The 144,179-nt window shown below is 43.7% G+C and overlaps 1 protein-coding gene across 1 annotated transcript; it reads left to right on the top strand.

Annotated features, from left to right (window-relative positions):
• Positions 1-36,661: 36,661 nt before the first annotated feature.
• COL6A5 (collagen type VI alpha 5 chain) lies at positions 36,662-143,471 on the top strand. The gene is made up of 40 exons (XM_062179081.1): positions 36,662-36,728; positions 38,784-39,383; positions 44,154-44,786; positions 50,015-50,575; positions 53,259-53,813; positions 56,149-56,724; positions 60,082-60,657; positions 62,684-63,024; positions 63,128-63,209; positions 63,692-63,834; positions 64,401-64,493; positions 66,727-66,780; positions 68,864-68,935; positions 69,628-69,654; positions 69,764-69,808; positions 69,894-69,947; positions 71,752-71,814; positions 72,457-72,522; positions 72,923-72,976; positions 76,243-76,278; positions 76,738-76,800; positions 78,219-78,281; positions 79,558-79,620; positions 81,457-81,519; positions 83,749-83,799; positions 83,907-83,942; positions 85,294-85,356; positions 86,347-86,409; positions 88,946-88,981; positions 89,077-89,113; positions 92,508-92,519; positions 94,789-95,276; positions 103,112-103,205; positions 103,667-104,326; positions 105,580-105,670; positions 108,120-108,328; positions 131,899-132,588; positions 134,253-134,349; positions 135,413-135,657; positions 143,370-143,471. Exons 1-40 carry the CDS (start codon positions 36,662-36,664, stop codon positions 143,387-143,389), a joined length of 7,842 nt encoding a protein of 2,613 aa, XP_062035065.1. The 3' UTR covers positions 143,390-143,471.
• The last annotated feature ends 708 nt before the right edge of the window (positions 143,472-144,179 follow it).

Here is a 144,179-nt window from a genome sequence, read left to right as displayed (position 1 = left end):
TTTTTGTAATGTTTTTTTGGATTCAATCCTGTTGATTTCTTCTCTGATTTTAATTATTTCTCTTCTCCTACTGGGTTTGGGTTTGGCTTGCTGCAGATTTTCTAGATCCTTGAGATGACTTGAAAGCTCATCTATTTGGTGCCTCTCCAATTTCTTGATGTAGGCACCTATTGATATAAACTTTCCTCTTAACACTGCTTTTGTTGTATCCCATAGGTTTTGGTATGTTGTGCTGTTATCCTCATTTACTTCCAGAAAATTTTTGATTTCTCTTTTAATTTCTTCTATGACCCATTGTTCATTCAGGAGCATGTTGCTCAATCTCCATGTGTTTGCACGTGCTCTAGGGATTCCTGAGTTGCCAATTTCCAATTTCATTCCTTTGTGGTCTGAGAAGCTGCATGGTATGATTCTAATTCTTTTGAATTTGCTGAGACTTGCTTTATGGCCTAGTATGTGGTCAATCCTAGAGAGGGTTCCATGTACTGCTGAGAAGAATGTAAAGTCCTTAGATGTAGGATGAAATGTTCTGTAGATATCTGTTAGATCCATTTGGGCTATAGTGTCATTTAAATCTACTGTCTCCTTGTTGATCTTCTGTCCTGTTGATCTGTCTATCTCTGAGAGTGGAGTATTGAAGTCCCCCAGTACTATTGTATTGGGGTCTAAGTCTCCCTTTAAGTCCCTTAACAAGTCTTTTAAATAAGCTGGTGCCCTGTAATTAGGTGCATATACGTTGATAATCGTTATATCTTCCTGTTGAATGGTTCCCTTAATCATTAAATAGTGCCCCTCTTTGTCTCTCCTAACAGTTTTTGTGGTAAAGTTTATGTTGTCCGATATTAAGATGGCTACGCCCGCTCTCTTTTCATTTCTGTTGGTGTGGTATATCTTTTTCCAGCCTTTCACTCTCAGCTTGTATGGATCATTGTTGGATAGATGGGTTTCTTGTAAGCAGCAAAAGGATGGGTTTTGTTCCTTAACCCAATCAGCCAATCGGTGTCTTTTAACTGGACAGTTCAAGCCATTAACATTCAATGTGACTATTGAGAAGGAGTAACTTTGCCCTGCCATTTGCCAGAGATATTTTCTAATATCTGGTTTGAGATTCCTGTGATCTTTTGCTGTGAGGTTTCCTTCCTTTACCTTCTTTCATATTGGTGACCGTGTTTCTGTGTTTCTGTATGTAACACATCTTTAAGCATCTTTTGCAGGGCTGGACGAGTGGCGACAAATTCTTTCAATGTCTGTTTGCTGTGAAAGGTCTTAATTTCACCTTCATTCACAAATGAGAGCTTTGCAGGATATAATATTCTGGGCTGGCAGTTTTTCTCTCTTAGTACCTGGGCTATATCTCGCCATTCTCTCCTGGCTTGTAGGGTTTCTGATGAGAAATCAGCTGTAAGTCTAATTGGAGATCCTCTGAGAGTAATCTGGCGTTTCTCTCTTGCACATTTTAGGATCTTTTCTTTGTGTTTCACTGTGGTGAGTTTGATTACGACGTGTCGTGGTGAGGATATCTTTTGGTCATGTTTATTAGGGGTTCTATAAGCTTCCTGTACTAAGATGTCTCTGTCCTTCTCCAAACCTGGGAAATTTTCTGCTAGTATCTCACTGAAAATGCCTTCTAATCCTTTCTCCCTTTCCATGCCTTCAGGAACTCCTAGAACCCGAATGTTGGGTTTTTTAATAGTATCCTGTAGATTCCTGACAGTATTTTTTAAATTTCTGATTTCTTCTTCTTTTCTTTGATTTGCCTGTTTCCTTTCCTGTTCTCTGTCTTCTAATTCCGATATTCTCTCTTCTGCTTCACCCATTCTGTTTTTAAGGCTCTCTAACGTGTTTGCCATTTGATCTATTGAGTTCTTCATTTCATTGATGTTTTTTGTCATTATCGCAAATTCCTGTTCCACTAGTTTTTTCATTTCATTTTGATTCCTCCTTAATATTTCATTTTCACGGGAGAGATTTTCTATCTTGTCCATTAAGGATTTCTGTAGTTCAAGAATTTGTTTTTGAGAACTTCTTAATGTTCTTATCACTTTTTTGAAATCTGCTTCTTGCATTTCCTCTATATCTTCATCTTCATAATCTTGCATTGGCGTGTCTTGTTCACTTGGGGGCATCATAGTGCCTTCCTTGTTCTTGGTACCCCCACTTCTATGTTTCTTGCTTGGCATGTTAGAGAGAATTTGTGGTGTTTTTGTTTTTGTTTTTTTCTCTCGTTATACTATGCCTCTAAGTGAGCTGTCTGCTTTGTTGGAGCCTTAGGGGCTGTGTTGGGTGTGGCCAGAAAGCTATGCTTGTTTCTTGAGGTTTAAGGCTGTGTAAAGAGCGACTCTCCCAGATTACTTGCTCCTTGCTGGCTCGCTCTCTCTCTCTCTTTTTTTTTTTTTTTTGACTCAGTTGGGAGTGGAGTTGAGGGTAGTTGAAATCTGGCCTCTGTGAGTATTCGTTTGATCTACCCCTGGGACCATACACAGAGTTTATGCAGCCCTCAATGTGTTCTCCAGTTTCGCTAAAGATACTGAGTTTGGCTGAGCTTTACATATGTAAAATCGCAGTGCTCTTTGTTTTGCTTGGTGAGTGAAAGGAGAGGCCTCTGTTCCCCCTCCCCCCAATGTCTTGGACTTCTCAGGTCTTTGTCTTACCCTCCTGGGTTCCCGCGCTGGCGAGATTCTGTGGCTCTGGCTCCTCTCCCGCCGCTGCCGCTCGGCTCGTCTTGGTTGGTTTTCCACGCGGTGGGTTCCCTGTAAGTCCTCTGTGTCTCATCCACAAGATCCGGAAGCGTTTCCTCTGCAGTTTTTTTCTTGAGTCTTTTCCTGAGGCTACAGTAATTCCACTTTTATGAAAGTTTATTTTCCCAAACTAAGGCACACGTCCTCACTATCCGCCATCTTGGCTCCGCCCCCTGGTCATCTAAATTTTCTCTGGTGTTTCCTTCTAGAAGTTTTATAGTTTTGCATTTTACATTTCTGTCTGTGATCCCATTTTGAGGTAGTTTTTGTGATGGGTATAAGGTCTGTGTCTAGATTTATCTTAGCACCATGTGTTGAAAAAGCTATCTTTTCTCCATTGCTCCTTATCAAGGATCAGTAGACTTTGCATCGGTCTATTTCTGCGTTCTCCATTCTCTTGCTTTAATCTATTTGTTTATTATTTTCCTTTCTGTCTTAGAAATGTTTTCTTTGCCCATTCTTTGGCCAGTGCCATAACATCTTGATTACTGTAGCTTTACTGAAAGTCTTGAAGTCAGATTTCAGTCCTTCAACCTTGTTATTTTTCCTTCAAAATTGTGTTGGCTATTCTGGGTCTTTTGCTTTCATGTAAGTTTTAGGGTCATCTTGTCAATTAAAAAATAACATTGATATTAATTATTATTGCATTGAATCTATAGATTAAGTTAGGAAGAACTGATACATTGACAATATTGAGTCTTCCTATCCATGAAAATGAAATATCTATGTATCTATTTATTTCATTGATGTCTTTCATCCAAGTTTTATAGTTTTTATATAGATTCATACATATTTTTGTTAGATTTATATGTACTTATTTAATTTTGATATAAATGTAAAATATTATTTTTAATTTCAAATTCTAGTAGTTCATTATTAGTATATAGGAAAGCAATTGAATTTTATGTGTTAACCTTGTGTCTTGCAACCTTGCTATCATTATTTATTAGTTCCAGGAGTATTTTTGTTAATTCTTTAGAATTTTCTACAATCATGCCATATGAGAACAAAGATAATTGTATTTCCTCCTTCCCAGGATGTATTTTTATGTCCTTTCTTTGTTGTATTGCATTATCTAGAACTTCCAGAATGATCTGGAAAAGGAATAGTGAAAAGGGACATCCTTGCCTTGTTCCTGATCAATAGGAGGAAAGTTTCTGTTTTCTTACTATTATAAACTATGATGTGGGGCTGGTACCGTGGCTCACTTGGTTAATCCTCCACCTGCGGCACTGGCATCCTGTATGGGTGTCAGTTCTGGTCCTGGTTGTTCTTCTTCCAGTCCAGCTCTCTGCTGTGGCCTGGGAAGGCAGTGGAGGATGGCCCAAGTGTTTGGGCACCTGCACCCGCATGGGAGACCGGGAAGAAGCACCTGGCTCCTGGCTTCAGTTTGGCGCAGCGCTGGCCATACTGGCCATTTGGGGAGCGAATCAACAGAAGACCTTTCTCTCTGTCTCTCTTTCTCACTGTCTATAACTCTACCTGTCAAATAAATAAAAATATGATGTTCCCTGTAGGCATTTTGGTAGATATTCCTTATTGACAAAATTCTCCTTATTCCTAGCTTGCTATAATTTTTTATGATTAATGGTTTTTTTTCATGTAATACTTTTATTTTTGCCTCTAATAGTGTGCATCTATAGCTTTTCTTGTTTAGCCTGTTGATGTTATAGATTATATATAAATTGATGTTTTCTTAGATTTTGTACTTATTTAGAGAGAGAGAGAGAATATGAACGAGCAAGTGAATTCTTCCATCTCTGGTACATCTTGCAATAGCCTGGGCTGGGCTGGGACCAAAACCAGGAGCTGATAAATCAATCCTAGTCTTCATAATGGGTGGCAGGAATCCAAATACCTGAGCCATTACCACTGCCTTCCAGGGTATGCATTAGCAAGAAACTGGTGTCAGGAGTCAGAGTCAGGAACCAAGTTCAGATACTCCAATGTGAGATGCAGTTATCTTAACTGATGTCTTAATCACTAGGCCAATGCCTGACCTACATAACTTGATTTTTTTTCATTTATTAAACTTTTATTTAATGAATATAAATTTCCAAAGTACAGCTTATGGATTACAATGGCTTCCCTCCTCCCATAACTTCCCTCCCACCCGCAACCCTCCCCTTTCCCGCTCCCTCTCCCCTTCCATTCACATCAAGATTCATTTTCAATTCTCTTTATAAACAGAAGATCAGTTTAGTATATATTGAGTAAAGATTTCAACAGTTTGCACCCACATAGCAACACAAAGTGAAAAAAATACTATTGGACTACTAGTTATAGCATTAAATAACAGTGTACAGCACATTAAAGACAGAGATCCCACATAATATTTTTTTAAAAATTAATTAATTTTCTATGCCATTTCCAATTTAACACCAGGTTTTTTTTTCATTTCCAATTATCTTTATATACAGAAGATCGATTCAGTATATAATTAGTAAAGATCTCATCAGTTTGTACCCACACAGAAACACAAAATGTAAAAGTACTGTTTCAGTACTAGTTATAGCATCACTGCACATTGGACAACACATTAAGGACAGATCCCACATGGGATGTAAGTACAAAGTGACTCTTGTTGCTGACTTAACAATTTGACACTCCTGTTCATGGTGTCAGTAATCTCCCTAGGCTCTAGTCATGAGTTGCCAGGGCTATGGAAGCCTTGAGAGTTCGCCAACTTCGATCTTATTCCGATAGGGTCATAGTCAAAGTGGAAGTTCTCTCCTCCCTTCAGAGAAAAGTACCTCCTTCTTTGATGGCCCCGTTCTTTCCACTGGGATCTCACTCACAGAGATCATTCATTTAGGTCTTTTTTTTTTCCTCTTCCATGATATCCTGGCTTTCCATGCCTACTATACTCTCATGGGCTCTTCAGCCAGATCTGAATGCCTTGAGGGCTGATTCTGAGGCCAGAGTGTTGTTTAGGACATCTGCCATTCTATGAGTCTGCTGTGTATCCTGCTTCCCATGTTGGATCCTTCTCTCCCTTTTTGATTCTATCAGTTAGTATTAGCAGACACTTGTCTTGTTTATGTGATCCCTTTGACTCTTAGACCTATCAGAGCCATCAATTGTGAACTGAAATTGATCACTTGGACTAGTGCGATGGCATTGGTACATGCCACCTTGATGGGATTGTATTGGAATCCCTGGCACATTTCTAACTCCACCATTTGGGGCAAGTCCGATTGAGCATGTCCCAAATTGTACATCTCCTCCCTCTCTTTTTCCACTCTTAGATTTAACAGGGATCACTTTTCAGTTAAAATTTAAACACCTAAGAATAATTGTGTGTTAATTACACAGTTCAACCACTAGTACCACAACAACAACAACAACAAATACTAAAAAGGATAAAGTATTACATTGTACATATAGAGTCAGGACAAAAGCTGATCAGGTCATTGTTTCTTATAGTGTCCATTTCACTTCAACAGGTTTCCCCTTTGGTGCTCAGTTGTCACCGATCAGGGAAAACAAATGATATTTGTCTCTTTGGGACTGGCTTAATTCACTCAGCATGATGTTTTCCAGATTCCTCCATCTTGTTGCAAATGACCGGGTTTCATTGTTTCTTACTGCTGTATAGTATTCTATGGAGTACATGTCCCATAATTTCTTTATCCAGTCTACTGTTGATGGGCATTTGGGTTGGTTCCAGGTCTTAGCTATTGTGAATTGAGCTGCAATAAACATTAATGTGCAGATGGCTTTTTATTTGCCAAATTAATTTCCTTTGGGTAAATTCCAAGGAGTGGGATGGCTGGGTTATATGGTAGGGTTACGTTCAGGTTTCTGAGGAATCTCCAGACTGACTTCCATAGTGGCTTAACCAGTTTGCATTTCCACCAACAGTGGGTTAGTTTCCCTTTTTCCCCACATCCTCTCCAGCATCTGTTGTTGGTAGATTTCTGAATGTGAGCCATTCTCACCGGGGTGAGGTGGAACCTCATTGTGGTTTTGATTTGCATTTCTCTGATTGCTAGTGATCTTGAACATTTTTTCATGTGTCTGTTGTCCATTTGGATTTCCTCTTTCGAAAAATGTCTATTGAGGTCCTTGGCCCATCTCTTAAGTGGGTTGTTTGTTTTGTTGTTGTGGATTTTCTTGATTTCTTTGTAGGATTCTGGTTACCAACCCTTTATCTGTAGTATAGTTTGCAAATACTTTTTCCCATTCTGTCGGTTGCCTCTTCACTTTCCTGTTTCTTTTGAAGTACAGAAACTTCTCAATTTGATGCAATCCCAAATGTTAATTTTGGTTTTGACTGCCTGAGCTTCTGGGGTCTTTTCCAAGAAGTCTTTGCCTGTGCCTATATCTTGCAGGGTTTCTCCAATGCTCTCTAATAATTTGATGGTTTCGGGTCATAGATTTAAGTCTTTAATCCATGTTGAGTGAATTTTTGTGTAAGGTGAAAGGTAGGGGTCTTGCTTCAAGCTTCTGCATGTGGAAATCCAATTTTCCCAGCACCATTTATTGAATAGACTGTCCTTATTCCAGGGATTAGATTTGGATATTTGATCGAATATAAGTTGGCTGTAGATGTTTGGATTGATTTCTGGTGTTTCTATTCTGTTCCATTGGTCTATCCATCTGTTTCTGTACCAGTACCATGCTGTTTTGATAACAACTGCCCTGTAGTATGTCCTGAAATCTGGTATTGTGATGCCTCTGGCTTTGTTTTTGTTGTACAAGATTGCTTTGGCTATTCGAGGTCTTCTGTGTCTCCATATGAATTTCAGCATCATTTTTCCAGATCTGAGAATGTCTTTGTTATCTTGATTGGTATTGCATTGAATGTATAAATTGCTTTTGGGAGAATAGACATTTTGATGATATTGATTCTTCCAATCCATGAGCATGGAAGATTTCTCCATTTTTTTGTATCCTCTTCTATTTCTTTCTCTAAGGTTTTGTAGTTTTCATCATAGAGATCTTTAACGTCCTTGATTAAGTTGATTCCAAGGTATTTGATTGTTTTTATAGCTATTGTGAATGGGACTGATCTTAGAAGTTCTTCCTCAGCCGAGGCATTGCCTGTGTATACAAAGGCTGTTGACTTTTGTGCATTGATTTTATATCCTGGTACTTTGCCAAACTCTTCCATGAGTTCCAGTAGTCTCTTAGTAGAGTTCTTTGGGTCCCCTGAATAAAGAATCATATCATCTGCAAAGAGGGATAGTTTGAGTTCGTCCTTCCCGATTTGTATCCCTTTAATTTCTTTTTCTTGCCTAATAGCTCTGGCTAAAACTTCCAGAACTATATTGAATAGCAGTGGTGAGAGAGGGCATCCCTGTCTGGTACCAGATTTCAGTGGAAATGCTTCCAACTTTTCCCCATTCAATAGGATGTTGGCCGTGGGTTTTTCATATATTGCTTTGATTGTATTGAGGAATGTTCCTTCCATAACCAGCTTGCTTAGAGTTTTCATCATGAAAGGGTGTTGTATTTTATCAAATGCTTTCTCTGCATCTATTGAGAGAATCATATGGTTTTTCTTCTGCAGTCTGTTAATGTAGTGTATTACGTTGATTGTTTTGCGAATGTTGAACCATCCCTGCATACCAGGGATAAATCCCACTTGGTCTGGGTGGGTGGATGATCTTTCTGATGTGTTGTTGCATTCTATTGGCCAGAATTTTATTGAGTATTTTTGCATCTATGTTCATCAGGGATATTGGTCTGTAATTCTCTTTCAATGCTGCATCTTTTTCCGGCTTAGGAATTAAGGTGATGCTGGCTTCATAGAAAGAATTTGGGAGGATTCCCTCTTTTTCGATTGTTTTGATAGCTTGAGGAGAATTGGAGTTAGTTCTTCTCTAAATGTCTGGTAGAACTCAGCAGTGAATCCATCTGGCCCTGGGCTTTTCTTGTTGGGAGGGCCTTTTTTACTGTTTCAATTTCTGTGTCAGTTATTGGTCTGTTTAGGTTTTCTATTTCTTCCTGGCTCAATTTAGGTAGGTTGTATGTGTCCAAGAATCTGTCCATTTCTGATAGATTTCCTTGTTTGCTGGCATACAAGTCCTTGTAGTAATTTCTGATGATTCTTTTTATTTCTGTGGTGTCTGTTATTAAGTTTCCCTTTTCATCTCTGATCCTATTGATTTGGGTCTTTTCTCTTCTTTTTTTAGTTAGTTGGGCCATTGGGGTGTCAATTTTGTTTATTTTTTCCAAAAACCAGCTCCTCGTTTGGCTGATTTTTTGTAATTTTTTTTGGATTCAATCCTGTTGATTTCTTCTTTGATTTTAATTATTTCTCTTCTCCTACTGGGTTTGGGTTTGGTTTGCTGCAGATTTTCTAGATCCTTGAGATGACTTGAAAGCTCATCTATTTGGTGCCTTTCCAATTTCTTGATGTAGGCACCAATTGATATAAACTTTCCTCTCTTCTTCTTCTTCTTCTTCTTTTTTTTTTTAACAGGCAGAGTGGATTGTGAGAGAGAGAGACAGAGAGAAAGGTCTTCCTTTTTGCCGTTGGTTCACCCTCCAATGGCCGCTGCGGCCAGCACATCTCGCTGACCCGAAGCCAGGAGCCAGGTGCTTCTCCTGGTCTCCCATGCGGGTGCAGGGCACAAGTACTTTTGCCATCCACCACTGCCTTCCCGGGCCATAGCAGAGAGCTGGCCTGGAAGAGGGGCAATCGGGATAGAATCCGGTGCCCCAACTGGGACTACAACCTGGTGTGCCGGTGCCGCAAGGTGGAGGATTAGCCTGTTAAGCCATGGCGCCGGCCAACTTTCCTCTTAACACTGCTTTTGTTGTATCCCATAGGTTTTGGTATGTTGTGCTTTTATGCTCATTTACTTCCAGAAAATTTTTTGATTTCTCTTTTAATTTCTTCTATGACCCATTGTTCATTCAGGAGCATGTTGTTCAATCTCCATGTGTTTGCACGCGTTCTAGGGATTCCCGAGTTGCTAATTTCCAATTTCATTCCTTTGTGGTCTGAGAAGCTGCATGGCATGATTCAAATTCTTTTGAATTTGCTGAGACTTGCTTTATGGCCTAGTATGTGGTCAATCCTAGAGAAGGTTCCATGTACTGCTGAGAAGAATATAAAGTCTTTAGATGTAGGATGAAATGTTCTGTAGATATCTGTTAGATCCATTTGGGCTATAGTGTCTTTTAACCTACTGTCTCCTTGTTGATCTTCTGTCCTGTTGATCTGTCTAGCTCTGAGAGTGGAGTATTGAAGTCCCCCAGAACTATTGTATTGGGGTCTAAGTCTCCCTTTAAGTCCCTTAACAAGTCTTTTAAATAAACTGGTGCCCTGTAATTAGGTGCATATACATTGATAATCATTATATCTTCCTGTTGAATGGATCCCTTAATCATTAAATAGTGCCCCTCTTTGTCTCTCCTAACAGTTTTTGTGGTAAAGTTTATGTTGTCCGATATTAAGATGGCTACGCCCGCTCTTTTTTCATTTCTGTTGGCATGGTATATATTTTTCCAGCCTTTCACTTTCAGTCTGTATGCATCATTGTTGGAAATATGAGTTTCTTGTAAGCAGCAAAAGATGGGTTTTGTTCCTTAACCCAATCAGCCAATCGGTGTCTTTTAACTGGACAGTTCAGGCCATTAACACTCAATGTGACTATTGAGAAGGAGTAACTTTGCCCTGTCATTTGCCAAAGATTTTTTCTAATATATGGTTTGAGATTCCTGTGATCTTTTGCTGTGAGGTTTCCTTCCTTTACCTTCTTTCATATTGGTGACTGTGTTTCTGTGTTTCTGTATGTAACACATCTTTAAGCATCTTTTGCAGGGCTGGACGAGTGGCGACAAATTCTTTCAATTTCTGTTTGCTGTGAAAGGTCTTTATTTCACCTTCATTCACAAATGAGAGCTTTGCAGGATATAATATTCTGGGCTGGCAGTTTTTCTCTCTTAGTACCTGGGCTATATCTCGCCATTCTCTCCTAGCTTGTAGGGTTTCTGATGAGAAGTTAGCTGTGAGTCTAATTGGAGATCCTCTGAGAGTAATCTGGCGTTTCTCTCTTGCACATTTTAGGATCTTTTCTTTATGTTTCACTGTGGTGAGTTTGATTACGATGTGTCGTGGTGAGGATATCTTTTGGTCATGTTTATTAGGGGTTCTATGAGCTTCCTGTACTAGGATGTCTCTGTCCTTCTCCAAACCTGGGAAATTTTCTGCTAGTATCTCACTAAAAAGGCCTTCTAATCCTTTCTCCCTCTCCATGCCTTCAGCAACTCCTAGAACCCGAATGTTGGGTTTTTTAATAGTATCCTGTAGATTCCTGACAGTATTTTTTAGATTTCTGATTTCTTCTTCTTTTCTTTGATTTGCCTGTTTCCTTTCCTGTTCTCTGTCTTCTAAGTCCGATATTCTCTCTTCTGCTTCACCCATTCTGTTTTTAAGGCTCTCTCATGTGTTTGTCATTTGATCTATTGAGTTCTTCATTTCATTATGGTTTCTTGTCACTATCACAGTTTCATGTTCTACTAGTTGTTTCATTTCATTTTGATTCCTCCTTAATATTTCATTTTCATGAGAGAGATTTTCTATCTTGTCCATTAAGGATTTCTGTAGTTCAAGAATTTGTTTTTGAGAACTTCTTAATGTTCTTATCAATTTTTTGAGATCTGCTTCTCGCATGTCCTCTATCTCTTCATCTTCATAATCTTGCATTGGGGTGTCTTGTTCATTTGGGGGCATCATAGTGTCTTCCTTGCTCTTGTTACCTTGGTTTCTACGTTTGTTGTTTGGCATGTTGGAGATAATTTATGGTTTCTTCACTGTGGTGCTTTTTTCTCGTTATACTATGCCTCTAAGTGGGCTGTCTGCTTTGATGGATCCTTAGAGGCTGTGATGGGTGTGGCCAGAGAGCTCTGCTTGATTCTTCAGGTTTAAGGCTGTGCAAAAAGTGACTCACCCAGATTGTTCTCTCCCTTGCTCCTTGCTGGATCTCTCTCTCTCTCTCTCTCTCTCTGTCTTTTTTTTTTTTTTTGACTCAGTTTGGAAGTAATTCCACACAGCTGAGTGGAATTGAGGGTAGTTGAAATCTGGCCTCTGTGAGTATTCGTTTGATCTACCCCTAGGACCACACAAAGAGTTTATGAAGCCCTCAATGTGTTCTCAAGTTTTGCCATAGTCCCAAAGTTACTGAGTTTGTGTACTGGTTGCCAATTTACATATGTAAAATGCGCCTGCTCTTTGTTTTGCTAGGCTTTGTTAGGTGAGTGGAGAGAGAGGCCTCTGCCTTTCCCCACCAATGTCTCGGGTTTCTGAGGCTTTTGTCTTACCTACCGTTCCCGCGCCAGCGAGATTCTGCGGCTCAGCTCCCGCGGCTGGGCTTCCACGCAGTGGGCTCCCTGTAGGTCCTCTGTGTCACATCCACTAGATCCGGAAGCGTTTCCTCTGCAGTTTTTTTCTTGAGTCTTTTCCTGAGGCTACAGTAATTCCACTTTTATGAAACTATATTTTCCCAGACTATCGGCACACGTCCTCACTATCCGCCATCTTCCATAACTTGATTTTTAAATGTTGGATCAACCTTGTATACCTGAACTAAATCCCACTTAGTCATGATATATAGTTCTTTTCATACATTGTTGGATTTGATTTGTTAATATCTTGTTGAACATTTTTGCATCTAGGTTCATGAAAGATATGGCCTGTAGTCTTATTATTATTCTTTGTAATGTCGCTGTATGATTCGGTGTTAGGATAATGCTGGGCTCTTAGAGTGACTATGCATCTATTTCCTCTGCATCTTTATTCTGGAAGAGATTGGAGTCATTGATGTAATTTTTTCCTTAAATGTTTAGTGGAGCTCCACCCAGTGGACCAATGTGGGCCTGATACTTTCTGTTTTGGCAGATTATTAATTACTGATTCAATTTCTCCTTGTGTGATTTTGCCAGACTTTGTCTTTCAAGGAACTGGTCCATCCCACACATGTTTTCAAATTGGTGGGCATAGATTTATTCCTATTTATTACTTTATAATTCTTCCATGGATCTATAGGATGCCCCTTCTTTCATTTCTGGTGCTAGTTATTTATGTCCTCCCTTCTCCCTCCCCCAGTATGGGGAGGGACAGTAAATTTTATTGATTTTTTTTCCAGAGGGACAGCTTTTAGTTCTCTTAATTTTTATTCATTGATTTCCTGTTTTTAATTTCATTGATTTCTGCTTGAATTTGTATTATTTCATTTCCTCAGTTTAATTTTGATTTAATTTGCTCTTTACAATGAAACTTAGATGATTGGTTTTATACCTTTCTTCTTAATATATGCATTTAGTGCTACAAATTTCCTTCCAACCATAGCTTTTGCTGCAGTCCACAACTTTGATATGTTGTTTTCATTTCACATAGCTAAAAATGTTTTTTTTTCCAATTTATTTATTTATTTGAAAGGCAGAGTTACAGAGAAGCAGAGGCTGCAATGGCTAGAGCTGCGCCTATCTGAATCCAGGAGCCAGGAGCCTCTTCCGGGTCTCCCATGCAAGTGCAGGGGCCCAAGGACTTGGGCCATCCTCCACCACTTTCTCAGGCCACAGCAGAGAGCTGGATTGGAAGTGGAAACAGCAGGGACTGGAACTGGTGCCCACACGGGATGCCGGCACTGCAGGCAGCAGCTTTACTCACTATACCACAGCCAGCTCAGCTAAAAATATTTTTAGAATTCTCTTGGGATTTGTACTTTGACTTATGTTTATTTAGAAGTGTGTTGTTTAATCTCTACACATTTGCGGATTTTTCAGGTATTTTCTTGTTACTGATTTCTAGCTTCCATGGGAAGTTGAGAAGAACATGTACCTGCTCTTGTTGGGTGAAAATGTCTGTTATCCCCAGTGGATTGATGATGGTGTTCAGTTCAGCCATGTCCTTGTTGATTTTCGGTTTGCTGGATCTGTCATTACTGACAGAGCAATGTTGAAGTTTCAGCTATGAGAGTGAATTTCTGTATTTCTTCATGCAGTTCTACCAGTTTTGTCTCGTAGAGTTTGATGCTCTGTTGTTAGGTGCATACTTGTGAAGGATTGTTATGTCTCCAGGGAGATTTGACCCCAGTATCATTACATGATGCCCTTTGTATTTTTCTGATAACTCTCCTTGCTTTGAAGTCTGGCCTGTCAGAAATTAACACGATTATTTTCACTTTATTTTGATTAGTTGGTTAGCATGCTGTATCCTTTTCCATCCATTTGCTCTTAACATATATGTATATATTTAAAATGGACTTCTTGAAGACGACATATAGTTAGGTCTTACATTTTGGACGGCTTTCTCTTAATTACACATTTACACCATTGGTGTCTAACGTGATTAATGGTGTAGTTGGGTTGATGAGAACTGTACTTGCTACCATTTTATCCTTGGTGGCGTCTGCCTTTTGCTCTAGTTTTTGTCTTCTACTCTTTTCCTGCCTTTTGCGCTCTTCGTTGAGTGTTGTTTTATTCCATTTTGTCTCCTTTCTTGGCATATCAGTTATAGAAATAACCTTTTAAAGTATCTGCCCAAAAGTTTCTAATACACATTAACAATTACTCCATGTCCATTGCCAAATACTATTATATCACTTTACAAGCCGTGTAAGTACCATCTAATAACAAAATAATCCTCTTCACGGGGCTGACGCTGTGGCATAGTGGGTAAAGCCGGCACCTGCGGTGCCGACATCCCATATGGGCGCTGGTTCGAGTCCTAGCTGTACCACTTCTGATCTGGTTCTCGGCTATGGCCTGGGAAAGCAGTAGAAGATGGCCCAATTAGTGTTTGGGGCCCCTGTACCTGTATGGGAGACCCAGGGGAAGCTCCTGACTTCTGGCTTTGGATTGGCCCAGATCTGGAACCAGCAGATCGCTTCTCTCTCTCTCTCTGCCTTTGCCTCTCTGTAACTCTGCCTTTCAAATAAATAAATACTTCTTTAAAAAATCCTATTCCCTCCCTCCTGTCCCTGTCAATAGGTGTTTAGTGGAGTAGTGGGAAGGTGTGGAGGCTGGGAGCAGTCCGATGACGAGGACTCGGTCTTTCATTGAGCTGTGCTCCTGGCTGTGGACTCCAGCAGAGCTTCTCACTACCTGCTTCCTCCCTCCTAGGAAGGACAGGTAGGACAGGGGACTCCAGGGGGCTGGAGTTGGGCATTCATTTCCTCCAGGTCAGTTTGGTAGAATCAACCTAAATGCCCATCAACAGTAGACTGGATAAAGAAATTATTGGATATGTACTCTCTGGAATACTACACAGCAGTAAAAAACAGTGAAATCTGGTCATTTGCAACAAAATGGAGGAATCTGGAAAACATTATGCTGAGTGAAATAAGCCAGTCCCAAAGGGGCAAATATTATATGTTCTCCCTGATCGGTGACAACTAACCAAGCACCAAAAAGGAAACCTGTTGAAGTGAAATGGACACTATGAGAAACGGTGACTTGATCAGCCCTTGTCCTGACTGTTGATGAACAACTTAATACTTTATCCCTTTTAGTATTTTTTTGTTTGTTCTACTTGATACTAATGATTGAATTCTGTAATTAATACACAGTTATTCTTAAGTGTTGAAACTTAACTGAAAAGTGATCCCTGTTAAATATGAGTGGGAATAAGAGAGGGAAGAGATGTGCAATTTGGGACATGCTCAAGCTGACTTGACCCAAACGGTAGAGTTAGAAACATACCAGCGGATTCCAATTCAATCCCATCAAGGTGGCATGTACCAATGCCATCTCACTAGTCCAAGTGATCAATTTCTGTTCACAATTGATCATAATGATAGGACTAAGAGTCAAAGGGATCACATAAACAAGACTAGTGTCTGCAAATACTAACCGATAGAATGAAAAAGGGAGAGAATGATCCAACATGGGAAGCGGGATGCATAGCAGACTCATAGAATGGCAGATGTCCTAAATAGCACTCTGGCCTCAGAATCAGCCTTAAGGCATTCGGATCCGGCTGAAAAGCCCATGAGAGTATTTCAGGCATAGAAAGCCAGGACACTCCGTCAAAAAAAAAAAAATGACCTAAATGAAGGATCTCCATGCGTGAGATCCCAGTGGAAGGAACGGGTCATCAAAGAAGGAGGTACCTTTCTCTGAAGAGAGGAGAGAACTTCCACTTTGACTATGACCTTGTCTAAATATGATCAGAGTCGGTGAACTCAAAAGGCTTCCATAGCCTTGGCATCTCATGACTAGAGCCTAGGGTGATTACTGATGCCATAAACAAGAGTGTCAATTTGTTAAGTCAACAACAGAAGTCACTGTGCACTTACTCCTCATGTAGGATCTCTGTCCTTAATGTGCTGTACATTGTGATTTAATGTGATAACTAGTACTCAAACAGTATTTTTCACTTTGTGTTTCTATGTGGGTGCAAACTGTTGAAATCTTTACTCAATATATACTAAACTGATCTTCTGTATATAAAGAGAATTGAAAATGAATCTTGATGTGAATGGAAGGGGAGAGGGAGCGGGAGAGGGGAGGGTTTCGGGTGGGAGGGAAGTTATGGTGGGGGGAAGCCATTGTAATCCATAAGCTGTACTTTGGAAATTTATGTTCATTAAATAAATGTTAAAAAAAAGAGAACAGAGTGCTTTGGTGTATTTCAGAAATGGTTTCTTTCCTCCTCACCTTGCTGCACCATCAAGGAATTGTTTTCTGTGAGGACTTGCTAGAACTTCTCAAGGTCATCCTTACAAAAGTGTGGGTCTTCCCTGTGACTGTGCCCCCTTGGAGTTTTTAGCTCTTAGACTTCTCTCTCTGGAGCTTCCAAGAATTCATCAAGTTGTTTCAGCGTTTGCACCCCTGCCCTGGTTCCTGAAGAGGCATCAGCTTTTGAGTTTCCACTCAGGTAATTTATCTGCAGCTCTGTCTCTCCCATTTTTGGGAAGCAGGTTGCCTGTCAGTGTTGGTTTCCAGTTTGCTCAGCTTCTCCCTTGTTTTTAGGGAAGAGTGGTAACTTCCCTGTGGTGTCATACCAGACCAGAAGTCATAAGCTGGGACATTTTTAAGGGAAAAATAATTCGCTATTATTATGCTGGGAACAAGGTCATAAATTGGTATTGTCCTGGGAAACAACATCTTATATTTGTAATTTTTCCCCTCAATTTTTCATGTTTGCTGTGCTGAAGAAAAAAAAATTTTTTTGAAGTGAACTAAGATGATTCTCAACCCCAACCTTCAAGAAATAAGCACATTTGACATTTTTTAAAAATTGGAACAACACTAGACATACTCAACTCTGCATCCACCTCTGACCTCCTATTCTCACTTAACTAAGCTTAGGGAGTGCTCGTTTGCTTTGCACTGTATTAAGTAACACCAAGGCAGAAGGAAATGTTACCCGTTCTCTCAGACTTTATACTAACGATGGGATGACCAAACGTGTAAACAATACAGCTGAATAAATTAAACACCGGAGCTGTTTAAAAATAATGTGGGCTGAGTGTTCTTGGGAAGTCGGAGTGTGGAAAGTGGACATGGGTGGCATTAGCTAGGGGGCAAGTCTTGAAGTGCAGTTGGGATTTTAATTTGCATATAAGATAAGGACAGTTCAAGTTTTGGACAGAGGGAAACTGGTCATGGGGTTTGGTGGATGCTGGGAAGACTAGGAATTTGAAATTTCTACTAGGAAGGAACTGTTGTGGAAACCCCAGTGGGTCTTGTAACCAAGCATTGTCAATGGTTGCCAAGTGCACATGGGTTGGAATTCTTGAAACCCAACTCAAACCAGTTCAAGGATGGGATGTGTTGGTTGAGATATCTGAAAAAAGTCCAGGAATTGGTCAAGCTTATTAAGGTGCTCATGGTTGATGTCATCACAGATATGCATCCCTTGATCTTAGGTTCTTCTTTGGGGTGGCAGGATTATTCCAGAAGCTGGAAGAGTATCTCCCCCTCCCCCCAGGTTAGCAAGCTCAGCAGCAATGGAATTTCTTCCTAATATGTCTAGCAAAATCTTATATATTGGCTGAGGCTCCACAGCTCTGATTGTCAAGGTCAAGCACTCATTGTTGGATCAGTTGCAGTGACTGTCACAACACGGGCCTAGGCCAAGTTTGCTTTCCTGGAGTATTCCAGCGCCTGCATGGACTGAGAGTGAGAAAGCAATTCTTGAAAAGGAGAAGCAATGTTGAGCAGGCCAAGTCAGCAGATGCCTCCTCCTATAAGAGATTTCTGTAAGCCCCCGGGGATTCTGGGGTGATGAGTTATAATGAGAAGAGCAGAGTCGTGTCGTATTTCCTTGGCAGCAGCATCAATAATGAGGCACACAGCCAGATCCCAAGTAGATCAAACAGCTCAGGAGAGTCGACTACAACCCCAATGGGGATCAGGTATTGAGAAGAGTGGTGAGGCTAATCTGGGGGCTTCCTGATGTTGGGGCAGCTAAGGTTCAGGTAATTTATTCTCTCGTGGATTTAACAAGCCTTGAAAAGTTTTGGCAAATGAAAGTATTAGAAACATAAGCAAAACATTCTTCCCCCCAGGATTGTTTGTTCAACATCTGGTGTGTCAGAGGCTTATGGGTTAGATGGTTACAAAGGTAATAAATAATGCTTAGGACATAAAAATCTCTGCTGCGTGGGCCCTCTGATAGAGGAGCCTTCTGCGGCCACCAGTGTGGTTTCACTGTTGTGGCAAAGCAGGGTGGCCTCTTGCCCTCCTGGGAAGTCCTCAGTGAGAGGCCCAGATCGCGGATGGCCTGATCAGATATTTTATGCCTTTGGCAGAGCCTGTATTCCCCGAAGATCTGACGCTAATCCCCGTAGTGAGAGCATTGCATGGCTAAAGTTCCACCCTCCCTCTTGTTTTATAGATCAGAGAGGAACTCAGGATTTGAGTTCATGAGTTCTGATTCCTTGGGATTCTTTCCACCAGCCCTGATCAAAGTTGAAGTCTTTAGAGTATCAGGTACTATGTGTTTCCTTTTGATACCTTTTCATAAAATCAGCCCTGAAGTGTTATATTTTATTATTCAAACAGTATTACAACACAGCCTGCACAATTTATTCTGAAACACCACCTTTATTTATGCTTTCAACAAATCTTTATCATGCACCTGCTGCACACCAAACAGGCACTGGCGTAGGTGTCGTCAATGGTTACTGTGTGACGAAGTTTGCAGTGACATTTAAGTCAAAACCAGTAAGATTCTGATCTTTACTGACCTTATGGAGTAAAGCCCCTTACTTTGAGGCTTAACCATTTGGTGGTGTCTGTATTTGCTTTCACCGAATGATCTTGGCTCCCCAAGCAGACTGTGTGCTCTTGAAGGAAATATTTTATGCATTTTTACTCTTTGAATCCAAGTCTGTAACAGTTCCATAAATGGCAGTGCTGGGTGACTGGGCAAGTGACCATTAGTAGATTTGTTCATTAAGCTGCAGTCTATATTTCTTTTTTTAAAGAGTTATGTATTTGAAATACAGGGTGACAGAGAGAGAAGAAGAGACAGAGAGAGAGAGAGAGAGAGAGAGAGAGAGAGGAAGAGAGAGGAAGAGAGAGAGATCGTCCATCCACCGGTTCACTGCCCAACTAGTGGCAACACCCTGGGCTGTGATAGGCGAAAGGCAGGAGCCAGGAACTCCATCTGGGTCTCTCACGTGAGTGTCAGGGGCCCAAGTACCTGCGCCATCTTCTGCTGCTTTCCCAAGTGCATTAACAGGGAGCTGGATTGGGGCAGAGCAGCCAGGAGTTGAACCAGCAGTCTGATGTGGGATGCTGGTGCCACGGGTAGCAGATTAACCCACTAGGCCACAATGCCTGCCCCCTGCAGTGCATATTTCTTCTGATGTGTTTTATTTGCCTTGGTGTTGGAAGACAATGGCATAAACATTTCTGCTTTCAGTCCTGATCTCATTTGCTTGGTTGAAGATGTCCTTAGCATAGGGTGGGCTCTGAGTGTGTTGCTAGGGTTGGTATATGGAGGGGAAGCACAAGCTCTCTGGGGTGTTGTACCTTGGAAGAAAGAAGAGAAGCATGAAAACCAAAGGAAGTAAAATAAGTAAAATAAGGCTCGTGACTATGTGCCCTCACTATCACTACTGACAGGAAACCCGAAGTGCCTCCCAGGAGCTCCCAGAAATGGGCCAATGCACCAGAGTCTGAGGCCATATCCTGTTGGAAGTGAGTGGGTAGCGTTGTGCAGCCCCAGGCCCTTACGGCTGGAGGTCGCTGTCCCTAAGATTGCATCGCTCTCCTCAGCAGGAGCTTCATATTGTAAGGAGAGACTTGCCTTGGCTGTTGGGTGCAGATTTCCCACGTGAGATATGATTAACAAAGGGAAATTGAGGCAGGCATTTGGGAGAAGAGAAACAAGGTGGGGGACGGAAAGGGAGATGACCTGGCATCTTATTCTCTTCTAGGACCTTTTGCTCCTTTGGTTGCAAAAGGAAAATACATAAATCAAGGTTAGCAGTTTGATAATGCTGTTTGTTCTGTGTTTGACTTAGAATTCAGCAGCATAAACTTCCAATAAACTGTTTATATACTTATTTACAATCAGTGGGCTCAAGACTCATACCAAGGCCTTTGCTGCATTATCATCACTTACTAGATAAAGCCTATTTTCTTTGGTATCAGAACCTGCCAGAAGGTTGCAAGATTGGCCATGTCCCATTCTATTTCAATAAGCTTTTTCCTCCTAAATTCATCAAGTTACTTTAAGCTCCTATGCCATGTATTACAAAGCAGACCACACTGTAGAAAATACAGTTTACCATTATGAATGAGATTTGTCTTCACGGGCACTTGTGACCAAAGGGTACGGAATCACAAGAAGAGTAATGGATATTCATTATTGTGTTCTTACCCTCCTGGTGTGTCCTGGCAAATGCTGGGGAGTTTCTTCCCCATTGTTCTGTGGTTGATCCACACGTGCTGAGCATCCCTGCAGGGAATGGCCAGGCCAGCTGGTGGCTCCCTAGGGTTGGGTGTCCAGTCTTCTCTTGCAGTTGGGATATTGAGCCCCCACAGGAGGGTTTGGGGTCCCCTCCCCTAATTGCTGACACGAACCTTGAATTCCTGAGCAGCTTCTGAGGGTTTGAACATTTGAAAGTGTGAGAATGATGAGTTGGTTCCTTTGGTAGCTGTTCAAGCGTGGGGTTTCTTTGTGTCCCCAATCTGGTTCGGGATCGATCTTCTTCAAGATAATGCATGAACTTCCCTCAAGTATAACTTGCTCACTCCATCAAGGTCCCCTGTATGGGTGGCAGGGGCCCAAGCACTTGGGCCATTACCTGCTGCCTCCCAGGGTGTGCATTCGCAGGAAACTGGATTAGGAATAGGGTAGCCAGGGCTCAAACCAGAACTTCAGTATGGAATGGTGGTGTCACAGGTGGCAGCTTAATCCACTATATCACAACATCAGCCCTAACAGAAACTTTCACTTTGTATCCAGACATGAATTACTTGGCAAGGGAATGAAAAATGAGCTTACACAAAAACATGGGATTTATCTCAAGAGTACAAGAAAAATAAAAAATTGACAAATCAGTACAAAATCTACCAGAGGAAGCAGAAGTAATGGAAAACACACATAAGGATGTGAAGTGAAAATAGTGGAACATGCTGAGTTGGGGTAGATGTGGGACTATTTCCTGGTACAGCCTGAAACCTGGCAGTTTAGAAATCGTTATAAAAATTTAAAATAAATATTCCTTTGACCCAGTAATTCCCCTTTTATAAAATTAAACTCCTGCCATCATTTTGGAGCCTGACATGCAGAGTAGGAATCAGAACCAAAGAGAGGGAACTGGAGCCAAGCCAAGCCAAAGGATGCGGCAAGGATGGCCACGTGGGACGTCTCCTCTGAGGTTCTCATGTCCACGTGCAGAGAGGGCGACTGCCTGAAGCCTGGGTAGGGGATTGGCCTACCCTCCAAACCTTGCTCTCCAAACACACCCAGAGGGATGGAAACACGGCTGGGTATCAGCATGGTTATCCAGAAAGCCCCTTCAGCTCTGTCATTGAAGAACATCGGGGAAAATGTGGAGTATCAGAAGCTCCAAAAGGTCTGTCTTCCATAGAAAGATCATATTAATGGATTGGAAGGCTTAAATATTATTAAGATGGCCACTCCACAAACTTATCTATGTTTTCAGTGCAATCTCTATCAAAATCCTAGCTGCCATTTCTTTTGCAGAAATTGACAAGCTGATTCTAAAAATGATATAGAAATGCACAGGACTCCGAGCAGCCAAAGCAACCTTGGAAAAGAACGAAGTTGCAGGACTTACACTTCCCAACTTCAAACCTTTCTACGATGGCACAGTATTCAAAACTGTGTGGTACAGAATAGACATAGAGATAAACAGATTAAAGTTAAGTAAAAAACCAATAAATTTATGGTAAGTTTGTTTTTTACACAGGTACTATAGTAATTCAGTAGTGAAATAAAAGCCTTTTTAACAAATGGTGCCAGAGCAATGGAATATCCATGTTTATGAGTGAACATTTAGCACCTCACCTAACAATTACTCAGAAGAGATAAAGAACTAAGTGTAAAAACAAAAACTATAAGATACATAGAAGAAAACATAGCAGTAAATTTTCATGACTAAAGTAGGCAATGGTATTTTAGATATGATGCCAAGAGGACTAGCAACATACCCAAAGAAACCAAATTAAATTGGACATCGTCAAATTTAAAAATCACTTGTGCCTCAAAGGACACCATTAAGAAAGTGAAAATACAACCCACAGAATGGGAGGAGTATATTTGCAGGTCATATATCTGATGTGTACTAGCGAGAATATATAAAAAAAACTCTTACTACACAACAATTAAGACAAGTAACCCAATTGAATGTGGGCAAAACATTTGAATAAGCGTTTCTCCAAAGAAGACATACAAATGCTTAATAAGTACATGAAAAGATAAAATCACTTTTCATTAAGGAAATGCAAATCAAAGCCAGGTTAATATGCCATTTATACCCACTTGATTACCCATAATTAAAGAAGAAAGCCAATGACAAGTGTTGATGAGAATGTAGAGCAATTTGAACATTTGTTTATATATTGCTGCTATGAATGTAAAACAATTTGTCACTTTCTCTACATGTTAAACAGCGCTACCCTAAGACCAAAAAATTCTACTCCTGGGTATCTATCCAAGAAGAATAAAAACATATATCCAGGGACCAGTGCTGTAGCCTAGTGGGTAAAGCCACAGCCTGCAGTGCCGACATCCACTGTAGGTGCCAGGTCATATCCTGGCTGCTCCACTTCTGATCCAGCTCTCTGCTATGGCCTGGAAAAGCAGTAGAAGATGGCTCAAATCCCTGGGTGGGAGACCCAGCAGAAGCTCCTGGCTCCTGGCTTTGGATTAGTGCAGCTCTGGCCATTACAGCCAGTTGGAAAGTGAACCAGCAAATGGAAGACCTCTCTCTCTCTCTCTCTCTCTCTCTCTCTTTGTCTGTCTCTCTCTCTCTCTGCCTCCCCTTCTATATCTATGTAACTCTGACTTTCAAATAAATCAATCAATATTTTAAAAAAACCATATATCTACACAAAAACTTGTATGTGCATGTTCATAGCAGAATTATTTATAATAGCTAAAAAGCCAAATCAAATATTCACCAGTTGACAATAGATTTTTAAATATTACATCTCCATAAAGTAGAATATTACTCAGATATTAAAAGGGATTAAACATTTATACACACTACAACATGGATACATCTTGAAAACGCACTAAATGAAAGAAGCCAAACACAGGAAGGCCATGTATGATATGATTCCATTCATATAAGTTGTCCAGGATAGGCAAGTCCATATGGGAAGTGAGTAGGTTAGCGTTTGCTAGGGCCTGTAGGGAGCGAGGAATGAGGAAATCACTATCTAATTGGTTGTAGGTTTCTTTTGGGGGTGATAAAGTGTTCTGAAATTAGTGATAATCATTTTACATCATTGTATACTTTAAATGGGGTAAATTTTATGGCACATGAATTATATGTCTGTATTAAAACAAATGAATAAGTCTAGCAAGGAGAGTCTTCAAAAAGTGCATGGAAGATGGACATCACAGAAAGTTATGCATGGAGGTCGGCATTGTACTGGCTGAGATGCCAGCATAGTACATGGGTGTTGGCTTGTGTCCTGGCTGTTCAACTTCCCATCCAACTCCCTGCTAAGCCCTGGGAGCAACACCAGAAGGTGGTGCAAGTGGTTGGGCCCTTGCCATCCACGTGGAAGACCTGGATGAAGCTTCTGGCTCCTGGCATCTGTGGCCATTTGGGAAGTGAACTAACAGATGGAAGATCTTGCTCTCTCTTTTCCTCCCTCTCTCTCTCTCTCGGGTCTCCCCCTTTCTCTCTAACTCTGAATTTCAAATAAATGAATACATCTTAAGAAAGCATGCATGTGTTTTAAATTTTTTGCATCCAAATGGGTTTATCTTTTAATTCCGTCTATCCATGAACTTTTGGGAGTACCCTTATAATATAGTTATTAGAAATAATGAGTGTAGATTTGAAATTTATTACTGACATAATTTAGAAAAAAAATTACCTAGAAGAATCTTGTTTCCTATTTAATAAAATGGGGATTTAGTCTAAATGATTGATAAAGTGTCTTCCAATTACAGGTTCCAATGAATCTGTCAATCTTTCTGTGTGATTGGAAGTTTCAAAAGAAGGGTTAGGAAAGTGAACTGTATGGTAAAATCAGCCCTGATACCTTTGGCATCTTATTTATGGCAGATCTGTTCTTGAGTATTGGTCATTTTGATTTACTTCTTTTTTTAAAAAATATGAAAAAATTCTGAGTTGGTGGAATTATTATGAGATTTAAATTTTTCCATCAGGATTGCTTTTTAAAAATTTTTTGTTAATATGAAGAGAACAGATTTGATGTATTTCATAGGTACCATTCTAAGAAGATAACCATGCTTCCTCCCTTAGCTCCTTCTTTCCTTCCTTTCTTTTTTTCTTTAATTTTTGCAAAAATGTAATTTCAACCCCACTCTGTAATCACAGACTTAATGCACCACTAACAACAATATTCAACAAGTAAAAAGTAGGCCCACAGTCCCACAGGTGTAAAAAAAAGTGCTAAAAACAGCAATCAAATCACAAAATGTCTGATTCATTCCTATGCATTTTTTTGACATTCTGTATTAACTACCACATATCAGAGAAAACATATGACATTTGTCTTCTGGGAACTGGCTTATTTCACTAAGCATAATGGTTTCTAGTTGCATTCATTTTGTTGCAAGAGACAGAATTTCATTCTTTTATATGGCTGACTTAACATTTTCTTTATCCAGTGATGAGTTGATGGACATCTTGGTTGGTTCCATATCTTAGCTATTGTGAATTGAATTTTAAGAAAGATGTGGGTGCAAGTAACTCTTTCATAAGCTGATTTGATTTCCTTTGGGTAAATTCCCAGGAGTAGGATGGCTGGGTCATATGGTAGAGCTATTTCCAGATTTCTGAGGAATCTCTATACTGTTTTCCATAATGGTTTACAAGTTTACATTCCTACCAACAGTGTACTATGTGTACCTTCACCCAAACCTCACAGCCTAGCTAGCATTTATTATTTTTGGTTTTTGGATGATGGCCATTCTAACAGGGCTGAGGTGAAACCTCATTGTAGTTTTCATTTGCATTTCCCTGATGGCTAGTAATCCTGGGCATCTTTTATTTGTCTGTTGACCATTTGAATTTCATCCTTTGAAAAATGCCTATTCATGTCCTTTGCCTGTTTGTTAATGAAAGTGTTTGTTTTGTTGTTGTTGAGTTTCTTGTGTTCTTTATAGATCATGGATGTTAATCCTTTAGCAGTAGCATAGTTTGCAAATATTTTCCTCTGTTATGTCAGTTGCCTCTTTGTTGAGTGCATTTTTTGCAATGTAGAAGCTTCTTAGCTTGATGTAATCTATTTGTCTCTTTTTGTTTTGATTGCCTGTGTTTCTGGGGTCTTTTCCAAGAAGTCTTTCCCCTTACCAATGTCTTTCAGTTTTCCTAATGTTTTCCTCAAGTAACTTGGTGGACTCAGGTCATAGATTTGGATCCATGATCTATTGTGAGTTGAGTTTTGTATGTAAGGTAGGGATCTTGTTTCACATTTATGCATGTGTAGATCCAATTTCTCCAACACCATCTGTTGAAGAGACTGAGACTGTCCTTTCTCCAGGGATTGGTCATTTGTCAAAGATTAGTTGACTGTAGATATGTAGATTAGTTTCTGAGGTTTTTATTCTGTCCCATTGGTCTACATGTCAATTTTTGTGCCAGTACCAGGCTGTGTTTTAAAAATATTTATTTATTTATTTATTTGAAAGGATATGTGTATGTGAGAGAGAGAGAGAGAGAGAGAGATCTTCCACCTGCTGGTTCACTCTCCAAATGACTGCAGTGGCTGGGCTGGGCCAGGCTGGAGCCAGGAGCCAGGAGCTAGAAGCTTCATCTGGGTCTCCCACATGGGTGTAGGGGCCCAAGGACTTGCGCCATCTTCCTCTGCTTTCCCAGGCATTAGCAGGGAGCTGGTTTAGAAGTGGAGCAGCTGGAACTCAAACTGGAGCCCAAATAAGATGCTGACACTACAAGTAGAGGCTTAACTTTCTATACCACAACACTGTCCTGAGGTTGTTTTGATTATAAATGCCCTGTAGCATGTCTTGAAATTTGGTATTGTGATGCCTCCAGCTTGTTCTTGTTAAGATTACTTTAGGAAGGAGGGATCTCCTGTGTTTCCACATGAATTTTAGCATTGTTTCTTTTCAGATCTGAGAAAAATATCCTTGGTATTTTAATTGGGATCACATTGAATCTGTCAATTGCTTCGGATAGTATGGATATTTTAATTATATTAACTCTTCCAATTCACAAACATGGAAGATTTTTCCATTTTTTTGTGTGTTCTATTTTTTCTTTAATCTTTCATAATTTTCATTGTGGAAATCTTTCACATACTTGGTTAAATTAATTACAAGATAATCAAATGCTTTCTCTGCATCTATTGAGAAAGTTGTGATTTTTATTCAATTTGTTAATGTGATATATCACATTTATTGATTTTCATATGTTGAACCATCTCTGCCCCAAGGATGAGTCCCACTTGGTCGGGGAGAATTATCTTTCTGATGTATTGTTGGATTTAATTATCTAGTATTTTGTTAAGGATTTTTGCATCTATATTCATCAGGGATATTAGTTTATCCTTCTCTTTCTCTGTATCTTATCTTATTCTGCTTTAGAAATTAAAGTTATACTGGCCTCATAAAAGGAGTTTGTTTTGAACAGCTTGAGAAGAATTGGAATTAGTTGTTCTTTAAAAGTCTGGTAGAATTCAGTAATGAAGCTTTTCTTTGTTGGGAGGATCTTTGTTACTGATTCCACCTGTCTTGGTTATTAATCTATTTAGACTTACTGTTTTCCTGACTCAATTTTGGTTGATTATATGTGTCCAGAAATCTATCCATTTCTTCTGTATTTTTCAATTTGTTTGCATAGTTGTTTGTAGTGATTTTTGATGATTCTTTTTATTTTTATTTATTTATTATTTTTTTTTGACAGGCAGAGTGGACAGTGAGAGAGAGACAGAGAGAAAGGTCTTCCTTTTGCTGTTGGTTCACCCTCCAATGGCTGCCGCGGCTAGTGCACTGCAGCCGGCACAGCATGCTGATCCGAAGGCAGGAGCCAGGTACTTCTCCTGGTCTCCCATGGGGTGCAGGGCCCAAGGATTGGGCCATCTTCCACTGCCTTCCCGGGCCACAGCAGAGAGCTGGCCTGGAAGAGGGGCAACCAGGATAGAATCCGGCGCCCCAACTGGGACTAGAACCTGGGGTGCTGGTGCTGCAAGGTGGAGGATTAGCCTATTGAGCTGCGGCGCTGGCCTGATGATTCTTTTTAATTCTATGGTATCTGTTGATATATTTCCTTTTTCATCTCTGATTCAATTGATTTGGGACTTCTTCCTCTTTGTGTGTGTGTGTATGTGTGTGTGTGTCTGTGTTTGGTTAATTGGGCCAATGGTGTATCAATTTTGCTTATTTTTTTAAAAACCAGCTCTTCATTTAGCTGATCTTTTGTATTTTTTGTTTCAATTTTGTTTCTCTCTAATGTTAGTTATTTCTTTTCTCCAACTAATTTTGGGTTTGCTTTCTTATTATTTTTCTAGAGATGAATTGTTAGATCATTTATTTGATGACTTTCTAACTTCCTGATATAGATATTAATTGCTATAAAATTTTCTCTTAACACTGATTTTGCTATATCTCATAATTTTTTTTCTTTTTTTCCTTAATTTATTCATGGAAGGAGGGAGGGAGGGGGAGAAAGAGAGAGAGAGAGAGAAAGAGATAGATACCTCCCATGTACTGGTTTGTTCCCCGAATCATAAGCTTTTTTTAAACTTTTATTTAATGAATATAAATTTCCAAAGTACAGCTTATGGATTACAATGGCTTCCCCCTCCCATAACTTCCCTCCCACCCACAACCCTCCCCTCTCCCGCTCCCTCTCGCCTTCCATTCACATCAAGATTCATTTTCAATTCTCTTTATATACAGAAGATCAATTTAGTATACATTATGTAAAGATTTCAACAGTTTGCACCCACATAGAAACACAAAGTGAAACATACTGTTTGAGTACTAGTTATAGCATTAAATCAAAATGTATAGCACATTAAGGACAGAGATCCCACATGAGGAGCAAGTGCACAGTGACTCCTGTTGTTGACTTAACAAATTGACACTCTAGTTTATGGCGCCAGGAACCATCCTAGGCTGTCGTCATGAGTTGCCAAGGCTATGGAAGCCTTCCAAGTTCGCCGACTCTGATCATATTTAGACAAGGTCATAAAAGACAGGGTGAGGATAGTAACCAATGATCCTAAGAGTGGCATTAACCAGGTCTGAAAATTATACAGCATTAAATGGGAAAGAGGACCATCAGTACACACAGGTTGGGAGTAGAGCCATTGGTGGTAGAGTAGAGGTTATGATTACAAAGGAATGAGGCCCAAGTGCACTAGACAGGACCTAGAACAAAGGACAGAGTCATTATTAGAGGAGCTAAGAAAGGTGCTGTCTAAGCTACAATTAAATTTTCTGATTGAGAGGCAAATAGAACCTGACAGAAGGGGCTTGATAATAATCTTGTTGGGCTTTAGGCCTTGTAAGTTAAGAGGCCCAGACCTATCTATCTCTTCACATGGGGTATATCCTAAGGGAGGTGTGAACCTCCTAGGGGAAGGCACTCTGTTGATTTTCATTACTTGGCTGGGCTGGGAGGAGAGCTGGCCAGGTAAAGGCAGGGGGCATCTCTAACAAGAAATTTACAGTTCTGCCTGCAATGTTGCTGACCCTACTTGACCATACCCTCAGCTGCAGTGGTCAAATGGAAGTTGGGCTGAGTGAAGGGCTTTTCAGCTTAGAGCCAATAAGATCTGTGGCTCTGACCTGGGCATCCTTCGACTCCAGGGCAGGTCCATTTCCAGTGATCCAACTCTTGGCAGAGCTGCCAGGGCTCTTCATAAGCTGACTTCTGCTGAAGCCCAGGCTTACCACATTGAAAGCACTGCAGTTGACTGGCCTGTTGGGTCTCCTTGAGGGCAGATCACTGTACAGATCAGCCATTAATAGGCCTGCCACCCATTGCTTCTGATGCCTAGCTTTCTTTTCCTCCTGGTTTGTGTTAAAGCAGACCAGAGGATGCAAGTCAAGGGAGTGCCCAAGTCCCATCTCTAATCTTTGGCGGCCTGAACTACAAGTCTATAGTCACAGGCATGTTCTGTAGTAGTTTTTCTTAGGTAGACAATGCCCATGAGGAAAATTATATTCTCACTTAAAAACTTTCTTTCCCTTTGGTCTGAAAGGGAGGTTTTTTCTACTTACTGTTTACTTTGCTGATGGCGAAGTGAATCTAGCTATGAGATTATTATTTAAGCTCTTATTTTGGCTATGCTATTACAGAAAAAATGTTAGCCATCTCTTTTATAAGGTCTAAAGATTAAATTGTGCGTCCTACAGATTCCTTCATGATAGAATTAGTTTCCTACCTTGAAGAGAATAGAGAAATGAAAGAACAAGTTGGGCTTAGAATAGAGAAATGAGGGAACAAGTCCTAGATCGCTTGCTGACAATAGCAATATCACATGAATACTTAGCAAATAGTTTCAACCATTAGATAACAACTTAAGAAAACATTTACCAGAAGGTCCAATGCCTTCTATAAATTTTAAGAATCATGTATTTGGAAACACCTCTTAAATATCTAACATGGTGTAGTTTGTTTAACCAGTAAACTTAAGCACAACCATATAAAATGTTTTTAGTTTCTTTCTACCAACAAGTATAAAACATATGATGCAGAGATTCAGGTCACACAAATTAAAATGTATCTTTGATTGATTTTAGCAGCTTAAATTTATGGACAATCTTATCTATAAGCCATTTAAAATAAAACTCTTAATAAAATTTTCCTATGTGGACATACAATATGTACACATATATAACATAACATAATAGACCAATATAGCAATTTTAATAATAGCTTTTAAAATCTTTAACTCTTTTTGTAGATTGCCAATTGATTTGAATTCCTCTTTGTTTTTAGTAACCTCAGTTAACCATACTTTCTCTCAGTTGGTACTGTTACACATTATTGGCTTCATCTGTTTACAGAGCCATCCCAAAGTACTGAATACAATAGAAGTGGCTGGAAAAAGTCCATAGGAACCTACAGGAGGACAGCTAAACACAGAACCGACAACGCTTTAGTTTTATGAGCAGCAAATCATAGATAACTGTGGATGACAAAAGACTTTAAGTTGCCATGTTTAAAATTATAAACTCATCAACCAACAAGAGGCACTTGCTTACTTCACAGTATTTTTGAAAGCACCTGTAGGATTTTACAAGTATTTAACCCTTTAGGCCTCTGGGGCTTTCTCATTAAGATAACTATCATGTCTAGTAACATAAGATCATTAGACTTTTTAATTCTCAAACATTTGTATTAATAGCATTTTCCATTATAGAAACTTAAAATTTGGTACTACGTCACATCTTGACAGTACTTCTAATATAATCCAAATAGCCTGATTAGTTGGTGTCTCTATAAGATGAGAGACATAGGTCCTTCGATTTTTTCAGTTGGGCCCAAACTGGAAAAACCAAAGTCCAAGATTTACTGGAAATTTTAGAGTCCAGATTGTTTGAAACTTTGATTTTTTGAATGCCTGTCAAGAATGCCAAGAAGGCTCAAAATCCAAAATATCTGGTTGAAATAAGATTCCTTAAAATCATGACATAACATAGACCAAATTTGATCATTGTTACAAGGTGATTATTTAAATCTTTGAAAATAAGCACATATTTAAATAACCCATAGCTCTTAATAAAAATTCAGCTGTTTTTGAACAATTAGAATTTAACAGACATCAAGAGAACATAATAGATTACTTTAACACATTGCTTTAACAGAGAATCAGATTTTAATTCTACGTCAAAGAAAAACTGAGCTTCCTGTGATCTTTTGCTGTGAGGTTTCCTTCCTTTACCTTCTTCCATATTGATGACCATGTTTCTGTGTTTCTGTGTGTAACACATCTTTAAGCATCTTTTGCAGGGCTGGATGAGTGGCGACAAATTCTTTCAATTTCTGTTTGCTGTGAAAGGTCTTTATTTCACCTTCATTCACAAATGAGAGCTTTGCAGGATATAATATTCTGGGCTGGCAGTTTTTCTCTCTTAGTACCTGGGCTATGTCTCGCCATTCCCTTCTAGCTTGTAGGGTTTCTGATGAGAAGTCTGCTGTGAGTCTAATTGGAGATCCTCTGAGAGTAATCTGGTGTTTCTCTCTTGCACCTTTTAGAATCTTTTCTTTATGTTTCACTGTGGTGAGTTTGATTACAACATGTCGTGGTGAGGATCTCTTTTGGTCATGTTTATTAGGGGTTCTATAAGCTTCCTGTACTAAGATGCCTCTGTCCTTCTCCAGACCTGGGAAATTTTCTGCTAGTATCTCACTGAAAATGCCTTCTAATCCTTTCTCCCTCTCCATGCCTTCAGGAACTCCCAGAACCCGAATGTTAGGTTTTTTAATAGTATCCTGTAGATTCCCGACAATATTTTTTAGATTTCTAATTTCCTCTTCTTTTCTTTGGTTTGCCTGTTTCCTTTCCTGTTCTCTGTCTTCTAAGTCCGATATTCTCTCTTCTGCTTCGCCCATTCTGTTTTTAAGGCTCTCTAATGTGTTTGTCATTTGATCTATTGAATTCTTCATTTCATTATGATTTTCGTCACTATCACAATTTCTTGTTCCACTAGTTGTTTCATTTCATTTTGATTCCTCCTTAATATTTCATTTTCACAAGAGAGATTTTCTATCTTGTCCATTAAGGATTTCTGTAGTTCAAGAATTTATTTTTGGGAACTTCTTAATGTTCTTATCAATTTTTTGAGATCCGCTTCTTGCATTTCTTCGATCTCATCATCTTCATAGTCTTGAATTGGGGTGTCTTTTTCATTTGGGGGCGTCATAGTGTCTTCCTTGTTCTTGTTACCTCGGTTTTTGCGTTTGTTGTTTGGCATGTTGGAGATATTTGGTTTCTTCACTGTGGTGTTTTTTCTTGTTATACTATGGCTCTATATTAAGTGGACTGTCTGCTTTCAGTGGAGCCTTAGAGGCTTGAGATGGGTGTGGCCTGAGAGCTCAGTTTGGTTCTTCAGGGTTGAGGGTGTGTCAAAGGTGACACTCCCAGGTTAGGCGTGGTAAATCTCTTTCTTTCTTTCTTTCTTTCTTTCTTTCTTTCTTTCTTTCTTTCTTTCTTTCGATTCAAAAGGAAAGTAATTCCGCACAGCTGAATGCACAGCTGAACGTAATTGGAGGTAGTTAGCAGGCGAATGATATACCCACAGGAGCCAGAGATTGGAAGCTCTTTCCCAAGGACCACACAGGGAATCTGCTACCCTTGGTGTGGACTCCAATTCTCCTGCAGTCTCCCACTGGGTTGCCAAGTTAGATCCTAATCTCCTGTTATTTCACACCCCCAGAGTCAGGTTTTTCTGCTAGGCTCAGGGCCGGTGTAAACCTGAGGTCGCCCTGCTTATGACGTATGTCCAAAATGGCGCCTGCTCTTTGTCTTGCTCACCTTTGAGGGGTGAGCGGAGAGAGAGAAACTCGTGTCCATATTGGTCACTTTTTTTTTCCCTCTCTCTCTTCTAGTTAGCCTGGTGAACTTTTCCCTATGGAGTTTCAAGCCTCGTTTCTTCTAGTATCCTCTTTCTGCTTTCCCGCTGGTGTCTCGGGCTATTGAGGTTCGGCTCACCTTGCGTTCCAGTGCTGGTGTGTAGTCTGCCGCTGGTGTCCCGATCTTGGGCTCCCACGCTCTCCATGCAGGTCCACTGTGAATCACTAGTTCCAGAAGAGTTTCCTCTGCTATTTCTTCCCCTACTCTTCCCTGAACCTGCAGTATCTCCACTTTTATTAAACTGTCTCTTCCCGGACTTTCAGTGTGCTCTCTTCCTATTCCACCATCTTGTCCCATATCAAGATTCATTTTCAATTCTCTTTATATACAGAAGATCAGTTTAGTATATATTATTAAAGATTTCAACAGTTTGCCCCCACATAGCAACACAAAGTAAAAAAAATACTGTTGGAGTACTAGTTATAGCATTAAATAACAGTGTACAGCACATTAAAGACAGAGATCCTACATGATATTTTTAAAAAATTGATTAATTTTCTATGCAATTTCCAATTTAACACCAGGTTTTTTCATTTTTAATTATCTTTATATACAGAAGATTGATTCAGTATATACTAAGTAAAGATTTCATCAGTTTGCACCCACACAGAAACACAAAGAGTAAAAATACTGTTTCAGTACTAGTTATAGCATCACTTCACATTGGACAACACATTAAGGACAGATCCCACATGAGACATAAGTACACAGTGACTCCTGTTGTTGATTTAACAATTTGACATTCCCGAATCATAAGCTTTAATATGTTGTGTTATCATCTTCATTTATTCCAAGAATTTTTTGATTTCCCTTTTGATTGCTTCTATGACCCATTATTCATTCAGCAACATAATGTTCAGTCTCTATGTGTTTTCATATTTTCTAGACTTTCTTTTGTTGCTAATTTCCAGGTTCATTCCATTGTAATCAGATAAGATACATGGTATGATTTCAAATTTTTTTTTAATTTGTTTTGAGACTTGCTTTATGGCCTAGCATTGTCTATCCTAGAGAAATTTGCATGTATTGTGAAAAGAATGTGTATTCTGTAACTGTGGGACAAAATGTTCTGTAGATATCAATCAAATCATTTAGTCCATAGTGTAGATTAGCTCTGTTGTTTCTGTGTTTAATTTTTTGTTTAGTTGATCTGTCCATTGATAAAAAATGAGGTGCTGAAGTCCCCCATTGTTATTGTATTGAAGCCTATATCTCCCTTTAGATCCATTAACATTTGTTTTAAATAGCTAGGCACCCTAGCATTGGGTACATATACAATTACTATAGTCATATCTTCTTGTGGAATTGATCCCTTAATGATTATATAATGCCTTTCTTTGTCTCTTTTACCTTTTTTTTTTTGGGTCTGATATAAAGATGGCTACTCCTGCTCATTTTTGCTTTCCATTATCATGAAATATCTTTTTCCATTCTTTCACTTTCAATCTATGTTATCTTTGTTGGTGAGATGTGGTTCTTAAAGGCAGCAAATAAATCAATTCTGCCAATCTGTGTTTTAATCATAGAATTTAGACTATTTACATTCAAGTCTATTATTTATAAGTAACAACTTTGTCTTGCCATTTTTCCATAGATATTCCTATTGTTTGTTTTGGATTTCCTTTGTACTTATACTGGGATATTTTCTGCCTTCACATTCTTTCATGATGATGACTATCTCTGTTTCTGTGTGTAGCACAGAAGTATCATTTGTAAGGCTGGACAAATGGTGACAAATTCTTTCATTTTCTGTTTGGAAAGTTTTTATTTCACCTTCTATAATTGAGAGCTTTTCTGGGTACAGTACTCTGGTTCATGCATTTGCTTCTCTGTGTTTTTGAGTAATCTTATGGTCAGTCTTTTGAATTCCTTTTCAGGTATTTCATCAATCTCCTTGTCTTCACATATTCTAATATTGAAGTGGTTTTGTTTTCCTTTTGGGGAGTCACATTGTCTTTCCTGTTCAAGTTTCTTGTATTTCTGCATTTATTTTTAGGCATTTGTTGAAACACTTGTTTGTTTACCCTTCTGATGGCTTTTATCTTTGAAATATGCCTTTGTGGCTTAGTGGAGTATCTATTCCTTCAGTAGATATTTAGAGGCATATGGCCAGGGATCTCTGGCCAGTGCTCACTGCCCACTGGGGCAAGAGTTCAGGGTGACACCCATTTGGGCATGGCAGATATCCTCTATCATAGCAGGTGGTAGGTATGGTCACACTGATTAGTGTGATCACAGCATCAACCCCTCTCTGCCAAGGTGAGCCAAACAGCAGGGTGAGCCCACAGTGCCCAGGCACCTCACCCACACAGGTGCATGAACCACACAAAGATCTGTGAGTTTCTCAGTGTGAGCACCGAACCCTGAGCCTCTGAATCCAGCCCAGAAACTCAGCCACACCCCATGGCATGCCCTATCGCACAGTTATGGAATTCCCACAGTCACAGGATCCACTCTCAGTCTCACAAGGCTCCTGGTCCAATGAAAGGGCCACAGTGCTCCCAGAGCCAGTGCCTAACTGATAGAGGTTTGTTGGTGCTCCACGTTGGCAAGTGGAGTCCAGCTGCCTTGATAGAGTGAGGGGAGGGAAGCACTTCACAGGCTTAAGGGGGTGTCCTGCCCCCTGGCTACTCTCCAGCCCAGACTCAAAGTCAGTGAAGATGGCAGATGTAGCCCTCTGAAAAAAATCCCTCAGTCAATGTATGGGCCTCAGCCTCAGCAGCCTCTAGTTGCCTTATTAGGATGGTATTTCCTCCCTGCTGCTTCCTGGGTGCTTGGCTCCAAGAAAGTGGCTCCATGAAGTTTTCTGATTGGTTGTAAGCTGCATGGAGAGGGATGCTAGAATAATTAGTAAAATTGGTTGTAAGTGTAAATGATAGAACAGTTTTCATAAGGGTTTCATGAAGAAAGAAACATTGGTAGCTGCTGGAATTTTTAAGTCCAGTTATGAACCTTAGTAGTCATTGTTAGTAAAACAATAGAAGAATAGTGGCTGCAAGGGGCAGGTGTTTGGCTGAATGGTTGAAGATGCCCACGTCTCCTATCAGAATGCTTGGGTTTGATGCCCAACTTTGGCTCCCAATTTCAGCTTCCTGCTAACATGACCCTGGGATGGCTCAAGTAATTGGGTTCCTGGCACCCATGTGGGAGGCCAGGATTGAGTTCATGGCTTCTCACCCAGACCAGTCCTGGACACTGTGCATATTTGGGGAGTGAACTGGCAGATGGCAGCTCTCTCTGTTTCTGCCTTTCAAAAAAGAAAAAAAAAGGAGTAGCAGCTGCATACATTTTGTAAGAACACAGATTTTCAATAAGATTTATAGCATGGTGGTTGCAAGCGTGAGCACTGCAGGCAACTTGCCTGGGTTAGTCTCCTGTCCTATCCTGTACCTCTATTCCTTTGTGTGTCACATAACTATAAAATTTTTGATTCCCTCTAAGCTTGTTATGAGGATTAAAATCAATGATACTTAAGAGCACTAAGAAAGCTGCTTTAACTCTGGGAAGGGCTCAGCAAACAGTAGTATTATCTGGTTTCAACAAATACTCCAAAATGCTTGATGAATGCCTGATAAACACTCTTGGCATATCTTGAGAGATACTTGTTTTCAGTGTATTGTGCTCCAATCCAGCAATCCTGATAGCTGTTTCTTGATATGCAATTGGGCTTTTAATATTATAAATAATTTTTTTTTCCAGAACAGAGGCAAGAAACTTTCACTAGCAAAATGAAGACCTTGTTCATTTTGTTTGTCCTAATCCTTTGGATGGAAACATTGGCAGACCAGAGCCCAGGTACCAGTATTCTTTATGTTTATTGTTTTTAGGAATTTTTTGTCTCAACAAAGTTTATATTAACAGAGAGAAATAATTTACTTACTAAAAACAATCAAAGTACACAGCATTTCATAGCAATGGTAGGTTATTCAGTCTCAACAAACAGAAGCTCTCAGAGATGGCACAAAGCACAAGTCATGAGTTATGTTACACCCCGCTGGAAAACCTTTAGTTTTTCATTGATTTGCTTAAATCTCAACGCTCCACATCTCTATGGATAGAATCAGAATACTTATTTATAGGTCAGTTTGAATACTGACCTTAAGAAGTGAAAGAAAAGAAACTCCCCACAGAAGACAAATTATAAATATTTTGGTGGCTAAATCATTGCCTTCCTTTTTAAAAAACATGAAATATACAGGTTGAGCAGCCTGAGCCTGAAAATCTGAAATGTCCAAAATCTGAAACTTTTCGGAGTTCTGACATGGTACCACAGAGGGAAGTATCATGTCTGAGCTCATGTGACAGGTCTCAGTCAAAACACAGATGTACTAAAAATAGCATCTGGGGCCAGTGTTTGATGTGGCAGTTTATACCTCTTGGAACATCCCTATCCCATAGTGGAGTGCTGAGTTTGAGTCTTGGATTCCCCTCCAATTCCAGCATCCTGCTGATGAGCATCCTGGGAAGCAGCAGACAATAGCTCAAAGACTCGGGCCCCTGCTACCTACATGGGAGCCCTGAGATTCCTGGCTTCAGCCTATTCCAGCCCTTGGTGCTGCACACATTTGGGGAGTAAACCAACATACGGATGATCTCTCTCTCTCTCTCTCTCTCCTCTCTTCCTTTCTCTCTCTTGCTTCCTCACTCACTCTCACTCTCACTCTCACTCTCTCCCCTTTCCCTTTCAAATAAAATGAAAATAAATTGAAAACAAACAAAAAAAATGGTTTATGAGATCACCTCCAGTCTGAATCTACAAGTTGTCTATGAAACACTGAATGAATTTCATGTTTAGACTTGGGTCGCCTCCCCAAGACGTCTCCCCATGCATATGCAGACATTCCAAATTTGAAATCCGAAACACATCTTGTCCTCAGAATTTTACTTAACGGATACTCAACCTGTGTGGGTGTAGAGTGTGAAAACTAATTTTTATACTTTGTTGTAATTACAGCAAATGTAGTTCAAAGAAGTATACTGTTTACCCTATGATTTCCTGACGAATTTCCTTGAAAGAGAGAGCCAGCCGCGAGGCATTTCCCAGCCCATTACTGATTCCGAGAGGCGAGGTAACCAAGCTCCCCTCTGAAGGAGATGCTGCTGGGGCCTCCCCTTGCACAGACTCACGTGTGGACATGGTCTCCCCCAGCTGCCCTGGCTGCTGCGCACAGCTGTACCCCACCCTCAGGAAAATTGCTCTTGGGTTTCCCAGAGCCACCGTACCCAAGAGGATGTCCCCTCCTCAGCTCTTTCCCACCAATACTGGGGTAGAAAACAGAGAATGAGTGACTTCCAGGGGAGTACAAAACACAGCTCTTCCCCGATTCATGCTGCAGGCCCCTCCCCAGCAGGCCAAAGATCATCTTTGAATGCCCTTCAGATCAAGCCAAAGCTGGAGTTCACTGGTGGAAATCCTTGGCTGCTTCCCCCTGTCCTATCCTGATTCTCTTCTGTGCCTGTCCCCATAGGCCAAAATCCCTCTCAGATCTGCAACCCAAGACAACTGCTTACTGTTCACTGTTTCCAAACACTGCTATTAGTACACGGACCAATTTAGAACTTTTGGGGTGGTCTTGTTACTGATTTCTTTAGTACAGCACCGGAGCTTCAAGTCCCAGAACTAAAAAGAGAAAAGATTTTCAGTTGTGTCTGTCGAGTTCAGAGAAAAGTCTTGCCTGACATGATAGCAACACATGTGTGATTTCTTCCGTTGGACTTCCGGAAGACATTTTCTTTGGGATTCTCATACCCTAAGCACCTGAATATAGTTTCGAATGAATACTGCGGTCCAGAACACGAAGGCTCAACACTAACCTTGACTTTGCTAGTTGTTTTTTTTTATTTTTACAGGGCCGGGCCCTCAGTATGGCGACGTGGTGTTCCTGGTGGACAGCTCCGATCACCTGGGAGTTAAGAACTTCCCTTTCGTGAAAGCCTTCCTGAACAAGATGATCACCAGCCTCCCCATCGAGGCCAGCAAGTTCCGCGTGGCGCTGGCGCAGTACAGCGACCAGCTCCACAGCGAGTTCGGGCTGAGCACCTTCAAGGTCAAGGGCCCCATGCTGAACCACCTCAAGAAGAACGTGGAGTTCCTGGGCGGCGCCCTGCGCGTGGGCAGCGCCCTGCGGGAGGCGCACAGGGCCTACTTCTCCGCAGCCCCCGACGGCAGAGACAAGAAGCAGTTCCCCCCGGTCCTGGTGGTCCTGGCTTCGGCCGAGTCCGAGGACGACGTGGGGGCAGCTGCGGAGGCCCTGCGGCGAGACGGGGTGCGAATCATCTCCGTGGGGGTGCAGAAGGCTGCTGAGGAGGGCGTCAGGGCCATGGCCACGTCTCAGTTCCATTTCAGCCTCCGGACGGCCCGGGACCTCAGCACGTTCTCGCACAACGTGACGCAGGCCATCAGGGACGCGGTGCAGTACAGGGACGCGGCCGTGGATGCTGACGTGGGAGGTACGCGCGCCCCTCGTGGATCTGTGCCTGTCGGGCCTCCTCTCTCGCAGTACCCATCTGTGTTTCCATGATTAGCCATATCGCAGTAGTGGACATTTCTGAACATCTGATACATTTCTGTATGTGTCGTGCCGTCCTTCCCACCGTGAGACAGAACTGGCCACTTGTGTTTCTATCTGTATTCTTTGGGTCTACTGTGGTGTGCTGTTTCCCTGTGAGTGACTAACTGAGTCCTACAGATGCGGAAAGATCTTTGGCTGCTGTCTTTCCCTCGTCGTCCTGGTGTGGTGTGAGGCATGCAGTAAATACTGTGTACGTGCCAGTGGGCTAAAACGTGGTGAGTCTCTGTGGGCCTGGTGACCCCGGAAGGCGATGCCCATTAGCAGCTGTCAGAGTCTTGGTAGCACACAGCAAAAGGAGTGTTCTCAGGCGGGCAGCGGGGGCAACGGGGGCCATGCATCCTCCAGCTGTCCTGGACCGTTGTGGACCTCAGAGGCAAAATCTCCCCAGTGAGCGCCAAGACCTGCAAAAACCAAATGTTCACTTCGTTTTCTCTCACAGCCCTGCGGTTGTTTTATACTGGCATTTTCCACATTGAAGACATATCTTTTCCACATTTTTGTTATTCAGATGCATCTCCTCATATTTAAACATTTTTTTCCTGAAGAGCTGCCTTTCAGTAATAGTGCATATTCCAACAGTCAATCTTTGGAGTGAGTAATTGTCGTAACTACTTCTGACAGGCTGATGGGCTGTCAGAAACAACCCATCATGAGATCAGTGGGAAACAACCCACACAGAATTGACTCAAGACCCTTTCCTTATGTGATGGAAGAGCTCAGCTGTCACACCCTCCAACCCGCAGTCCTCCCCAGCTTATGTCAGAGAACACCCAGCAGTGCCCTGTGTGGCCGCAACCCCCTCCTGCCAAGGCTGCAGCGTCCACGTTGAGGTCTGTTTGTGGGAAGCGGCCGAAGAGCGCTCTTACCCTGGCCGTCACCACCCGGCTCCTTTGAGAGAAGCCTGACTCCAGGCCAAGAAGCCATCTGCTGTTCTCTTTAGGCTACTTCCCCTCCCCCAGCTGATGCGCAGTGCTTTGCCTGCGGCCCCTCGGAAGTCTGCTGTTCGTGCAGACGTGTGGGAGGGGAGGACCATTTTCCTATCTACGTTTATTCTTGGTGCCCTAGACCAAACTGAGGAGTACCTCTGCCTCCTGACAGTACAACGTCCCACTTGAAAGCCACTCGTTGTGTCGTGAGTGAGCTCTCCACAAAGATTCCGCGACCCCTTGAGTGCAAAAAGTTCACTTGCTCCCGGAAGGCACCAGTGGAGCCTGGGGAGAATGAGATGGGAAGCTGTACACGCCATCTGGCTGAGCGGGTGCTGACAGGGCAGGCCAGGGACGTGCCCAGTGAGTGTGCCCTGCTGATTACTGACGAGGGGACGCAGCCATTCTCTCCAGAGGAAGGGAGGAAGAGTCCCCAGCATCATGGACTTTCCTGGCTGCCTCTGTGCTCAGGTAGTGACAGGAGGCCATTCTGAGCAGGTGCTATCTAGTACTGAGACCCACAAAGCTAACTGGTCTGGTGCAACATGGCCTGAGCTCAAGGTCAAAAGATGCAGCCAAAGGCTGGCATTGTGGTGCAGTGGGTTAAAGCCACAGCCTCCAATGCCAACATCCCGTGTAGGTGCCAGTTCAAGTCCTGGCTGCTCCACTTCCATTCCAGCTCCCTGCTAATGCCCCTGGGATAGCAATGGAGGATGATCCTACTACTTGTGCCCCCGTACTCATGAGGGAGACTTGGAAGAAGTTCCTGGCTCCTGGCTTTGGCCTAGCCCAGTCCTGGCCGTTGAAACTATTTGGAGAGCGAACCAGAAGATGGAAGACCTTTCTCTTTGTCTCTCGTTCTCTCTCTCTGTGTAACTCTGCCTTTCAAATAAATAAATGAATTTAAAAAAAAAAAAAAAAGCTGCAGACAATGCCACTGGCTGGCTGGCTCTATGACCTTGGAAGAGTGATTGTCATCAGCACCCTCATCTGTTATATGTGTGGGTTGAGATGATCTTGAACTGATCTTGGGACTTCCTTCCTGTTCCACCAATCCCCAGTGCCGTGATTGTAACTAGCAGCTGATTTGCTTTTAGTCAATGAGCCTAGGCTTCAGTAATAGATTTCCTAAGAATGACGTCATTCTGTTTGTCACATTACAGTGCCAGTGCTTAGGTGGCCAGCTTTCTTTCCTCTATTCAGGTGTCTAGGTGATAGCTCTTCCATTTGCAAATCTGCCTTCCCAAGTGCCCTGGGATTTGGCATACAGCTGGTGGGAGGGGGAAAAAGATGGGAGACCATTCCTGGGAGGGTTTTGTGGCCCACACCTGGAAGAGACAGAAGCTACTTCTGCCCACATGTCACTGGCAGATCTTAGTCACAAGGCCACACCCATGTGAAGTTGGGAAGTCAATCTAGCTCTATGGCCAAGAAGAGAAAATGAGGCTTGGTGAGGGTTACAGTTAGTGTTGTCCCTGGGTACTGGGGAGTTCCTTTCCCTTTTCATCTCCCAATGTCTCCTCCTGCCTGGGGGCACTGCAGATGCATAGCAAATTCCTAGGCCATGTGTGCTGCTTCCCCTTCCTCTGGGAGATTAGAGACTCTTCATCCCTCTAAGTGGCCTCTTAGCCTGAGCATTTCGAGGCAGTGGGCTCTGCCGCCTTCTTTTACATTTTTTAAACATTTATTTATTTAAAAGGCAGAGAGAGAGAGAGAGAGAGAGAGAGAGGAAGAAGAGGAAGAAAGAGATATTGAGATGGAGATCTCCCATCTTCTAGTTCACTCCCTAAATACCTGCAACAACCGTGGCTGGGCCAGGTGGAAGCTAGGAGCTGGTAACCAAATTTATGTCTCTCACATGGGTGGCAGGTGGCAGGGACCCAAGCACTTGAGCCATCATCTACTACCTTCCAGGGTGCACATTAGCAGGGAGCTGGATTAGGGAGCAGAGCCAGGGCTTGAAGTGAGGCCCTCTGATATGGGATGTGGGTGTCCCAAGGGACATCTTAACGACTATGCCAAAAGCCTGCCCCCACCACCTTCTCCCAGGGCTCACTGCTGACCGCGCTTCTCTCTCCTGACTTATCTCACGGTACTACAGTGCAGCAGTGCCTTGGAGTCAGGGAGATCGGGGCTCAATCCCTGCCTTGGCCACACACGGCCTTGAGTACGTCATTGAAACCCGGAGCTTCTGTTTCCTTACCCATGAAGTAGAGGTAGTAGTGTCTACCTTATGATATAAGTGAAGTGACTTCTATGGCATTCTACCCAGTTTGCTATTATTAAGAGTAACAACTATTTACAAATAGATACTAACCTGAGCAGGTCATGCTGGGAGTTTATTTAATCCAAATGTGTAGAATTTAGAGTTGATTGGTAGGGTTATGTGAATTATGTTTTAATTCCATAAATAGTTCTGAGCTACCACAGGTGCCAGGTACTGGAAAGATAGAAATAAGTACGATGTGCATCCCACCTTCCATGAGCTTGCAGTGCTCCTGGGTAGCTCGTGGTTACACTTTCCACACTTGAGCTTCATCCCTCTGTGCTCTTCTGAGCAGCTGTTTTATGTGAACATGGTGTCCTCTCCCTTGTATGGTAGAAACCCATAATCAACTGCTCACCTGGCATCTCCTCTCAGATGCTCAGTAGTATCCCAAACTCAGCATGCCTGAAATGGAACTCTTGAATTTCCTCTGTAACTTGTTTATCCATCGCTTGGAAAAAGACCCCACCAACCATTCACTGAGCTGTTTAGCCCTGAAACCCAAGGATTTCCGTCACTTCCTCGTTTGTTCTCCCGACTTGCATCCAGTGTACCAAATCTTCTGTTCTGCCTCTAAGCCATGGCTCAAAACTGCCCCTGTTGCTCCATTTCAGCTGCTGCTGCTCTTGTCCAGGAACTATTACCTGTTTCTGGACCAGGGCAGTTTGTTTCCCTGAATTCATCATTTCGCTTCAACAACAAGAGTGATACTTAAAAGATTTAAATCAGACCCTGTGGCTTGCAGGCGATGTGCACCCTGCCTCTCTCTGACCTCACCCACCCTTGTCTCCATCACTCATTGGCCCACTCTGGGCTTCTTCCTTGCTTGTTCCCGCCTCTTCCTGTTCTTCCTCCCAGAATGCTTTTTTCTTCAGAACTCCGCATGGCTGAATCCTTCTCCCCTTTCATTTTTCAACTAAATATGATCCTTTCAGAGAATCCTTCCTTGGCTTCTTCATGGCCAAGGTCAGTTAAGCCCCCTGTTTCCATACCCCCAGCACTGTCACTCAGCCAACTCACCTTGCTGTCACTGCTGTCTGCAATAATACAGCTGGGTTATCTGCCCTCTCTGTAGAACGTGAGCTTCCTGAGGTCAGAGATGTTTCCGCTTACACATCCCTGCTCCCCAGCAGAGAGGTGGTGGTGACGGTGGTCCTGGAGGGAGAGGATGATGCTGGTAGTGGTGGCCATGGAGACGGTGGTGGTGATGGGAGAGGTGGACATGGAGATGATGGAAGTGGGCGATGGTGGTGGGGTATAGCAGGAGTATTGGGAAGAAACCTTCTGCAGTTAGAAAGAACACCATATGCAAAGCGTCTGGAGTCCATCACTGTGTAAGACTTGCCTCTTCCACGACTCCGCTGTCTTCACTAATGCCTTTTGACATGCAGCGAAGCACCTTTTCACTCCGGGGCCAGTGGTTTATGCTCATCCTCCTGCTTTCTCTCTCCCATAGTTCCCCTCCCGATGTCCTGTCAGAAAGATTCGCTGGCCGACCTCGTGTTCCTGGTGGATGAGTCACTCGGGAGCAGACAAAACCTGAGGCACCTGCAGACGTTTCTGGAAGACATCAGCAGCTCCATGGACGTGAAGGAGAACTGCATACGGCTCGGCCTGATGCGTTACAGCACTAGCACCAAGACCGTCTCTTCTCTGAGATCCAGCAGGAGCCAATCTGAATTCCGGCGGCAGATCCAGAAGCTTTCTCTCCAGGCTGGAAGAGCCCATACAGGAGCTGCCATCGAGCAGTTGAGGAGAGAGGGCTTCTCGGAGGCCGGAGGCAGCCGACGGGCCCAGGGCGTGCCTCAGATTGCAGTGCTGGTCACCAGCAGACCCTCGGACGATGAGGTGCGCGATGCCGCACTGGACCTCCGGCTAGAGGGCGTCACTGTGTTTGCAGTGAACATCCGGGGAGCTAACAGTACCCAGTTGGAAGAAATAGTGTCTTACCCCCCTGGGCAGTCCATTTCCATCATGAGCTCCTATGCAGACTTGGGAAATTACACCACAAAGTTCCTGAAAAAGCTCCAGAATGAAATATGGGCCCAAGTTTCTACTGTAGCAGAACAAATGGAACTTGATAAAACTGGTATGTTTGTTTTTTTAAATAATACAACTGGCTGCCCAGGGCTGGGGCAGGAGTGAAGAGTGACTGTAAATGCATAAGGGGACTTTCTAGAATTGTGGGAATGTCCTAAAACTGGATTTTGGTGTTGGTTGCACAACTTTATACCTTTACTAAAGATCATTCAACTATGTCCTTATAATAGATCAATTTTATAGCATGTTCAACATAACCAAAGGAAAGTGTGAAAAAGTAACATGTTAATTATAAAAATTACACTTTTTATAGTATAAGCATGAAGAAGAAAATAAAACCACTTGTAATCTTATGTTCAGATAAACCCATTCTTAGCATTTCTTTCTCTTGTCTTTAGTCTCTTCTCTGTCTCCCTCACTCCACTCACCCACACACAGACACCACCACCCCCCTCCACGGGTTGCAAGAATGGTGCCACAATGCAGACAACCGTGCCTCTGCACTGCCTGTGATGCTGGTGATGTGCTCTGTCCACAGCCTTTAGCTGTGTGTGGAGCACAGCAAATGTGGCTAGTGTGATGAAGAACTGAACTTAAATGTGATTTAACTTTGACAGTCATGTGTATTTAGTGGCTGCCATGTTGGACATTGCCGGTATATACAAGTGGGTAGTGTCAGTTCCATACATTTGAGCCTGACTGTCAGAAAGACACCAAGACAAGGGTGATTAAAACAGAGCAAAATAGTTTTTACTGATTCACAAAGTCCAGAGGTAGGCAGACAGAGCTTGCGTGGTGTATCACAGGGTCAGGGACTCTATCTCTTTCTGTTTTATTATTTATTTTTATTGTTGTTTGTGGCCTTCATTGCTAGGATCATAATCCAAGATAGTTGTTTCAGGTATCACACTCACATCCAGCAACCAAGGAAGATGAACAGGAAGAAGGGCAAGTCGCTGTCCACTTTCCTTTGAGGATACACCCAGAATTACACACTCCACTTCTGCTTATATCCCATTGGCCAGAACTTTGTCACATGTCACACCTCACTGTAGAGATGGGAACTGGGACATGTAGTCTTCATCTGGGACAGCCACGTTTGGAGATTAAAAACTGGGAGCCCATTAATGTAGGAGAAAGGGAAAATGAATTTAGGGATTAACCAATAGAAGTCATCTTAGCCACTTTTCTATCAACTTTATATTATGAATTTTAGCCATTTCCTTAAATATTCTTTTTCAAAATTCTTTTTTAGATTAGGAAAATACTTTGTTGTTTGATGTGCCGTCATTTGTTTAACATGTCTTATGTTGTTGGTTATATAGGTCAATGCCAGCATTTTGTTTTTAAAGTCTTGCAGAGATCATCCTTCTACATATATCTTTGAGTCCAACCATGCTTACATTCCCACATTTTGATCTTTTAAATTATCTTTTTTCCTTTCTTCCTAGTGAACAATTTGCTATTTAAGATGCTTTGTGAATCTGCTATGATTTTACTGAGCTCTTTTTGAAGGTTTATGACAGGAGATACTTAATGTGATTTTTGGAGTTTATCTAATTCTGAGTCATCTGCATATATTTTTCTTTACAGATAAGACAGTTCCAAACAGTTGACACTGGAATTTGGCAGCACTCATTTGGAAAAGAATTGTAATTTTCCAATGATTGCAAACTAACTTTCAATTCAGACTAGTAGGTAGAAGGCAGGATTCATGTTGCATCCTGCGATGGTCCTAGATTTTCAAAGTAGTAGCAAGAAACAAGTCCCCTATTACCTCCTGAAAGATAGGTAGGGGAGTCCCTCAGAATGGGAGCTGCCTTGGTCTAGTACCAACTATTATGGCTCAGGATGACTATGTGGTATTGGGACTTTATAATGCTGTGACCAAAAATTATTTTTGCTATTACAGAAATTCTAAATGGGAAGGTGTGGGATCAAAGCAAGGGCAAGGGCCTTCCACAAGGACTGCGTATTGTCTGTAAGTCCTCCCTAGCCAGGTTAGGTTAATTCACTCACTCCCAAATGCTGGTGTCTGACTTCAGTTGGGTCCCTCAGAGGCAGATGCTAGACAAGGACTCACAGGAAATGGATGAATTAGGAAGTGTGCTCCACAGAGACTGGAAAATGTCAGGAAAGTGAGCAAGTGGGACTGGAAAGGGAAGGACGGTAAGAAATGTCTCATGGAGATAACGTGGGCTCAGTTCTATGGTGACATTCTAGAGACAGCCTAGATCAAGCTGGCAAGGCGCAATGTAACTAGAGAATTTATTTCCCAGCACGATGCAGAATGTGAACTTCTAGACACTTCTGGGTCAAGTGCCAGGGAAAGAGGGTTCTGGGAACACTGGCATATTCCACACACAGATGTGTTGTGTGCCATTGGGAGGGAAAGCAAAGCACTAGGATCCAGAGTACCCAAAACGGTAAAAGAGCTGAGCAGATACAGGCAGACAACCAACAGTATCTGCTGTCCACTTAGAGTCTCCCAAGGAGCTTGTGACCAATTCAGAGGCCCAAGCCCTGGCCTGGAAACTTGCATTTTGTAAGGTTCCTAATGGACTCGTGCGTGGGCCAGAGTTTGGCAGCCAGCTTTGCAGTTTCAGAATAATTAAGACATAGAGGAACATTCTGTATCTGGCTTGGTCTCTGCTATATCAGCTACATCTCACACATAGTAGCTGTTCAGTTTATTAAACAGTACTTCAGTGAGTCAAGGGTAGACTTCTATTAACCTATATGTATGCCAAGGAAGGAGCTCAATTGTAAATCAAGACTGCTGGGGACTGCAAAATCAGAGTAAGAGCATTCCTTTCATGATTGAAATGCCTAGTGGCATCCGGTTGGATAGCTGTCTCTATTTTAAAATTAAATATGCGTGTTGACTCCTGTATCTGTCTGTATTGATAACAGTACAGATGGGGCCTTGACCCAAGAGACACATTTTTCTTTGGCACTGTCCAATCAAAATTTTGTAATGATGGGAATGTTCTATATGTCTGCTGTCCAATAGGGTAGCTACTATAGCAACATGGAACTGTTGAGCGCTTGATATGTACAATGAAGGAGTTGACTTTCAATCTGGTAGAATTTTAAGTAGCTAAGTAGCCTAAATCACATTTTCAGAGTAACATGTGCCCAGTAGCTGGTGTGGCAGCACAGCTCTGGGCAGTGGTCACCAGGCTTCACCACAGTCACCCACAGAGCTCATAGTTTGCCTGCCTTCATGGCTGACCATTCTACCTGAACACTTACTTCTTGGCTAGATATAGAAATCAATTCATCTTGGTGGTTTTCAAGTTTTGCTTGCCTGGAACCAGTCCTATTTTTTTCAGATAATGGCTTATCTTTGCCTTGATCCTTTATGTATTGATTCCATAGTTTAATTCTCAAGGTCAAACTTTTTTCTTTTTTTTTTTTGACAGGCAGAGTGGACAGTGAGAGAGAGAGACAGAGAGAAAGGTCCTCCCCTTTGCCGCTGGTTCACCCTCCAATGGCCGCCGTGGCCGGCGCATCTCGCTGATCCGAAGCCAGGAGCCAGGTGCCTCTCCTGGTCTCCCATGCAGGTGCAGGGCCCAAGGACTTGGACCATCCTCCACTGCCTTCCCAGGCCATAGCAGAGAGCTGGCCTGGAAGAGGGGCAACCGGGACAGAATCTGGCGCCCCGACCGGGACTAGAACCCGGTGTGCCAGTGCTGCAAGGCGGAGGATTAGCCTGTTAAGCCATGGCGCCGGCCCAAACTTTTTTCTAATATTTCTACTCTCTTCAAGAACAGTGGTAGCTTGAAGTAATGTAGGTAGTGATAAGTAGTCCAAGAGTTGTCAAGAAAGAAAACAATTTTGAAATGATTAAATTCTCTTGTATTTGAAAGATCAGTGCTTAGGTTCTGCTAGATAATGGCATACATAACCTACATTTTGAAAATATGCTCTTTATTCTATCCTGTTTCAATGAATGACCAAAAATAGTAAACACACCATTTTGAAAGTTAAACTACTTATTAAAAAAAGGATTCTGGACAGACACTGTAGGGTAGCGGGTGAAGCTGCCACTTAGGACGCCTACATTTTAAGCTTCTGGTTTGGCCTGGCTCAGCCCTGACTGTTGCAGGCAGCAGATGGAAGATCTCCCTCCCTCTTTCTTCTCTCTCTCTCTGTATCTCTCTCTGTATCCCTTCTCCCTCTCCTCCTCCACCCTCCTTCTCCCTCTCCTGCTCTCTCTGTCACTCTGCCTTTCAAATAAATAAACTAATTTTTAAAAATCGATTTGCCTGAACAAAGGAAGGCACATTGAAAGATCTTTTATTTTTTTAGAAAAATGCTTCCATCATATTATGTGCTGGACCTCCTGGGCAGAAGCAGAGAGTTAGGCCAAGTCTCTCCTCGTGGAGCTGACATTCTGTGGTGGGAAACAGGCTGTGTTGACGAATAAATAAGCAGGCTGATTTCAGAAGGTGCCACAAAGAAAATTAACAGGCAGTGCGATAGGAAATGAGCCCCGGGCTCCAGGCAGAGGGGAAGCCAGGGTCTTTTTTCAAGAACTGCTGTTTGACATGGCACATCCATGCTGAGAAGGAACAAGCCAGGGGAGCGCGTGAGAGGGAGAATATTCCAGGGAAAGAGAAAAGCAAGTGCAAAGACCCTGAGGCACTTTCAAGCAATGGAAGCCCCGTGTGGTTGGAGCACACACTGAGTGAGCATCTCTGCTGGAAGTAGGGTCAACAAGAAGAGCAGGAGGAAAGATGAGCCTGATTTTTTTTTTTTTAAGTTCTAAATTCAGTGATGCAGCGTTTCATCAGAAGAGTACTACGATTTGATTTTAGCTTTAACTATACCATTCTACTTACTCTGAGATGAAGACGTTTCGGGGTAGTAAGAATAGGTAGTCATCAACCCCATGATAGCTCTCAAACATGATAAAGCATAAACCATCCAAGAAGGCAGATGTCAGTTCTAGAGAAACTGCCTCACGTTGAGCCTGGAGCTTTTGGGATTTCACCGTACTCTTTAATCTACTGGTTGTGTGACCTTAGCTGAACTGCTATGCCTTGCTTTGCTGCAATTTCTTCTCAAGGCGGTTGCAAATTTTAAGGGAGCAAATGGACATGAACTTGCTCGAGGAAGTACACAGGGTTGGGGCAAATACCAAGGGTTCTCACCCTTCGGAACCTCACCACCTTATGTGTCTCCATAAACCCACAAACAAATCCATAAAGATTCTTCTAATTAACAGGAATGCATTTTCTACATTCTATTTATTTTTTTTTTTCCTTGCAGGCTGTGTGGATACAAAGGAAGCCGATATCTATTTTCTCATTGATGGCTCAAGCAGTATCCGGGACAAACAGTTTTTGCAAATCAAGGAATTTATGCTGGCGGTGATAGAGATGTTTAACATCGGCCCAGATAAAGTCCGTGTGGGCGTTGTGCAGTACTCCAATGACAGAGCAGTAGAATTCGACATTGATGTCTATCATGATAACAGTGGCTTAAGAAAGGCCATTTATAACATCAAGCAGCTTAAAGGCGGCACTCTCACCGGGAAAGCCCTGGACTTCATCCTGCCCATCATGAAGAAAGGAAGGCAGGCTAGGGCAAGCCAGGTGCCCTGTTACCTCCTTGTGCTGACTGACGGGAAGTCTGAAGATGAAGTCCTGGGGCCTGCAAAGAGAATAAGGGCTGAACAGATCACCATCCATGCGATCGGCATTGGGAAGGCCCATAAAAAAGAACTGCTGCAAATTGCTGGGGCAGAAGAAAGGGTTAACTTTGGGCAGAATACTGATGCTTTAAAGAGCATAAAAAAGGAAATTGTCCATAGCATCTGCACAGAAAAAGGTAACTACAACAAATAAGGCCTCATTCTCTTTAGTCCACTGATTACTTTAGGCACATCAGTGGCCAGCCGGAGACAAGGCATGATGTGACCACTTGTCTGCCTGACAGTTTGCTAACTTCCTTAATCATCATGGGGGGGTTCAGCACCGCAAGTTTAACCAATTGCCAAGATCAGAGAATGTCTCTATAGAGAGCTGCCCAGCACCATCTGGGAAGCTGAAAATAGAAAGATTGCTAGCAGTATCATGGCCTTGAGAAGCCCACTGCTGTGGAGTGACACTCTAATCTACACATGAGCTCTGTGTGTGTGTGTGTGTGTGTATAGGCAAGAGCAGTGGCAAGGAAATGAGTGTAGGCTTTAGGTAGACTATGGTTCAACTCATTTTTTCACTTGAGCCTTAAAAGTCTTCACAGAAGAGGGTACTTCAAAAAGTTTGTGGAAATGGATTTTTTTAAAAAAAGTTAACTTTGATAGGTTTTGCATAGTATGTATTTTCATGGACCTTTTGAGGAGCATGGATTTTTAATGTTTCTGCAGCAAAATAAACATATCTTTTATTTTTTTATTTTTTATTTTTTTATTTTTTGACAGGCAGAGTGGACAGTGAGAGAGAGAGAGACAGAGAGAAAGGTCTTTCTTATTTCCATTGGTTCACCCTCCAATGGCCACCGTGGCCAGCACACTGTGCTGATCCGAAGGCAGGAGCCAGGAGCTTCTCCTGGTCTCCCATGGGGTGCAGGGCCCAAGCACTTGGGCCATCCTCCACTGCACTCCCGGGCCACAGCAGAGAGCTGGCCTGGAAGAGGGGCAACCGGGACAGGATCAGTGCCCCGACCGGGACTAGAACCCGGTGTGCCGGCGCCGCAAAGCGGAGGATTAGCCTGTTGAGCCACGGCGCCAGCTAAACATATCTTTTAATTTCATTTTCAATGAACCCTTTAGAAGTGACCCCCTATAAAAGGAGGATCAGACCTACCTCAGAGAATACTTATAAGTTGAGCATTATCAGTGCATACCCGGAGCCAGAAACCAACTGTAGATGAGGAAGTGAGTCATGAGACGAACAGAGAGGCAGGCAAACTGCACATCCAAAGCTTGAGGGGCTAGAAAACAGGTACGTCCCAGAGCAGATGCCAAGGAAGTGAGGCGTGGTGTGCTGGTAAAGGTCAGGTAAGCTGCTAGAACAAAGGCTCCATCCCATTCAATATTGTTTCTTTCTTATATGATAGTTCAGGTGAGCAGTCAGGCTCCAGGGGAGGGGCTTTTCCATCCTCAGCTGTAGCTTCCAGTTTTCTTATCATCTCCCATCACATTGAATCAAAGGGATAAGGACCAAGAGAGCCCACTACACCGAGTTGTTTTAATGCTTAGACTGAGAGGTGGCCAGCTCACATCTGCTCTTATCTATTGGGCAAAACTGAGTCTCAGCCTTTAGTTTCAAAGGCTAGGAAATAGTCCTTAGCTGGGCGTCCATCTACATGGCTGAAATGTATTAATATAAAAAAAAAAAAAACGAGAAAAACAGATATTGGGAAACAAGAGTCAGCCAAAGACGGTAGACCCTGTGATGATAACCTTCGTGTAGAAGTCCATTCCTTCATGTGTGTTGCATGGAAGATCATCTTCTACACTTTGCAGTAATGGGGCTTTGCCAAGGCCACAAACACCTTCAGTGACTTCTCAGCTTACCACTTTTTAGATGGCTCATGGCAGTGTGGGTCTTAAAATAAGGATGCTAATCTCCTTGGTGGATCAGAGGATTGGCCTTACACAGCCCAAGTTATTAAAAAATAATTAACATCTAATTTTTCCATATATGGCTGATGCTAAGTGTTTAATTTCAACTAGTGTGGGATATACCCCATGATGCTGAGGTGGAGGTGGCTAAGAAGATACAATTAGACACACACACAAAAGAGATAAGACCAAGGAGGTACATATAAGACAATACACTTGAATGTTATATAAGCAAACAACATATATATCATGAATTAATAACACTGTTTTGAATAGTTTATTGAAATTGGTCTTGTATCTGTATACATTTACACGTAAGCACATACATGTTCATTTTCAATCTATAGGCTATGTGTTAACTTTATGTATATACAAAAGAGCAATCCATGTTGAACAGATATGTGCTAACTAAATCTTTAATCCTGACTTCTAGAGTTACCAAATAACTCAAAGTTACCCCAGAATATAAGACTATTTAAAGATTACCTATAATTGCATTTTTTCAAGAATATACACATACTCCTGGAATACTAGCCCCATGAAGCCTGGGAACTGATCACTTTAGTTTAATTCCTTTTCTTTTGATCACCATTGCATCCTGGACACATAGCCTGATGCTTGGCACTTCCTGTGTCTCAAGAATTATGAGTGAATGCCTTATGAGCAATAAATGCACGTATGTATGCATGAATGAATAAATACACACGTTGGAAGTTACATTTCCTGTTTAAAACTCCATGGTTAAGCATCAGTGGATTTCTGATTCAGGGTTCTAGTTGGCAAGATTCAATTAAAAAAACAAACTGAACTTTCATACGTAACAGCAGTTGCTTGAGTTAGTTTTCAATGTTTTCTCATTAATGCACTTACGACTGCTTCACTGTTTCTGCATATTTGGATTCTGCCAACCTGGTTTATTTCTGGTCTCTTTTCTGTGACATACAGGATGTGAAGACATGAAGGCTGACATCATGTTTCTAGTGGACGGTTCTAGCAGTATAGGATATACAAATTTTGAGAAAATGAAAAGCTTCATGCAAACCCTATTAACTAAGATTCAAATTGGTGCAGATAAAACTCAAATTGGTGTCGCTCAGTTCAGTGATTATAATAAGGAAGAGTTCCCGCTTAATAAGTACTTCACCCAAAAAGAAATTTCAGATGCAATAGACAAAATGCTTCTCATCACTGGAAACACCTTGACGGGAAGTGCACTCAAATTCATAGATACATACTTCACTCAATCCAAGGGGGCCCGACACGGGGTCAAAAAGTTCCTCATCCTCATCACGGATGGAGAAGCTCAGGATGACGTGAGAGAACCTGCCGTGGCTCTCCGGGACAAGGGTGTGATCATCTTATCTGTGGGGGTGTATGGCGCCAACAGGACGCAGCTGGAGGAGATCAGTGGGGACGGCAGCCTGGTTTTCCATGTTGAGAACTTTGAGGACCTAAAGGAGATAGAAAGGAAACTCATCTTCCGTGTGTGTACTCTTCATGGTAAGTGACCCAGCCACCCTTCAGGATTCCAGGATGTGAGCTACTGACTCAACAGTGGGTGAACTGTGTGTTGTATTCTGGGCTCAGTCTCTACCTGGGCTTTGGTGTTAAGTTTTAGTTATATTAAAACATCTATGACCTCTGGATGAACAATTTTGGCAGCTTGCTTGGTACCAAATAGGCTGGCCTTCGTGACCTCAAATATATTCTAAGACGGGGTGGTGTTGTGGCCCAGCGGGTGAAGACACTGTTTGGGGCTCTCACATCCCACATCAGTGTCTAGGATCAAGTTCTGACTCTTCCACTTCCAACCCAGCTTCCTGCCACTGCGCTCTGGGTGGCAGCAGATGACAACTCAGGGACTTGGGTCCCTGCCACCCATTTGAAGACCCAGATTCAGTTCCTAGCTCCTGAATTTGGCCTGGCACAACCTTGGCTGTTTAGGGCATTGTGGGGTGAAACATGGATGGAAGATCTCTCATTCATTCACTCATATTCTCTCTTTCATATTCTCTCTCTCTCTCTACCTTTCAAATAATTAAGTAAACATTGAAATATGTATTCCAAGGAGGTCTTAGAGTTTTATACTAACTTCCAAATATTTAATACTTGCATGCCCAGATTTTTCCAGAGCCAATTTTAATCTCAAATGACTTCATGGAATTGTTTCTTAGCTATCTATAACTATTAGTGAGGAGTAAATAATTCTAAATACAAACTTATCTTCCTCTTGGTTAATTAAATCCAGTCTCTTAAGCACCTAACACCAAAAAAAACCCTAAACTTTTGTATTTTGGATATGTAGTGTACAATTTTCATTATTTTACATTATTATCCCAAACTTCTATCAATCAGGTATTTTATATTTATCTGTTCATGTATCTATACCTTCGGAAAATTATAATTTGTGACTTTTTTTTCTGGTTACTTATAGTCATCATTTTTGTCTTGCAAATGCTAGTGCTTTTCAAATTAGTTTGAGCCTATCAATTTTAATGCCACTTAATGAGAACTTGCTATCATTTCGGAGATATACTAGAAAGACCAGTGCTTCTAAAGTTTATCCCTGGCTGTTATCTGTGTTTGAGATACAACTAAGACAATAAACCAAAACATGAATAAGTTTGCTGCATGTTTTTCCCCCTGGCAATATAGAAATCTCCTTAGTCTTTGTCCTTCATGATTATGTGTGTGGAATTTTCATCTCGTTAGCAAATACAATGCTTGGCTGTAAACTCTGAGTCTTAGGCAATATCTCTAAGACTTCCCTGGTCATTGGAAGCTTCATTGGAGTTTTTCCTTCTTCCAAGAGTGGGAGTGGTGTCTAAATTCTTGGTCACCTTGAGAGGTGTCCCTAAAGTCCTCAGACCCAACTTTGCAGCCTGCAGGGCTCTTCCTGGTGTTTCTTCATTTTGAAAACTGTGATGCTCATGGAGGCCCACTCCATGGCAGAAGGTGAAATTTTAGCTGACTCATAAACAGGTGTCAAGTGATGACTAATCACAAAGCCCAGCGGACAGCTGCCCCAGCTTTGTGCAGGTGTAGCCTGGGCTCTCCACACTGTCTGAGACTTGTAAATTTGAAACTTCACTGCCAGAAATAAGGCAGGTATGTGGAAAATGGGGGAAAATGAAACTGGAAGGCATGAGCTCATGTTATAAGTTACTGAGAGAATGAAAAGAGAGAGGAGAGAAGGGAGGATGTATGTACTTTGGAGACTTGGCCAGAGTGATTGCTTGGCTTCTAATGTGGAGGGGACCTTGGAGACAAGGAAGAGGTAATAGGACACTCTGTTTATTTTTTGAGTTGAATTTAGGAGTCAGAGGAAGGAGCAAAAACAAGTGCACAGAGGTGTGATGTGCAGGCGAGGTTTGACTGCTGGAAGCTCACGTGAAGCTGGAGCCAGAGGGAGTGGGGCTTATTCAAGGAGTTCCTGAACTCTCTAGAACAGCAGGCCAGTTTGGCAAACACCAGGGCGTCTCAGCATTGTATTGGGATTGAGCTAACTTCTGTTCCTTTGAGTTGAAAGCCTACTTGGCAAAGGTGCTCCATGTGCTGATGAGATACGGCAGAGGAGAGCGGAGCAGCACGAGGGTTCCTGACTGTAGAGTCGCGTAAATAAGGGGATAAGTGTCCTCGGAACTGTCGTCTGGGGAAGTTGCACCTCATGAGCCTCAGCTTCTAGCTCTGTAAACTAGCAACAGCACCCCTAAGAAATAAGTGGGATGGAATGTTCTGGCACATCACAGGCTCATGGGAAATGTCCGTTTGCTTTCCTTCTCAGCATTCTGTGTAGAACGCACTGTAGAAAGTCTATGAATTTTCTCTTTTGCAGATTGTAAAAGGATTCAACTGTTAGACGTCGTGTTCGTGTTGGATCATTCAGGCAGCATAAATTCAGAACAGCAAGAAAGCATGATTAACCTGACGACCCATTTGGTGAAGAAGTCAGATGTTGGCAGGGACCGAGTTCAGTTTGGAGCCCTCAGATATTCTGATGATCCTGACATTCTCTTTTACCTGAACACATACTCAAACCGTTCAGCAATTATTGAGCATCTGAGGAGGCGCAGGGACACTGGCGGGTCCACCTTCACCGCTAAGGCTCTCAGTCACTCGGCTACCCTCTTTGAGGAGCGGCACGGCAGCCGCATCAAGCAAAACGTGAAGCAGATGCTGATTATCATCACAGATGGGGAATCCCACGATCGGCATCTTCTCAATGACACAGCCCTGAAATTAAGAAACAAAGGCATCACCATCTTTGCAGTGGGTGTAGGAAAGGCCAACCAAGAAGAACTTGAGGCTATGGCAGGGAATAAAGAAAACACCATCCATGTCAACGATTTTGACAAACTGAAAGATGTATATCTGCCCCTGCAAGAAAGTATGTGTACCAATGCACGGGAGGGTAAGTTGTTATTTTTAAACTTTCCATGGGGGTTGCATTAGAAGTTGAAAAAAAATAAGTTGCAAGTCATGGCTGTCTATTACCTGGGTGTCATGGGCTGAATTTTTCTCTGCTTTGATGACACCTTTTGTCATCTCTAGAGGAAGTGGATTAATTGAGCATGAAGGTACCTTCCCAGTACAGCACGTATTGAAAAGATTATACAAGAAAGCTTCAGAAAGCAACTCTTTCTCAGGCTGGGTCCACCTTACCCATGCAATGGCTACTTGTGCAGCTCCATGCACTTAATGATCTTGGTGCAGCCAGTGGGCATCAGTTTTAGGTCAAATCAAGTGGAGAGTTTCATGGCCTCAACAGTGTCATGGCTTCTGTCTTCAAAGATCCAGGGACCACCAGATACCATCAGAAGCATTCTACAGGGCCACTGGAAGTGGTGTGTGTGTGTGTGTGTGTGTTTGGATGAAAGCCACTTGTGTCAAGGGAGGGCTGTGGGAGTCGAATCTGGGAAATCGAGACTCACTACTAGAAACAGGGAGGGAAGGGGATGAAGCTGAAGACACGAGCTACCTCTGGGGTGAGTAGATTGGCGGCATCACATCTGCATGAAGATGGGATGGGATTTGCTGCAGGTCTCAAAGGCAGTTGAGACTGGCAAGTCATCTAGGGAGGGCTGTGGGGCCTCCTCGGAAGGTCTGACCCATCTTGCTTCCCTCCTGTCTCTCCAGTTCTGTGTTCAACTACAGTCATGTTTCTGAGACTCACATACACTCATATCTATCTCTGTGACCTGTCCAGTCCCACACAAGTCTTACCCCAGATTCTGTCTCAGGTCAGCATTCACCTTGCTGGGTGATATGATGCCTGATCTCCTTAGCTTCACTTAAATAAGCAATAGATTCATCTGTTTGGCTTCAATATTGATTGATGCTATCATTTTTAAGGAAGAATGTTGTTTCCTGGGGCAGCAGGACCTTGTGCCTGGACTCCCATCCTCAATCTGGTCTCCTAGCCACCTGTCCTACCACCATCCCATCCATTCTCAACACTGGACTATGCCACTCATCTACTTGCAGTTTTATAAGTTGCTGACTGCCTTTGGGGTGATTTCTAAACTTCTGAGCTCCACCTAGCCTCTGTCCACCTCTCCAACTTTGCCCATCTCACCTTCTCTTCACAGTTTGCCCCGTAGTCATCATGAAATTCCTCGATGTCTTAGTGCACCAGGAACACTGTGTCCTCCTACTCCACATACCTACATTCAGCTTGTCTGTCACATTTCAGCCATCATCTGCCACTTTCCCGACTCAATACTTAACCCTAGAGCCCTATTGTGTCCCCTAGCTTTGTCACCTTCTGTTTCTCCTGGTGGTACCATTTAAATGTAATAGCTGTTTTCTCACCCTTACTACTTAGAATGTGTGACTGTGAGCTGCTTGGTGTTTTGTTTTTCACTGGGCCCCCACTAAATCTAATCATTACTAATCTAATCTAAATCTAATCTATAACTAAGATGACATTATGGAGGTTGCTTTATTCTCAACTCCCATGCCTACGTTTTGGACAGAGATCCTGAGATGCAGTTTGGGTTGTGGGTATTTATTAGGGATCCACACCTGTGAAATAAAGGAGGAGAACTGGATGGGCAGAAGTGGGCAAATGGTGATGCTTGTTAACCAGAGCTTCAAACTCAGCTGAGCGATCAGAACCAAGTACTGCCTATTAGAGTTAGCCAGCATTAGACTAAAATGGCTGGGGATAAGTAAGGAGGGGATTCTTGCTTGGCCCCCCTTATACATAGTCCCTGGATGTGGGCTGCTCTGGGAAGGGTACGACCCTCAGGATGGCTTCCCTCTGCAGTGGGGCAGACCCCACAGGAGCCGACAGCTGGAGGTTGTCTGTTGACTACTCCCAAAGCTGGGCAGGAAGCCCTCGCTTGAAGGTCTGTCTGTGCAGCCACTTCTGTGTCTACCACGCTACACTTACAAAGAATTGTGTGGCCGTGGGCAAGCCATGGTCTCAGGGACTTTGCTTTAGTAATCCCTTTAGTGTGGCCCTTCCCCGGACCATTGGGTTTGGTTAGAGTTGAGTGTAGGAAGCCATCTCGTGGGTTTGGAACATTTCACATTAGACTTCAGAAAGATGACTCCATGCTCTGGTTATTATTCACCAGCATTTGTCCCATGAAGTTTTAATATCTAATATATATATATATATATATATATATAAAGGTTTATTTATTTATTTGAAAGGCAGAGTTACAGGGTGGAAAAGGGCACAGAGAGTGATTTCTGCTACCTGCTAGTTCACTTCCCAAAAGGCCACAATGGCCAGAGCTGGGCTGATCTGAAGCCAGGATCCAGGAGCTTTCTCCAGGTCTCCCACATGGGTGCATGGGCCCAAGCACTTGGACCATCTTCTGCTGCTTTCCCAGGCCGTTAGCAGGGAGCTGGATTGGAGTAGAGCAGCCAGGACTTGAACCAGTGCCCATATGGGAAAATGGTACCACAGTTCCAGCTCCTAGTTTTTTGTTTGTTTTTTAATTCAGGGTAAGAAGTGCCGGATTTTAGGGTAAAAAAATCAAGAGATCCAGAGAAAAAGAGTCCCACTCTTGTATATTCTTTTTCTTTTTTAAAAAGATTTGTAAGGAAGAGGTACAGAGAGGTGAAGGCAAAGGCAGAGTCTTCCATCCGCTGGTTCACTCCCCAAATGGCCGAAATGGCTGGAGCTGAGCCAATCAGGAAGCCAGGAGCCTGGAGCTTCTTCCAGGTCTCCTACAAAGGTGCAGTGGCCCAAGGACTTGGACCATCTTCTACTGCTTTCCCAGGCCGTAGCAGGCAGCTGGATCAGAAATGGAGCAGCCGGGACACAAACCGGCACCGATATGGGATGTAGCAGTGCAGGCGGTGGCTTTACCTGCTATGCCACAGTGCTGGCGTATGTTCTTGAGAAGGTTACTTGACTTCTGAATTCTATTTCTTTTTTTTTTTTTTAGATTTATTTCACTTATTTGAAAGGCAGAGTTACAAAAAGAGAGAGAGAAAGAATTTTCCACCAGCTATTTCACTCCCCAAATGGCTGCAAGCTTCCTACCTTCTTTGAGTAGCTTTCAGTGTGATATATTCTCCAACAAATCCTGTAAATGATTAAGATCTGCAAACATCTAATCATTTCCCCTTGCGCCATTTCCCTTCTCTTTTTGATGGCTAACCATTGATTCTCTCTTTGTCTAACTCCTATCAATTTGCTACTAATTCAGAGTAATTTATGTAGTTAATAAAGCAATTTAAGTATTTGATTTCAGGAAAAATTCAGGACCATTTGTGGCGAAAAATCATTCCTTCTTTTTCACCATTGCAGTTTGTAATCTTCATGAAGCTGATGTGGTTTTCCTCTGTGACGGCTCTGATATGGTCTCTGACTCAGAGTTTGTTACCATGGCAACCTTCTTGTCAGACCTAATTGATAATTTTGACATTCAGTCTCGGAAAATGAAGATCGGAATGGCTCAATTCGGGAGCCGCTATCAGAAAATTATTGAGTTGGAAAGCTCTCTGACGGAAAGCCAGTGGAAGACCCAAATTCAGGCTGCTGCCAAGAGCAAAGGGCTCCCGCGAGTCGACTTTGCCCTCAAGCACGTGAGCGACATGTTTGACCCAAGCGCCGGTGGGAGAGGAAACGCTGGCGTCCCCCAGACTTTGGTAGTCATCATTTCTGGGGACCCTCGCTACGATGTGGCAGATGCCGTGAAAACCCTGAAGCGCCTTGGAATTTGTGTCCTGGTGTTGGGCATAGGAGACGTGCATAAGGAGCGGCTTCTGCCCATTACAGGCAACCCAGAGAAAATACTCACTCTTCACAACTTTAATAAACTGAGGGATGTGGACGTGCAAAAGAGAATGGTCCGTGAGATCTGCCAGAGCTGTGGGAAAACCAGTGAGTGCTCCTTATCTCAACCTCCCATTTCTCCATCACCCAAGGGGGGCTGGTGGGCCAGCTCCAACAGAATGCACAGGGGGACTTCACAGAGTTCATGGGGAAATGGGATTCCAAAGTGAGTTTATTGTATTATTGTACAGAACAATTTTTGAAATCCATCCCATAGTTTTTTCCTAATACATGTTTTCCATGAACTTTTTAAAGACCTCTTATATCTTTGGAATAGTGTCCGCTGGATAGAGAGCTCTCTTCTGCTTCCCAGAAGTTGTGGGGTCGGTTGGCATCTCACAGAGATGAGGAGAGATGTGCCGAGACTAAGGGACCCTGGGCTGTGTCCTCTGATGAGCCCTGTCCCCTCAGTACAACCTAAGCTTCATGCCCCCTGTAGCACCTGACCCTTAGCAACCTATTTCTGTCTTCTACTTCTGGGACAGTGCTGTGCATCCTTTAGGAAGTAAGTAGAAGAAATCTGTGTTGGCTGGAAGTTTCAGTATTTGAACTTTGCTAAGCTGTCTTGGAAGGCCCTTGCTGTTTGTGTGTGTGTTGGGGTAGGGGGAGGAGGAGAATGTATTTTCTTCTTTGAATGATGACCATCACATCATCATGACATAGTAGAGACTTGGGTTTTTTAATCCAGAGGTGAGTGGTGATGTGGCAGGGCCAGCCAGGCAGGGGGTGCAGGGATGACCACCTCCATCGTGTGGGATGTCACCAGTCGGTGCCAGCTGGGCATAGCTGTCCCTCTGTGGCTGGACGTTGGAGGGTGGGGGTGGCATGTCAGGAGGCAACAGTGGATGACGACGTGCAGAAAATCCCAAGTGCTTCTGCTTCCAGAGTTGCTGTGGTTGAAGCCTCTTCCGTCACAGACTCTGTTAGCCTTTGCACACTTTCCAGGTCTCTTACTGTCCCGTTAGGGTGCAGCAGCGGAGGTGGGAAGAGCCCTGGGCCTGGAGGCAGAAAGCCAGAGTTCTAACCCTGGCTCAGCAGTGACAGCAACGTGCATCCCTGTCTCCTTGTCTGCAAAACGAGCACCTGCCTGGGGTCAAGGTGAACAGCTGCACGTGCAACTTGTCCTAGCCAGTGTTGACTGCCTGCTCAATTAGTTGACAAAGTTTACATTTAAAAAACTGGAGATTTTACATCTTAAAAATCCAGATTTCAGGCTCCTCTTTGAAATGGCAGAAGATCCGACAGTACTGGGTCCCATGTTCCACGTGGCTGCTCCTGGTGGGAGCTGATCAGTCAACAGGTCCCAGGATGAGGGTCTGTGCCACAGGTCACATCCTCAGTGCCTGCCACTTGACCCATGTGCACCACCCCCTGAGCCTTTGCAGCCATTGCCATTCGTGAGCTCTGGAAATTAAATACTCTCTAAAGGCAGCCCCATCTTCAGGTTGTTACAATGATATGAATCTGAACATGTCAGCATTCAAAGAAGAACACTGTACACACTTGTGTACCTGGAAACACAAAGAACCACTGAGAGACTGTTCTGTGGTTTAAACTTCAAACAGCTGTTGGAACCTGTAATACCTAAAATATGCTGTTGGGAGAGCAGGCAACATATTCATTTTTTAAAGATTTATTTATTTATTTGAAAGACAGAGATAGAGACAGAGACAGAGACAGAGAGAAGTATCTTCCATGTGCTGGTTCACTCCCTAATTGGCTGCGATGGCCAGGCCTGAACCAGGCTAAAGCCAGGAGCCAACAGTTTCTTCTGGCTCTCCTGCATGGGTAGTGGGGCCCAAGCACTTGGGCCATCTTTGGCTGCTTTCCTGGCACATTAGCAGGGAGATGGATTAGAAATGGAGCAGCCAGGTCTGCAGCTAGTGCCCATAGAGGACACCAGTACTGCAGGCGGCGGCTTTACCTGCCGTGCCACAGCACTGGCCCAGCATCTCCCTTCTTAAAGCTCTGGGTACCAGGCAGTGTGGCACGAGAGCTCTCCTTTCCCTGCGCTGCCTGCCCTTCCTTAGTCCTGTTTGCTCACGAATCCGACCTCATTTCCCTTGGTCTCCAGATTGCTTTGTGGACGTAGTGGTTGGATTCGACATCTCCACTCACCTGCAGGGGCAGCCTTTGTTCCAGGGCCACCCCCGGCTGGAGTCGCAGCTCCCAGGCATCTTAGAGGACATCACCTCCATCAAGGGGGTGAGCTGTGGTGCCGGTGCAGAGACGCAGGTAAGCGTGGCCTTTAAGGTGAACAGTGATGGAGAATTCCCTGCCAAGTTCCAAATCTACCGCACAGCAGTGTTTGACAGCTTGCTGCACGTCGCCGTCAGAGGCCCGACTCATCTGAATGCCCAGTTCTTGGAGTCGCTGTGGGACACATTTGAGGATAAATCTGCCTCCCGGGGACAGGTATCTGCGCCCTGTTCTGTGTCCCCTCGCACACCCTCCCACGTGAAGCTCCTTCCCCAGCTGCGTGTCCGGTGGTCTCATCACTGCTTCCCTGTCCCTGCAGGTGCTGCTCATCTTTTCTGATGGTCTCCAGGGTGAGAGCATCCCAGTGCTGGAGAACCAAGCAGACAGGCTCAGAGAAGCAGGTATCGTGTTGCCCGTGTGCAGTGCGGAGCTTGGAATACGCTGGGCAAGTCTCTGTCTTACTCGAACACTCTAGATATCGGCATGTGCCATTTTTTTCTCCAACTGTGCCATTTGACCATGAACCCTATGAAGAGAAGGAGTGTGTCTGACCCTTTCGTCTTGTATCAGTGGCACAATGATTAGAACATAATGGGTCCCCATTAAGCAAATATTTGTCTAATGAAAGGTTGGATGGGAGAAACAAACTAGAGAAGGAATCGATAGGAGAATGAAGGCATGGATGAACAGGTGTGGTCAGGAATGCAGCTGAGACTGGAACACAGAAGAGGCAAATCTGAGGTTGGGTTCTCCCGATGTTGAGAGCTCTGCTTTATCCTAATTTCTGATGGTACGGATACTGTTCGTGGAGTAGGAACATAACTCCTTCTGTCTTTTTCATGCCTGACCCTTTGGTTTTCTCTCTGCTGTGTGCACTGAACAGGACTTGATGCTCTGCTTGTGGTGTCCCTTAACACCACTGTTCATGACGAGTTTTCCAGCTTTGAGTTTGGAAAGGGATTTCATTACAGGACTCCTCTGACCTTGGGGATGACAGAAGTGGGCAAAATGCTGTCCCAGTACCTGGTGAGTTGCTGAACCAAAAAATCCAGTCATCCAAAATGCTGTGGGAGTTAATCTGGAGTCCTGACAGGAGATTCTAAAGGCTGCCTTTGTTTGCCCCAGTCAGTGAATTCCTGGTTTTCAGAATGTAAGATCTCAAAGACCAGAACATCCTATTTGTCTTTTCATTCTTTATCACTCCGCCAAATGAATGCATAAGAAACTTAAAACAAGCCAACCCCTAATCAGACAGAAAATTCCAACCATTTATGATACAGAAATTCCACAAAACAGAAAACTGTCCAGTAGCAACCAACATGCAGTAGGCCAGCCTGGTCTGGCCATGTATGTGCCGGGCGCCCTTTCTGTAGATAAAGGTCATTTCCTTTGGGAAGGGGACATTGCCAACAGAGGTGCTGGCTTGGTGTCCTCTCTGCAATGGTAGGGCCAAAAGCCCCCCTCTCCTTGTCATCACCTCCCCCGGGGGGAGAAGACGGTTTGTAGGTGATAGATTATCATTTGTATGAACGTGGTTTTTACGCAATAAATGCCCTGACAATTGTTGCTCACTCAGCTTTGTCTTTTCCCAGGGCAACATTGCAGAGAGGACTTGCTGCTGTACATTTTGCAAATGTCCAGGGGTTCCAGGACCTCAGGGGACCCGAGGAAGACAAGCCTTGAAGGTGCCATTGCATTGTGATACCCTTTTATCTAACATGCTTTGATTTGGTATGGCTGTGACTGAGACCCAGTGTCTGAGATGGCGACCATTGTTCCATAGTAATGTAGTTATTTGGGGTATTTCGTGTACATTTAAGGTGTAGGAGCCAATCCAGAAGGGTTTACTTGTGATGCAACTATTGGGAATTTTTACAATGGGTTTGCATTTGGCACAGCAGTTAAGATGTTCGTGGGATGCCCACACCCCATTTTGGAATGCCTGGTTTGAGTCCTAGCCCCTCCACTTCCAATATAGCTTCCTGCTAATGTGTATTCTTGGGGGCAGCAGATGAAACCCCAAGTACTTGGATTCCCATCACCCAAGTGAGAGACTGGGGTGGAACTCCTTGCTCCTGGCTTCAGCCTGGCCCCGCCCCAGCTGTTGAGGGCATTGAGGAGGTGAACCAGCAGATAGGAGTTCTGTCTGTCTCTTTCTCTCTCTGTCTCTTGCTTTCTTTCTACCTTTCAAAATAAATGGAAAAAATACAAGATATATTTTTGGTGATGTTGTGTCTTGGTTTTGCAATTTACACTCTTGTAGCTGCTTTGGACAGCTTGAAGGCTGTTAAAAATAATGGAGAGAGCTCCTCAGGGGAACTGCCAAAAAGTAGTAAGTAGCATTGTGGAAAAACAAATTACGAAAGATTAATTACACAACCATAGGATGGATGATATATCTTGGTATTTTCAATGGCATTCTCTGTGCTGATGCAAAAGAACCACAGTGACACACACACAACATGAATAAACCCTATTAACACATTGTGAATTTAAAAAAAAAAAGCAAAACATAGAATACTTAGGGTATGATTTCATTTTGAGAATGTTTGAAAACAGGTTGAACTAACCTATGGTGTCTAGGGATGAATATTTAAGGGCAAGTTTTTTTTTTTTTAAGATTTATTTATTTTACTTGAAAGTCAGAGTTACACACAGAGAGAAGGAGAGACAGAGAAAGAGAGAGAGAGAGAGAGAGAGAGAGACAGAGAGAGACAGAGAGACAGAGAGAGAGAAGTTTTCCATCTGCTGGTTCACTCCCCAGTTGGCCACAACAGCTGGAGCTGCACTGATCTGAAGCCAGGAGCCAGGAGCTTCCTCCAGGTCTCCCACGTGGGTGCAGGGCCCAAGAGTTTGGGCCATCTTCTGCTGCTTTCCCAGGCCATAGCAGAGAGCTGGATAGGAGGTGGAGCAGCCGGGACTCAAACCGGCGCCCATATGGGATGCCAGCACTGCAGGCGGCGGCTTTACCTGCTACACCACAGCACCAGCCCCAAGGGCAAGGTATTTTTAAAAGGTGCAGCAATGTAGTCGTGGACGTCAGGAGTGCACTCCCGGGGCAGGAGGAGGGTGGCTGGGGCAGGGTAGACTGTGCCTGGGACCAGTCGCTGTCCTCTTGGCTCATAAACTTTACCTATGATGCCTGTAATTATAAAATTCTTGGATAAGGTTCACCTTATGGTGATTAAGCTTTACCTTCACAGTCTATTCATTTTTATGTACTTTTTCAAATGGGTTTTAGATATCACAATAAAAGGGAGTTTGCATTTTAAGATCAACTACAATACTTTTGCTCACAAGTTCTACGTCGTTTGTCCTGTGGGAGGAAAAATTGCATTGGACTTTTTATGGAGTTGTGATTTTCCTTTACTGCGGTCTCCTCTCTCCTTGCCTTGTTCCGGTCGGTATGAGAGTTACATTCCAGAGCTCAGCCTCACGGCTGTACTGAACAGACAGCTGGGCCCTGGTTAGAGAGCAGGGAAAGCAAACGCCGGTGAAACCTTTGCCGCTACCAGTGCTCGAAGCGGCTAAACCACCGTAGCAAGGGAGAGAGGTCTGCCACTGTAACACAAGCGGCCTCGCCCCTGGACGTGCTCATTCTTGCCTGGGCTCTCAGAAACGCAACAGAAAATAAAGCACTCCTTCTGGAAATGCCAGCGGTTAGCCTGCTAACGGAGATGCGGTGGCCACAGCTGTCTCCCCGACAACTCCGTCAGCTGTAGAAGCAGCCTGGTGTGGGACAGGTCCCACAGGCACCGCGAGGGCCGCCTGCTACAGAGGCCTCCAGCAAGGAGCGTGGGACAGGAGCCTGCTCCAGGTGTTGTCAGAGTCTGCCCGTCTGCACCAACTGCCGAACGCCTGTGACCTCAAGTGTGAGTGATGGGCCACGCTGAAGTTCCTTCCTCTCTTTCCCCCCAGGGCTCTCCAGGCCTGAAGGGCAGCAGAGGCCACCGGGGCGAGGATGGAGACCCTGTAAGTGTCTATGACCCCTCCCCCATGACTGCTCCATTTTCATTCAAGTGGGGTTTTGTTTATTTGCTTATTTATTGAATCTGTTGGGAAAACTTGCTTTCCTTTTTCCCAGTCTGGACCATGAAGCACCTGCTAATTCTACATTAGGGGTCAGGGGACGTGGGATTAGGCTCAGACATATGTGGACTGGCAGGGAGCTGGGCTTCCTCATTTCAGTCCACTAGCAGGTGCAACAGGTTGTCTGCTAGGGGTCTGCATGGTAGACCATGGCCATGGGCCAGAGCTGTAGCACACAGCCCTCCACGGAGAGGGAAGAGGGCAAGGTGTCCCCAGGGCATGGCTTTGTGGCTCAATGCAATCCCCAGTGATAGGGGAGATCTCAGTGCTTGACCCTAAACCCAGAACCCTTTTGGTTCAGCAATCAAATGTTGAGAATAAACTTGGAGAAACCGAAACTCAATCAGCTCCATTTGGGATGGGAAAAATCCAGCAAGTGTCCACACTGGACCTGTAATCCCTTAGACTCAAGGCCACCTGCTGCTCTGGCCAACAAGTTATAATGAGTGTTAGGAAAAGAGGCACAGATTGGTGCCTCCTCACATGGAGCACCAACATGTTACGAAAAGAGGCACAGAACAGAGATGAGACAGTATACAAACTCACAGCCAGACCGAATTTATTCAGAGAAAACAAAGCCAGAGAAGTCAACCAACTGCCATCATGCTCACCGACCAAACTCTTGGCAGAGACCAGACCCCAGCACGCTGGGCCTTTTTATATCTTAGTGGGCTAGGGCTAGGGGTGGGGGGCAGTAGGTAGAGGTGAGCTTCTCCATTCTGGTTCTTCTTTTGGTTTGGCCCCCTGGCTTCCAAACCTGGGGAAGAATGCAGGGGGTGGGGTCGGGTAGGGTGTGAGACAGAACTGGCCCCTTGTAAGAAGGCAGGGGGAACAAGAACCTAAAGTGGCTGAGGCTTACGTCCTTGCTCCATCAGTGAGCACAGACTCTTGGATCAGACCTTAAACAAGGAACTTAACTTCTTGGCTCACCATTTGCTTGTATGAAAAACGTCTATGCATTTCTCTGGGACCTTAAGGCAGGCCTTGCTTGCAAAGTGAGCACCAAGGGGAATGCTCTCAGTCACTCACCTTGCACCCTCAGAAGCATCTCAGAGACCACTCAGACAGCACAGGCAGGCTCTGAGTGTGGGGGTCGTGATGCCCGCCTGCCTGGCAGTGAGAGTCCAGGCCGTGGGCAGGCCCTCCCTCCTAGCTCCTGAAGCCATGGGCCAGGCAGCAAATCAGAGAGAAGGAACGCTGCTTCTCCCCTCCTCTCTCAGCAGGAAGGCAAGAATTAAGCTCATGGCTAAGCAATTGTTTACTGATGCTCAAATTGTGAGTACCCGCTGTGTGCATAGACCTGAGCCCACCCAAGGGATGCAAGGGTGACAGAGTGGGGACCTGGCTTCCAAGGGCACAGAGCCATTCTCTTGTCACTCAGTTACTCCAGCGTTCACCAGTGTTCTTTCCTTGGAGAAGCAGGGCTGGAGCAGGTGGGGGGAGATGCACACTTTGTTGACCTTGAATGCTCTTCCCTACTTGGGTGACCTGACTCCGAGGATCCTTATCCTGGGAGATGGGTTCTTCTCCCAACGGTGCCATCCCCAGTGTCCGTCTCTACACAGCCCCAGAGCTTGCCACCGGCTTGTTTCCCCCTGTCAGCAAGGCTGACTTCTCCCAGCACAGCACCAGGGCCCCAGGCCACATGTCAGGGTGGATGGGAACTACAGAGTGGCTGCAGGGTGGCTAGAAGGCGAAGCCGCCTCTGAACTCCAGCTGCACTGTCAGATGAGAGGGTGCAGCGGCCAAGTTCATCTCGCAGTTCTCTGTGGCTTTGGATCTGCAAGGAAGCCCTGAAGGTTGACAGAGAAGATGCATGAGTATAGATTTAAATGCATGGGGCTGCAGAAAGAGTGGGCTTGGGGAAAGCGTGGCATGCCTGCGGGCTTAGCTTAACTCTGAAAGCAAACTGCCGGCAGCTTCCAGCAAAGAGAACTTTGGAAACCCGCTTCTGTTCTTTTCTTAGGGAAGACGAGGGGAGACTGGACCCCCAGGAGACCAAGGGATTGCAGGTTGTGTAGGGGAACGCGGACAGAAGGTGAGATCTGCTAGGCGATGTTGGCTTCAGAGCCTGGACCCCTCCTCCCTCTCTCTGCCACCCCTCCCCCATCCTCTTTCCCTGGGCATCCCCTATCTCTCTGTCTCTTTCTTTCCTTCTGCTAGTTTCTTGTCTGCGGTTGATCCCGCTTCTTAATCATCTTAAGGAGTCTTTGAGCAGCTGTTAAAATCCCTCTGTAACTTCTTTGTGGATGTGAGGTGGCCACGATATCAGAAATACACACTCGGGGCCAGCACTGTGGCATAGTGGGTAAAGCTGCTGCCTGCAGTGCCGGCATCCCATGAGTGCTGGTTCAAATCTCGGCTGCTCCACTTCTGATCCAGCCCTCTGCTGTGGCCTGGGAAAGCAGGAGAAGATGGCCCAAGTCCTTGGGCCCCTGCACCCACGTGGGAGACTTGGAGGAAGCTCCTGGTTCCTGGTTTTGGATTGGTGCAGCTCCGGCCATTGCAGCCAATTGGGGAGTGAACCAGCAGATTGAAGACCTCTCTCTCTGTGTCTCTCCTCTCTCTATGTAACTCTGCCTTTCAAATAAATAAATAAATATTAAGAAATAAAAAGAGAAATACACACTCATTTGCTTGGGGCCCGGCCCCTGCCTGCTACCATGCCACAGCCTGCCCACACACACCCTGGCTCTGACACCCCTGTGAGAGACGTTTCCTCTTTTTTAGGGAGCCAAAGGATTCTCTGGACAAAAGGTACCGTTGTTTCTCCCCGGTCAAGGTTGATTTCTTGGTGGGATTGGTTTCCCGGGAAGTGCTCGGCAGAGGCCCCCTTCTCTGACTGCTGTCTCCTGCTGTCCCTCAGGGAGAACACGGTGACCATGGGCTTGATGGCCTGGACGGGGAGGAGGTAAGAGCACCGCAGAGGCACCCTGCGGCACCTGTGGATGTGCGTGGGTTTTAATGGGGATCTTGTTTTCCTCGTCCTCTTGTAGGGTATGCGTGGACTTTCTGGACAAAAAGGAGAGAAAGGTGATCCAGGCTCTCAGGTAACTTTTCCAGTACATCCAAGAAGCAGAGACTGGTGATGGAGACACTCTTGATTGTCACGTGTCCCTGATAAAAGGGACTGCTGACGTCAGCATGTGGTAAAGGTCTCTCACCACAAACCAGAGGCTGGGCCGCCCTGCCACCATGGGCAAGGGGCTGACCTGTGGTGTTCAGGAGTTGGCAGCTGGAAAATTTCCAGCATGCGAAGCTGTTACTTGGGCACATTCGTCAGAGTCTGAAAATGAGTGCTCTTATCCGTTGGATGGGAAAAAAAAAAGACAATAGGAAGAGAGAAATTCATTTGGGTGGCTTTGGTGTTATAAATCACAATGAAATATGTTTTTCTTTAAAATGATTTTAATGCCAATTAATAGCTACCTGCTTGAGTCTAGGCAGCTCTACCTGTATGTTCTGGTCCATTCATGTATCAGGTGTGGTTGAGTGCCTGCCTTGTGCAGGCATTGAGTTCTGTGCTGCCAATCAGAGGTGACCCACACAGCCCCTCAAGGATCTGCCCCCCACCCGGGGGCCACAGCTGTATCAATAGACATGCAGTTACACAGAATGTGATTGAGGCCGCATTGTAGGCATCTATGTGGGAATCCAGACATGGCCTCCTGCCAGGCAGAGGCTGGGGATGGGCTTGTGTGTGTGGCGGGGAGTGTCCAGGAAATATTCCTGGAGGAGATGATCCTTGAGCTGTGGATGAATAGGCATTGGTGGGGCAGAGATGTGGAGAAAGGAGCTGCAGATCCAGGGAAGAGCAACCATTGGTGACACTGCAAGTTCTGCCTGGCAGGTGCACTAGACACAGGGGGGAGGAGGTGAGGGACAGGAGGTGGCAGGAAGTGATCATCGGGTGGCACTAGGGAGCCATGTGAAGGAGGTGCCTTTTAGCCACCAGGCAAGAGGGGACCTGCTGGAGGAAAGATTGTAAGCAGCAGGATCACCATTCAATTCGCAGTTTAGAAACCTCCCTCGTTTCAGTGTGTGGGCGAGGTGTTGGAGGCCAGGGTGGGAGGCGAGCTGTCCTCCTTGGAGGTGAGAAGTGGTGAAGTCTTCAGATAAGATAACAGCAGTGAAAAGTGAGAACAGACCAGAGAGAGGTGGGGCCAGGCTGGCCCCCGGGGTGCAAAGGAGACACTCAGGATCAGGATTTCGCAGAGTACGTGCTTCGCCCCAGCCCTGGCTCAGCGACATGAGACCCTGCTGACCAGAAGAGCAGGACAAGCGGAGTTGGTCAGTGTACCCAACATGATCTTGGATTGAGTAAGTTTAACTGGAGACAGTCAGGTGTGAGGTGACAATGGGGAATTTAGCTCTAGATGTCAGAAGTGCTAGACTGGCCAGGGCATGCAATGCAGCAGCCACTAGCCACCGTGTGGCTGTGGCAATTTAGCTCTGAATCAGTTAAAATAAAAAAGTCTGCTCATCAGTTGCCGTAGCCCCCTTTCAAGTGCTCCTGTGTGGTCAGCCGCTGTCGTCTTGGACAGCGTGGGTAGAGGTCATTTTCCTTACGACACAAAGTCCTATTGGGCAGTGCACTGCTAGACCATGGGAGATGTTTCCAGGTTCTCAGCCCCTTGCTACCGATAACTAAGACCACGTGCTCGAAACCACACTTAGAGCTGCTTAAGAAATCCGAGGGCTCCTGGTCAAGAGAGAGAGAAGAGTATGCAGCATTTTGGCTGATGGATTTCTGCCCCCTGCCCCACCCGCACTGCAACTGCACTTGACACTTCATGGTGACATGAAGGCCTCCAACCAACTCACTCAGAAGCTCATTTAATTTTTTTTTTTCAGGGCAGCCCAGGTTCCAGAGGTCCCCCTGGGGCATATGGAGAAAAGGGTTTCCCAGGGGCTCCTGTAAGTTGGCTCTGAGTTTCACACCTGTTCCACAGTGCCTATCCACTGTCCCTTTGCATCTGCTGCTTGTCTTGGGTGTGGGGGTGGTGGGTGTTGATGGAGGCTTCTTTGGGAAGACTCTGCCTCATCTGGCCTGATGAGATTACAAATTCAGAACTGGGAACTGAAGTTGCATCTTATGAATGCTTATAGCACGTTGAGTCTTTCAAGGTTTATTGAGGAGGAAATGTCCATAGTTTTCTTTATTAGAATTCCAGTCTAGCAGATCTACAGGGTCCTTGTTTGCAGGTTCAGTAACTTGGGAATGGTGTTACATCTTTGAGTGAGTGCCTAAGAATATTTGGACCAGAGCATCAGTGAGGTTGTCGTTTTAGGGGAAATTAGCATGGAGCAAACACTCATGGTGCATTGTTTATCACCATATCTTTAAACTTTAGGATTCACGAAGTCTTCTGCAAATTTAGGATTGCAATTTACTGCTTTCATTTAAATAAAAAAATCCCATGAGTTTCAAACGTGGGGGATTTTCTCACATCTCTCATTCCTTAACCCAAATCAGCTTCGTGCTGAACATCATATCATTTTTTTACAAGAAAAGCTGGTATTTCTGGGTTCTAAAATGCTTTAAAAATCTTCTTCTAGGGTAATCCAGGACAAGCCAGCAACATCAAAGGACAAAAGGGCTCCAAAGGAGAACAAGGAAGCCAAGTAACTGATCTATTTTACATACAGGAGTTGATTAATCCCATTGTTGAGCTATGTAAATTCAGTAAAATATATGACCCTTCTGTAACTGAACAGACACATACCTTTGTATTTAAAAGCATCCTGTTAAAGTAAGGCTCACCTGCGGTGGCTTATCCCTCGATGGGTGAAAAGATTAAGTTTTCTGGCAAATGATTTCCTTTAGGAAAACACACAGCAATGCACGCTGCTGTATCTCTTTCTTCATTAGTGGATGCATAGCCCATACTGTTACATGCAGATGAGTTTAGTGTGACCTGTGTAGCCTGCTAGCTCCATGGTGTTTGAAGTTTTGATGCCGAGTCTTTTGTGTTGTGTTCAGAATCTTTTGCCTGATGATTTTGGGAAACTCCTGCATTTCTAGGGTAGAACGGGACAGAAAGGGACACAAGGCAGCCCCAGTTCCAGAGGCAGCGAGGTAAGTGTTTCCCTGCATGTTAATTTCCCCTCTTCATCCCCTGGAGAGCACACAGGGGCATCCAGACTATTTATTGCTGTGCAGTCAGCTGATCTAGGCTGCTGAATTGGCAGGATTTCCTGATCTCAGTGCTATTGACATTTTGGTACAAATAACTCTGTCGTGAGGGGCTGCCCTAGGCACTGTAAGATGTTTGACAGCACCCTGGCCTCTGTCCACGGGACCTCAGTAGTACCACCCCGCCCCTATGCACTTGTGACACCCACAAATGTCTCCAGAGGTCACCCCATGTCTGTGGAGGTTTCGCAGGGGTCTGGGACACAATGATGCAGCCAGCGTTTCCTTCCCCCTTCCAGCGGCTTTGAATGTCTTTAAAGAGAGTTAATGCCTTGTACTTGGTAAATGCACTGCTTCGTAGCATGACGTCTTTGAGCTGAGTAGAATGCTCCAAACCGGGTAAAAGTCCTCTCTTTCCATGTTGCAATGGGAAGGAGGAATCATGAGTCCATTTTTCCAGAATGGACCAAAACAGTGGCAATCAGGGCCAACGCAGTGGCAACCTCCAGCTCCCGGGGTAACTTTTAGCATCACACATGATTTCAAGCCCATCACAGCCAAACGCAGGGACATTGGACTGCCCCCATCTCTCCAAGGAGCAACCAAGAAATCACCTTTCCCTTTGTTGACTACTGGAGACAGTACCAGGAACGATATATATCACGTGTTAGAAACTTCTACCGCACACTCGCTGCGGATGCCGTAAAGAGAATAATCTACAAGTCTTAGATTTGGCCCTAAGCTTTGTTTAGGAAGGGACTAAAAATTCTTGGCTCTCCTTTTTATGACTAACTTGGAATCTTCTCATCACGTAGGAGTCTGGCTGATTGCTCTTCTTCCTGGGACAGATGAAGGGGAAATGTGTTCTGGTTCCTCTTGTCTTTGTTTATCTTGAGTCCTAGCCTCCAGGAATGCAAGTGCCTGTGCTTGGGCTTCCCAGTGCTTCTGGTAGAATCTTCTGGGACTTTGCCTTCTTCTACATACCCGAGAAGTAAAGTGGAATAGAGAGGAAGATACACAGCAGCAAGATGAGCTACGTGCTGTAAATTTCAGAAATAAATTGGTTTAAGAGGAAATACTTTCAGTTCGAAATAACTTTGTGACTGACACATCAGCCAGGAACTTTCTAGAAGGAGGGGCCAGGGATGGGTAGGGAATTAATCTTTGGACAACCCTGTCTCTCTAAGAGCACAAGGCTCTGAGCCTCCCTCCTCGTCTTCTGCACAGCCCTGCTCATCTCCTCTGTAACTTCATTTCTCCTGAATTAACCAAGGTAACATTGACAGGAAAAGCATCCTCAAGCTTCTCTACTCTTCCTCGCATCTTTCCAAGGAAGGACAGGATGATCTGTGAGGGGTGGGGCTTGGGGCGAGGCCTGATTGAAGACCCAAAGGAGATAGGATCTAGGGCATGGCTGCAGTACGTGTGGTGGTCTCCAGGAAAGTATCATGGCGTCCAGAGCATAAGGGAAAGTGAGGCTTAGCTGGGTGATGAGGAGCAGGAGTCGCAGTCAGGTTGAATTGGCATGGATGGTGGGATTCGGGCTGTGCCCATGGCTCGGGTGTTGGAGTCGTCAGCTCATTGTCCTTCTCTCCCTGCCTCATCCTTAGTAGCTGAGGGATTCTAAACACCACGAGGTGTTGCCTCCTGCTCCACGGAATTGTAACTTCTATAAGTTAATTGTTGTGTTGGCTGTGGTAGGAACTTTGGATCAACATCATAACCATGGGTGAAACCACACCCCAGGTCCTTGGTGCTTTTCCTGCCCTACACAAAGGACTTCACACTCCCGTAGCATCTCCTTGGCTCCAGGTCCTGATCAGATGACTTTCAAATGTTCATTCGCAGAATCCTCGTAACATACCTGTGAGGCAGAGACTCTTGCTATATTCATTTTATAGATGAGAAAGCCAAGGAACCCTTAGACAAGCTTGCCCAAGCTCCCAGGAGCTGGGGTTGGAACTCAGACCGTCTCCCTCCAGAGTCTGGGCCCTCCTGCTGGTCCTGATTGCCACTCAGGCCTTGAGGAGCAGAGCTGAGCCCAAGGCTGCCTGACCTCAAAGGACGCGACTTGAACAGCTGAGCAATGCTGTCTCTTACGCAGCATAAACGTCGTTTTGCCCTTGCTTTGTGTTGGACACAGAGACAGTAGCCTCAACCTCTGCTTATTGATTCTACTCTGGTACATCGAGAGAAAAAGTAGTCACATCCAGGGGCAAGCCCTGGCAGTTACCATGGGTAACTTCCCCTAAAGGCTTAGGAATTCCTAACCATCAGCCAACCTGTGGGAGCTGACATCTGGCCAGGTAATCTGCCCTGAGACAGTACAGGAGGGGGCAGATAGAGGAAAACGCACTCGTGAAAGAACTCCCTTGGCTGCCTCTCCGAGGGAGTGAATGAACAATGTTGTTTTTAAGTGTTGTTTTGCACCTAATGTGTTTGTGGTTATTTGTTACAACACAAAGTGATGGCCGCTTGGGACAGCCCACCCCTGGAGAGACAAGGCAGGGGCGAGAGGGGGAAGGGTGTGGGTTTTGTCCTTGCTGTAAGGCTCAGGGCCCGACAGGTCTTCCCCCTTGAATACCCTGTGGAAGGAGAGGGTGTGGCAAAGAGGGCCACTGGGTGGGAACTGAGCTGGGGACTTGAGCTCACCCTTGGAGAGCCAGGGAGAGGGATTTGGGCTTCTGGGAGCAGTCTGCCTTCTCTGGGATGAAGCTGCTGGTTGCATTTGAACCCCGTACCCCTGCGCATTTCCTGCTTGTGGAATTCCATGGATGCAAGCTGCAGTGGGTCCCTGTGAAGCACTGTATCTAGAACTTGCTCACTCTCCCCAAGACGTAAGCAGGGACCCAGGACACAGAGAGAGAAGGCTGTGATGCAGCTCCTGCTCTCGTGGCAGCCTCTGCCTAGCTGGCCGTGCTCTGTGGATTTGCCAGAGTGGAAATGAGGCTCCTTAGGGTGACTTGACTCTCCAAACAGAGGCTGCCACGGCTGGGGCTATAATGACTTGGGAGATTGGTCTGCTATCTGTCCCCCAAATGTTAGTCTGTAATTAGGTGCCCAGTGGGAAAACTTGTCGACGGAAAGCACCTCCGGAAAACTCTGTGAGCTGCTCATGACTCATATCAGAGAGTGGGAGCAACTGGTTGGCCTCAAGAAATCCTCCTTCCAGACATCCACACGCTAATACTTTGCCTTCTCTGTTCCAGGGGAGAGAAGGGCGACGAGGGTTGCAAGGTGCCCCGGTAAGCGTCCTTTCCATCCTGTCCCTGGGGTGTTTGGGACCAAGGGACTCTCTCGTGTGCACAGGGTGCATTTGACACAGATATGGTAGGAAGTGCTCGGGCCAGCACGTGGTCCCCACTGACTAGTGGGAGACATAGGCAACCGTCAGTTCAGCTGCCAGGACAGAACAGGCCTGAGCTACAGCACAGCCACCTGCTCCGACTCCTGTGATATTTCAAATGTTCTGCACTGGGCTACGTTTCACGTGCATTGGGGGTTCACCACAGAGAGGGACGTTCTTGATTAGAATAAGGATCAGGCTTGTGTTCAGTCGGGAAGAGTAAAATCCCAGCCCAGGAGAGGTGAGGCATGACTCAGGCACATTAGTACCTATGGAAGTTCTGTGTAAGTGCAGCAAAGGGAGGCTCCAGAGGAAGCCGTTGGAGAAAATCTTAATGCCTACAACTCTTGCCCGTCAGGGGGAACCAGGAGTTCCTGGACCAGGAGGTATCCAGGGAGCAGAAGGACTACACGGCCCACAGGTGAGTTGGAATGTTTCACAAACATTGGAAAACACCATGGAGTTGTACTGATGGGAAGAAGGCAGGTAGTTCTGTAGACAAGCAGGTGAGAAATTTCTAATCTGGGCCCCTCCCATAATCTGCTCTGACGTTTGCAGCACAGGAATAGCCTTTGGGGAGGAAAGACGTGGTCTTGTGCTCATCTGGCATTGTGTCTGTGTTTTGGTAATAATGAATGATTATTAATGGCTTCCCAGGTGATTAGTGATTCCTATCTGGATCAACAGATTGGTTTTACATAGCTGAGGTCCTGCACGCAGGCTCCCAGAAGGGAGCGTTAGGAGTTAGAAACTAATCTGACTCGCCTCAAGCTAACTCCACAGAGGGTGAGGCGAGTTGTGAATGCCACTGATCAGGTCTGACATGAGCCAGTGACATCTTTCCTGGTTCCTTCATGAGCAGAAGCTGGGGCATCTCTGTCTTGCTCTCTTTCACACCAGAAGGAAGACCTGGTCATTCTCACATGGCTTTGTAATAGATGAGTATTTAGTGTTTCGCTACCTCGTGGAGCTCACTTTAAGCCTGGCCTTGTCTGGAAGGTCTGTGGAGATGGGATGATTCTAAGACCTTCCCAGGAGTTCCTTTCCCTTCTAGAAAGTTCCAGATTATGAATCCTAGACTAGAATTTGGGATCTCCATGGTGGTTCTGACTTCCCTTACCTAAACTATGGGCTGGCAGAATTCTCCAGACAGAGTAGCGATAGGACCAGCTGGCTCCACTCCCATAGTTTTAGGAGGGAGGTAGAAGTTCCAGTTACCCAAATACTCCAGGGTCCCTTAGATCCTGACCCAGTGACACAAGCCTCACCCAGCGGTGCCTGGATAGCCTGGGGCCCTTTTGTAGCTGGTGCTTTCTTCATAAGTGACAGTACTGGACAATACTAGAAAGTTATTTCTTTTAGATGAGAGAACCATATATTTGATGGCAAATAGGGCAGAAAGAAAATCTCCTTTGATTCCTCTGGTAGGGGCCTCAGGCTAACATGTCTTTCTGGGCTGACTCGAAACCTTTTGCTGTCCATTTTACACTTTGCTAACCACCGTGGCCCGGGCAGCCAGAGGAATTCTTGGCTCTCGTGTGCTGGCTTCCTTTCTCTGTGGGCTTTCCTTTCCCTTCTGGTCTATTTTTATTTCTCCCAGTAGGAGAGGGATGTGGGTCTTACACACACCCAGAGAATTCCTTAGTAAGGCCTGAGGCTGGCCTCTGAGGCTGTCTGAATCCTCAGTGACTCTCCTAATCCGTGCTCACCCGCAGCAGAGTTCAGGGGCTGGAGGGGTTGGATGGTTGCTTTTCTTATGGGAGTGCTTTGAAATCTCAGACCAAGGAAGTCCGTTGTCTTGAATGCCACTGCCTTCTGTCTCTTTCATTTCCACAAAAGGGGATCAGTGGAAATCCTGGAGCGAAAGGAGAAAAAGGAAGCCAGGGGCACAAAGGACCACAGGTGAGCGACTCAGGGGCGTTCGGGTCAGTGGCTCCGCATCTTCATTTCCTCCTACACAAAACATCGCTATAAATAGTTTAGTTCATGTTATCTACATCTGGGACATCTCCTTTTTGGGTTATTCGGAGGCAGATTTTTAGGGCAGCTCAGATTTCTCACATGGAACTGAAGTATTCCTACTTTTCCCTGCCTGAACCTTTACTCTGAAAGCAGACCCACTGCATCAGCCCAAAGGGAGCGTTCGGAACAGGACCGATACTGCTGAGTCACGGACATTTCTTCACAAACGCGATTTTTCTAGTTTTTAAAAATTATCTGGAGGGCCAGTATTGTGGCACAGAGGTTTAAGCCGTTTCAGAGAACCAGTTCAAGTCCTGGCTGCTCCATTTCCTGCCTGCTCCCTGCTAGTGCTCCTGGGAAAGTACTGGATGATGACCCAAGTGCTTGGGCCCTGCCCCTGACGTCAGAGACCCAAATGGTGCTCCTGTCTCCTGGCTTTGGCCTCGCTCAGCTCTGGTTGCAGACATTTGGGGAGTGGTTCAGAGAGTGGAAGATCTCTCTCTTTCTTTCCCCCACCCACACCTGTTGCTCTGCCTTTCAAAGAAATAAAATAAATTGTAATAAAATAAAATAAAATTTATATGTAGCCATGTACCTCGACCTGTGTTGGCTGTAGGTATTTGCAACTGATCGTATAAAGATCCCTTGCTCCTAAATTTAGCTCTTCATTTCTGAATCTATTTGTTTGCCAAGTGAGTAGAGTTTGGATGGTGAGGGATTGTTATGGAGCATTTTCTGAATCTGTTCGGCTCTTCTACTCAGACAAGTACTCAGAAGGCGAGAGACGCCTGCATTTGCTGGGTCACCTCGGCCGCATGTGTGTGAGACACGTTTGCCCCCTGCCAGACTGGGAAGCCACAGCAGACTCTGCATGCCCACATGTTTGTGCTCACAGTGCAATGCAGAGCGATGATGGCAAAAGCTAACGAAACCATTGCCCGATGGTAGATTCTCCAAGTCCGGAAACAACATGTGCCAGGCACCTCCGCTGTCACGCCCCCTAAGGCCCGGGGGGATTAGGGACGTCCCTGTGACTTGGCCTGAGGCTGAGGCTACAGGCTCAGTCCAGTCTCTCTGTCCAGGGGCACTGGGTCTTTTGTTAAGGAGGCATCAAGCTGCTGTTGGAAATGACAGACACAAATAGAAGAGAAACTTTTCTAGTGGTGGTCTAAGAATTACTGTGGTGCTGACTTCTGCCTCTCCTGTTTCCTTCCAGGGTTCCCCTGGGCTGGCTGGAGCCAAAGGGAGCACTGGACGACCTGGACTCTTAGGGAAGAAAGTAAATACTGCATTTCTTAAGGGTTTCAAATACTGAGAGCAAAAGTGCTTCCATTGTCTCCCTGATTTTCATGTTAATTCCTCACGTGACTGAATCTAAACACCGCGGACAAGTCGATGACATTCTGTTAATATGAGGGTCCTCAAAGAGGTCATGGAAAAAAGGAATTGAAAGATAAATATTTTGGTGAAAAATGCTTTTTCCGGTTTTTTTCATGACTTGCATTTCCATGAGCTTTTTCATGTACCCCATTATGTTATCTTCTCCCCATGGAGTGAAGAACTTTGAATGGCCAGTCTCACTGTGAAGACACCTGCTCTCATTAGACACGTGATCTCCCCCTTCATGAAACAACTCTGAAAAGCTCCTTCACCCCCAAAGCTGCCGAATACAGGAGTGCACCTGGGGGCTGTGTTGGGCACAGGTGGGAGGCATCTGAACTCAGATCCGTATAGGCCTCTTTAGGTGGAGAAAGCACAAGGCTGGGTTCATCGGAACCCGGTTCCCCTGTTAAAACCTCTAAGCAGCTCCCTGCCTCGGGACCTGGGACCAGTGGACCAGTGCAGGTATCAGGGGTCCAGCTGAGGAGCCTCCTGTTTGGTTTGCTGTTGCTCTGCCGCCAGTCTGGGAGCCTAATTTTTGAGCAAGGGACCTGAGTTTTCATTTCACACTGAGCCCAGCAAATTATGTCGTCAGGCTCTGGGAAATCTTGAAACTGGAAGGTAGTTAGGAAATCGGTGAGTTCCGAGGAGCTAATGTACAGCACGGTGGCTGTAGGTACCGGTACTGTATTGTATCCTTGGAATTTTGCTAATAGCATAGATCTTCAGTGTTCTCACCATAAAGCAGAAAATCCAAAAAGAAGCAGGAAAGAGTCGAGAACACAGATATGTTAACTAACTTGATAGTGGTAATCATTTTACAATATGAGGCCACTTCAAAAAAATTTATGGAAATGTCTTTAGATCAGGTTATTTTGGTGCAAAACAATTTCAAAATCCATGCACACAAGGGGTCTTCAAAAAGTTCATGAAAATGCATATTATGAGAAAACTACATGTGGATTCGATTTGTTTGCACTAAAATAAACTCTTAATTCCATTTTCACTAATTTTTGAAGTGCTCTTGTATATACATGTATCAAATCGTCACACTGTACATCTTAAACCTCCATCATTCTGTGGTTAGTGGTACCGCTATAAAGCTGAGAGGGGCTTGCCAGGCTGTTGGCTGTGCCTACCACAGCCTCTCTCCAGGGCCTCCCCACTACCTGGCTGTCTCTCTTGCCCCTCCCTGCTTCCTTCTCCAGCTCACACCATGCATGCATCCTTCAAGGTTCAGCCGCTGCTGCCTCTCTCCAGTAGGCATCTGCCCAGGCCCACCAAGTCTGATTGAGGCTCTCCTTCTCTTTGCTCCCACAGTCCTCTGGGCTTTATCATAATTGCCTGTCTAGTTGTTTCTCTTCCCAATAAGCTGTGTTTGGTAAGGGCAAGACTGCATCTATCACATCAATAGTTTATTCTCTAGCGCAAGAAATAACTGTTGGATGGGCAAATACATCAACCAATGCAACAACTTCTCCAGGGTGCATGTCCCCTCTCCTTTCTCCTCCACTCCTTTTCAACGCAGTGAAAGCCTTGCTTGAGCATAGTGCTGGCCTGTGCTCCATGTTATCTGCTCGCCTATGGGGGAACCATTGTTTTATATCCTCCACCCCACCCTCTTGCTGACCCCACGGAGAACCTCCAATTGCCTTATCCAAAGGGCAGAACATCTTGTGTTGGTTGCTGAGCTTGATTTTTGCAGACCTCAAATTCTTTTTGTCTCACCTAACAGGGAGAACCTGGAATTCCTGGAGACCCAGGACCAGTGGGTCCAGCTGGACAGCGAGGAAGACAGGTAGGAGGCTTTGAACCCTTCCCTTCCCCTGCTCTGACTGTTCAGTTCTGAGTGCAGGAAAAGGGCCTCAGGATCTGGGCGTGGAAGGTATTTCTGCTTCCAGGAGGGTGTTGAGGCATTTCCCGTGGCCCCACAGCTCTCCTTCTGTAGCTGTTCTGCCTGTTAAAGTGAGCGAGAACAGCCAGGCGGTGTTGGGGGAGGCAGAGGATAGTCAGTGAGTTACAATGGGGCGTTTCCATGTTTTCACAAGTATGGCCAGCACTGCTGGTTTCTCTCCCCTCTTGCAAAAGTCTAGGATGACAATAAGAGACAGGGGTCTAAGGCCAAGAAACAGAGATCACTCTTCAAGCCTGGACCCTCTCCAAGTGGTTCTGGCTGCACCAAGATCACAGCCTATGGAGCAGTCAACATAGGGGTAATTATTTTATGTTTATGTCAACTGTTATGTACATATGCTGCAGAAAACTTAGCAAGCATAAATCAGCATTTTCACAACAGCCAAGATACAGAATCAACCTGTGTTGGTCCACAGATGAGTGGATGAAGATGTGGTCTATATTCACAATGCCAACACTATCTAGTCTTTGAAAAGAAGGAAGCCCTGTCATTGTGCTATGGTGGATGAACCTGGAAGACGTTATGGAAAGTGACATAAGCAGGGCACAGAGTGACAAATACTGTACCCCATGATCAGATTGACACATGAGGTATAAACAGTCGAGTTCAAAATGACAATACTGACAACATCATAAACAGTACAGGAATGCATATTCTTGTATTTAGCTAAAATTTTGGAAAAATACTGTACCCCATGATCTGATTAACAAGTGAGGTATAAACAGTTTAGCTCCAAAACAGAGAGTACAAGGGCAGTTAGCAGAGGCTGTGGGTGAGGGGCATTGGGGAAGTGTTGGTCAAAGGATATAAAATTTTAGTTGAAGAGGAGTGAGTTGAAGGAGTCTATTGTTCACCATGTGACTAGAGTTAAGAACAGTATATTGTATATTTGAAAATTACAAAACAAAACAAAAGAAGAAGAAGAAAGGAAAATAATAGTAAATCAACTTCAAGACCGGGGGCAAGGGTAGAGCAAATTCACAATCTGTGGCCACACCCAGTTCGTTGCCTCTGTAAGGACTTTCTAGCATCCTTCGTTGCAATTTCTATGCATAAAGTTAAATCAAGAGGCTTGTAGAAGTGACCCAACTATTTTATAGTCTCAAAAGATCTCAAAAGAGATCTTCTTGTGATCTCTCTTCAAAACATGAATACTAATGGGAAAAAAATTTAGCAAGCATGAAAGGTGGGAAAGGGGGAAGAAAAGAAAAACTACCTGGAATATCACTATTTTCAGACATTTATCATTTATTTTCTAGAGATACCAAAATAAAACCACTCTATTTTTTTCTCTTAACAAAATATCATGAACAGTTTTCCATGTCTTTCCATTTTTCTCTCAATATCGCTTTTAATAGTTTCAGAATTCGCACTTGTATGTGTTAGTTTATTTGATATTATTATATTGATATTATTGATATATTGATATTGTTGCTTTCAGCTTTTCAACATCATAAATAGTACAGGAATGCATATTCTTATAATCAGCTAAAATTTTGGACAAAACTGTAATTAATTTCTGCATAGAAATTTTTAGAAGTCACGTTAGAGGAGTCAAAGAATATGTGCATATTTAATTAAGGTCTTGAACTCTATTATGAAATACTCAAGAAAATTCAGTCACTATATGGATCCATGTGTTATGCCTTAGAGCACTTAGGGCATCCACACCAACAATGGGTGTTGTCATTATTTTTCTTATCTTTACTATTGACAAAGGTTTCTCAAGACTGTTTCAAGTGATATTTCCTTGGTTACTAATAAGAATGAACATTTTTTCCTTATGTCTATTGGCCATGTAATTCTCTGGGGGACTTTCTCACCCATATTCCTTGGATCAGCTCCTAATTTTTCTCCAGCTCCACTAATCCTGAATGACAATCCCTCAGCTTCCTGCAATGGTTCCGCAGTGAGGCTGGCCAGAGTACCAAGGATGTATCAGGAAGTGAGGAGAACCTAGCAACACGTGTGTTCCCAGGGTTCAAGGTTACTGATTAGGGTCTCTCCACCTGCAAGTCCCTACTCCTTTCCTTCTAACACCATAATCTCATTAGCATAGATCATAATTCTTTTTTATTTTGGAGAAACTGAAACAAACTGGTGTGCTTACAGGGAGATGATGGCATCCCCGGTTACGGTTACATGGGACAAAAAGGAGTAAAGGTAAATATAGAACAATTTTTAAAAATTGAGTCAAACCTAAGCATTAGAAGAAATGAACACACTGAGGAAGTCGTATATTGATTTATGTTCTCTGCTGCAAATTCTAGGGCTCACGAGGATTCCCTGGAGACATGGGGCGAAAGGTATTACACCTCTGACTTTGTTTTGAAATGGCCATGACCTTGACCTCGTATTTGAGACCAGAGGTCAGCCAGTAGACCTGGATGAAATGGGGGGGGGGGGGCAGGAGCGGGGAGAGCGGGGCTGTTGTTTCCCTTGGACTCCCTGAGGAAGGGGCCACCCTTCCCCCATAAATCTTTATGTTGGACAAGACCATCCTGTCCCCAGGTGTCCTGTCAAGCTTACTCTCGTCTTCTTGATTTATCTGCCTTGGTGATCTCACCTGATAGCCTTGACTTCAGTCATGTTTTGTCCTTCCTTGTTTTGACCTTGACTTCCTCTCATGCAGAAAATTACAATGTTCCTCTTGTCTCCTGCATCATCTTCTCTCTGCTTCATTTAACCCCGATCGCTCCTGTCACTGAGTTTTTTCCCTGAGTATAGCACTACTGCTACTTTAATGATCAAACACCTGCTAGAATTCCCCATTGCTGCCAGACTGAACTCCAAATCTGTGCTACAGACGCCGGTAAACCTCCGTCTCGAGCAGAGCTGCTCATGTTTATGTTTTGTACACTAGACCTCTGTGCTAGGATTTCTTTTCTGAAAATGGAGTTCCAAACAGTGTCTTCCACACAGCGGATGCTCAAGTCAGAATATAAAATTGAGGTTAAAAAGTAGGATGTCTAATTAATGAAATCAAATCAACTATAGGAAAACAGCCATTTGGGGAATCTTTTTAAAAGTGTCTTTAATTGATGAATCACCAGAAGAAACTTCCTCTGTAGGTAGAAAAGAGGAGAGAAGGGACCATGTAAATACATAAAAGTAAGAGTTCTTGCTGCAGAGGAGTGATTTTTCTAATTTACAGATGAAATTTTCAATTTTAGTGATAAATGTGAAATAGCATTTTTTAAGTTAGTGATAAATGTGAAATAAACATACTGATAAATTACTGTTAAGATTAATTTCCCACCAAAGACAGAGTATATTTATTTTTTACCTTAAACTTTTTCAGAAGTAATGCACGAATTTAGAAAGTAATTTTATTTAATATTTTACATAGTCAATACCCCTTATATTTTCCCTGGTATTAAACATTTTTGGATACTTTTGGTAACTGGATGTCCATTGAATTGATGTTGATACATAAATATTTGTATCATTAGAAAATTAAAAATACTTTGCAGACTACTGACATATACCAATGGCTTAGTTCCAAATAGTAGGGCAGGGACAATTAATATATTGGCCTGCACTGATATAGAGCATCATTGTGATAAGATAATGCAATTTTTGTTGGGAGAGGTTTTTTTTTTTTCTTCTTTTGCACCAAATATGTTAACATCTTGATTCTTCTGTTGGAACCATCAGGGTGAAGTTGGGGATCCTGGAAGTCCTGGGGGGCCCGGACCCAAAGGCTCTAGGGGCCTAATAGTAAGTGGCCTGTGACCCCAGGAATCATAACTGCTTCTCCGGCAGACTCCACAGCTGGGCTGCAGCAATTCATGCGGATTATCGACCCAGCCCCACGTGTCTGAAGTGGCGCTTGCTGCCTGTGTGACCTTCAGTGCGCCTCTTCCCCCCCCCCCCCCCCCATTTCTGTAACATGACAGTTGTATTTCATGACAGCTCAGGTCACCTCCAGCTCTCAAAGTCTGTAAATCTGAACTATCTTAAAGATTTATAAATTGATATGTGGATGTTTCCGGAGTCATCAGTGCCTCCCGGTGTTTCCAATTAAATCCCAGAATATTCACTCGTGAGTAGAAATGAAACTGACATCTTCCCCTCGTGTCCCTGAGAGTTTCCTGAGGACCCCACTGTCCAAACCGGGTCTTTGTCTTAAGAAAGCCATTGAGAACTCATTAGCAAAGTGCAGAGCAGAGCACCATGCTGCCTTGAGAATCAACTGCTGAGACAAGCATCCTTTCCTTTTAAACCTGAGCGTACTGGCAGTGTGAAAGAGCTGCAGCTCCTCTCCATCTGGCCGCAAAACGGTCACAGCATCCACTTCCGTCGTCCTGAGGTTTGGGCACGGCTCAGCCCACCGTGTCTGCGTATGGGCGTGGCGGGCATTCTTCCTACTTGATCCTTTACAGACAGGAGGTTCTTTATTAGCTCTCTGTGTGCCCTGTTTGCTTTCTCTTTAGCACCAGTCCCAGTTTATGACTCATTGAGATTTAAATGCACAACCAGTGCCAGTGCGAAGTGTGTCACTAAATGAAGAGGGTGGGAGAGAAACAGAATGCTTGGCAACGATTAAGCATGAGTGGCTTGCATTACAAGGAAGCAGTTTCCCTGACTTGAATTAAGAGCAGCTGCCTTTTCAAATCAAAATTTTTTAAAAATTATGCCATCTCATCAAAACTAAAATAGTTCCCATGGGTAGATGATACTGCAACTAATCTGTGTTCTTGTCTGTAGCTCACTGTAGGTTTGCAAGGTGAAAGGGGATCTCAGGGGCCCCCAGGCCCCCCTGGACAGAGAGTAAGTATACCCTGGAGATCCAAGTGTTGCATATGCTGGCTTCTGGAATGTTCGGCGGGAAGGGCACAGAATTGAACATCACTGGGTTCAAGTCCACATTCTGCTTCTTGCTAGCTTAGTGTACATGCGCCGGTCACTAGGTGGCTCAGTTTATTTCTAAAGGGAGAGGTGAGGCTCAGATTATCCAGGGTGAGCATTGTTTGTAAGCTGTAGTGTGCAATGCGGATGTTAGCGGTTACTGTGACTTACGCCTGGAGCTTTTACACTGGGGATGGGTTGTATAAGCATCACAGAGGTGTCCTGGCAAAGTTCCATCATGCAGGAGACATCCATGGAGTCTCCCCAGACCTCCACCGTTGCTGGCCAATCCTCCAAAAGTTAGGCTGGAGAGACTGGGAAGTGTGACGGCAGCTGTGATTCCTTTACAAGAGATATGTCACCCCTGGAATCATTCCCAGGCAGAGCCAGACGCATCTCCCACTGACAAAATACTCATCTCTCTATTCTAGTGCCTCCTGCGTTCTTGTAATGATTTAGTTACATGACTTTCTTCCCTAGCAAGCAGTCAGGTAGGAATTAAATATGGCCAGCACTTGTGTGTTGTGGAGGAGGCCCCGAGCATCATGCATTGTCAGTGTATTCTGACCACCTGGAAGTGTTCTTGAACTTGAGGCTTTGTAAAGAAAACTAAAGAAATAGATGGTTTAGTGGATGACCGACTCCCTAACAAACAGAACAAGAACCAGCAAACTGTAAAGGATGCTACGATGCAATCTTTCTTTTCTTGTGCACTAATGAACAGGTGAATATTCTGTGCTATGGGCAAGCATCTGGTCTCTGGGCCAATCTGGCCCACTCTGGATTCCTCTCCTTTCCAGATTCTAGAACTCTCTTTTGGGTCCTCCCCTCTTTCTGGTCTTGTACAGGGCCCTGTTGGCCCGCACTGGACTGTGACTTCCTGTCCCAGGCCCTCGGTTCTCTCCCTCTGCTCAGAGTTCTTCTGAAGCTTGTCAGGACATTCTCTCCAGGTTTCTGGTCCTCGGTGTGGTGGCCTGCTCCATTCATGCACCAGACCTGGTCCCCTCTGTTTGAATGGCTACACGTTCTTTCTGTTTGCTATGGTCATATGTAAAAGAAAGGATAAGACTGCATCTCGTAGTGAGGTATATGATTTCCTGATTTGGAGCAGAAAGAGAATATGCCCCCGTGGGTAGAATCATGGGTGCCACAACCATGCTGGTGAACACAACAGCACACAAGCGGCCACTTCAGCACTCAGTGCACAGTTGGTTGTATATCGGGTGGATGGACGGATGGACAGATGGACAGGTGACCGCCTTGTCAGTTAGAACAGCTGCTCTTACGCCAACATCCTTGGTTGAACTCCTGGAGGTTTAATGAAATGTGCATATGTGGGCAGGCAAGAGCATTGTTTTGACTAGGACGTTGTGGTTTTATTAGTTGCCCAAAGGGATCTGTGAGTGCCAGCGTATTACAAACCACTGTCAAGAAAAAACCTGCTTCTGATCAAAGGGAGTGAGAAGGGGGAGAGAGAAATACCACACTGTTTCAGGAAGTCTTTCCTGATTCATCTCAATCAATTATTTGTATTTCTTGCCTCTAAAATCGCTCAGCGTAATTTATGAGCTTAGAGTGTGTGCTCTTCTTATGTAAAATGACCACTTTGCTATGTAATTGTTTTTGGTTGTTTTACACATGTAGAGATTGTATAGTAACCTCCTGCATTTTAAACGCCTTGATTTGTCACATAACCATACTTTTGAGTTCTCAATAAACTCCTCCTCTCCTCAGCACTGTCCTTTGGAAAATCTATAATTTTAACACTTTTACAAGAGATGCCTTCATCTAACTATTGCACTTTTTAAAAAAAAAGATTTATTTATTTATTTTGAAAGGCAGAGTTACAGAGAGGCAGAGAGAGAAAGAGAGAGACAGAGAGAGAAAGACAGAGAGAGGTCTTCCAGCTTCTGGTTCACTCCCCAGATGGCCACAATGGCTAGAGCTGAGTCGATTCAAAGCCAGGAGCCAGGAGCTTCTTCCAGTCTCCCATGTGGGTGCAGGGGCCCAAGGACTTGGGCCTTATTCTGCTGCTTTCCCAGGCCATTGCAGAGAGCCAGATTGGAAGTGGAGCAGCCAGAACTGGAACCGGCACCCACATGGGATGCTGGCACTGCAGGCGGCAGCTTTACCTGCTATGCCACAACACCAGCCCCAGTATTGCATCTTCAGTGCAAACACCTTTAAGAAATACTTTTATTTCTTTGTTTCTTACCACCTTTAAAAAATAAATTCACTTGAGTAGACATTAGCTTACCTCATCTAATACTGAAATAGGAAGTTTACTCCCTTGGTGAGGATGAGTAAAGCGTTGTAGTTAATTCAGGAGGTTCAAGGGAAAAACCACCCTCTTTCTGCTGTGGTTTGAAGAACAATTATTTTGTTTTGTTTTCTGTTGTCTTATTACTAGAGACTGCCGTTCACATACCAATAGCTTGCTCTGTTCTTGTTTTCCTAGGGTCCTAAAGGCATGGCGGGGGCACCAGTATATTCTGTATGTATCTCCCTCAGCAGCCCACTGGAACATAGCACAGTCACCGGGAAGTCACTGTACTCATGCGTTTTTTTCTCTCTTTTTAAAACCTGCAGCATTGTGAGCTGATGCAGTTCCTGCGGGACCGTAGTCGTGAGTATCTGGGCTGAGGAACGAGAGCGTCTGGGGTTGGTGAGGGCACTGGCACTGAAGATGGTGTGGGTGTCTGGAATCAGTAAGCTGAGCTCCCTGGAGGGCAAGCCTGGAGTACCTGTTGTTGGGACATCACACATAGGAGGTGGGAAGACAAAGGGTGGAGACAAAAGTGCCTTTGCTTTTGGGAGTGATGCCTACGGGGGAGAACACATGCATTATGGGATGCAAAGACCGACTTACTGTGTGTCCATTAGCTCATGTTCATGTAACAATCCTGTGCAAAAGGACTGAGAAGGCCTGGTGTTAAAAGGGATGAACAGAGCAGGGAGGGTTCACTGGTTAGCGAGGTAGTTACCGAAGGCTGCTTGGGTGCAGGCCACTGAATTGGTTATGGGCATGTAATGGAGAGTGGCGAGAAAATTGTTCCAGCAAAGGAATAAGACCAAAGTCAACAGATGGAGAGGCTGCCTTTGTTGGGAAGGAAGCGAGAAGGAAGGCGAAAGGCCCAGTGAGCTCACTCCTGAAAACTTGTCCTAAGGAAATAAAGCAACAGGAGAGAAAACACGTCAGTCAACGTAGTTGTTGAAAGGTTATTCATCAGAGCAAAAGCACGGGACGTGTAGACCATTCACACTTGCGGAATAATTAGATTCTGGTGCATCATCTTCCGGGAAAATATCAAGTAGATCCGGCTTTTACGAAGACTCAGTAAAGACATTCAAAAAACGGGAACTAAAACCAGAAAATTAAATGGAATGTTCATTATTTTTGTCTGCGTGCAACAAGTACTGGAGTACTTAAAAAAATTCATGGGAAAATGGAATTAAAAGATAAGTTTATTTGGTGCAAAAAATTTTATCTCCCCGAATACATGTTTTCCATGAACTCTGGAAAGACCTCTTGCCCTAGAAGTGAAAGTAAGAAAATGTTACAGTTTATCTTGTTAGGGTGGTACAATTTTAGACGATTTCTCATTGTGGTTTTCATATAATCGCAACCAGACAGGCCGTACTGAAGGAGGTGGGTAAAACATAGCCATTGCAAGCATACGACAAGGCAAGAACCGGGAAATGGGTTTAAAATCACTTCCAGGCTAGAGGTGGAGAGACCTGGTGTCACGTGGGTGAGGAAGAAGAAGAAGAAATTCTGAAGGGAAATCAGTTCATTGGAAAAGAAACCAAGATCCAGCATTTTAGGGGTGGAGGGGCTTTGTAGACCCTGAGTGACAGGAACTGTGGCCACTGGTGAAATGGGCAGGGACAGGACAGAAGACGCAGACCTGTCACTCAGGTGAGGAAGGTCCTCAGAGTCACGGGGCAGGGGAGGCTCCTGAGGGCGCAGCACTGGGGTCGGAGGCAGAAGCTCAGGGCATGGGGAGTGGGTGGTGCAGGGACGGGAAAGCCTCGCCAAATGTGGGCCACCTGGAGGAAGGTAAGAGGAGGGAGGCCGGTGGGGCGGAGCCTCAGAGGCAGGAGTTTGTGCAAGGGATAGGAATCTGTCCAGTGGGAGAGGGGGCGAAGAAGATCCATTGCCGTCGTGGGGAAGTGTGGGTGTTGCAGCCCTCAGCAAGACAAGGGATAAATCACAAGGAAGACTAGGACAGGTGTAAGTGAGCTGGGGGCGGCAGGGGGTGGGGGGTGACCTTGCAGGGTTTGAGATTGGGAGGGAGTTTTTCTTTTTTTTTTTTTTTTTTATTTTTGACAGAGCGGACAGTGAGAGAGACAGAGAGAAAGGTCTTCCTTTTTGCCGTTGGTTCACCCTCCAATGGCCGCTGCGGCCGGCGCACCGCGCTGATCCAAAGCCAGGAGCCAGGTGCTTCTCCTGGTCTCCCATGTGGGTGCAGGGCCCAAGCACTTGGGCCATCCTCCACTGCACTCCTGGGCCACAGCAGAGAGCTGGACTGGAAGAGGAGCAACCGGGACAGAATCCGGCGCCCCGACTGGGACTAGAACCCCATGTGCCGGCGCCGCTAGGCGGAGGATTAGCCTGTTGAGCCACGGCGCCAGCCGGGAGGGAGTTTTCCAACATTGAGTGAAGGGGGTTAGCCCGGACAAGAGGGGGGTCATGGCAGAGGGGGTTGGGCTCTCCAACCACACAGAGTGCTGATTGGCTAGCACACAACTCTAGAATGCACAAGGGAGCCGAGGGGCAGAACCTCAGTGCTGGTTCTAAGGGCCTCGCGTCCTAGATGACATCACCCTGTCCGTGCAAGGTTGGACCCCTGGTCTGACACCAGTCACTCTTCAGTCCTGCATCAGCTCTGCCACACAAGGACAAGGGCCCTCCCCACTGACTCCTGAAAATAAAATAGATCCAGCAGGTGGGGGGAGGGGAGGCGAGGAGGACAGAGAAGACAGGAGGGCCCAGAGGATTACTGTTTTGGAGAGAGACATAAGAGGAATTTTTTTTTAAAGAAAAATTAATAATAACAGTAAAGGAACACTCTGCAAAACGTCAAGTAATTTCCCCTCCGAATTCTCCCAGCCTTGCCAGACTCGTACCCGGCAGAACTATTATTCCGAGAGCCCGTGCTTGTCGCCCCGCAGTGGGGTTTTAGGTGAGCACGTGCAAGCCCGCCGTCAGAACAGGGATCTGCTTTAGGCTGGGAGGGGGCAGTTGGTCCCTCAGTCCTCAGCAGGTGGCTGTGAGGGTGAGGGGACCGTGTGCTGGCAGACAGCGGGATGGAAGGGCAGGGTGCAGCCATGCTAATACAACCTGTTCTCCTGGCTCGCGCATTGGCCTCCAAGGATTCGAGTAAACTGAACATGGCAAATGTCAGCTCTGCGGTTGCTTAAAGGTCTATCAACACTGGCCCTGGTGGGATGAGTCAGGAGGAGAAACAGTGCTGTTTCCCTGAGCAGAATCCCTAGGGTGGGGTGGGCAGGGGGCTTGCTCCCTCTCTCTGAGTGTGGAGATGGCTCAAACAGAGGGGCTGTAGTTCTAACCCAAGGCAAAGTGCATCTGGAAATCACTGTGGTTTTCAGGAAAATGCAGGCTCCCCAGGTGTCCATCAGGAAAGAAAGTCTGAGCCCGTATCTCAGCCTCCCTTGCCCAGTGACTCTCAGAAGGCTGCATGGGAGGCGGAACAAATCGAATTCCAGCTTCCTTGCTGTTTTGCCGGCACCCCATCTGTTCTGCTCTCACGACACGTGATGGATCGGTGTTTCAGCTTCAGCCGAAATTCCGCCAAGAGGAAAAGGATGGCTCACAGATGAGTAGGGTTCTGTGGCAATCTGCCTCAGTGCTTTAACCGTGACTTCCTGTACCTTAGGAATTAGCCTCGTTCAAAATTAGACTGAAATCAATTCTTAAGCTTTGTTGAAATTTTGGGTTTTTTTGTATGTTCCAAAAATGTAACAGATTCTCTCTTTCTCCCTCTCTCCTTTTTTAGCTTGCTGGAAAGGTGAGTGTCCTTTCCATACTGTTTCTTGCCTGAGTAACTCCTATGTTCTGACAAGACCGATTTTAAAGAAACTTTTACTCTTGAGACAAATAGGACTTCATCCTTTCTATGCAGACATTTCTGTTTTTTGGTTATAACTGTAGGTGCTAATGTCATTGTTTTATTTATTTTTTCAACTTAATATTTTATTTTTTATTTTTCTGAGATAACTTTTTTAAAGATTATTTATTTGAAAGGGAGAGTTACAGAGAGGCAGAGGGAAAAGCAGAAAGAGAGAGGTCTTCCATCCACTGGTTCACTCCCCAGATAGTCTCAATGGCTGGAGCTGAGCCAATCAGGAAGCCAGGAGCCTAGAGCTTCTTCCGGGTCTCCCATGTGAGAGCAGGGACTCAAAGACTTGGGCCATCTTTCACTGCTTTCCCAGGCCATGTGTAGAGCTGGATCAGAAGTGGAGCAGCTGGGACTCAAACTGGTGCCCATATGGAATGCCAACACTGCAGGCAGCGGCTTTACCGGCTATGCCACAGTACCAGCCGAGATAACATTTTTAGCTTACATTATAGTCAAAGGCTCAATGGCTCTACTAAATGAGGTCAGCAAAGTAGCAATAAAAGGACCAAAGTCCAGCAGAATATCCAACTTCACTCATACAGAATGCATTTTAAAACAGTCACAAAATCATTAAAACTACAGTCACATACAATTCCTATCAGTTTGTTGCTTTTGGCCTGGTCGGAAATGTTGAGCCCAGTCACTTCACTCTGCCATCCTCTCTGGCTCCTGCCCCAGTTTACAACCCTGTTTCTCCATGGAGCAGTCCTTGTGTTGCTAAGGAATTCAGGGATCAGGATTCCCTGTTGCCCTGGCTGCTGCTGACCCCACTGGCACTGGCTTCTGAGAGGTGAAATGGGTCCTTTCTGTCCCCCAGCTGACCCATCCTCACCCCTGTCTTTTCACCAAGTGCCAACTGCTGGTCAACCCTCCCTGCCTGGGCCATGGCAGGGCCAGGACGCCTGCGGTGCTGCGTGGAGCCTTAGCTCGCCTGGTTGACTGGGGCATTGAAGCCAATTGTGTCAACCTCAAGAGCTCCTGGAGCCGGAGAGGCCTGAGGAAGTAGGTCTCAAGGTCTCAGAGCTTGTCCTAAAGTTTGGAGTCATTCACTTTAATTCTACAAAAATACCTTGTACATGGCAGGTGGCAATAAGCCTTCATGATTTAGATTAAATGTAAATGGATTAGGTACCCTGCTGGGCACTAGGGAAAGAATAGAAATAAATAGAAATACATTCTGCCTTCCAGGAGAACTGGAAGATGCGTTTCAGCCGCTTTGCCAGTCATTTTAATGTAGGGCTAAGAAGTTAAGAATTCTTCATGTTTCTGTCTATTGTTTCATATTTTGAATTTCTTCACAGTAAAATCTGTTGATTTAAAACACATCTCTAACACTGTCCCATTTCTATTACTAAGAACAGCGGCAGGCATTGGGATATTTTGAATAAAAAATGCTTTCTGAGTTAGCCAGATAGAAGATAGTGGGACAGTCGAAGTAGAAGGAAATACTTATTCTTTAAACAAAAATAATTTTATTTCTCTGTGTTCAGACTTTAGGAGTGAACTATAAGATGGGAGATGTATCTCTCTCTCTAAATAAATAACATTGTAAAAAGAGTAATAATTACTCTATACCTGGTAGTAGAATGATCCTTCCCAATACAGTTTCTCTGATGGCAGACGTGCAGGTATTTCCTAGTGGACGTCAGTAACTAGCTCTTGCGTAAGTGGGTGAAAATCTTCCAACGGACTTTATCATCAATACATCATTTTGAAGGTTTCCAAGGAGAGCCTGTTTTCAAAGTCCCCAACAAGTTATAATTCCCTTTTATTCATTCTTAAAATTTACATCCAGTAAAATTCACTGTGTGTGTTCAGTTTTAACACGCACACCGATTCATGTACCCACACCCTCAGTCAGGGTAGAGAGCTGTTCCATCAGCCCCCAAGCTGCCACCAGTTTCCTTTTGAATGGCAGACTCGGAAGGGCTGTGAGGCCAGCATTGAAGTTGTAATGCTCTACCCTGGTACAACACCTGCCAGTTTCCAGGGAAGGTTCCCTCCCCTTCTGTACATGTGAGTGCCCCTCGTTCTAGGGCTGGGGGTGTACTTGACTCACCTCCATGTGAGCCAACTGCACTGGAACAAAGGTGAAGGTTTGGGAAAGCTTCTGATCCAATACAATAACTTCACACTTCTGCCTAACTTTTTTTTGCAGAAAAGTGTCCAGTGTATCCAACAGAACTGGTATTTGCCCTGGATCAGGCCTCTGGGATCACAGAATGGAGATTTAACGAGACAAGGGACATGATTGCTTCCATTATCAGTGACCTGAACATCAGGGAGAATAATTGTCCTGTAGGGGCCAGAGTCACCGTGGTTTCCTATGACTCCAACGTCAGCTACCTCATCCGTGGGTCTGATTACCGGAGCAAGCAGCAGCTCCTCCAGTTTCTCTACCAGATAAAATACCAGGTCCCCACACAGCCCCGTGACATCGGTCAGGCAATGAGGTTCGTCGCTCGCAATGTCTTCAAGAGGACGGGTGCGGGAGCCAACGTGAGGAGAGTGGCTGTGTTTTTCAGTAACGGTCAGGCGGCCAGTAAGTCATCCATCATCACGGCCACCATGGAGCTCAGCGCCCTGGACATCAGCCCGGCAGTCTTTGCTTTCAACGAAAGAGTTTTTCTTGATGAAGCCTTTGGGGTAAGACTGTCCCGGGCAACTGCTTTATTTCTGAGATGGTGGTATTGGTGGGGCATCCGGGGGATCGGTGGGCTCTTCACTGCTTTTGCTGTGTGTGCTGGGCACTGTCCCGGGAGCTTTACCTAAGCCTCCTTCTCACCACCCTGTGACATCAGTGCAGTCGTCATCATCATGTTAAGAATGAGGAAACTCAGGCCCAGAGAGCTCCATGCCTTGTCCAATTTGTGCAGCTACTAAGAGGCTGAACAAAGTTTTGAAAGCAGGTCTGCCTGATACAAAGGCCATGGGAGTGGGACCCCACAAGCCCTCTGCTGGCCTGGGATCTTGGACTTGTCATCGGCTTGCTGTGTCTCACTGGTGATGTGATGGATGCAGTTTGAGGCTAAGTCAGCAAAACATTCAATGCTTCTGAACATTTTTCTCAAGAGACTCTGACACTTTTGGTCTACAGACTCTCATGGGATGGATGCTCCCTTCCCCTTCCCCCAGGAACCTTAAGAACCTCTCAGTCTATTGTTTGATGACTTTGAATATTTTCACATTCTCCATGAGACAGCCATGTCTGAAGCAAGGGGAAATCATGCTGTTTTTCAGAAGGTCAATTTTCATGCAAGCGCATATATGTCTACTATAAAGAGAAAAAAGCCCTCTATGACGTGGAAAAAGCCAGGCTGGTCCTAACACACCCAAGCCAGGAGTGACAACAGATCCTGACAGAAAGGACTCTGGGAAGTCCAGAAGGACCGTGGTTGCCAGTTTTGTTTTGTTTTTTTGAGAATGGAAATAGATTTTTTAAAAGATTTATTTATTTATTTGAAAGGTAGAGTTAGAGAAAGACAGAGAGAACGAGAGAGAGAGAGAGAGAGAGGTCTTCCATCCGATGGTTCACTCCTGAAATGGCCACAATGGCCGGAGCTGTGTCGATCTGAAGCCAGGAGCCAGGAGCTTTATCCGGGTCTCCCACGTGGGTGCAGGGGCCCAAGCACTTGTGCCCTCTTCTACTGCTTTCCCAGGCCATAGCAGAGAGCTGGATCGGAAGTGGAGCAGCTGGGACTCGAACCGCCACTCATGTGGAGTTCCAACACTGCAGTCAGTGGCTTTACCCGCTATACCACAGCACCAGCCCCTGGAAATAGACTTTTAATATCTCTTTTCTTTTTGAAAGTTTTCTGCCTCTCTAATTTTGCTCCCTGGGGAGAGCAAATGAGATTTCTGCTTTGAGAGCTGCACCAAATTGTAGCTTAGGAGAAATCTGACTAGGATATCAAATGTGATCTTATCCTCAGAGAACCACGCCAGAAGCCCACAAAATCCTCAACAGAGGGGAGCTGTCCGCCAGTCACTCTTGTCAACAGATCCTCTTCAGCTTGCACTGGAGAGCTGTGTGCGTCTTGCCAGATGATAACCCCATATAGGGGTGCTGGCCCTGTACCTTGCTTGATCCACACCTGCTGAATCACTGCTGGCTTGCTCTTCTCCACTCTGGACCCCCACCCTCCTCCTCTCCATTGTCTTCACCCTCTTCACATGTTTGCCCTGCCTTTCCCCTGAAAGCTTGGAACTGCTCCCTTCAGTTGGAATGTCTCTCCCCACATCCTTAGCAACATTGGATTATACATATTGAGCTTTTTACACAATTAAATTGTATTTATTTATTTGAAAGGCAGAGACAGAGAGAAAGAAACAGACACAGAGAAATCTTCCTTCTGCTGATTCACTCCCCAAATGCCAGCAGAAGCCAGGAGTTGGCCAGGTCTAAGCCAGGATCCTGAAACTCAATCCAGGTCTCCCACGTGGGTGGCAGGGACCCAAGGACTTGAGCCATCACCAGCTGCCTTCCAGGGTGCACAGTAGCAGAAAGCTGGAATGGCAAGCAGAGTTGGGACTCAAATCCAGGCACTCTGATATAGAATGTGGGCACCCCAAATGGTTCTTAACCTGTTGCCCCTCTACTGGGCTTTTCAAATTTCTGCCAATAATGTGATAAGTCAATAAGAGTATTCCTTTGTTGTTGTTTTGGTCTTATCTATGTGTGAAATATAACATTCTTTCCCATGTTTGCTGTTTTCTTTTTTTTTTTTAATTTTAAAATGTATTTATTTGAAAGGTTGAGAAATAGAGACAGAGAGAGATAGATGATCTCCTATCTGGTCGTCCACTCCCCAAATTCCCAAGAGCCAGGAACCAAATCCAGATCTACCAACCACTCGAGCCACCACCTGCTACTTCCCAGGGTGCACAGAAACAGGAATCTGGAATCTGGAGCAGAGTTGGGACTCCAACTCAGACACTCCGATATGGCATGCAAGTGTCCCAGGCAGCATTGTAACTGCTCTGTGTTTACTGTTTTCATTTTTCTGTGAAGCTGCCTCCTCACATCCCTTATATCACTTACTTTTTGCACTGTAATTTGGGCAAGTCTACTCCAATATACTGTGCCTTACCTTCTTAGCTCTAGATCCTATCACAAATTTAATTTAAACTTTCAACCTCCCCTGGGTATTGTTGAATTTTCAAAACATTTGTAGGGGCAGACACTGTGGCGTAGCTGGTAAAGCCACCAGCTGCAGTGCCAGCATCCCATATGGGTGCTGGGTCAAGACCAGGCTGCTCCTCTTTTGATCCAGCTCCCTGCTATGCCCTTGGAAAGCAGAGGAAGATGGCCCAAGTGCTTGGTTCCTGCACCTGAATGGGAGACCTGGAAGAGCTCCTGGCTCCTGGCTTCAGATTGGCCCAGCTCCGGCCATTGCTGCCATTTGGGGAGTGAATTAGCAGAGGGAAGACCTCTCTCTCTCTTTTTGCCTCTGCCTCTCTGTAGTTCCAACTTTCAAATAAATAAATAAATAAATAAATATCTTTTAAAAAAATTGTAAACTTTAGGAGATTGACTCTATAATTCTGATTTTCTTTATAGAATATATATCTTTAATTTTAAAATTTTTCTTTATAGCATATATATGTGAATATTTAATCAACCTATGAACTTTGTTGTAAAGTTTGACAAAGTGAGCAGTTATTAGGTAATCGCATTCCCCTAAAGCATTAACCTTTTATTGTTGCTGGAAGAGACCATCCATCTACGAGAGAAGAACTTTTCTCTATTTACAGATTGTTCTAATCAGCAGAAAACTTTCCTGAACCAACGTTTTGCCCATTTCTTCAGCCGCTTCCCATTTCTTGGCTCCCCATCTCGTAATCTCCTGGGAAAACACACTCTGCGTCTGCTGTCCCCAGTGCTTCTCCTTCATCGCTCTTGACCTTACCCAGGTGTTTTCTGCCCTACAGCCCTCCTGAATGCCTCTCGTCAAGGCCAGCAGTGGCCTCCATGTTGGAACCCAGTGCTGCTCTGGCCCACAGCCCTTAGCCGCAGCATGCGATGTTGCTGACCCGGCCGTTTCATGGACTCCTGGTTCTCCCTCACTCTCAGCAAGCCCCTCTTCCTGATTCCTTTCCTGCCTCCTTAGCCACTCCCTCCCTGTCTCAGATTTCTGATACCTCTGCACTTCCCAAACACAAAATGCCTCTGCTACCCAAAGCCTATTTGAGCCCCTTTCTCGGTGTATATTTGGTCTGGTCCTGGCCCTGGCCCATGTCTTAAATATGCTCAATGGTGGAAATGTGTGTTTTCAATTTGACCGTGGCCCTGAACTAGAGATCCATAAGCATAAAACTTACTTACCTGTGTCTCTAATGGCTAATTCAGATTTACCAGCTCCAAAACATAACTCTGATTTTCTCCCCGAAACTTGTACCGCACACAGTCTTCTCCATTCCGGTTAATAATAACCCCATCCTTTCATTGCCACCATGCATGGTTCCTCACCTTTGCTTATACAAAAACCTCCTTAACTCGAGCGTGTATTTAGCATGTATACCTGTGTGTGTCTACTAAAGTGTATACATGCATATTGTGTAGATTACACCTAAAAGTGTATATAGGAGGAGCTTTGTAAAGTTCATGTAAACTAGAATTAAAAAATAAATTAAATAAAATAAATTAAAAAATAAAAAAAATTCAAAAGGATTTTGAAACCCATACATAGTTTTTTCATAGCTTGCATTTTCCATGCACTTTTCAAAGAGTCCCTCATGTATATGCTAGTATGTATTAGTATTTACTTGTAAATACTTAGTATTTAGAAGTTGTTGAAGTTCTAGCATTAGGTGTTAGTGTAAGTGCTAGTGTTAATGTCATTCATAAAATACGTATTCAGAATTTGACACTTGCTAGCACCTCCATCTTTGGCATTTAATCCAAGCCCCCGTTACCTTTTCCCCGGATGTGATCATCACCTCTTCATTAATGTCCTTGCATCCATTCTTGCCCTGCTAAGTCTATCTCAACGCTGCAGCCAGAGTAATCCTTGTAAGACCCAAACTCCCAGGCTAGTCCTCTGCTCAACACCTTCTCCTCGTTTATTTCAGACTTAAAGCTAAGGTCGTTATCACAGCCTGCAAGCCTGCAAGATTCCAAAGGATTTGCACCTTCTGCACACACTTGCCCCCTTGGAATCTCTGTGACATCACTTCTCCCATCTCTTGTTCTCCCTCACTCCATCCCAGGCACACTGTCCCCATCTCCAGCTTCCAAGCAAGCCAGGCACCCCCCTGCTTCTCCAGAGACCTGATTGTGCCCCTGCCAGAAATGTTCTCGCCCTAGATATGACTTCTCCCTCTCCTTTGAATGGTTGTAAAATGTCTCTTCCTCAGTGGATTCTATTTAAATGTTACCCCAACGTTTCCCATCACTATTACTCTATTTTTTTTGGTATAAAAATTATCTCCTCTCCACATACTAAATAATATTTACTTTGTTGGTATGTTTATGATATATCCCTTGCTATTAGAATATAAGCTGGAAGTTTTACCTATTTTAATCATTTCTATGTCCCTAGTACCTCAAAGTGTACCTGTAGCATTCTAGGCATTTAATAAATATTTTTTGAGTGAGTGAATGAATGAATGAATGGTTGAAGAACATGTTGTTTACTCCTATAAATAAACTTTCTTGGGTTCTCAAGTCAGAATTTAGTCTTCAATTAGGAGACCAACAAGGTCAAATACAAAAAGAGGGGTGGCACTGTGGCACAGTAGGTTAAACCCCTGGCCTACAGTGCTGGCATCCCATTTGGGTGCCAGTTCGAGTCCTAGCTGCTGCATTTCTGACCTAGCTCCCTGCTAATGCACCTGGGAAAGCAGTAGAAGATGGCCCAAGTCCCTGGGACCCTGCACTCACGTGGGAGACCTGGAGGAAGCTCCTGGCTCCTGGCTTCAGATCGGCACAGCTTCAGCCATTGCGGTCATTTGGGGAGTGAACCAGCAGATGGAAGACCTCCCTCCCTCCCTCCCTCCCTCCCTCCCTCCCTCTCTCTCTCTCTCTATATATATATATATATACTCACACACACATAATATATATTATATATAATTATATATTTATTTATATGTTTACAGATATGCATAATTATATATTATGTATATATTTTATTTATTTGAAAGACAGATTTACATATATAAATATATATATTATGTATATAAATATATATAGTGAATTGACACTAACACTAGCACTTACACTAACACCTAATGCTAGAATTTTAACAACTTCTAAATACTAAGTATTTACAAGTAAATACTAATACACAGTAGTGTATATATGAGGGACTCTTCAAAAAGTGCATGGGAAATGCATGCTATGAAAAAATTATATATGGGTTTCAAAATCCTTTTGCACCAATATAAACTTATCTTTTAATTCTAGTTTACATGAACTTTACAGAGCTCCTCCTATATATATATATGCATATATGTATATATGTATATATACATATATATATGTAACTCTGCCTTTCAAATAAATAAAATAAATCTTTTTAAAAAATACAGAAAGAGGGGCCGGCGCTGTGGCTCACTTGGTTAATCCTCCGCCTGCAGCGCTGGCATCCCATATGGGCACCAGTTTGATTCTCGGTTGCTCCTCTTCCAGGCCAGCTCTCTGCTGTGGCCCAGAGAAGGCAGTGGAAGATGGCCCAAGTGCTTGGGCCCTGCACCACATGGGAGACCAGGAGAAGCACCTGTCTCCTGGCTTCAGATCGGTGCAGTTCTGGCCGTAGTGGCCATTTTGGGGGGTGAACCAACGGAAGGAAGATCTTTCTCTCTGTCTCTCTCTCTCACTGTCTATAACTCTACCTGTCAAATCAATAAAAAATATATATACAGAAAGCACACCCAAGATATGCAATTTTCTAAGAAGCAGAGAGTAAGAATGTAATAATGCTTCCCTCTTTCTAACCATGATGCTGAAATGATAAGAACTGTTTGCGGCCAGCGCCGCGGCTCACTAGGATAATCCTCCTCCTTGCGGCTCTGGCACACCGGGTTCTAGTCCTGGTCGGGGCTCCGGATTCTGTCCTGGTTGCCCCTCTTCCAGGCCAGCTCTCTGCTATGGCCCGGGAGTGCAGTGGAGGATGGCCCAAGTGCTTGGGTCCTGCACCCCATGGGAGACTAGGATAAGCACCTGGCTCCTGCCTTTGGATCAGCGCGGTGCGCCGGCCGCGGTGGCCATTGGAGGGTGAACCAACAGCAAAGGAAGACCTTTCTCTCTGTCTCTCTCTCTCTCTCTCTCACTGTCCACTCTGCCTGTCAAAAAAAAAAAAAAAGAACTGTTTGCAAATGCTCAGCACTTCCAGGGGAGCAGAGGGCGTGGCTTTTCCAGCCCTTTAATTTGCTTTGGCAGGAAGAGGGAAGGCCTGAGAGATGCCTTCATCAAACCTGAAGGCAGTTGAGCTCTGTCATCAGGATTCAAGTGTGTGCTTCACTCAGTATAAATGTCTAATACATGGTTATCGACAACTCGAATGAATGAGTGTTGTATACTGCCCATTTCAGGGTGTATTTCTGAAAAGTTATTAAGAAATATGAAATCAGGGCATGTACTACCAATAATTTTGAATAAATGTGTGTTCTGCCTTCTGAAATAGACTTTAAGTTGGAAATTGTACTTGGGACAGTCCGCCTGACATCTGAAAGATGTACCTTCTGTGTAGAGTCAGGTGGGAATGGTTGGGGTTACAACCTAAAGAGCGTCCTATAGGAAACTTGTGAGTGCAAAATCTCTGCTGGTCCCAACTTCAGGAGGTGGTGTGGGGAGGATCATTCGCTAGTGCATGATCAGAAACAAACAGCAGTTCTGTCCAGAGCTGCAGGCTTGGAGACAAGAACTCTTGCTGCCTGCCCAGTGAGTGAGTGTGTCAGTGGATGTGTGGCAATTTGCTCATCACAAAGTAGTGATGCTGATACCTATTCACAACATACATTTTTGGATTATGTGTGTTTTTTAAGGATTTATTTATTTGAAAGGTAGAGTGACAGATGGGGAGTGAGAGACAGAGAGAGAAAGATTTTCTATCTGCTGGTTCATTCCCCAATGTCTGCAATAGCCAAGGGTGGGTCAGGCAGAAGCCAGGAGCCCTGGAACTCTGTGTGGGTCTGCTACATGGGTAACAAGTGTTCAAGTACTTGAGTCATCTGTTGCTGCCTCCCAGGCACATTAGCAGGGAGCTGGATCAGAAGTGGAGTAACCAGGACCCAAACCAGCGCTCTGAAGTAGGATGCTGACATCACAAGTGGCAGCTTAACTGGCTGTGCCACAATAACAGCCCTGGATTATGCTTAGAAAGAAAAAGGGAGCGTGTGTGTGTGTGTGTGTGTGTGAACGCAGACACACTGAGTAGATGAGTATTTTTCAAACTAATCCTTAAAGTGGGTGCATGAAGCCTTCCTCATAACAACTAAAGGAAGTGAGCAAACAAGCCCTTACTTCTTTTTCAATGCAGTTTGATGACACTGGAACATTCCAGGTGATTCCAGTTCCTCCAGATGGAGAATATGAACCATTAGACAGACTTCAGCGCTGCACACTTTGCTATGGTAAGACCAACGAGAAGATTTACTGTGCTGAAAAGATGAGATGCCCTCTGGATGAATTATGGAATCCAGCTTTGTCAGGAATTTCTGTTTTTGATTGTTTCTATTTTCAGTGTCCCAGTTTTCCAACATCATATGCCAGGATTTCCATCTCCATCATGTTTGGGGTTTCCAGGAAATTCGTTTGGAAAATTATCTCAGTTGATGGGGACAGTTTAATAGTTTGTATCAAAAGCCTCTGGAATGTTGGAAATCTTTTCTAAATGAATTTGGAAATGGCTTGTACATGCTACCTGCATTTGCTTTCAACAAAGATCTTCCCGAATTATCTGCTGGGGGCATTGAGGAGAGTTGATCAGATTGTGAATTCTTGGTAATTAGTCACTGAGTTGCTTGATGAAAATATCAAACAACAGTGCATTTTGTGCCACTATTGAACCAGTGATGCATCTCTGTGTTTCCAGATAAATGTTTTCCAAATGCCTGCGCAAAAGAGATTTTCTTGACTGAAGAAACATACATGGACATAGCCTTTCTCATAGACAATTCTCGGCACGTAGCAAGTGATGAGTTTAAGGCTTTGAAAGACATGGTGAGCCTAACGATTGACAACTTCAACATTGCTTCAGACCCCTTAATCTCAAATTCTGGGGATAGGATTGCCTTGTTGAGCTATTCCGCCTTGGGAAGTTCCAGGAGAAATACGACTACAGTAAAAACAGAGTTTGACTTCACAACGTATGGCAGCCAAGCCTTGATGAAGAATTATATCCAGAATTCCCTGCAGCAGTTAAATGGAGAAGCCACCATTGGCCATGCCCTACTGTGGACCATGGAAAATCTCTTTTCTGAAACACCCAACATAAGAAGACACAAGGTCATATTAGTGGTCTCAGTTGGAGAGAACCATGAGAGACGGGAATTTGTAAAAAAGATGGCACTGAGGGCCAAGTGCCAAGGCTATGTCATATTTGTCATTGCTCTGGGCCCTGCACCTAAAGATGACCTGGAGGAGTTAGCCAGCCACCCGCTTGATCACCATTTAATACAGCTTGGGAGAATACATAAAGCAGAACTGAATTATATTGTGAAGTTCCTAAAGCCATTTATATACTCAGTCCGACGTAAGTCATCATTTAGTTGGTTTTTTCTTTTTGATAACCTGAACAAGTCCTTGTGTGTATTCGTTGGGTACAATGTGATATTTCAGTAACTGTATCCATATCCTACTGAGTATCACTCCTGTGCATGTGTGAGAAGGAAGTATTGTGAAACAGACAGATTAAGGCGTTCATGAAATGTCTTCTCATTCAGAATTTGCCCTTTGTAAGCTGCTTTCTGATTTAGAGTGTTGGTAGCAATTTTTTTTTCCATGCAGTATTGTTCTTTGTGACATCAAGGCTGACAATAATGCAACATTCTAAAAAGACTCTAAAGTGACTCAACCCTAGCGGTATTGTAGAGCTATCTGCCTTTTCCCTCACACCTGAGCAATGTTGTTAAACACATCCCAGTGACTTTCCATGACTGCTTTATTCTTGGGAGTTAAAAGACTACTTCTGAGATTTTCTTCCAAACTGCTGGCTCCAATTTTACAAGTTTTGGTGCTGGTACGTTTGCTGTTCCCATGCCCACGAGCGGTGACAGCAGCATTGCAATTCTTTCCCTGGGCAAGGGAAAGGGTCGGGTGTAATTGATCAAGAGATGTAGTCTCAGTTTAGAGAAACAGAAAGCAGAAAAAAAATGGTCATCTTAAGAGGATTGCAGTTGCTATAAAACCACAGATGTTCTCTGAGATGTGTCCATGGCCAAAGGCTTCCAACCAAAAATTATTTTCCTGAACATGGGGGAAGATGATATACGTCTCAACATTCCACAGTTTACACAACAACACCAGGAAGGAATTGATGGGATTTACTGCTTAGACCAGCAAGTAAACTCTTTCCTGTGATTCTTTGTGTCTGAAACCAGTGTTGAGCGGTGCAGAAGCAGAGACAACACATAACAAAGTATTACCTTCTCTATGAGCCAGTAGCCCAGGGCTCAGTGAAAAAGCTGCAGCCGATCCGATTGGAGCATTGCTTAGGTTCTGTTGGCCTGAGCACGTGGAAATCACGTGTCCCTGCCTCACAGCTGGCTTGAGATGAACAGCTGGAGAAGAGCCAGTTGTCTTGACCTCAGTAATTCTTTGGCTGCTGAAACGCTCTGAACTCAAGTTTTGAACACTCTTGCTAGTTGCTAGTTTTCACTCCAGCCAAATTTTGCTGAAATGTTAGTGACATTCATTGCTCCAAAAGGATTCCCACTGGGATTCTCTTTGCCCAAAAAACCTCATTCCTAGTTTTAAGATCTGGCTATAACTTTGTTCTGTCAACAGGGGGATTCAACTTGTACCCACCCCCGAGGCTGGAGAAGGCCTGTAAACTCATCAATTCAGAAGAAGAGGAAGGTCTCAACAGTGGTGTCCTGTGAGTAGGAAGCTCCTTCTGTTACAAGACACTGTTGATTGAATGTTGGAAGTGCACTGGCCCATCCACCATGTGCTAATGAGGTTTCCAAAGTAAAGACTCTTGTGTATTCTGCCTTTTTTTAATTTTTAAAAATTTAATTATTTTAAAAGCATAACCCCCTCCCCCCCACACACACACGAAGAGAGAGAATGAGAGAGAGAGAGAGAGAGAGAGAGAGAGAGAGAGAGAGAATATCTCCTATCTAGCCACAACATCCAAGGCTGGGCCAGGCAAAATCCAGGAGCCCAGAGTTCCATCCAAGTCTCCTATGTGAGTGGCAGGGACCCAAGCACTCAGGTCGTCTGCTGCTGCTTATCCAGGTGCATTAGCAGGGAGTGGGACTTCCAGGACTTGAACTGGCGCTCTGATATGGGACGTCGGCTTCGCAGGTGGTGGCTTAGCCTGCTGCACTACAACACAGGCCCAGGTCTCATGATTCTGTGACACTACGATTTTATTACAGTTTTGCTTTTAAGTTTAGGACTTCCTCAGAAATTCCCACATGGAAGTTTATTTTAGAGTAAAACCACAATTCATCCTCAACCCTCCTCAACCTCGCTTCCCATTTCTCCATCCTCCCCTCACCCCACCAGAGGCTCTGAGATCTAGTCACCGTGGACTCTCATTTACCTTGTGTGAGCCATCCTCCTGGGTCTCTGTTCCCCCTGCGTGACCCTGTTCCTTCTCAAGAAACCCTACCTGTTGCTTGGGGCCCAGATCCAAGCTGACTCCTCTCTCGAGCCCAGCATCACTCCCAGTCAAAATCCATAGCCCTCTCCTTCAATAAACCTCTCTGAAAGTTGATTCTAACCTCTTGTCTCACTGAAGCCTGGGGCTGCTTAGGATTTAGCAGTTCAGCCCCCAACCAGAGCATAGAATACCCAACAATTTAATCAGAAGTGCAAATGACTTTCCTTACATTGTATCCTAAATAAAAGTAGAAATAATTAATCTGAATGACTCTTGAACCTCAAGTAGCATGAGAACATCTGTCCGCCCAGGTAGCTGTCCACTCCCCTGTGTTTTGCACTGATCTTGGGTGCCTGGCTGCAGCCTTACCTGTTGCTTGAGGGCACATGATTACCCTTCATTCTCAGATTGTGGTTAAGCATAAGAGCTATTCAGAATAGACAAGTCCTCATAGACGATCCAGAAGCACAGTGGCAAGATGAAAGGGAAGTTCCCAGAATTCACACAAGCATGTGTTGATCCAACGTCGGATTTCGTCCTCTTGGTGGGTCAGCAGGGAGTGTCCCACCACCAACGCCTTCTAAAGGACAACACAGTCCTAGATGGGGTGATGGCAGGTGAAGCAATGGCTCCTAACCTCGAACAAGCCATACACTCACCAAAGGGAAAATAATTGTCACAGGACTGCAAACAAATACTATTATGTTAGTTACTGAAATATGTCCAAATCTAAATCTAGCTGTAAATTTCATAAGCTTAGAGTTCTTAGACATCTATTAAAACCCAAGCAGGTTTATACATGAAACCCAAGTAAACTCAGTAAGAAAAAGTTTTTCAACACTAATTTCTGCTTTGCCAAATACCTGAATTCCTGAAAACCAAACAAATGCGGTAGCTTCTGGTAAAATATACAAAAGGTGGGGCGTGCCACAGATGACTGTCCACGTGCAGCTGGCCTGCCTGTCTCTGAGGGCAGCTGTCATCACCTGCGTGGCTGTGGCCTCACTTGGTGTTCATGTGTCACTGTCAATCATGGATTATGTCTTTGTTCTTTCCTCATTAACTCCCAGCGGTTAAAGGTAGCATTACTGGGTGCCCAAACTCCAGCATCAAGCACAACTGCAAACACAGGCATTAGAAGCACATAAAACTGCATAATCAAGAATAAACACATTAGATATGTTTTCTATTATCAACGAAATAAAAACAAAAATTCTCAAATTATCACAGAGAACTCCTAAACTCCTAAATGCAAAGGTGAAGATACTGATATTAATGAGCTAGCTTTTATATTGTTTCAGTTTTATCAGAGCAGTGCTTAGTAAATTAATGATAATTTTTCTATCTTTTCTGTGATGAACAGTATCAATCTGAGACTTTATAATATTGTTCCAAATAATCTATGATTGGTTTCTTGTCACTTATCTAAAACTCTGCATGAATCAGACCTGGTTTATTCCAAAATAGTGTTTCATTGTCCATTAAGCAGATATGGGGAAAGGAAGCATAAATGGAAATTCTTTTTTATCTATCAATCAGGTTTTTAAAAATAAGTGTAACTACTCTTAATGAGTTATTTGACTGAAATTAATTTACATTTTCACCACCCAAATTTTTTTCTTTTAAAAATAATTGAATAACTCAACTTGTTTGCATATTTTATTTGCATGATCCAAAGTTAGCCATGCTCATCTAGAATTTTCTTTTATTTTCCTAGATTTGTTGATGAGCTACATGAGATTTCTGCAGATGAGACCAGCTTCATTGTCCAGGAAATAAATGCTGGGAAAGAGTCATCTTTCGTGTTGGAAGACAATGGAGATGGCCATTTGGTGTACCTTCCAAACCAAATGGTGGACCCACAGAAATTAGTGATTAATTATGAAAATGATCAGGAATCTGTTGGAACTACAAGTCTCACACCTGGTAAGGAAATGAAAAGTCATAATGGAAGTTTTAAGTAGCCTGAATCCTCATATTTGAACAGTAGCAGAGAACCCAACAAATTAAGGCTAGTATTAAAAGCATCTGTATTTTTCAAATGTAAGATGACAGCTACAGCTTCTGCTTTTAGTAGAATTAAGAAGTAAATGGTGACTGGCACCACTCGGGAGGTTGCTCACAGAAGCTGTCTGACATGTCCTGAGGTTCTCACCAAACTGGAGTCCCCCAGTTAGAAGGTTAGTGGGATATAGAGCAGGGCAGGCTAGAGGACATCAGAGTGAAGAGGGATTGAAATGACTTAAGAGGCGGCCTGGCTAGTACCTTAGAATTTGTGATTACATGAGGAGATAAGAGTACGCATAAATTTAAAATATTTTTGCACTAAAATAAACTTATGTTTTAAATCCATTTTCCACAAACATTTTAAAGTCCCCTCCCCCAAATTTGATTTTTGAGGTACCCAGAAATGCTGGCGCACGAAGTCCATGGGTGCCTGCTGTGTACTCTTAGATGACAAGGCAGTAGCTGTTGTTAGAGTCTAAGAGTGGCCAGCAAATCAGAGCCCTCAGTATTGTGTCTGTGTTTTTATTCTACAAATGTGAAATTCCAAAGTAGTATGGCATCCCCATCCGGACATCTACAGTCTTTCAAAATCCTCACGTGATCAGAAGGCCAGCCTTTTAACAGTTGCATTGCAAGCACCTCGTGTCTTGTTGGAATATGTGGTGTGAGAGGAAAGGGGGCCAATCTTGTACTATGTTGTTCATTCTCCGTGGTAGTGAGAATGAGCTATGTTGTTCATTCTCAGTGGCATCCTTCAATGCATTTCCTTTCTTGTGTGTTCAACACTCAGGTCCACATAGTCCTGAAATATAAACATTTGGACTTTAAAACAACCAAACGTACCTGTGTGGAAGCTGCAATTAAGAATTAAGAAGTCAATCATTAGTTGAAAAATCGGGCTTCTTAAAAGGCCATGACTTCTCTGAAGGGAGAACATCCACGTTGCTCATGGCCGTGTCCAAATACCGATGGAATCTATGGTCACAAAGGCTTCCACAGCCTTGGCAGCCCATGGCAAGAGCCTCGAGTGATCACTGATGTCATAAATAAGAGTGTAAATTGTTAAAGGAACAATAGAAGTCACTATGCACATGCTCCCCATGTAGGACCTCTGTCCCTAATGAATTGTAATATGAGAATCGACTGTAAATTTTCTCCCCAAACTGTACTCTATATGTTGTGTGTGTACATGGGTGCAAATTGTTGAAGTCTATGCTTAGCATGGAGTTGGTTCTCTGTATGTAAAGTCATACTAAAAATGAACCATAATGAAGAAGGAGATGGGAGAGGGAGAGAGAGGTGGGATGGGGAGGGGGTGTTGGGGGAAAGAGTCGCTATATTCCTAAAGTTGTATCTATGAAAAAAATGCATTCATTAAATAAAAACTAAAAAAAAAAAAAAAGTGACGTAATGAACTGGGTATGTGTGGTACCATAAAGCATTCAGGTTTGTATGTTTCTTAGTTAAAATGTTTTTTTTTTAACTTTTATTTAATGAATATAAATTTCCAAAGTATAGCTTATGGGTTACAATGGCTTCCTCCCTCCCATAACTTCCCTCCCGCCCGCAACCCTCCCCCCTCCCGCTCCCTTTCCCCTTCCATTCATGTAAAGATTCATTTTCAATTCTCTTTGTATACAGAAGATCAATTTAGTATATATTAGGTAAAGATTTCAACATTTTGCCCATATAGCAACATCAAGTGAAAAAACTACCATTGGATTACTAATTATAGCATTAAATAGCAATGTACAGCACATTAAAGACAGAGATCCTACATAATTTTTTTTTTCAAAATAATTAATTTTCTATGCCATTTCCATTTTAACACCAGGTTGTTTTTTTTTTTTTCCCATTTCCAATTGGGCATAGCTTAAAGAGAATTAAGCATTCTTAATGGATGTTGTTAATTTTTGTGTGTTTATTTTAATGACCTGGGAATTACAGTAGCCTTCCAGTCACAGGCATTTATTTTTTAATGGTTTGATTTTTAAAAGGAGAAAAAGAAGAAAAAGTGTTTTGGCAGTGTTAGAATATCAAACTGTCATTTGTCATCGCTCTTTTAGAGGGAAGCATTACAAAGTCTAGTGACGCAGATCTGTGAGCCTGTCCCGGAAAGACAGAGATAGGGAAGGACAGGACAGGGCGGAGGCAGGGAGGGAGAGATGGCAGGGAAGAGGGCAGGCAGGAGGGCGGGTGCGCTGTGGCCATTCTCAGTGTGTGCCTTACTGGAGGGCAGACTTTTCATTTGGTTTCTCAGAGTCACTCGAAGGTCCAGCTGAGCTAAAGAATCACTGTGTGTAGCTCTAGCTGGGAAGAGAATGCACATCTCACCACAAACAATTTCTCTTGCACTGGATTGATGTGAATTGGGAGTTCTCTGGAGGATCTTGTCTGGTTGAGCTGCAAACAGAGAGCATGTCAGACATTTTTTTTTTAAAGATTTTATTTATTCATTTGAGAGGTAGAGTTACAGACAGTGAGAGGGAGAGACAGAAAGGTCTTCCTTCCACTGGTTCACTCCCCAGATGGCCACAACGGCCGGAGCTGGCCGATCCGAAGCCAGGAGCCAGGAGCTTCTTCCGGGTCTCCCAAGCGGGTGCAGGGGCCCAAGGACTTGGGCCATCCTCCACTGCTTTCCCAGGCCATAGCCGAGAGCTGGATTGGAAGAGGAGCAGCCAGGACTAGAACCTGTGCCCATATGGGATGCCAGCACTGCATGCAGAGGATTAACCCACTGCGCCACAGCACCGGCCCCAGCATGTCAGACTTAAGGGTACTATGTGTTCATTATCGTTTAAAGTAAATCTGAGTCTCAGATCCTAAGTGTCTTCAGGGAACTTAGTGTTTGTCTCTCTCTCTCTCTTTCTGTCACACACACACACACACACACACCAATCGTCCAAACCTGCTGAGAACCTTCTGCATAATATGTTGTTCTCTGGAGAGTGACCTGCAGTCCAGATGTTTTCTTCCGCCCCTGAGACGTGAGCATTGATAAGTTCCAGATGTCTGGCACAAATAAAAGCTTGATAACTTTCCTAAACACCTCCATGTGCTGAGTTCTCTTCTCATTCATAGTGCGAGTCTTGCAGCTGATCTTCCTGCCCTGGAACTAAGAGGGAGTGTTGGGGAAGGTCAGGAATCTTAACCATGAAAGGTGTAGCTAGTTCCCCCAGGACTTGCGGGTGGGTGGTGAGTTGTGCAGTGCCCTGTTTCCCAGAAGCACAGCTTCTACCTGCACCTTCCCCTCTGCTTCTTCACAACTGAGCTGATTGCAGAGTTTATCTTTAAAAAAAAAAAGATTTATTCATTTATTTGAAAAGCAGAGTTGCCGAGAGGGAGAGACCGAGAGAAAGATCTTCCACCTGCTTGTTCTCTTCCCAAATGGCAGCAACAACCAGAGCTGGGCCAGACTAGAGCCAGGAGCCAGGAGCTTCTTCTGGATTTCCCACGTGGGTACAAGGGCCCAATTACTCAAGCCATCTTCCACTGCTTTCCCAGATGCATTAGCAGGGAGCTGGATTGGAAGTGGAGCAGCAGGGACTTAAACCGTGTCCCTGTGGGATGCAGCTTAACCTGCTATGCCCCAGTGCTGGCCCTAGAGTTCATCTTTAATTCCATCCCCTTTCCTGGCCTTCTCATTCCTGAGAATAGCCCAAGGACAACCTGTGTCCAAACCACAGGGGGCCCAACATCAGTGCAGGCTCCTACACCCTGCTCAGAACCCTTGTCTCCTAGTTAGGGGTGTGAATGGGGAAGAGAAAGCTAGAACCACTGTGGATGAAGTTTGCTCTCAAATTTGAGATCTATGTGCCTGTGTTCTCAGAGTGTGGTTCGTACACTGGCAGCATTGGAATCACCTGGGAACTTAACAGAAAAAAACCATATTCTTGGCACTCATTCTAATCTTGAACCTGAAATTCTGGGAGCGGGGCTCAGCAGTCTGAGCTTTAACAGCAGCACAGTGACTCGGATGCAGGCTGAAGTTTGAGAACCATTGTGTAGCCTACTATTGTGTTGACCCACATTCGCTCTGTGCTCTCAATGGAGCAGAAAGCAATCGTCTATCTAGTATTGCAGAAAAACAATCGAGAATTCCTATTTCCAAAGGGTTCCAGGTGTACTGGGTTATACTTTTATTTTGCTCATCCAAGAACATCCATCCACCCTCTGTCATCTATTTAACAAAAATCCATTTTTAAAGGGATATGTAAAGATTATCTGGAAATACGGGCAGGCACTTCGGCCATGACAGCTGCAATATAAAATCCCCTGAAAGATGCAGACCCTTGTAACTAATAAAATACTTCATTATGTAATGAAGAATGAGTAGCTTAATTAAGCTGCAGTTGTTGACCCTGTGGTGAGCCTAACACTTTCATCAAGGATACTGCATTAACCAATATTTAAGATACAACTCATCTACTGAGGACAGGATGATTGGTAATGAAAGCTACCCACCTAACCAAACTTAGTCCCAGGCCTTAGGGCAACTCTAACTGATCTTCTTTGAAATGAATCCATTAAGAAATGAAAAATAACACCACCCCCCTTCAGACTAAGTTGGAATTATGCTCAAGGGAATTTTCATGAGTTTTGTTTTCCTTTTTTAATTTTTCTAACATGAATCTTATTTTGATTTGAAAACCAGCTTTTTACACTACAAAGGCCCAATAGGTCTTTTGACTTTGAATAAGTCATTCAATGATAGAATTGTAAGGATATTTAATACCTCATCTGGGGAGCGATTCTACCCTATCCTGCTCCACGTGGAGGTATTTCAGTGTGTGGAGACGTTTGTTGTTGCAACTGGAGGATGCCGTGGGAACCTTGTGGTTGGAGGCCAGTGGCACTGCTGAACAACTTACTGCACGGGACAGCGCCTTACAACAAAGAACTAGCAGGTCACACTGTCAACGGTGAGAAATCCTGTTTTTGTAGAAATTTCCTGCCCGCAAGGGCTCAGGACTCACAGACACACTATACATGCTCACGGCCTCAAGGCGTTTTTCACTATTTGCCCATTGCTCACCAGGATTCTGGTAACTGTTTAAAGACACTAAAAGTGCTATCATACCAGATGAAAATGGAATACGAAGTCTCCAATGATTTAGTAAGCTGAGCTGTTTTTCCTGTGGACTATGTTCTTCGGTTTTTCTAGAGGCATACAGATTTGCATGGTTTATTCAATTGTACATCCTGCTTTTTATGTATTACTACGTCCTGGTATTTCCATATTGCTGTAAGCTTTGTACTAGGTTTTCTTAATATCCTCACAATATATCATCCAATGAATTAATGTATTTAACCATTGACTTCTTTTTTTTTAAAGATTTATTTATTTATTTGAAAGAGTTACAGAGAGGCAGAGGCAGAGAGACAGAGAGGTCTTCCATCCGCTGGTTCACCCCCTAAATGGCCGCTAATGGCTGGTGCACTGCACCGATCCGAAGCCAGGAGCCAGGTGCTTCCTCCTGATCTCCCATGCGGGTGCAGGGCCCAAGCACTTGGGCCATCCTCCACTGCCTTCCTGAGCCACAGCAGAGAGCTGAACTGGAAGAGGAGCAACCAGGACAGAATCCAGAGCCCCGACAGGGACTAGAAGCCGGGGTGCGGGCACCGCAGGCAGAGGATTAGCCAAGTGAGCCACAGCGCCGGCCTGTGCACAAGTGTTAACAAGGCATATATACTGCTGTTAATTTTAAAATCTAGAGGAATTAAATGCAGCACAGTTGGCCTCAGAGCCATCCATGGAATATCAGCTAAATGTTTTACTTTCACGTCAGTACACTCGCCAAAGAAGAGATCAATAGTGCAGTTGGGATCACTCTGAATTTTAATGACGTTTCATGAAATTCTTAGGAAATCTCAAACATCTGGATGCTCTTTGAGGGAATAAACTGAGTCTCCTGATACATTTAAACTGAACACTTTTACTGGAGAATTTGCTATAAATATTGTCATTATAGTTTGGTTATCTGAAGATTTTACATGTGGACAAGCAAATGTGAACTCACAGTTTAGGGTATTTGGATTCAGAATTCCAGTATGCGATCACTTGTTGCAATAAGACAATGTTCTGGAGTACTGATGACACTGGTATTTCATGTGATCTCATTTCTAAGGGACTAAAACTTGCAAACTTAAAGTGTCATTAGGTGATAGGGGTGGTACAGGTGAGGAGTGGGTGGTGATGACATTGGGATAACGGTATAGAGGTGTTGCTGTTGCTGATGGTTGTGACGCTCACAGGTGGTGGATATGGTGATGATAATATTGGTGGTGGTGGTGATGGAGGTAGAAATATGAGGGTGGGGTGATGCTGATGGTGGTGATGGTGGTGGCAGTGGTGATGGTGGTGGTGGTTGTAACTGTGGTGGTGGCATCCCTCTCTGAGAGCTTGCCATATAAAAGGACTGTGTTCATCATTTACATGGATTTTTCCATGATCATTCAGGCACTCTGATATTACAAATATGTAATTGGCTCCTAATCTGAGTTAATCCCTGTGCTGGACTCTTTGGGTAGTTAGGAAAATTAAAAAGATTCAAATATAGGCCCTGTCTTTAAGAAGCTTAATGATCTGACAGATATATTCTGTGTGTCCAAAAGATAGAAATGCTTATTATAAGCGGCAGTAATGATGAGAGTGTGATGGCGATGGTGATGATGGTGCTGTTCAATGAGATGCTTTGGGGGATGGTACTTGTTCACATAGAGCAGCTCTGGAAACCTTACACGCAAGACTGTTGAGCACTGTGTGCTCACTGAGGGCCACTGGTCAGCGTCACATGAGCACTTGCTATGCAGGATTCCATTTACTCTTCACAAAGACCTACTAGTAAAGTACTTGACAGACAAGAGCCTGATGCAAAGGTTAAGAGCCTCATGCAAAGTCGCAGAGCTTGTAAGTAACAGAGCCAGGCCTGAAATGTCTGAGCATCAGCACAAAACACTGATCTTTAGCTATGTATGTCGTGTTGCTCGGTGATGGCATTTTTTTTTTCTTTTGCATTTACAAACAAGAAAATCTATCCAGTTGCCAAAATTGAGAATAAATTGAATCATACCATCTTTTGGAGTGGCACAATTGTATTTTCTAAACTTAATATTTTAAAAACCTGTTTATAAACTCATCAAGAGGCATGAAGCACAAAATATTTCCATTAAAACCAAAGGACATTCCTACTTGTTCAGGTACATGGGAAAAGAGGACATTTTATAGTCAAACAAAAGAATTTTAAATGTCCGTATTTACCTTTGGAATAAAACCAATGAATCCCAGAGTTATATGCATGCAGCCTGTGGCTGCCTCCCCTGCTGCCCCAGCTCGTGCCCTGAGAACTTGACCAGTGGTCTGCTTAGTCGGGGGAGGAGAGGCCTGGGTCAGTGGTGTGAAGCAGAGAGCTGTGTACCTTCTTGCCAGCTCCTCAGAGATTAAGAGTGTGCAAACACAACAGGTGGGCTTTCTGCTTTCTGATAACTCTGCCTCTGTGTGTGTGTGTGTGTGTATGCACGTGCACGTGCATGCTATGCTAACTGGTTGTACATTTTTTCTTATGGAAATTATGGTTTTCAGTATATGAGGGATCCTCAAAAAATTAATGGAAATGCATGCTATGAAAAACCCATATATGACTTTCATTTTTGGTACCAAAATAGACTTATCTTTTAATTTCTTTTCCAATGAGCTTTTTGAAACCTCTTCTTTCTAGGTATTCTGATGATTGAGACTTCTCTATTTGTTTCCTTCTAGAATTGTATTTGTGGAGGACATAGGGTATGCTAGGCATGTGCAAACTTGATTTAATTTTCTCAAAAGCCTTGTAAGACTATAGTTTATTATCGCCACATTTTAGATGATGTCACAGGGCCCACAGGGTAAACTTACGGCAGAGATAGGACTCAACTCAGCTTTTATTTAATTCATAAAATCACCTAATTTTGTTTTAAGAAGACATTTATTTATTTGAGAGAAAGGTCTTCCATCTGCTGGTTCACTCTCCAAATGGCCACAATGGCTGAAGCTTAGCTAATCCAAAGCCAGGAACTTCTTCCGGGTCTCCCACATGGGTGCAGGGGCCCAAGGACTTGGGCCATCTTCTACTGCTTTCCCAGGCCATAGCAGAGAGCTGGATAGAAGAGGAGCAGCCTGGACTAGAACCAGTGCCCACATGGGATGCCTGTGTGCCACAGGCAGAGGCTTAGCTCACTATGCCCCAGCCCCAGCCCTGACAACTGCCTAATTTTGCAAGAAAATATTTTCTAGTGGCTTCAGTCAGAAGGAATAGCAACTGACTGGAAACTGTTCTTCAACCAGGCCCCAAGGCCTTTAGTGAACCTGTTAACCTGTGCCTAAATATTTCTGCTCCACCCTCATGTCTGAGGACCAGTTCTTCCGAAGGAGTTAGTGCTGGGGTCAAATCTTGCCTCCGTGGTTTACCAGGTGTTATTTCTTGGCCCAGCCATGCACTCTCTCCAAGCCTTAGTTGTCTCATCTGTAAACTGGGAATGATGATAATCCCAGCCTTTCAAGTGCAATAAGGAAAGTTAAACAAGAGGAGGTGTGTAGAATTGAATACAAAACCTGGAGCAAACAGACTGCTCAATTGTGTAGTCAGAAAGTAGAAAAGCAAAAACTAAGCATTGGCAACTTCATGGGAAGTCATTATAAGAAAATATTTCACTTGAAAAATATCAGCTACAGTTCATCTGGACAGAAACTTACACATAAAATAGCCCCAATTGTACATGTGGCTTCCCTGAGGAGAACATACGGCTAACTTTGGCCCCTGGACAAATTCAAAGGCAAAGCATTGGGTAACTCCTGCACTCTTGAGATTCCAACAAACACCATGACAGACAATACAGCTGCCTCACAGCCCAACTAATCCCAGGCCAAATGGCTCAAGTCCTTAGACTCTCTTTTCTCCCTAAATTTCCTTTCCACTTCCCGCTTCTCCCTAAAGTTACTGGCGCACACTTGACATTGTGGCTTCATTCGTTGGCCAAAATTGGGCTAATCTCTGGGGGTGCTTCCCTGGAAATCCAACCAGATACCTGTTTCTGTCCAAGTCTTGTGCACAAGACATCGAGCCAGTTCTTCCTCCCCTGCCATTCTGAGGAAATTCTTCTGCAGAGTTGAAGATGGGAATTGACTTGGCTGACATTTCCAGAAAATGCACAGCATCGCTGTGAGGTATGTGTATATTTGATTCACACTTCTGCCAGGTCTTCTTGAAAGAAAATATTGGTGAAGGTCTTGATTCCCTCAGTAAGATGAATTTAGACTCAAAGTAGAACGATCACATCTTATGTTTGACTAAATTCTTGAGTTTTTAAGGCACAATCCTCTACATGTAGCTCCTTGGAGAATCATGCTAATCCTTTAAGTATGGAGGGAACCTATTTTTACAGATTTAGCAAATGAAATGCACCTATTTTGAAAATAGTTCCAGATACTTTGGGGAAAAAAAACCAACAGTATTTCTGGGTGTGCATGGAAAGTATTCTACAAACATGGTAAATTAACCTTTCCTCTCTTCTGAGAACATTCATGCAATATTTTTTGTATGCTTTAACAAAGTCTATCGGTTATTCTTTTATTATTATTATTATTTGACAGGTAGAGTTATAGACAGTGAGAGAGAGAGACAGAGGGAAGGTCCTCCTTCCATTGGTTCACTCTCCAAATGGCCGCTACAGCCAGTGCTGTGCTGATCTGAAGCCAGGAGCCAGGTGCTTCTTCCTGGTCTCCCATGCGGGTGCAGGGGCCCAAGCACTTGGACCATCCTCCACTGCCCTCCCGGGCCACAGCACAGAGCTGGCTGGAAGAGGAGCAACTGGGACTAGAACCTGGCCCCCATACGGGATGCCGGCACCGCAGGCAGAGAATTAACCAAGTGAGCCATGGCGCCAGCCCCAGTTATCCTTTTTAAAATGAAAAACACTGTCACTGGAAAACAGAGATCTTGGTGGCAACACAGGCAATAGTAAATCAAATACAGGATTGTGAATTCCAAAAAAAATTAATGTTCACACTATGGCTGAGAGCTCTGTGAATATGTTTGGTGGTGAGGCACATTATGTAACATTGACAGAAAAGAAGAATATAAAATATATGTCATTATCTTCAGTGTCTAGTTTCTATTCGTGGTTTAATCAGGGACCTCCATTTTGATAAGAAATTCTCAGAAGAGTTTGAAACTGGGTTCCTGGTGAAAACTGAGAGGCCCATGAATTCCTTTTTTTTTAAACTTTTTTTTTTTTTTTTTTTTTTTTTTTAATTTTTTTTTTTTATTTTTTTGACAGGCAGAGTGGACAGTGAGAGAGAGAGACAGAGAGAAAGGTCTTCCTTTTGCCGTTGGTTCACCCTCCAATGGCCGCCGCGGTAGCGCGCTGCGGCCGGCGCACCGCGCTGTTCCGATGGCAGGAGCCAGGTGCTTATCCTGGTCTCCCATGGGGTGCAGAGCCCAAACGCTTGGGCTATCCTCCACTGCACTCCCTGGCCACAGCAGAGAGCTGGCCTGGAAGAGGGGCAACCGGGACAGGACCGGTGCCCCGACCGGGACTAGAACCCGGTGTGCCGGCGCCGCAAGGTGGAGGATTAGCCTGTTGAGCCACGGCGCCGGCCTTTTTTTTTTTAAACTTTTATTTAATGAATATAAATTTCCAGTGTACAGCTTATGGATTACAATGGCTTCCCCCTCCCATAACTTCCCTCCCACCCGCAACCCTCCCCTCTCCCGCTCCCTCTCGCCTTCCATTCACATCAAGATTCATTTTCAATTCTCTTTATATACAGAAGATCAATTTAGTATAAAGATTTCAACAGTTTGCACCCACATAGAAACACAAAGTGAAACATACTGTTTGAGTACTAGTTATAGCATTAAATCAAAATGGACAGCACATTAAGGACAGAGATCCCACATGAGGAGCAAGTGCACAGTGACTCCTGTTGTTGACCCAACAAATTGACACTCTAGTTTATGGTGCCGGTAACCACCCTAGGCTGTCGTCATGAGTTGCCAAGGCTATGGAAGCCTTCCAAGTTTGCCGACTCTGATCATATTTAGACAAGGTCATAAAAGACAGAGGGAGGATAGTAACCAATGATCCTAAGAGTGGCATTTACCAGGTTTGAACAATTATACAGCATTCAGTGGGGAAGAGGACCATCAGTACACACAGGTTGGGAGTAGAGCCATTGGTGGTAGAGTAGAGGTTATGATTACGAAGGAATGAGGCCCAAGTGCGCTAGACAGGGCCTAGAACAAAGGACAGAGTCATTATTAGAGGAGCTAAGAAAGGTGCTGTCTAAGCTACAATTAAGTTTTCTGATTGAGAGGCAAATAGAACCTGACAGAAGGGGCTTGATAATAATCTGGTGGGCTTTAGGCTTTGTAAGTGAAGAGGCCCAGACCTATCTATCTCTTCACATAGGGTATATCCTAAGGGAGGTGTGAACCTCCTAGGGGAAGGCACTCTGTTGACTTTCATTACGTGGCTGGCCTGGGAGGAGAGCTGGCCAGGTAAAGGCAGGGGGCATCTCAAACAAGAAATTTACAGTTCTGCCTGCAATGTTGCTGACCCTACTTGACCATACCCTCAGCTGCAGTGGTCACTTTGGAAGTTGGGCTGAGTGAAGGGCTTTTCAGCTTAGAGCCAATAAGATCTGTGGCTCTGACCTGGGCATCCTTCGAGTCCAGGGCAGGTCCATTTCCAGTGATCCAACTCTTGGCAGAGCTGCCAGGGCTCTTCACAAGCTGACTTCTGCTGAAGCCCAGGCCTACCACAGGCAGTAGACTGGCCTGTTGGGTCTCCTTGAGGGCAGATCACTGTACAGATCAGCCATTAACAGGCCTGCCACCCATTGCTTCTGATGCCTAGCTTTCTTTTCCTCCTGGTTGGTGTTGAAGCAGACCAGAGGATGCAAGTCAAGGGAGTGCCCAAGTCCCATCTCTAATCTTCGGTGGCCTGAACTACAAGTCTATAGTCACAGGCATGTTCTGTAGTAGTTTTTCTAAGGTAGACAATGCCCATGAGGAAAATTATATTCTCACTTTAAAACTTTCTTTCCCTTTGGTCTGAAAGGGAGGTTTTTTCTACTTACTGTATACTTCGCTGATGGCGAAGTAAATCTAGCTATGAGATTATTATTTAAGCTCTTATTTTGGCTATGCTATTACAGAAAAATGTTAGCCATCTCTTTTATAAGGTCTAAAGATTAAATTGTGCGTCCTACAGATTCCTTCATGATAGAATTAGTTTCCTACCTTGAGGAGAATAGAGAAATGAAAGAACAAGTTGGGCTTAGAATAGAGAAATGAGGGAGCAAGTCCTAGATCACTTGCTGACAATAGCAATATTACATGAATACTTAGCAAATAGTTTCAACCATTAGATAACAACTTAAAACATTTACCAGAAGGTCCAATGCCTTCTATAAATTTTAAGAATCATGTATTTGGAAACACCTCTTAAATATCTAACATGGTGTAGTTTGTTTAACCAGTAAACTTAAGCACAACCATCTAAAATGTTTTTAGTTTCTTTCTACCAACACGTTTAAAACATATGATACACAGATTCAGGTCACACAAATTAAAATGTATCTTTTGATTGATTTTAGCAGCTTAAATTTATAGACAATCTTATCTATAAGCCAATTAAAATAAAACTCTTAATAAAATTTTCCTATGTGGACATACAATATGTACACACATATAACATAACATAATAGACCAATATAGCAGTTTTAATAATAGCTTTTAAAATCTTTAACTCTTTTTGTAGATTTCCAATTGATTTGAATTGCTTTTTGTTTTTAGTAACCTCAGTTAACCATACTTTCTCTCAGCTGGTATTGTTAATACATTATTGGCTTCATCTGTTTACAGAGCCATCCCAAAGTACTGAATACAATAGAAGTTTTATGAGCAGCAAATCATATATAACTGTGGATGACAAAAGACTTTAAGTTGCCATGTTTAAAATTATAAACTCATCAACCAACAAGAGGCACTTGCTTACTTCACAGTATTTTTGAAAGCACCTGTAGGATTTTACAAGTATTTAACCCTTTAGGCCTCTGGGGCTTTCTCATTAAGATAACTATCATGTCTAGTAACACAAGATCATTAGACTTTTTAATTCTCAAACATTTGTATTAATAGCATTTTCCATTATAGAAACTTAAAATTTGGTACCACGTCACATCTTGACAGTACGTCTGATATAATCCAAATAGCCTGATTAGTTGGTGTCTCTATAAGATGAGAGACATAGGTCCTTCGATTTTTTCAGTTGGGCCCAAACTGGAACAACCAAAGTCCAAGATTTACTGGAAATTTTAGAGTCCAGATTGTTTGAAACTTTGATTTTTTGAATGCCTGTCAAGAATGCCAACAAGGCTCAAAATCCAAAATATCTGGTTGAAATAAGATTCCTTAAAATCATGACATAACATAGACCAAATTTGATCATTGTTACAAGGTAATTATTCAAATCTTTGAAAATAAGCACATATTTAAATAACCCATAGCTCTTAATAAAAATGCAGCTGTTTTTGAACAATTAGAATTTAACAGACATCGGCCAGCGCCGCGGCTCACTAGGCTAATCCTCCACCTTGCGGCGCCGGCACACCGGGTTCTAGTCCCGGTCGGGGCGCAGATCCTGTCCCGGTTGCCCCTCTTCCAGGCCAGCTCTCTGCTGTGGCCAGGGAGTGCAGTGGAGGATGGCCCAAGTGCTTGGGCCCTGCACCCCATGGGAGACCAGGATAAGCACCAGGCTCCTGCCATCAGATCAGTGCGGTGCGCCGGCCGCAGCGCGCCAAACGCGGCGGCCATTGGAGGGTGAACCAACGGCAAAAAGGAAGACCTTTCTCTCTGTCTCTCTCTCTCACTGTCCACTCTGCCTGTCAAAAAAAATAAATAAATAAAAATTAAAAAAAAAGAAAGAATTTAACAGACATCAAGAGAACATAATAGATTACTTTAACACATTGCTTTAACAGAGCATCAGATTTTAATTCTATGTCAAAGAGAAATTGAGTTTCCTGTGATCTTTTGCTGTGAGGTTTCCTTCCTTTACCTTCTTTCATATTGGTGACCATGTTTCTGTGTATCTGTGTGTAACACATCTTTAAGCATCTTTTGCAGGGCAGGACGAGTGGCAACAAAGTCTTAATTTCACCTTCATTCACAAATGAGAGCTTTGCAGGATATAATATTCTGGGCTGGCAGTTTTTCTCTCTTAGTACCTGGGCTATGTCTCGCCATTCCCTTCTAGCTTGTAAGGTTTCTGAAGAGAAGTCAGCTGTGAGTCTAATTGGAGATCCTCTGAGAGTAATCTGACATTTCTCTCTTGCACATTTTAGAATCTCTTTTCTTTATGTTTCACTGTGGTGAGTTTGATTACAACATGTCGTGGTGAGGATCTCTTTTGGTCATGTTTATTAGGGGTTTTATAAGCTTCCTGTACTAAGATGCCTCTGTCCTTCTCCAAACCTGGGAAATTTTCTGCTAGTATCTCACTGAAAATGCCTTCTAATCCTTTCTCCCTCTCCATGCCTTCAGGAACTCCCAGAACCCGAATGTTAGGTTTTTTAATAGTATCCTGTAGATTCCCGACAATATTTTTTAGATTTCTAATTTCTTCTTCTTTTCTTTGGTTTGCCTGTTTCCTTTCCTGTTCTCTGTCTTCTAAGTCTGATATTCTCTCTTCTGCTTCGCCCATTCTGTTTTTAAGGCTCTCTAATGTGTTTGTTTGATCTATTGAATTCTTCATTTCATTATGATTTTCGTCACTATCACAATTTCTTGTTCTACTAGTTGTTTCATTTCATTTTGATTCCTCCTTAAGATTTCATTTTCACGAGAGAGATTTTCTATCTTGTCCATTAAGGATTTCTGTAGTTCAAGAATTTGTTTTTGAGAACTTCTTAATGTTCTTATCAATTTTTTGAGATCCGCTTCTTGCATTTCTTCTATCTCATCATCTTCATAATCTTGAATTGGGGTGTCTTTTTCATTTGGGGGCATCATAGTGTCTTCCTTGTTCTTGTTACCTCGGTTTTTGCGTTTGTTGTTTGGCATGTTGGAGATATTTGGTTTCTTCACTGTGGTGTTTTTTCTTGTTACACTATGGCTCTATATTAAGTGGACTGTCTGCTTTTGGTGGAGCCTTAGAGGCTTGAGATGAGTGTGGACTGAGAGCTGTGTTTGGTTCCTCAGGGTTGAGGGTGTGTCAAAGATGACACTCCCAGGTTAGGTGTGGTAAATCTCTTTCTTTCTTTCTTTCTTTCTTTCTTTCTTTCTTTCTTTCTTTCTTTCTTTCTTTCTTTCTTTTTTATTGAAAAGGGAAGTAATTCCGCACAGCTGAATGGAATTGGAGGTAGTTAGCAGGCAAATGATATACCCACTGGAGGCAGAGATAGGAAGCTCTTTCCCAAGGACCACACAGGGAATCTCTGCTGCCCTCAGTGTGGGCTCCAATTCTCCTGCAGTCTCCCACTGGGTTGCCAAGTTAGATCCTAATCTCCTGTTATTTCACCCCTCCCCCCAGAGTCAGGTTTTTCTGCTAAGCTCAGGGCCGGTGCAGACCTCAAGTCGCCCTGCTTATGACATATGTCCAAAATGGCGCCTGCTCTTTGTCTTGCTCGCCTTTGAGGGGTGAGCGGAGAGAGAGAAACTGGTGTCCGTATCGGTCACTTTTTTTTTCCCTCTCTCTCTTCTAGTTAGCCTGGTGAACTTTTCCCCACGGAGTTTCAAGCCTCATTCCCTCTAGTCTCCTCTTTCCGCTTGCCCGCTGGTGTCTCAGGCTATTGAGGTTCGGCTCACCTCTCGTTCCAGCGCTGGTGTGTTGAGTCTGCCGCTGGTGTCCCGAACTTGGGCTCCCACGCTCTCCACACAGGTCCACTGTGAATCACTAGTTCCGGAAGAGTTTCCTCTGCTGTTTCATCCCCTACTCTTCCTTGACCCTGCAGTATCTCCACTTTTATTAACCTGTGTCTTTTCGGACTATCAGTGTGCTCCCTTCCTATTCTGCCATCTTACCGTTCTCTGAGGCCCATAAATTTCAAACATGCTTGTGGAATGCAAAGTCTTGTTATAGTAGTAGAAGGGTAGTAATAAAGTGATGCTCTGGTACACATATGATCAATTCTTAGTCCTTTATGAGAAGGAAGGAACATGAGGCATTCATACAAGATGGATAGTCATCACTTATTGCAATTGCCTAACAGAATCCAAAACAGGATTTGCCACTGAACTGAAGTAACTGTATATACTTCAAATGTTGCATAGAAAATGGAATTAAAAGATTATGCACATTTCCATCAGCTCTTTGAAGATCCCTCATGTTCAAGGATACCCATGAGTGTTCTTTAAAAATTTTGTAGAGCTTCTTTTCTAGTCTAGGGGAAGATAACCAAAAAAAAAAAAAAAAGTGGAGAGAGTCTAATCTCAGGGAAGAGTCAGGAAGAAAACTGCGAAATCCACACAAGATAGAGGGATGCTGTGGATCTATGTGGAAGGTGTGGAGCGGTAGCATGAACACAGACACAACACAAGACCCCAGCAGCCAGGAACCTCAGCCCCAGCTTTGGAGAGTGAGGTGAGACCAGACTGCAGCAGCCCAAGCCACCGGTGATAAGGCTGCGGGTAGAGCCTGGTGAGAGTCTGGCTTGGAGCCCTGTAGGGGACAGTGTACCTGCAAAACTAGAGGAAGAAAAAGGGGCACACTTCTCTCTATCTGACCACCCAACAATGGCATCCTGTAACTAGTTGAGAGAGGGTCACCATTTTGGACATGTGTAACAGCTGTAACAGCTTGTGTCCACATGCCCAACAGATAGCCGAGAGGAGATGCTTGAGTGTGGTTGGGAGAATTGACAGGTACCTGGGTGCCCGTGATTGTGCTAGCCTGGTGTACTGGGACTGTGGAAACACTGTGGCTGTGTGGGAGGGTGAAGGGTATGGTTGGATATCTGGGAAGTCGCTGTGGGTGGCTCCACATGCTCAGAGCTCCCTGTCTGCCTAGGGGAGAGTCATTGCTGTGGGATCTGGGCTGACATATGATTGCACAGATCCTTTGTATGGTTCTTGTGGGAGTGCAGATGAATATTGCACCCACTAGAGCTACTGCCCAGGTGTTGGTCACCTTGGAGGAGAGGAGGTGAGCATGAGACTATGTCAACAGAGCTGCTCAAACCCTCCCCTCTGATAAAAAAAAAAGAGGAGATTTCCATGCCCAACTTGGATATAACCTTGGGAACTCCCCTCACACTGAAGTACTGGACAGAGCTCTCTGGCCACACCCAGCAGTTGCCTCTGGGCAGTCACTGAAAAAGCAGACAATCCACTAAGACACAAAGGGATAGTCCAAAGATTAAAAGCCATCAGAGAGGGAATTAAACCCAACAAGTATCTCCACAAATGCTGAAAAATAAACACAGAAAGAAACTCAAAAACAAGACTAAGAAAGACAACATGATATCCCCTAAAGAACACAACACTTCAATAATAGAATATGAAGATGAAGAAATTGATAAAATGTTGGAAGCAGAATTCAAAAAAATGATTGTAGGATTACTTAGAAGTAATCAGAAGCAAATCCACAAACTAAAGAAATCCATGCATGACATGAGTGAAAATTTTTACCATGAAATTGAGATTTTAAAGAGAAATCAAAATGAAATATTAGAAATGAAGAATTCAATAGAGCAAATGAACAATGTGCTAGAAAGCCTTAACAACAGACTTGGTGAGGCAGAACAAAGAATATCCAAGTTGGAACACAATCTCTGGAAATTTTACTGGCAGACCAAAAATAAAGAGAACATGAAATTAGAAAAACTAAAAACAGTATTGGAGATTTATGGAATACTATCAAACAACCCAACATACAAGTCTTAGGAGTTCCTGAAGGCATGAAGAGAGAAAATAGATCAGAAGGTCTTTTTATTGAAATAGTTACAGAAAACTCCCAGTTTGGGGGAAAGAAAGCAACTTCCAAGTACAGGAAGCACATAGAACTCCTAGTAGACATGAACAGAAGAGATCTTCATGTTGACACACTGTAGTCAGACTTTCCTCAGTAATCAAAACAGCCTGGTACTGGCACAAAAACAGTTGGACAGACCAATGGAAAAGAACAGAAACTTCAGAAATCAATCCTTGCATGTTCAACCAACTTATCTTTGACAAAGGAGCGAAAATCAATCCCTGGAGCAAGGACTGTCTGTTTAACAAATGCTGCTGAGAAAACTCATCTCTACATGCAGAAGTATAAAGCAAGACCCCTACCTTACATGTTATGCAAAAATCCACCCAAGATGGATTGAAGACCTAAATCTATGACCTGATACCTTCAAATTATTACAGAACATCTCAGAAACCTGGGAAGACATTGGCATAGGCAAAGACTTCTTGGAAAAGACCCAGAAGCACAAGCAATCAAAGCCAACATTTACAAATGGGATTGCATCAAATTGAGAAGATTCTGCACTACAAATGAAACACTCGGCAAAATGAAGAGGTAACCGACCAAATGGGAGAAACTATTTGCAAACTCTGTTACTGATGAAGGATTAATATCCAGAATATATAAGGAGCTAAAGAAACTCCACAACAACAAAACAAACAATCTGGTTATGAAATGGGCAGAGGACTTGAACAGGCATTTTTCAAAAGAGGAAATCCAAATGGCCAAAAGACATATGTAAAAATGCTCAGGATCAGTAGCCATCAGGGAAATGAAAATAAAAACCTCAGCCCTGTTAGAATGACTTTCATACAGAAATCAACAAACAACAAATGCTGGTGATGTGGGGGAAAAGGTACCCTAATTTAGTGTTGGTGGGAATGTAAACCAGTACAGCCACTGTGGAAGGCAGTATGGAGATACCTCAGAAATCTGAATATAGACCTACCATATGACCCAGCCATCCCACTCTTGGGAATTTACCCAAAATGAAAAGAAAGCAGAACATCAAAGGTTATTTGCACCCCTATGTTTATTGCAGCTCAATTCACAATAGCTAAGATATGGAATCAACTTAATGTTGATGTCCATCAACTTAAGACTAGATAAAGGAATTAAGGTGTATATATGCACCATGCACAGTGATTAACAAAAAAATGAAATCCTTTCACTTGCAACAAAATGGATAAAATGGATGCAACTGAAAAATATCATACTTAGTGAAATAAGCCAGTCCTAAAAAGACAAAGACCATATGTTCTCCCTGATATGTGGTAACTAATAGAGCACCTAAAAGCTAATCTATAGAAATGAAGTTGACACTTTGAGACACAATGAACATCCCTTGTCTTGACTGTTGAGGAACAGTTTTTTTTTTTTTATCATACTATTTGTTTAACTGTTTACTTAGTTAGGGTTAATCTTATGTTTATTTAGTTAACTGAAAATAGATCTTAGTAAAAAATAAGAATGGGAATAGGAGAGGGAGGAGGAAGAAGGGTTGGAGTTTTGGGGCAGGGGATTAAGCTAGGGTGGGAAGAATCACTATGTTTCTAAATTTGTATTTGTGAAATGCAAATACAAAGTTTGTATACCTTAAATAAAAGGTTTCTGGATTAAGTAGAAGCCAGCACAACACCCTCACATGAAGATGATGCCAAAATTAGTATATTAAATGTAACTTTATCAGTGTTGGCAGGGTGCTTCTTTTCCCATCTATATACTTTTACTGTTCTTTTGTGTATAGATGCCAGTGAGTTTCTTGTAAACTACAAAAAACCTGAAAAGGTTTATAGAAATGAAATTAAAAGGTATTTGAAATTAAAGGGTATTTGAAATACCCTCATATGTGTGTGTGTGTGAGAGAGAGAGAGAGAGAGCGCAGTTTTTAAGACACTGGACATCAGGAAATGACAGACAGTAATCCCAAGAGATGAGAAGCAAAGGAAGTGAACTGTTTGATGGGTTCTCTTGCCTCCAAGAGGATGTCTCTAGGTCGTGGTGTTGGAAGGATAACTTCAGTTCAGGTCAAGCCTGAGTGAGCTCCTGGAGAGAAAGAAGCAGGGCTGAGAGGACAGGGAGACCCCGAGCTGAGAATTTACAGACAGAAATCCAGAGATGAGAAGCTGTACAGAGCATCCAAGAGATCTGCAGGGTCTCCCTGTGTTATTCAGCAGGAAACTGATGGCACAAGACAGGCAGAAATGATGTGTGACCAGGGAATAGACCATCCCCAAGGAGGAGAACACAGTGCCGATTGCTCACAGGGACCAGGAAACCCGGAGAGTCACATAACTCACAGAATAGAATACAGAGAGAAAGCTCAGAATGGTCTCATCTGGAGAGTAGGAAACAGTGCCAAGTGAAGCACTGCTGTGGACCTGCCTAACAGATCGTAACAGCAAGACTTCAGAGGATCCAAAGTTCTGAGTAGTTTAACTGCCTCCCGGAAGAAAGCACATGAATATTGATAGAATATGAGAGTACCCCACACCCCAGAAGGAACACTTCGCAATGTCTGCCATAGAAAGAAGAAAGGCATGATTCACAGTGAAGAACAGAATCACTCAAAACCAAACCAGAACTGACACAGGTCTGAGAATTAGCAGAGATATTAATGCAGTTATTATAGCTATATTTCATATGTTTAAAAATGCAGTGGAGACAGGAGGGTATAAAAAGATGACTAAAATGGAATTTGTGGAGATGAAAACTTTAATGTCTAGAATGAACAATACACTGAATAATATTGATGGCAGATGAGATTTGGTAAAGCAAAGGAATTAGTGAACTTGGGAATGTAGTAATAGAAATTATCCAAAATGAAACAGAGGAAAAAAAGATTTTAAAAAATTAAAAGAATATCAATGTGTCTCAAGGATCTCTTGAAGAAATTTATAGAAGTAGACAGAAGGCCAGCAGGAATGTAATACACTTGAACACACTATCAGCTGGTTTGGTCTAATTTATAGAACTTTGCACCCAACAGTATACACATTCTTTTCAAGTACACATGAAGTAGTTATCAAAACAGACCATATTGTGGGCCATAAAGTAATACTCAAAATTTTAAAGAATTCAAATCATACAAAGCCCTGAGTAGAATTGAATTAAAAATGAGTGGCACAATAATCTTTGAAAAATCTTCAAGTATTTGAAAATTAAATAAAAGCAGTCATAAAAAACCCACGATCAAGGAAGAAATTAAACATAGAACTAGAAAGTATTTTGAAATGAATGAAATGAAATAAGTATGCAGGAATTTGTGAGATTTAACTAAAGCAGTACTTAGGAGGAAATTTATATCGTTAAATGCCTGTAATGGTAAAGAATAAAGGCTCCAAATCACTGAGCTCAGCTTGTACCTTAAGACATCAGAAAAGTAAAAATAAATTAAACCCAAGATAGTCAGAAAAAAAGTACCAGAGTTAAAGTGGAAATTTAATGGAATAGAAAAAGAGAAAAATCAATAAGCTCAAAAATTGTTTCTCTTAAAAGATCAATAAAGTTGGTAGATCTGTAATCAAACTAACCAGGAACAAAGGAAAGACATAAATAAGCAATGTGAGGAATGAGAGAGAAAATACATTTTACTCATTTTAAAAGCATAACCAGAGAATCTTATGTAAGAGCAATTTTTTCTCATATAAGAACACTTTGGTAAAATACAAAAATTTTTTGCAATGCACGAATTACCAAAGCTCACTCAAGAAGAAGTAGCCTAAACAGCCTATACTAGTTAAAGTGGTTTAGTTTGAAGTTCAGACCTTCTCATAAAGAAAAGTCCAGGCACAAATGATTTTGCTGACAAATTCATGGAAACAGTTAAGGAAGAGATAACACCAATTCTATACAAACTCTTCCAGAAAGTTGAAGAGGAGGGAATATTTCTTTCTTTTAGGTCAGATTACCCTGATACCAAAACCAGACAAAGACATTACATGAAAGAGAAATTACAGACTACAATTCCTGTGGACATAGACAAAACTTTAACAAATCAGATCCAATGACAGATAAAAAAAGATAATGTGAGGTTTTTTTTACCCCAGGAATTCAGGGTTCACCGAACATTCAAAAGTCAGCTAATAAAGCATTTGCCCTGTTAATAACATCACCCAGTGCTGTATGTTTTCTGTTTTTATTTAATATTAAGATTTATAGCACTAATACAGGTTAATCGATTTACTTGTGGCAATTAAATAAAATAATAAATGTAAAAGCATCTAATAAAATATGGAGCGGAAATAGTGATCAATAATTTCTTGCCAGAGAGAAATGTACTTAGTGCTTGTTTAGGTTCATCAACACACTTCTTTCATCATAAAAGAGAAGAACATGGACATCTACTTGCTGTCTTTTTTTTTTTTTTTTAAGATTTATTTTTTATGTGAAAGTCTAAGTTACACAGAGAGAGGAGAGGGCAAAGAGAGAGAGAGAAGAGGGAGAGGTCTTCTATCCGATGGCTCACTCCCCGATTGGACGCAATGGCTGGAGCTGTGCTGATCCAAAACCAGGAGCCAGGAGCTTCTTTCGGGTCTCCCACGTGGGTGCAGGGGCCCAAGGACTTGGACCATCCTCTACTGCTTTTCCAGGCCACAGCAGAGAGCTGGATCGGAAGTGGAGGAGCCGGGACTAGAACCGGCGTCCATACAGGATGCCGTTGCTTCAGGCTAGGGCGTTAACCCGCTGCACCACAGTGCAGGCCCCTGCTGTCTTTCTGAGCTTATGTGACCTCAGCACGGCAGCCCTCATTTCCGTAACTGTGGACAGGTTTCATGATCCTGCTGGTATGCAGCCAGATAAGCTTGCATCAAAGTGTCCCGACACTGAGGAAGATGTGCTATACACCCACACATCCGTACAAAACAGTCAGCTGAACTAACTGGTGTGCTTAGTAATAGAGTCAACTTGTATTACGGTGCAAGCTCCTTATTTTCCATGGCACTTTGAGCACCAAAAGGTGTGGAATATGTTACATCTTAGCATTTAGATTCAAAAGTCAACACTTACTTGACATCACTCAGTGTGTACATTAGGGACATGTGTATTAAGGTATGTGTGTGTGTGTGTTCCACAAAGGAATGTAACTTTGACATCTGTTCTTGGTGTCATTGCATATAACTAAATCTTATGCAACCCAGTAACCAAAATTGTAGTGGGGTACACTAAAAATAACTGTATGTTTCTTATCTTGCATAGCATTAAGATAGCTGGGGTATAAATAAAACTTTTGACAATGATCTGAGAAGGGTTAGCATGTCTTGCATCTTCTCATGAGACAACACCTGTCAAATGATAATAGCTCTCCATATACTATGCACTATGTGGAGACAGAGTTGGAAAATGCACCTGGCAACTGCTGTGAGTGATCATTGATGTCTGCCCTGTGCGTGGGAATGAAGCATGGCAACACCCCACGTCATATATTTGCCATCCACGGCTGGCAGTTTTGAGTTTGTCCTCCTACTTAGAAGAGTGACTTGAGTTATCTGTTGCAGGGCATGAAAATTATGGCAGAAAAGAAGAATCAAGTCTTACTTTTGAACCTGGAGATGTCTCTCTGCAAGAATATTACATGGATGTGGCATTCCTCATAGATGCCTCCCAAAGAGTAGGGAATGATGAATTTAAGGAAGTGAAAGCTTTTATAGCCTCAGTGCTTGATTACTTTCACATCACCCCCTACCCGCTGACCGCCACCTTAGGAGACAGAGTGGCTGTGCTCAGCTACTCTCCCCCAGGCTACATGCCCAACACGGAAGAATGCCCTGCCTACCTGGAATTCGATTTGGTTACCTACAATAGTAGAGACCAAATGAAACGCCATCTCCAAGAATCTCTACAACAGCTCAATGGAGACGTTTTTACTGGCCATGCCCTGCAGTGGACCATCGACAATGTCTTTGTAGGAACCCCCAACCTGAGGAAAAACAAAGTTATCTTCGTAATATCTGCCGGTGAAACCAATCCTGTAGACAAGGAAGTCTTAAGAAATGTGTCTCTGAGAGCCAAGTGTCAAGGCTACACCGTATTTGTGTTTTCCTTTGGTCCTACACACAATGATGAGGAGTTAGAGGAATTAGCCAGCCACCCCCTGGATCATCACCTCGTCCAGCTTGGCCGGACCCACAAGCCAGATTTCAGCTATGTTATCAAGTTTGTCAGGCCTTTTGTCCATTCCATCCGACGTAAGTCGTTCAAGCTTTACTATTGCTTTTGCAACAGACTTGGTGAAGCACTGTGCAATTCAGTTAAGAGCGATGCAGCGTGAGTGTGTAGGATACAATCCCAGGTCTTTTTGACCTTGAGCCGAGCTGCTGCACTGTCAAGGTTTTTGCCAAGAAATCCTCCAAATGGTGAAACCCGTCCTGTAACCTTAATCTCTGAGTGTTGATCATGTGCCAGGTTCTTCCAGTGGGTTGTATCATTTATTTATCTGGCAGCCCTCAAAGCCACGTGTTTGTAGCTACATTTTACAAGTGAAGAAACAGAGGTTTTGAGCTATTAAGAGAATTGCTCACAAGGTCACAATTAATAAATGGTAAATTCTAGACTCAACCCCACACATCCTGACCCCAGAGCTGTGCTCTTGTCCATTAAACTGCACTTTGATTTCCAAACCTTTAGCAAGTTGATAGTTAGCATCCCACCACCACTGTCCTCCACCTGCTCCAAGGATTTTGATTTTGCCTCGTCGTTATAAATGAGCTTGGTTCTGCTTCAGTTCTTGTGAGTCATTGGCACAAGTCTCTTCCAGAGCCTCTGCCCTGGACAGGTGGCTCAGACACACCCACACAGGGATTATTAAGGATGTCTTTGCCTATAGGGGTTTGAGAGTGGCTTCTCCAGCCTCTGACCCTGTGTTGTGATTTTAGCACTTCATGTAGCATCAGATAAGTCCTGGCCGTACTGGGAGTTTGGAGTGGAACAAAGGCTACATGGAATGGCTGTTGTAGCCACTGTTAAAGGGATGTGGCTCTCTGGCACTTACACAGCCCAGAGTTCATGTATGCCTTAACAATGTTGGAAGATTGAAGTTACATTTAGTAGCAGGCACAAAACAGTGCCTTCTCTTAACCCCAAGACAAATAGGGCAAATGATTTCAATAGTAATGGAGTCTTCTAGAAAAACCGTCCTTTTATAGTGAAAGAAGCAAATGATAGGAATTAGGATATGTCCCTGAATTATAGCAAAAACCTGTAAAATGCAGAGTGGGAACTTTTTACCCAATTGCCATTGTATGAGGAGGTCTTGAAAAAGTTCATGGAAAATGTGCATTCTGGAAAAAAAAGTGCATGGGTTTCAAAATTTGGTGTTTCAAAATAAACTTGCTTTTGGAAATTGTTTTTTATTATTTGAGAAGTATAGAGAGAGCCCACATCTGCTGTTTCATATCCAAAATGCCCTCATTTATCAGGCTCCTTGGAAGAAGCCAGGAACTAAGAATTCAATCTAAGTCTCTCTTACATTGGGTGACAAGGACCTGGCCACTGAGCCATCTCCTGCTGCCTTCCAGGATCTGCATTAACATCAAGCTGAAGTCTGGAGCTGGACCCAGGCATCAAACCCAAGCACTCCAATATTAGACCTGGGCATCTTAACCAGCATCTTGACCACTACACTAAACATCCACCCCAAACTGTCTTGTAATTCCATTTTTCCATAGGGTTTTAAAAAAATACCCTAATATCCCATTGACTTTACCCACAACAATGTATTTTTGCTGAACCCCTTGGAAAATTAATTTGTTCTTGAAAACACTGCCAACCACAGAAACAATGAATTGGCTTTGGATAACAGTGCTAAGGTGGGGGTGTGAAATGTAGACCAACCAGCCCATTCTCTCTCCAGGTGCCATCAACAGCTACCCCATGGATGATTTGAGAGCCAAGTGTGCAAATGTCACCTCCCCTGGTCCTGAAGGCGTTGACACAGAAGACACCATATTGTGAGTTGAGAAACTCAAGTTTGAGTAATGTTACAACTGGAAAAAGTCTTCAAGAACATAATTTGAAATGAGATAGTTCAGTTTTCAAGATGCACATTTTCGGTCTACATGTGTGTAGGGGGTATGTGTGTACTACTGGTGTGTGTGTCAGCACAGATTTGGAGTTCATTGCAGCTGGAACATGACTATACTAGAAATAATCCTGCTTCCACTTCTCCGCCTTCACACAAAAGCCTCTCGTTAGCTCCTCATTATTAACTGCACAAGGAGCCTCAAAAAAGTTCACAGAAAGTAGGATTAAAAGATAACTTTATTTTGGTGCAATTTTTAAAAAGTTTTTACCTAATGTTTTCATAATACACATTTTCTGTGAACCTTTTGAAGACCCCTCCTGTAGCAGGGCTGTCATATCCAATACTGACAAAAGAGAAAACTTGTGACTTCAAGGGCTAGATGTAACAATTTTACTTTTTGCATAAAAAATTCATTTATTATTCACAACCCGGCTCAGTGCAGGTTGAAGGGAGGGGAGCAGGAGGCTCCTTATTGTCATTTAGGCACTGTGGATTTGTCTGCAGTTTAGGTCTCCTAAATGGTTCTCCCAAACTCATTCCCTCCTCTGGCCTCTCTGCAGCCTGTGGGCACAGAAGTGAGGGCAGTTGTGGGGGTTCAAGCAAGACAAGGACAGACATCCGTGAACGAGCCTCCATCATTGTCTCATTTGAGATGTAACATTTCTAGTGCAGAAGAAACACAGGAGAAAGAGAACATTTGCCAGTCAGAAAACAAAATGCATATGAATATTGGAAGAAAAGGTTATTTCAGGGCTGATTTTGTAGACTACACCCCTAAGTACTCAATAAAAATTCAAAGTTGAAAATAATAACTGGTTTGGAATCCCACACCACTGCCCCTGAGTGGAGGGTCATCCACAAACTGAATTTGGCCCATCCTAATCCCACACATCAAGTGGGATCCTGTGATATCAGCAGGCTGTATTTACATTTAGTCTTGCATGGGACTTGGTCAACTAATTCTCCATCTCTTTTCTCCATCACCTCAGCCTCATCCCTGAGGTGTATGAAATCGAGAGAGAAGACGGTGGGCTGTTTGGTGAACCTGGTTCCCGGGAGCAGCGTCTCTTCGCATTAGGAAATAACCAGAGTAACGATTCCGAGACCACGACCGGTCTGATCCAGAAGCTGTACATGCTCTTTGCAACCGGGGAGGTGATGATGAAAGACAAGGATGAGGCACATTCAGAAGAAACTGCAGTCCCAGTGAACGATAAACGACAAGACATAAAAGGTAACGTTAGGTGCATCGCAGGTGAACACCCTGAAGTGCCTTTGCTTGGGTTCTTCCCTGATGAGAGGAGAGCCCTAGGGATTGACTGGCACAGGTGCAGCTACAGCCAACAAGACAGGCATAGCAGAAGGGCTTACCATCCAGGACCCCAGGGCAGTCCCCCAACACAAGGAGGCAAGGGAGATGAAGCTCCAGACAGGCACAAAGGGGGTCACTTGTGTTGACGTAACTAAGCCGGAAGTAGAAATAAATACATGCTTGGTGTGGAGTCAGGGCGCTGAGGAGGGAGAGGGCCAAGAACAAGGACAGCAGGGCCCCAGCAGCAGAAGTGCACCCTGCGTGTAGTTGGGTGGGCTGGCTGAGCCAGGAGCACGGCGTTTGGACTCTGCTCCCCTTGGGCTGCCTGGACGTTTCTGGTTTGAAGATGGGGTGCCCGGCTGAACTCCAGCCCTGGCATGCCCTGGAGGAACAGGCGCCTGTGGTCCCACAGGCTGCGTGGAGGCAAGGGCAACTTCTTACACTGAGTGTGGAGGTGGTCCTGGACCTACAGCCCAGAGGAAATAGGAGATGGGAAACAGGATGTTACCATCAGCCCTAAAAAAGCAATGCATAGCCCTTTCTGTGTCCCAGAATCATGTGGGGAATTATTTTCAAATCAGTAGTCCTGGGTATATGTGCATTTCCAGTGGCCCAGCAATTTTACTCCACCACAAGTCATATACCAGAAGGTTGGAAACAACAGCACTATTTATAGGGGTCTCAAAGTGAGAACAAGAATGCCATAAAGCACAACTGAGAAATAAATGCTATGAAATACTTTATGGTAGGCATGTATACTTCAAAACAGCACAGCTATGGATACTAAAATAAATATTAACATAGAGCAAATTAAAGATATATGTAATTTAAAATCTGGACGTAATTATAGAATTAGCAAGATATATAGATAGAAAACCAAGTCGACAATATGATGGAAAGCAAGAGAAGTGAAGAGAGTAGACATATTGACAATGGAGAAGGGTGACAAGGTGTAAGAAAATGAAGACTGGACATTAGTATGCCGCAAGTTCTGGTCCCAGGCCAGATGGAATAAGCCCTCCCCACCTCGGACTCCCATTGATTGCAACAGAAAATCCTGGGAGGAACACAAAACACAACTACATGGGATTCGGAAAAAACAGGTAACACATTGTGAGGGGGTTGAGTTCCCCGTTTTCTTCAGGGGCTCCTTGCTTAGCTCTGTCTCTGTGCTAGCAGTGCAGCGGTGGCCAGAACTCAACAGAAATCCCATCTCTGTAGCCAGAAGAACTAGGAAGATGGACCCCGTGTTTGGGGACAATGGAAGACATCTCCATGTTTTCCTCCAAAGGTGGGCAGCAGTTGGGAGCCGAGTGGAAGGCTAGACAGCTAACAGGAAAGAGGAAGCTTGTCTCCTGGCTACAGGCACTGGGAAGAGAGGCCCTGTGTGAGGAACCCCAGAGAAAAGAGAGCTGGAGGAGGGGCTCCTCTAATTGTAATTAGGAGAGCTGCAGAAGCCCTGGGCTCTCCCCTAACTGTCCATGGATAGGGAAGATCCTAAACAGGATGGCAGATGCTTGGCAAACTCCATTGGAACTGGAACTGCTGCCTACAGGAGACAGCACTCACAGGAGAGAAGTCTGGGTGGATTGTCTCCTAACACAAATAAGCAGCTTTAGCTTTCATAACAGGACTTGGAGTCCGTACAGCATGCTATCCAAAGTGTCCAGGATACAGTCCAAAATGTTGCAGCTTACAGAGAACCAGAAGATGTGAACAATCCTCAGAGGAAAAAAACAGTGGAATGGACCATGCCAACCTCGAGCTAACTCAGATGTAATATCAGTCAGACATGACAGCAGCTCCCCTAACTGTGCTCCATGAGGTAAAGGCAAACACCTTGAAATGAGCGGAAAGCTAGACATTCTTGGCAGAGAATGAGACAAAAAATAAAGAAAGAAATATAGAACCAAGGGAGATTTTAGGAGCAAAAAAGAAAAAAAATCACAGTATCCAAAGAAAACCATATTCCTAATATAAAGCATCATTTTAAATTTTAGTTTTAAAATTTCACTAAATGAACTCCATGGCAGAGTGAAGATAACAGAGGGACAGGGTCCGCGAACTTAAGATTAATTATACAAACGGAAGAGAGAAGAGAGACTGAGGAACAAATCAACAGAGCCCCCGAGACTTGTGGAACAATACCAAAAAGCCTAACATTCATTTCATCGGAATTCTATGAGGAAAGTAGAAAGACATTTATGCAGGGAAAAATATTTGAAGAAATAATGATCCAAAACTTCCCAAAATTGGTAAAAAAAAAATACATGAATTTACAGTTTTAACAGCTCAAAAAAGATCCTACGGAAACTCATAGTAATCAGATTATTGAAAACAAAGGAAAAATCTTGAAGCAAATGGAGAAAAACTATGTTTCAATAGGAAGGTACAACCATACAAATGGTCATGGATTTCTCATCAGAAGCCATGGAGCTCAGAAGACAATGGAAAGATTTTTTTTTTTTTCTTTAAAGTGCTGAAGGAAAAGAACTATGAACACAGAATTTTATATTCAGTACAAACATCCTTCCAGAATGAAGGCCAAAAAATGACTTCTCAGATGAAGGAAAATGGAGAGAACTTGTGACCAGCACAGCTGGGAGAAATATGATGTGAGAGCCAGGGGGTGGGGGTGGACTGAGGGAGACAAACCGGGCAGCTGACACTGAGATGGGACAGGAGCAGGAGCCAAGCGAGGGACTGGAGAGGAGGCTGGCTGAGCCAGAGACTGGGGGCGCTGACCCAGCTCACCCAGGGACACAGCCAGCCCGTCTCCAGGGTGATTCCATGCACACGATCTCCCTGGATTTCCCCCAAAGTCCTGTGTGGGAGACAGGAATCAACGTCTCTTCCATGCAAGTGGAGAAACTGAGGCTCGTGGAGCTGTAGTACCAGCCTTGCTGGGCTTGAGTCTCATTCAGGGGACCTGCCCGGCAGCTTGAGGGAAGAGTCGAGGGAAGACCAGGGACAGAGAGGGTGCGTGTAAGAGGCTAGGACCTCAGCTGTTTGGGCTGTCATAGAAAATACAGGGACGGGGTGGTTAAGCCGTCACAGTGGCGGGAGCAGGAAATCTGAGATGAAGGTACGATGTGCAGGCTTCCTGATGAGGGGTCTTTTCCCAGTCCACATGCAGCTGCCTCCTGTGTCCCCTTGTGGTGGAGAGAGGGCCGTGGGATCTCTTCTGCCTCTTAGAAGCTCCCCACTTCTATCAGATCAGCACCCTACCCTCAGGCTCAACATAAGAACTTGGGGGTAGGGGCATCAATTCAGTCCCCGGGTACAATTAACAAGGTAATTGCAGGAAAGGACTCTGTAAATCAGTGGTTCCCATTCTGGTCTATGCTGTAGAGTCACCTGGATGTTTTTGAAGTTCAAAGTCTATCCCACACTCCACATCAGTTCTGTTCTCTGGGGATGAGACACAGGCACCAGTAGTTTTTGAAGCTCCTCGGGTGATCGGAATGTACATTAAACTGATTTATCCAATCCTATTAGAGATTTCCAGATGATTTGGTACTGAAAATAAAGTTGGTGGAATCAAAAGAACTTCTATCCAGTGAGCATTACAATACTTTTCTTGTTTATTATTATTTTCATGATTTCTTTCCTCCAAGAGATTTTCTGCATTTTTCTATGGTAATTATGTGTCATACCTTTAAAATTAAATCATATCCTTAGTCCTCTTGCTAGAGATTTCCAGCCAACAGCTTGCTTTGGCGATGTTAGGCCAGGCTTGTTCCACAGAGCTGCTACGGAACGCTTCAGAAAATGTTTGATTTTTTTTCTTGGCATCATGGGAGCTTAGAATTTGAAAATTAGAATGACTTTGGAAGTCACTGAGTTGTTGTGTGTGTTTTTACAGACAAGGAGGCAGAAGCTGTAGACATCTGAAACTGAATTATCTAAGAATATTCACAGCACCCAGGGCAATATTGCTTGCCACAGTAATTTATTCTCTATAATTATGTTTGCAGAAGCTCACCATTCATGAAGCCATGAAAAGGAGGTCGTAAAACCTGACTCTGGGTTGTTGAAAGATTAGTCACAATACATGTAAATCTCAAGTACACCCTGTGCTTCCGGTATAAACAGCTAGGGTTATCTCTATGTGAATCAACCAGGTCAGGCAGTTAGAGGATATTTGACAATGAAAAATCAAAATCCATTGAGATTTATCAGCCTTTATGTTGGTTTGCTCACCTCATTTTCTTTTCACCTGCCCACTTAGAATTTTCATGTTATACATGTATTTAATAGATAGTTTTCTGTTTTCTCTTTAAAAGGTACATTTGCAAGATTTTAAGGTAGATTTTTTAAAGCATAGCTTACATCTCTTTTCCCTTTTTGCCAACTCTGGGCTTGGGTCTTTATTTTTCCAACATCAAGCGCAGTGTTTAACAAAGTGTGATTCCTGGACCAGTAACAACACCATATGAGAAGCCATTAGAAATTCAGACCTTCAGCATGAGAACCCCTGCAACTGGAGATCCAGACAATTCTGACTAGAGTTTGAAAACATTACCTAGTGTTAACAGGTATTTAGCCTAAGTCAGCTTTCTTTAATGAAAGTCCTTTCACTGGATATAAATAAATATGTGAGGGAAAATCATTTTCCTAGCAATCATTGGTAAGTGGTGCGAGGACTTTTCATCATGTTTAATGGACCAAGTCACAGTGAGTCTGGAAGAGCCACTGTAGGCAAAGCAGTCTGACCACAGGCTCATACCAGGGGACTTCATATAGGCCTAGTGTTTTGGGAAACAGCAGCTTAAAGAGCAAATCCTGGGCCATACACGGGTTTGAGTCTATTTCTGCAGTTATGGTCATGCGATCTTGGGTGTGCCATTCTACCTTCCCTCATCCATAAAAGGGGGAAAACAATAGAACCCACATCATAGGCTAATTAATGTGAGCTGTAGATGGACAAGGAGTGCTTCAAACAGCACACGTAGCAAAGAGGAAAAGCTTACAAATGTTAGGTACTCTTTCAAGTTATGGTCATAATGATGCTGGTGATGACAGACAGTATTAGAGTCCATGGCCAAGGCAGAAAGGACCCTAGGGTGGGAATGAGGAGACCCAGGTGCTGGATTTCCGTCTGTCGCTAACTGGCTTTCTGATTTCAGAGTGCAAGTTTGCTCTTGTCCTCAACCTTCCTATTGGCATAATAAGGGGCCTGGGCACAGTCAGTGTTTCCATACTAGAGTATAGGTACTACGGCACATGCTGGGCACACAGACCTTCCAGTGCACAGATTTCTCTTTCTTAAAGATAGATTTATTAACTTATTTATTTGAAAGCTAGAGTTATATAGAGAGAAGAGGAAACAGAAAGCAAGATTTTCCATCCTCTGGTTCAGTGCCCAGATGGCCACAATGGCCCAGGCTGTCAGGCCAAATCCAGGAGCTCTATCTGGGTCTCCCACATGGGCAGCAGGGGCCCAAGCACTTGGGGCATCTTTAGCTGCTTTTCCACCTGCATTAACAGGGAGCTGGATCTGAAGTGGAGCATCTGGGACTCAAATCCATATGGGATGCTGGCATTGCAGGCAGTGGCTTAACCTGCTGTACCACAATACCAGTCTCCCAATTCATGGATTTCTAAAACCTGGTCCTAAAGGGCTGTCTCTACCCAAGGATGCATTTGTGTCTACAAAATCAAGGGGACTTCCTTTCCTGCATCTCCTTTTGCAAATGCAGATAACTGTGCTGTCATTCTGAATTGAATTAAGGTGCTTTGCCCCAGGCTCAAAACCCTGCCAGAGAGGCATGGGTGTTTGAGTGGGGCTTGCCATTTTAAAATATTGGATTTATAGCCTCCTTCAGTCAAAATACCACCAGCCCAGGAAAAGCTCCAGTCTTTTCCATCCTCTACATATAGCCATTTGGTAAGGCTAGAAATGCATTTTCAGGTGCATTTGTCAGAAATAACAAAATGTTATTTTGTTGTATTTCTAATGACTGGGTAACAGCTTCTCTTTCAAAGGGTAAAATCCTTTGAAAGATTCCTGGGTGATTTTTAACATACAACGCAGAATCCAAAAAATTATTTGACATGGCTATGATAAAATTCTTTCAAAACCCATCTATCTATGCAGATACTATTTATCAGTGCTGAAATCTTTATCAGTAAAAATGAATAGAATTGCTACTAAACTTTATCACACCTAACAATAAATAGTAATTAGTAAAAATAATTCTGAGATGCTATCTATCTCACTAATACGTGCATTTCCAATACAGATATTAATTTTTTGACTTTATGGGATTACCAAAATTTAAATATGTATATTGTTTTGATATATTATAATAATAATTTATCTGGAACAATTTTAACATGTGGAAGTTTATAATCCTAGGCAATAAAAGACATACATTTAAATAGGCACATTTATTCTGCAGAGAATTATGGCCAGGCAAACAATACAAGCATTTAAAGCACATAAGTATATTACAGTAAGAATGAACCTTTTTTGAGGAAATGGAAATTTAAATGTAAGGTGGGAAACAAACACTATAAAATATCTCCCTTTTGCACTCGAGAATGCCTATGTTTATTAGAAATCTTCAAAAGGTTCATGGAACTGCATAGCACCAAAAAATCATGCGTGGATTTCCAAAGTTTGATTAACTTTGATTCTGAAATTCCACTGGGTAAGTTAAAACTGTGGAAGTTTTCTTTTTAAATGTGAATTTTTAAAATTTTAATTTTAAGTTAAAACTGTGAAAGTTTTTTTTAAAACGTGAATTTTAAATGAGTAATTACATCACAAATTAAATCTTTTTCTACTACTTAATCTCATCAATCTCATCTTGAAAAAAGAATGTAGATGTTAACTTTAGAATGAGTTTTACCACTGAGGGGGAGTAGGCAGCAAAAGTGAAGACAACTTGGCCAGAGCTTCCCTAAGATTCTGCCTCGGTCAGCTTCCCCCCAAAGCCGGCCTCCAGCTGAGAATTTGTGTGCGGGTGATTTATGGAGCAAGTGCCCACACACAAGAACCCTAAGGGAATGAAGGAAGCAAGAAAGAGGAGTAGAAGCCAAACAGGGCTGTCATCTCCGGCCAAGCCCCATAGAGGGCAGCTTCAGCCTGAGCCTTCCAGGGAACCCTGGTGTTGAGGAAGCTGGTTTTTCCCTCCTAGATCACTCACTGGAGGAGCTGCATGGAGGGAGTGCCCCAATAGCTCCACAGCGTCCCTCCAAAGGTGCTGCTGTGGGGAGCTCACTTGGCGTGTGGGCAGGGTGCAGACAGGGGACACAGAGTAGAAAGAGGAATATTGCCCTAGCAAGCCTAGCAAGTATTGCTAAAAAAAAAAAATCAGATTTTGAGCAAATGCTGACATTGTCCTCTGTACCTGCTTTCAAGAACCTGTCAAGTAGTATCGACTATTACATTTGCTAAGTGGGAAATTTTAGGCCACAGCTGTAGGTTGATACCAATGTATTCCAGGAAGATGTACATCTATAATTTGCTGATCTGTCACTCATTTACATCTCTTGTCACAGCACTTTGAATGGGATTTCATTTTGGCTATGAAGGATGACAACGACTACGTGTGTTTGTTTCCCATGTGCTATATAAAGGAGAATGCAATGCTATTTACTAATACAATGGTATTTACATTTTGCAGATGGTGAGGACATAAGATGATCATGGCAGAAAAGAAGCCAGTGCCTCCACTGCCATGTTCCAGTGTATTCCATGTGGTTCCAATCAGGAAGTGTGAAGCATCCCTTAGAGGTGGAACAGTGAGTGGCAGGAAGGCTTAATGAAAACAATTTGCTGATAACATGCTAAATGTGTTCTCTGGGTCAAATCTGAGGGAGAGGCACTTCCGAGTGAAGACATCAATGGGCACACTGGGGAAACCAGGAACGATTTCATTTCGCCTGAGAATTAGGAAAACGGACCTTGAATAATTAATGGGATCTTTTCTTCGACAGCTTTGCATGATTCAGGCACTAATTTTGGTTCTGTATCCATGTCATCAGGACATCTCCATCTCCAATTGGACTCTTGAGTTAAAAGCATTTGGGTTACAATTTCAGAGGAGTGTCTTCTCCTCATTCACGGAATTAGAAACATCCTCCAGTCTTTGGTTCTGCACCCGTCGTCTGGAGACCCACTGGCCAGGCTGCTCCCACCCATGCTGCCTACGCTCTTCTAGCACATTTGGAAAAGAGCAGAAATCATGAGGAAGAAAAAAACAAGAAACAGCCAGCTGATGAACTACTATTTTGTGCTGTGGTCATTTGCTTCACATCTTAGCGTGCTTAGCTCTGTGCGTACTTTATTTTTGCTGCCAAAAGAATTATGGAAAAAGCATGAATACCTTTTATGACCAGAGTTCCTGGGAAGTGCAGTGTAAGGAGAGGTAATTTCTAAAATAAAAGCAAGTCCAACTTGGAAACTTGTTCTGCTCATTTTTATTTAACTGTTG

The sequence above is a fragment of the Lepus europaeus genome, chromosome 2 (assembly GCF_033115175.1).
Source record: "Lepus europaeus isolate LE1 chromosome 2, mLepTim1.pri, whole genome shotgun sequence".
Taxonomy (NCBI): Eukaryota; Metazoa; Chordata; class Mammalia; order Lagomorpha; family Leporidae; genus Lepus; species Lepus europaeus.
The sequence above is the reverse complement of the archived record's forward strand: the minus strand, read 5'-3'. Positions and strand labels throughout refer to the sequence as shown.

Coding starts and splice junctions, on each gene's coding strand:
- COL6A5 (XM_062179081.1), top strand. CDS start 36,662: ATGAAGACCTTGTTCATTTTGTTTGTCCTAATCCTTTGGATGGAAACA. Junction 39,384..44,153: donor CGTGGATGCTGACGTGGGAG/GTACGCGCGCCC, acceptor TCTCTCCCATAG/TTCCCCTCCCGATGTCCTGT. Junction 104,327..105,579: donor ATTTATATACTCAGTCCGAC/GTAAGTCATCAT, acceptor TTCTGTCAACAG/GGGGATTCAACTTGTACCCA.